Source organism: Thermochaetoides thermophila (assembly GCF_000221225.1).
Source record: "Thermochaetoides thermophila DSM 1495 unplaced genomic scaffold scf7180000011816, whole genome shotgun sequence".
In the NCBI taxonomy this organism is placed as follows: Eukaryota; Fungi; Ascomycota; class Sordariomycetes; order Sordariales; family Chaetomiaceae; genus Thermochaetoides; species Thermochaetoides thermophila.
The window spans coordinates 4,390,842-4,502,038 of record NW_006383032.1 but is presented as its reverse complement, the minus strand read 5'-3'; the positions used below and the strand labels follow the sequence as shown (position 1 = coordinate 4,502,038).

The window sequence follows — 111,197 nt, the reverse complement described above, 5'->3', positions numbered from 1 at the left end:
AAACCGTTGTCTAAGGTGTTGCCCCAGCAATCAAGCGTGGAGTGAACTGTACGTACTTTTGCTGCCAGATGCTTTGTGCCAGGCCTGGCCTTGTTTTCGAGGCCTATGAGCATGGGTCCCGATAAACTCGGCGGCCGTGCACTGGCTGGTGATCGGATGATTGCGCTGCTTAGGTCCCGGCACCAAAAAATAACCGTCGATAATCGCGGCAAAAAAAACGTCATAATTGCCAACAGATCACAGCGCAGCCAGCGCAAGAAATCCAGAGTCACAAAACAAGGATCAGATGGATTTTAGTGCGCGCAAGTTCCGAGGGTTGAAACTCTTCCGAATTTTCCAGCAAAGGAAAACAACAAGCATTGGGCAGAGCAATTGGAATTTCCAATTCAGCCCAAACTCCAAAAGCTCGGCACCTCCACCCAATGACGAGACAGTCTGGTTTTGCCCCTCCCACCAGTTTACTTTTTGACCCCTGTCTCCATCCCCGATGATTGAAGCTGTTCGTAAAATTGCTTAGATCAAAGAATCCATTAATCGAGAGACTTGCCGAAGCGAACGTCGACACTGTGGGCTTAATGCCATCACGAGATGATTTGGTGTCTCCCATTATCTCAGTCATGAAGCCAGCCCGAAAAAAAAAATCACCATCTGCAAAATGGACGGACGGCAAGCCACAGCTGATCATGAACTTTTGCACAGATTACAACACATGAATTCCGTGTAAGTAAGTAGCATCATTATTTCAGAGAGGAGATTTGCTGGGCATCGATGTGGCCTTCTTTAGACACGTGCTGGTAGGACCAAACCCAGCCCATCGGGGAGCTATCCGGAGGGGCATGATGCCCACTTGCTTAGGCGTTTGGCCATGCCCCCGGTTCCTGGTCCTCATTGTGGTGACACAAACCGGGGGCATGGAGGGATACGATTGGGAGGTCAAGAGAGGGTTCAAGCTTGTTGTGAGGAGGGGGTTGGCCCATTTGGTGTGGGTTCCTCAGATCCTGGAAGCCAACCGGAATCAGTACCAGAAGCACGGAACCAACTGGCAGGGATCGATTGACATCAGAACCAGGAACAGCGAAAGCGGGCTGCTACGGTTTCCTGCTTGGTTTATTGTGACATTACAAACAGCGGGAAGTGCGTCGGCTTCCAGCTAGAAAGGATGCAAGCTCGGGGTTTTTTCTAAAAAGAGTTGCAAACGCTCCTGAACAGCTGAGAACTCACTCTGCATAAGTAAACAGCCACTTCGTCATCGGATCTCATCTTATCGTCGACATTGCTTTAGACTTGCTAGTCGAAGCTATTGGAGATCTTCCTCATTTCGGCCCCGCGACCCTAAGTTCCAATAGGGACAAGCAAGAAAGCCGGACAACGTTAAGCAAGGATCCCCTGCGCACGTGTCAGTCAGCTCGCTTCCAGAATCCGGTGCCTGCCCCAGCTGAAAACCCAACCAGATTGCCGGGCCGATCACAAACTTATGTGCAACCTTGACTGACCGCAATCCCGCACAGCTTCGCGCAATCAGGTCATAAATTAAGTTGCGGACACCCAACTTTCAAAAAGATACACTAGCTCGATACTTGTAAAACTGGAGCTATTTCCATCCTGGAGCGGGATGAAAGAAGAAAGAGGGATGTTTCCAAATTGTTGATCTACGTAGTTGACCATTGATTCTTCCGCGCTAATCTGTACATACACGAGACGCCGTCACAAAAACAAATAATGATGACGATTGTGTCAAACAAAGGAGCGATAGTTTCTATTGTCGCTTTTCGATGTTTTGTAATGCAGGATGTCATTACTTTCAGCTATGTCCTGACCGAATGTTTCGCGAATGCAAACGGAGGAAAGCCATTGGTCGGTTGCATGGCTCGTGGGCCCCATGCAGCAGGCGCCAGTCATGTGCTTAGCCCTATGATATGGAGCTATGAGGGGCATGTTAGTGACTTATCCGTATGGTTCATGCTCGAAAACTGCTATCTGGGAGGGTGGTATGGTGTCCAGAAGCTTGGATAACTGCATAGGAGGTGCCGTCGTGGCGGCACCGACGCACTAAGGCTGCGCCTAGCGTTGGAGCGGTGCCCAAGGCCTTGGTAACTCTCTCGCGCTGCTTGCTAGCATGCAAGTCATGCAGCGAGCCCTACGAAAAATTTCAGGGGATGGAAACGGATGATTTGGGCAGGGAGCAATACCAGGATGTACGCACCAAATTAATGGACTGGACTCCATATCGATATCCATACTTCTGAGGTACAACCGACGCTGCAAAATTAAGGGTCTATCAAAAGCAACGGGGTTAGGCTCGAAACCGAGAGCGTAGTTCACCAGCCAGCCGATCCAAAAAGTTGGAAGCTCGCTTTCCCCGATGCCGCTCGCCCGTAGAGCCCAGCTGCCATATGCAGCAGTTTTTTGCCACCCCCTTGGCACGGTAGTTTGTGGTCACAAATTGACGCAACGGAATGGAGCCGAGTGGACAAGGAGCCGGACACACCGCACTTAGCTCAGCGCATGATGAAATGAATAGCAACAGGCGAAGACAACCAAAAAAAAAAAAAAACTTGAAGTTCGTCACGTCAGCCAAGGTGTAGGTATGCACAGATTTGAGCGGATCTAGCTCCGGAGTACGCCACTGACACCGCGGACGTCAGACAGCCCACAACTGGCGTTGGTGGTGTGGCTCGTGAGCTTAACACCATCTAACATGCTGGATGCTCCTGGCGCCGAAACCTGTTGAAAGCGGAGCTTACCAACCTACCGGGACGCCGGAAGACGGGAAGCCGGCTAGCGGCTCGTCTTTCGGTGGTCAACCTCACCGCCGGGTCGCCTTTGGCTGGTGATCAACGCCTCACCTGGGAACTAGCTCACTCCATACTGTGTTCCCTGAACGTCAAACTTCAGTTCGCATTACCATCCCACTCCCTCATGCTTAACACAGCACCAGAATCGTCACCATACACTCATACATGGTACTGATATGGTGCCTGCTGTGTGCAGCCTGCATGTGCATGTTGTTTGTCAACGCAAAGATCTGCTTCGCGAAGATTATGGGGACGTCGCTACTGCATCAAATTGGTCAATATCACCGTCCGCCCCAACTGTTTTGGTCATGTACATCAGATCTTCGGTGAAATCCTTCAAACTGCACCTTGGCCGATACCAAGCTTGCACAGCCTGCAAACATCCACATTCGTTTGATCTTGAATATCATGGCATCATATTCTATGCAGCTTCGCGTTGAGGCCTCGACTCGCGGACTACAGTCAAAGCTGCATGCTGGAGGGAAAGTTGACTCTGTTGATGTAGCCATCATCCGAACAGTGAACAGTCCAAACGGCGCTTAGGTATATTCTAGTCGGGCGCCCTTTTCCTGCGAGTGATCAAAGGTACCGAGAAGCGAATTCCTGACTTCTAGAGCACTGGGAATGCACAGCTCTGCTTGGCTGCCCGTCTTCCGCACTCCAATTCCCGCAGTGGCTCATTCAGCCCCAGGGGACCAGGCCACCAGGCTGCAGCAAAGACATGGGATCAAGCTATATGCATATATGCATGTATACATGCACCATCTCTAATCCTTCTGATAGTTGTGCATCGTGGCGATCGTGTGTTGGTGTCTCATGGTACGCCCTCTGAGGCTAGACCTTTGCTCAAGTACTCCATAGTGCACTAGAGAAGGGAGCGCCTGCTCTACAAAAAAGAGTGTGGGATATCAGGGCTCATCTTCAGAATGAATACCAACCTCAAATCGCACGATCAGAAACCGCCTATTATCTTGTTAGATATACTTAACCCTTTGATGTGAATACTCCGTACACAGTATGTGCCCGATGTGAGACAAGACAGCGGACTTGCCCACCCAACCACGGCCCAACCAATTTCCTTTCACATCTTGCAGACCACTGAGAACCTGATCCGACCCGACACTGTGGTTCGGATCCTTTGGCTGGCTGGCAAACGCCAAGCGGCGCCCAACAATCCTCGGATTCGGCTTGCCGATCGGGAACCTTGCTACTAATAAAGAAGGCGGGGTTACGGGCAGGCCTAGCTTGATTTCCTCTCTTCATGTATGGTTTCCTGTCTCGATACTGTCATCACACCGTCCACATTGGCAGCCACCAAACTTCACCTCTGCCGCACATTTTATTTGTCTCCAGCCTCGGGATAATTGGAGCAGCCCTCATCTCTAATAACATCAAGTTCGCCCACGACGAGGTATCTTCGAGACTTTCGATTTGCTTCTAGCCACGCATCAGGTGCCCATGTGAATGTTTCCAATTTGCTTGCTTATCCAAGAATCCGCTACTGGCGTTTATGACCCTTGCTTTGCTGCGAGTTTCAAGCTGTGTACATTGGCAGCGGCCTACTTCCCAAAGAATCAATATCTTGAAGAGGAATGATCGAAGTCATGTCATCTCCTCGAAACGGTCCCAACAAGCGAAGACCTGTTGCATGCTACCAAGTGTGTGTTTCAGGCCGAGTCGTCGATATTCCCAGGCTAATTGGAGCTTTGTATTATGAATCTTCATTGATTATCCAGGTCACACGAAGCTAGTAAGAGCCAGTCCCATCATTCAGATTTCGGAGTCGTGACACAGCAGAATTCCTCACCTTATCCCGCTTCCTAGGTGCGCCAATGGAGAATTAGAGATAGGGTGAACACCCTTTGAGGGCCAATGAGGTTGACAACATCACTCAACACTTGCCAACAATGGTAGGTCTCTAGTATGAATTGGAGCCCATGTCAACCCCCGGACAGCTTGGCCATTCAACCTGTCGTGTAACCCTTGCTAATGTATGTGATGAAGAGGCACAGAGCGGTCAGCCTTGTGAGTTATCAAGAAAGAACCGTACACCTCAAAGAAGAGAGAACGATATCTGCTACCATTTCCGACTGAGGCTTGGCCTTCTGGGAACCGACAGGCCTAGACACGGCTTTGTGTCTTGCCGGATAATCGCTGTTCCAAAACCATATCTAATGTATGCTGTCACTTCATAGCAACCATCATGCCCTGTCCGGTACATAACAGGCTCAGTGAAGGTGCGACTCCGTTTTGAGTCATAACTGTGAATGTAACAAAACCGGTGTGCATGTTGACCAAATCAGATGCTTATCGAATAGCAAGTATGCAGATGCATGATGCAGTAGGCTTCTCACACTGGCCTCTGCCTGTTGTGATGTGTATGATCTATTCTCCATGAAATTAGTGATTCATCCGACACCCCAGTCTTGCAACGGCTGGACGGTCTGAATTTACTCTTATGCTGACTTTTCTGTTATGGTGTGTGCTTTATTCTCACCAGTCCTTGACACAGCAGTTCCTACTTGGGCCTTGCATCTTACACTGTCATAACCAATCACCATGATCGACGTCTCCTTCACTTATGGGGGCTCACAGCATATACCTATTACAGCATCCAATAAAGTAACTAACTGCTCTTGCCAAGTGGACTACAGGAGAATTAAACTCTCCTATGAGCGAACAAAAAAGCCAGACAAGAGCTTATTTATTCTACTCTCAGGGTCTTTTTTTGATAGAAATGGGACTGTCATGCTCATGGGTGTGTACTAAGCAGAGAATAAAATATTAGGCGGTGATATCGGACACTCAAGCAACACTACTGGAATGCGCAATCTCTTGATACTTTCTAATTGACACGTTACGACTACAATGCAATTCGAGACACGACTGTGACTGGTCTATATTGATCAATCAGTCTTGTAACCTAAGTCTAGACCGCCAAAGTCCTCTTTTCACTATTGATGACTGCGGCTCGGTCCCAGTCTTTCCGTTGGATCAAGTTAGGGCATGAGACTTCCAAATGATCATCCCCAGGACCATTCTGATTCTTTGGGCAGCCGTATAATCCCTGACAGCCCCAACCATATGTTGTCCGTGAGATAAAAATTGGGGTGGCTGCAGCTCGGCATTATTGCTCGTTTGGGCACCGCTGTCAAGCATGCTTGCTACTTCGCGGGCAAACTGGTCCACAAAGCAGTAAGGAAAGCAGACCAAACCGGTGGTGGGGTGAACCGTGTCTAAGAGAGCAGACTTCTTACCCCTCGACCACATTCGACCTTTCGAGCTTATGGCGGGCACACTGCAGGACATTAATGGTAACAATTGCTCAGATGAGAGATGTTCTTCCGATCGGTGCCTAACATGAGATCTTTGGCAAGATCATTGGTTGATTGTGCTGGACGGTGCCATGGAGAACGCAGTTGGTGTGCGAAAGCAGCATTCCAGTGCTTGGCGTAAGTATCCTCTCCTGGGAGTACAGACAGGGTACTGCTTGGGGCTTCATGGACTTTAGTTGGGCCCTTTCCTTGTGTTCCATATGTATCTATGCTGTAAACGATGACCTTTGGCGGCAGAGAAACTCTCAAGGATCACCACTGGCCGTTATGTCTGCATTGATCGCGCCGAGCGGCCGAGTGCTGTGTCTCGCAAATTACTCCATCTTGACATGCATCCTGCTCAAATCGAGATGGCGTGGAGCGTTCCAGCTGGCATCCTGCACCTGGTCACTCGCATGCCAGCATCGACCCCCAACCTCTCATGAGGCTTGCTGAGGGAATTTGCAGCCTGCACTGTTGACAAACACATAGATACCCTTATGCTTAGCGACAGGCACTGGTTCGATGCTGACATGCCTTTAGAACGTCGATTCTAAGCAGCTAGCGATTTATAGCTCCATGCATTTGTGGCGGAACCACATGGGCGCGGCGTTGTTCCTTTTCATAGATTCACCTGGCAGCTTGTGCCAGAGAAGCAAGGGTAGGCAGGCATATTTGACTGCCTACCCATACTTCTCTGGGTTGGCATGCAGCTTTCAGCCTGCCAGAGTGCCAGCATAGCCATCCGATGGAACAGCAGGATGCTGCTTACAGATCTCCATGATGCAACTATCGTCTAAAGAACTCGGCCTTGGTCATTCGGGGCCCGAAGGACTCAAACAGCCTGCCTAGACCACAAGGGCAGCAGAGGTTAAGTTATGTGTTTACGTATTCGACTTTCGTGACGTTGTTGGGGGTGCTGTTTTTATGCCGACGACCTGGAGTTGATAAGAGCACTTTAGTTACCACAGCGATGTAGACATAGTGGTTTACTTGCTTTCATAGCACAGATGTTCCTCACATAAGTAGACATAGGTAACATGCTTGGTGACTGGGACAACGAAACCCATTCTGATATCACAGAGTACGTATGCGATGCACATTGGAAAAGAGTCGAAACACAGTTTCCCCAGAGACCTTGTCTTACACAGCCTCGGATATCGACGTTTAAGGTATGTGGTTGGTGACGGTGACGAGGGTAAGGTTCAATTAATCAATCCATCTGTTGCAGAGACCATTCGGCCTGCAAAAGGTCCACTGAGGTTGCTCTCTATCATAAGGTTTTTGGTGTCTCTGGCGCCTGATGGTACTGTGTGAGGTTCGTCGTTCCAGTTAGGAACGGCCCGTTCGAGGCAGCTGCAGCGGACCCACTAGTGGGCTGAGAGCTGCCTTAGGCAAAGTTGGCGGAGGTGACAAGGCAGCACGCCAAGCCTCTGACTTGACCCCGCTGTGGGTTAGGATCAGAGCTAGCCAGCTGTAGCTCTGCCCCACCATATCTTGTTTCCAACGAGTCCTCGGAGCTTCCAACTGCGAGCGAACGGGAAGCCCCAGATAGCCACCATTTGCATCGATCCGTTGCCCTGAAATACATGTGCTCTGCCAGAATCTGATACTGCGCGCTTTTTTTGAGGCAAGCTAGTCATCTATCCGTTCATCCCATTGAACAGCGTGGGATACACAAGTCAAAACGGCACCTCACCCTCTTCGCGCAGTGATATGCTGATCAGTCCCTGAGCACCATGGGCAAGAAAGGCGGTTGGGAAGTTAACAGCAAGAAGGCTGCCGGCCAAGCTCGCAAGGCAGAAGCCGCAGCGAGGAAAGCTGCTGAGGCCGAGGCTGCGAGAGAAGCGGCCGAGGCGGCGAAGTGGGAAGAAGGAGCCAAAAAGAATTCCAAGAAGTAAGTGTGTTCTTGTTCACGGTCTTCGTCTTCATCCCAGACCAAACATGATCCACTAGCCACTATGCTTCCATCCCTCCAAGGAAGATTGTAAGCGGGGGATTCTTGCTGCGTCATGCTCGCCTGGGGCTTTTCCCAAGGCCCTTCCAGGATGTGCTGATGGTTCGTGTCACAAGTTTCTGCATCTTGGACGCGATAGACGGCATATTCTCCTTTGTTGCATGTGCGCTATGACATGCTTTTGCTGGTTCAAGCACGTCGTTGGGCTTCCCCTCCGCGCCTCATCCCATGGAAGGGCAGGGTAGGACGGGCGAACTGCATGGACCTGCACCTGTGCCGAGCCCGTCTACGTGCCAGAACCAGGCGTGGGAAGTCATACACAACCTACCAAGTTTTGAGGTTCAGGAGATGACCGAGTGCTGACATATCTTGTCCTCGTTACTCCAACTAGGGAGCTCGAAGCCCAGAAAAAGGCCGAGCAGGCCCGCCGGAAGGCCGAAAAGGAGGCTTTGCTGGCAGCGGAAGAGGCTGCGATTGGAGGTCGTGCAACGCTTAAGAACTCCAAGCATGCCATTAAGAAGACGAGAGGGCTGGATCTCTCGCAGCTGGATGATAACCGCAGCAATAAGGTTTTGCCGGCTCTCAATGCGTCAGGCATCGACAATGCGCTGGACGCGCTGTCACTGGCAACGGATAAGGACGCTGAGAAGATCGATCGGCACCCTGAAAGGCGGTTTGCTGCAGCGTATGCGAAGTTCGAGGCCAGGCGGCTTGCCGAGATGGATGCCGACGGCTCTGGGGCTGGCCTGCGCCTGAACCAGAAGAAGGAGCGCATCAGGAAGGAGTTCGAGAAGAGCCCGGAGAACCCTTTCAACCAGCTCACTGCACGGTACAATGCTACTAAGGAGGAGCTGGCTGAGCTGCGCGAACAGGAGAAGAAGAAGATCGAAGCCCGGCTTGCGTCATGAAAATCCGGGGTGCTGCTCAAGTCCTTGGCCATCCTGCAGCTTATTGCATGGCGGAAAACAGACGGTTGCGCGGGAGAAATGTCTTGTTGCCTTCCCACGCCTACCCCATTTCTTACTCCCCCCCCTTCTCTCTTTTTAGATGGCAAAAGACGGACGCCAGTGGGTCAGTAAGCGCTCGGCCGCGGCGGGTACCCAATCGCGATGGTTGATTGCGCAAGGGCACTTGTGGTTGGGAAGGTTGGCGAGGGCCAACGGCAGATGATGAACAAGCATGGTTTCCGTTTGGATCGGCATGCATGGATAGCGTTTACTAAAGAGGAGGAGGTCATTGATCGTTGAGAGGAGTTTTTTGGTACAGTGGTACCACAGTAGCAGAGAGCCTGAGGTTGCCCGGACGAAACGCGAAAGAAAGCGAGCAGCACCCAAAAAAGGTAGAACTAATCCGTACACTAGCCGTCAACAACCGAAGCTTAATCCGTCAGATCTCCGCTTACTACACTTCCTAAGTGAGTACACGCGCTGCCCAGAATATTGCAATTGGACGAATGCCTGCACCTATGCCAAACCAGGTCCTCAGATATCGATGGGGAAAAGGCAGGTACCAGAAGATGCACGAGCAGGTGGTTTGCTCCGGTCACGTAAAACCCTAACCCTTATAACTGGCCTTCGCGGCCTGGCATCTGCCGTTTGGTCGGCTGTCATGCTGGAGCTTGCAAGCTTCCGTACACAGTAGCTCCCGTCTTGGCGATGATGCATGAACCTTGATGTCACAGCCTCTTTGGCATCGCGTATCGCGTGTCGCGATCGCCTCCCGTCTCATCTCCATCTCGCCTGTCTTATACTTTTCTTCGTTGCTGGCCGAACCTCGCACTCGTTTTATTTTCGAATCTATACAAAGCAGTGTTAGAAGAAGGATTGCGAGGGCGACCCCGATCGGCGATCATGGCTTCGCCCTCCGCCGCAAAAATGGCCGGCTTATCAGCCGTTAAACGGCATCACCTGCTCGCAGAGTTGTATGTGTTTCACCGTCATACAGAGACGAGATTTTCCGAAATTCTGCGGACTCGAGCAATGACAACGCTAACTGCATCACAATTTCTCCAGCGCCGGACTCAAACAAGCTTGTCCCCATGGCGTCTACGTTAGTCTCACGCCAGGAGACCCGAGCCTTTGGTCAGGGGTTATCTTCGTCCGCAAAGGTTGGAAGGCAGGCCTGTCACCCGCTTCACTGAATCAATCTCGGCCTCGAAACATTGAGGTATCTGCTGACATTCTATCATACAGGACCCTACGCCCCGGCCATACTCCGCTTTCACATCTCTTTCCCCGACTCCTATCCGGACCTCCCGCCACTCGTCACCTTCTCGACCGATATCTTCCATCCGCTAGTCACCCCACTTACAACCTACATGTATTCGACAGACGTTCAACACGGAGATACTTTCAGCGCCTCAGACGACGAAAGGTTACCGCCCGGTGGCTTCAGTCTACGGCATGGGTTCCCCAACTGGTTTGGTCGGCGGTCGAGGGCCAGAGCGCAAATGCAAGCCCAGGGACAGCGGGAAAGGAGCGCAAGTGAAAGCGCCAATGCAAGCAGCAATAACATTGTCGTTGGCGGCAGAAGTGCAGACGGCACGACAACACCGACCCGCCCGATAGCCACAGCAACAGGGGTGACGGGCACTCCCGGTTCAGAGGCTTCGGGTATCTCTATGGCCGCGAGCGTCGCGTCGTCGACTGTGCCAACATACATGCAGACAACACGGGCAGGTGCAGGGAGAGATGGCCGATCTGTTTCAACGTATGAAGTATTGCGATACATTCGTAGTACGTTTGATGATGAGCTCGTGCTCGACTCCGTGCCTCTTGAGGCTGCAGGAAATCCAGGCGCGTGGCATGCTTGGCGCACACACAGGCGAATGACAGCTAGGAAAATCTTTCCTCCCGCCACTGGCGGGGTTGATGGCGATGTGAGGAGTAGTGCTGGCGACCATGGTGAAGGGGACGGCGATGAGGGACAGGAAGGTAAAGCAAGATCTGGTGCGCCTGTCGCGACTACCACAATGATAAGTCCTCCTCCGACTCCTGCATCACGGCGCCCTGAAGAGTGGAATTGGGAGGGGGTCTGGGAAGAGAGGGTCAAGAGGGGGGTGGCTACCAGCTTGTCGGAAGCGGTGTTGTTTGGCGGCGCCGGAACAGCGGATGAGTTGGTGCGTCTCCTCAAGTCAAAAATTTTGTGAAGACAATGGAAGTCGCTAACCACTCCTGCAGATCAACTTTCTCAACATGGACGAGAATGAGGTCGAGGGAGTCAAGTCCAATCTGCTTCGTACACTTGGCGCAGTCGCTTAATTGTCGGGCTATCGAGTCATCATAACCCATCAGCCAGAGGCTGCTCGTGAAGTTTCAATGTCCTTGCTTCCTTTAGTTCTGCCTGTATGCCTTACTTAGCTGAACTACCTTCGGTGGAGGTTCCTGCTTTTTGAGTCGTTTACTCGACCTTCCATGGATAAGGCTTGGAAATTCGATTACCTACCTAATCATCGCTCCTTCCGTTGGATAGACTTAGAAAGGAGCAGTCAACAGAGCCAACTGGGCCTTGCCACCTCTCTCCACATCGTTCTCTTTAGAGCCTTGAGAAAAGACTTCTAATTTGGACCAGAAAAGCGCCTTGCAAGAGTTTCAATTGTTGTCGACAGCACCTTGGCCGGCATAGCTACCTAGCGGCTCTAGTTCTTTTCTTACTTCAAGATACGAATAGAGATACTAATACCTTTCCTTTCGTGTTGACAGTCCACTCTTTTGGCTATAGAGTGCTTTTATACACCGTATCTGGTTCTGGGCAGATGCATTTTTTTGACTGATCGCTCACTTCTGCAGACATGAACCAAAACCCTATTGAGGTTGGCAGTGATATGTCGAGAGAAGCAACAGACTGCAACGAGCAGGAAGCTACTGTGGACACGTACGGCAGAGATAGTAGGCTCTGCAGCGACGTACCAAGCCCACTACATATCAAGAAGCGATTCTCAGTCCAGCCGGACGATAGTGACCACGATATTTGGTCACGAAGCTCTGTCGCCAACGTGGCTTCAAACGCAGGAATAGCGAGCCCGCCGGAACAGCCTGGAGACGACAGCCCCTTGACGATTCCAAAGAGGCGAGCCGACGGAAACAGATGGGCCGCGGCCCAGGTTATCAGCCGCGGTTCTGGTTCAGCCATCGCCGTTCCTTCCAAACATGACAGACATGCTCCTAGGCCAACGCGGACACCAGAAGGTGGTTGGTAACCCCCTCCGCCGCGCATGTCAATGTTTCTCGCTGACGCTTCTGCAGTTTGCTTGCGCCAGGCCGACCGCGATGCTACCCTGTTGGCCGGCGCCTCGATGGTTGAACAGCAGCGAGCCACATCCTTAACAAACCCATGCCAGCTGAAGAACGCCGCCTGCCGTCTTCTTTCACCCCGGTCAAAACGATCCAGCCTGGTACTTCCAATACAACAGTACTCTTCGGGGGATACTGAAGGCTCTGGCAGCGACAAGGCCTGTTTCATGGTAGAGCCGGTTCTACCAGCCACACCTGATCCTCCTCGGAGACCGAAATCGGCGTTTGAGCCTATGTCGCATCCTGCTCTCTTGCCGACCTGGTACCACTCAGACGCCGACAGGCCGACGACTCAAGTCTCATGGCTTCAGACATCTCGGCCAAAGGACTGTGCTTCTTCTCCAAATCCTTCACTGCTCCAGACGCCGATTCTCGCTCCTCACATCTTCGTATACCCTGAAACACCCTCACTCGATGAGGAGACCCTCAGCTTTTGGGCGGCTGTAGTACTGTCCACCCGGATTTGCCAGGCCGGTGCTGTTGTCCAACATATTCATGACACTGGGAAAGGATCCGGTTCACCATCTGCAGGTAAAGTGATCCCAACACATACCCCCAGAGAAGAGTTGTAAGGAATCTGCTGGTAACTCATTATAGTTACACGGTATGGCTACTTGTACGACGTCTCTCTGGAGATCCTGCCAACCAGTCAGAGTGCACTCATCGAAGTTCTTGACGACCCGGAATGCATGAAGTATGTCGGACTTTTCGAACCGTTTTTTTTCCATATATGTCCTCCTGACAAGATATAATGCAGAAATAGCAGGCTTGGCCCAGGATCTCAGGTCGTTTTTGTAGTGCACGTCCGTCTTTTGCCGTTAGCTTCACGTCGACAAGGTACCAGCCCAGCACGCCAAAATCCCGACGACCTGATACAGGACCTAGAACACCATTTGGCTGGCGTCGAGACAGAGTATCTGCAAATCCGGGTGAAGTATCGACATTCTGCGTTTCCTGGAAGCACTGTACTGGCAGCAGGAATGAGTGAACCAGGAGTCAAACCTGACGTGGGTGCTGAAGGCGTTGTCAACGTAGAAACCATCCTGCAAACCATGGCGACTGCCACCATCCGACGACACACCTCGTCGTCTTTGTGGTCTTGGCGCCCAATAGGCGAGGATGACAGCAGCCCCTTTTTTGAGATGCTCGCTTCTCACTAGGGGCTAGATCGAGCATAGGATGTTATGAGACGGGTTGAATCCTCCCGATTCCCTGTGGTTCGTCAGAATATAACCACGTCCTCATCGTCATCCTCCTGTGCCAAAGCACTGCGATCTTTGGGAAGCAGGAAGCTCTTGGCTACCCATCCGGGCCAGGTTACTGATCTGGGAGCCAAGAAGATGATACAGAAGCAAGAAGAGGAGGAGTCCATACTAAGACCCGAGAGCCTTGCGACAAGAACTGGTCCTGCCATCCCAAGACGCCGCGCCAGTCTAAGACAGCTGGCCTTTCGGCCGCCGTCTGTTCTGCTATCGACTGCTCAAGCTGCCGCCGAACCGATCTTGCAGCGGCCACGATCAGTGTGCGGTTTCATACCGACTACCCGCTTTGAGCGGGGGCAAAATAACTACAGGAACAATAACCGAACGGTTCTTTCCCCCATCTGTACTCAACCGAGCCCCAGTTCTCCTTCTCCTTCCCGAATGCCGCAAAAAATAGAATCACCATCAACTCCGACTCCTTCCGGAAGAATTGCATCAGTACGAAGCAAAGTAGCGGCCATCAACAACGGTCAAGTCCGGCAAAGTCCCAGCATGCGGTCGGTAGCCAGTGTGCCGCCCTCTACTGCGCCATCAACAGCAGTAGCAATGGAAAGACTGCAACCAATTGTTAAGCCTCTCTGCAGGGATAAAACAACTGGCAGCAACATAAGAGAAAGAGGGAGGGAGACCGGGCTGATAGGGCTCACCCATACTGATGTGGGAACCGAGTGCTGGAAACCGAACACCAGGGGAAGGATGGCTGGCAAGGTGGACACCAATCAAGAGGTGACGATGGCCATTGAAGATGAAAAAACACCATCTCTGTTCGGAACACTGAAGGGGAAAGAGAATGTAAGGGGTTGGGGATGGTCAGGGTGGTGGCCGTAGGGGGTGAAACTGTGAGTGCTGTGGAAAGTAAGGGAGCCCGGATGCAGTTAGGCTGTGCAAAGAATATGTCTTAATTGAAACTGCCACATGAATTAGAGATCAAAGCCGGCTCTAGAATTGCATGATCCAATGTCTCGGATAGGGTTGGACGTGAATGCCAATAGCCTTTCCCACATACACAAATCCTCATCCATTTTCCTGTTCCTCTCTTCTGACATTTCCCTTCGATATGCCGACACAGTCATCATTAAGCCTCACCTGATCATCTTTTGTCATACTCTCGCCATCTTTGAATCCGACAGGCTGTCCATCATCATCAAACTGTGCCCAACGAAAAAAACCACAGTTCTCCTTCCCTGGCACATTCCCTGCATGACACATCCAAAAATATCTACCCCAATTCTTTCTTTTTCCTTTCGCTGTCACAACCCTCAACACAGCTGGCACCCCACAAGGGGGCGGACACCGAGGGGTGTATCGCGGATGAAAGGCCGACCGGTAGTACCGGTAGGTAATGTTAATGCGCCGGTTGCCCGCAATCGGATGCGGGTCTATGGTTTGTGCGGGGGCGATGCAGTGTTTCCAACCTTCTTGCATGTCGGCGTGCATGACTAGGAGGGAGTTGTGCGGTAGGTGGATGGAGATCTGGCCTGCCATGTCCGGGTCGAAGTCGGATGAGAGACTGGCGATGTTAGAGGAGTCGAAGTTGGGGGGCAGGATGCGGCGCACGCGGAACTCGCGGGTTACGCCTAGGGAGAGGGAGCCAATTACCGCGCGTGGGCCGAGGTAGGTTAGTTGGTCGCTGTGCTGAAAGAAGGTTAGTTAAGGGAGGCTTGAGGAGCTGGCCGGAGGGGGAGGGGTTAAGGCGAGGCCTACCCAACCTACGTTCTCTTGTGGACCATTGTAGCAATTTACAAAGGCTGCATTGGGGATCCAGGGGCCCGGGGCCTGATACTTGAGCTTTTTGCCACCGTAGTGGGTGCGGATGCGTTCTCGAATTTCGCGATTGACGGCTTCTTGGACACGGGCTCTGACCCGTTCTAGATGGGGAGTCAATGTCCTAACGTCCTATATAGCGATGCCAATCAGTAAGTGTTCGAGAAATTTTGTTTTACAAGATCAGGATCAGGGTACCGCACCGTCATCTTCTCTCCGTTGTATACATACTCATGCTTTTGCTCTTGTAGTTCCTTTTGGCTGCCTATGTAGAGGCAAGAGGTGTGCGGACTCGTAACGACATTATCAAACAACTTGAAGGTTGCTCTTTGGAAAGTCTTGGCCTCCTCAAGCAGCTCCAACAGCAGCGCATTGGCTTCTTCAGCAGGGAGGAAGTTAAGGATGACGGAACATGGAGTGTGCTCGCTGATGTCTTTGGGGTCGTATAAGTGTAATGTTTGCCCCTTTCGGGATAGTACCTTAGGCCTTTTGAAGTCTGGAGAGGCGTTATTGCTGGAAGTAACAGCGAAGGCCCGGAGGGAAGTCTGAGAAGACAGGCCGCTGCGGTTGGCCTTAGGAGTCTGCAACAGACAAGGGGCCTTCAGGGCCTGGCGAGTTGCTTCTACATCGCCGTCGTGGGCAAGGAGAACATCGAGAAGAGTCTCTTGGTCGACTTTTGGATATAGAGATGACAGGATAGCCAACTTTATTTCAGTTGACTGCTCAGAGTCATCATTCTGGCTAGCATTAGCCAGATCTGGACTGGGCTTTCGTTTCCTTGTCACGAAGGCGTCCATCGTGATTATTGGCAATCAAGCAAGACCGCGAGAGCCTGGTTGGGAACCTGGAGGATTGTCTCGCACATGGATATGGGTCTGCCGCAGATTGTCATCTCGGGGTCATGATCGTCCGAGATAACAGATTCGAGATTTATCGGGCCGAAACGGGGCATGTTAAATCGCCAGACTTGAGGCCCAAGTCAAGGTTGAGGGATGCAAGTGCCTGGCAGGTTAAGATGGTGGCGGGCTGACCAATGACGCGACGCGTTTCGGTTGGGGCGTCATGACGCAGGATAGCACAGAAGGAGGGGAGCGCAATCACGAGACTACGTGTTACTGTAACTAACCCGAATGGGGTTGAGAGGCTTGGCAGGAGCCGCGGGGCAGCGCGTTGCCGGCGTCCCTTGCACAAGCCAACGCAACAGCCGAGGCCGAGGCTCCACCACCCGCGCGCCCCTCCTTCCGGTCGCAGCAACCACAAACTAGATGCAGGGCAGGTACCAAATACTTACGTACGACCGAGACATTTCAGCTGATCAATTGGCATTTTCGCGCTTCAGTTTAACGCTTCGACCGCTTAGCTACCCATTTCGACGTTTCCAATTACTCGAAGTTCTCGGTTCGTTGCAGGTCGAGCGCGCCCCGCGCGGCATCCGGCATCTGGTATCATCCAATCCCATACCGAGGCTCCGCAGAGCAGCAACATCGCCAGCAGCCAACCAGAACGACAACGTCACCCAGTCGATAACTGGAATAATTGAAAGCAGCCATGGCGTCCGCGATGCTCGAGTTTCGTACTCCAGGCTACAACCCATATGCCGTCAAGTACTCTCCCTACTACGACTCCCGCATCGCCGTCTCCGCCGCAGCGAACTATGGTATAGTGGGCAATGGTCGGCTGTTCATTCTCGGTCTCGGTCCCGCAGGCATCCAGCTTGAGAAAGGCTATGATACCAACGATGCGCTTTACGACCTTGCCTGGTCTGAGATCAACGAGAACCAGCTGGTCGTTGCTTCTGGCGATGGCTCCGTTAAGCTGTACGATCTGGTGACCAGTGGCGATTTCCCCGTCATGAACTTTGTAGAGCACAAGCGTGAAGCATTCTCTGTGTGCTGGAATCCAGTCGTAAAAGATACTTTCATCTCAAGTTCTTGGGATGGAACAGTCAAGCTGGTCAGTCTGCATGTCAAGTTCGCATTCGTTATCGCATCCTAACCTCCAGCTCTGCAGTGGTCTCCTTCTCGCCCGACGTCAATCAAGACCTTCCCCGTCGGCACCTGCACCTACTCAGCTTGCTTCTCACCGCACAATCCTAACCTGATTTCGTGCGTCTCTTCCGACTCAAACATCCGCATCTACGACTTGCGCAGCCCCGTGTCGGCCAAGTACCATCTGACGACCGTCATTCCGGCCCACGCGCCGCCCGTGACTCCCGTCGGTGTACTCGCGGCCCTCGCTAATGGGCAGACTTACGCTGGCGCCGTGCCCAGCGAGATCCTGACCCATGATTGGAACAAGTACCGCGACACCGTGGTTGCGGCTGCCGGTGTCGATCGTCTCGTTCGAACCTTTGACATCCGCAACCCCACCGGCGGCCCGCTGTCGATCCTGATGGGCCACGAGTATGCCGTTCGCCGCCTTGCCTGGAGCCCCCACGCGAGCGACGTGTTGGCCTCGGCCAGCTACGACATGACCGTGCGCGTGTGGAGCGACGGCTCGGCCGCCATGCCACCGGCTCCCAGTCAGCCCCCGGTCATCCAGCTTGGTCAACAGCTTGGGCTGATGAATCGGCACGCTGAGTTCGTTACCGGTGTCGATTGGTGTCTATTTGGCTCTGGTGGCTGGCTCGCATCGGCCGGCTGGGACCAGCGCGTGCTGGTGTTCGATGCCCATACCTTGCTTCCTCCCGTTCTCTGAGCCGCGCTGCTTCGTGCACCACGATAGGCTCATAAGCAGCACAAGCAAGGTTGCTACATGCATTAGTTTCCTGCTTTTACTTTCATTGTTCTATACTTTTTTCACACTCAGATCTTGTTGCTTCCCTAGGAAGACTGGTTCCCGGCTATGTCAATGCCGGACTCAGAGTCTTGAGGATGCAAACCTTGTCATGTGCCATATACTGCTTCTACAATTCGTAGAAAGAGGAAGGACATCGAAATGATACCCTGTCAGGCGAGTCGGGAAGCGATGGGAAATCTGGTTTACAATTTGGGGACCGATTACAATGGAAAGCAAACAGGCATGTGGTCTGAATGGGTTCATGAGCCTTGAAGATAATACCTACTTGGTGGATGTGAAGAGAAAAAGGTATTGTTTGTATGGGATGTGGGAACAGCTTCCTCTACCCTTCATCGCTGCCTGGAAATGGAATGAAGAAGTAGGTATCGAGGTGCATGAGTGCTTTTAGCTGTAGGTTTTGGGAAGAGGGTTAGCGACCGGCGTTAGGAACAACAATGGTATATGATTCTCCTTCCTGAGCAATGGACCCATGTTAGGAAGCAATCCATGATGTGTCGATAATCACTATCTATCAAGGGCCTCAATATCTGTGAGACATAACGTGATATCTCTAACCAGCTATCTAAGGTATCACAGGCTCGTCCCATTACAGAGAATCGTACAAACTGAGACCGTATATGGAAACAACAGCCAGATAATCCCCAAAATACCGAGTCTATATGTACACGTTGCTTTTCAAAGACAACAAAAAAGACGCATGAGAAGTTAAAAGAGAGATGAGAGAGATGAGAGTTAGTTCCCGTAATGACCACCACCTTGTTTGTGTCCGTTCCATGAAGATAAAACAGCACCAGCCCCAGCCCCAGCCCCAGTCCCGAAGTCCAGTACAATGAAGTAGTACACAGCAGCCGACAACCGTCATCATCATACAGATTTGTATCTTCCCGGCTCTCTCACCGCACCTTGAACCCCAGAGAACAGCTAGAACAAAAACAAAATGAACCCGGGACACAGCTGACGAGAAGGTGTCCCAACCCTCTAAGTAGCAAAGCGTGTGAAGTAGTAGCCCCCCCAGAGAGAATCAAACCAACCTAACTCCCTACCAGCCCAGTTGCCAAAAGTTATAATACACGCGTCTTTATTCTTGTATTTCCTGGTACTTTGACTCCCTTTCTCGTCCCGGCTTTACCACTTTCCATACGCCTGCCAGCCAATGTTTGACAATTCTGACGACCATTATTTCCATTCAGAAAGTGGCACGAGCGCGCGTAGGGCGGCGTTTCTCCTGAGCGCCAGCCATCTCCATTGCCTCCCAGGCGTCTCTCGGCTTGCGGGGGGCAGCGTCACGTTCGTTACGGCCGCCAAACCGACCTCCACGGTTGCCAATGCTGTTGCGGAAGCGGCCTTCGTTGGCATCAGCCAAGCGCAGGCCTTTGATGCCACGCGGTAGGTTAGCCAAGAGGCGGGGCGAAATGGCAGGCGGCTCCTCCAGGCCGAAGGTGTGCTTAGCCATGCTGTTGATTTCGTTGACGACATCCTGGCGGTCCGTATCACCGAGGGCTCCGCCGAGGAAGGACCTGTAGGTCTCGGAAATGATCTCATACGGGAGCTTCTGCGCAGCGTTGGTGATATCGACGAACTCCTTGGGTAGCTCGCTCTCCTCCGCCTTCTTCACATCAACCACAGCGCCGGAGAGCTCGGTAAAGCGCTTGATGGGGAGACCAGGAAGCATGTCGCGAGCGGCGGGGATCTCAATGTCCGAAACAAGCAGCCAGGCTTGGCCCTCCTTACCAGCACGACCGGTACGGCCGATACGGTGGATGTACTGATCGCGGTTGCTGGGCAGGTGGACCTGGATGACGTGCGAGACGTTGGGGAAGTCCATGCCTCTGGCAGTGACATCAGACGAGAACAAGATGGCAGACTGGGCGCGCTTGAAGTTATCCGAGTTGCGGCTCCGTTCGAACTGGGATAACTTGGAGTGGATGTCATAGATGGGTGGCAGATCCTTATCCTGGTAGGCGATGCGGCGGAACATGCTGGCGTAGCAGACAACGGAGGCGGTAGTCGGCAGAAAGACGATGGTCTTCAGGGGCATCTTGGTCTTGTCCTCGTAAGAAGCTTTGAGCTCGCGGCGCACCAGCTCAAGGAGGGTCGCAGGCAAGTTCTCGAAGCCACGGCAAGGGACGATGAACTGGGGAACCCTTTCGTGTGTCGGGGTGTCATCTGGCCGCACAGTCTGGACAAATTCGAAGTTGGCAGGGTTGATATAGGTGCGGGCAATGTTGACTACATTCTTGGGCAGCGTGGCCGAGTAGAGGAGAGTCTGACGAGGGACGGTGTTGCGATCGGGGAGGAGGGAGACAATGCTCTCGAGTTCGGCCTTGAAGCCGACCTCCAACATGCGGTCAGCCTCGTCCAGGACGAGGGCAGCTAGGCGGGGAGCCGCAATCCCGCTGGTAGGATCGGACAGGAGATCGTTCAGACGGCCCGGAGTGGCAATGAGGAGATGGCAGCCTTCAGCGCGGGTCTTGCGCAGCATGGCATTCTTCTGAGTACCACCCACGGCAGTCTGGACCCTGACGCCAGTATTGCGGGCAAGCTTCCTTGCCTCCTCGCCGATCTGCTCAGCCAGCTCACGGGTGGGCGAGATAACAATGGCACGAATATCGTCGGCCGTGGCTCTTTTCCTCGAGGGCCTCTCGAGTTCCGGCTGAGCCTCAATGATCCTCTGAATAACGGGAACCAAGAAGGCCAATGTCTTGCCGGTACCAGTCTTGGCCTGAGCAACACTAACGGAGGGGGAAGACACATGGACGTCAGCACCTGAGGGTTCGGGCGTTGCAACACCACACACAGCAGCAAGGGTGCCAACCTACACGTCCTTGCCGCGAAGGGCGGGATTAATGGTCATGGACTGGACCTCCGTCATGGTCTCGTAACGCATGCCCTTAGTGATAGACTGAATGAGACGCTCATTGACGCCCAGGGTGTGGAGATCCTCGAAGCGAGTGATGAGAGTAGGCGGCTCAGGGTTGGACTCCCGAGAGGGGGCGGCTTGCTCGGTCGCGTAGAAACGGATGAGAAAGGTAGAGGGGCGATAAAACGTCGCAGAAGAGCGAGGTAAGGCCAAAGCTGCCGCCGGTGATGCCCTGAAGGTGGCACGGCCCGGAAGGGAAGTGAGGGCGGCGCGGCAAACAGCCGCTTGCCGCATGAGGCTGGTCTTCATCATGGCGACGACGACGGGAGGAACACTGCTTTGTGCTCGGATACGTCTTCACGTTTCGATTGGGGTTGTAGTGTTCCTGCCCGCTCAAACTGGCGATGTGGGAGGGAAGACTTTGGGGGAAGAGGCCGTTTAGTGGTACGACCGTAAGATGCGGGCGGGAAACAGAGAAGATGCAAAGAAAATTTCCACCAAAGAGAAGAGCATTGCTCGGCGCCGCGTTTTTTTTTTCTCTTTATCTTATCACCGCGCTGCGGGACCGCCACAACAAGTGGGGCAGACGTTGGCGCGCAGCCCCGCAGCGACGGTTTTGAGCTTCATGATTTCGTCCAAGCTTAAGTTCAGATTTTTCATCTCATTCCTCATTATTCATGGTCATGTTCCAATCCTCACTCATGAACCTCATCCTGCTTCTCAAGCCCCAGACAACTGGAAACCTCTTACGACATGTTTGACACCGAAAGACGATCAATTATTAATTAGTATGCAACCTAGGCGATATACCTGCGCTTCCCACTCAAATTTTCCAATGACGCTGCCAGCTCTAAAACACCGTCAAACTCAAACCCTATTTGACTACCAATTATCCCAAACCATAAGTCTCCGTAGAAAGGCAGCCAACAACATCCTGTAAGGCTGATTCGTCAAAAGTCCCTTCACGATTTCTTGTCTTCTGGGGACTTCTCAGATTTCCCACAAGGGCCTGTCTAGCTTACCAGCGGCCAACCTATCGGAAAACTCTCTGACTCCTCCCAGAGCGTCATCCACGATGACGCCAAAGAATGAGGTGATGGCTTTCGCACAACGAGTTTCGCGCATACTACTGAGAAGCAGGTTGAAACCGAATAAAAAGCGAGTCAAGCGAATCAGTGCTTCCTGGACATAATGGTGGTCCCTTTCCCACTCTGTGACCCATTGCAACAAGCTGGCCACCAAAGGGGCCAGCCAAAAGAAGATTCGATACGTTGCCCAGAGACAGATGTAGACTACGACGTGAATCCAACTGCGCTCCTCGTACCCGCGATCCTGAGGTTCGACGCCAACCTGTCTTGCCAACTTAGCAACAAGGGCAGATGGCATGGCGCCGCTCAGCATGGTGACCTCCTCTGCGCTGAGATTTTCGGGAAGGCCGTGAAGGATACCCTGTGTGCCTTGGATGTATTGGAAACGCTCGAAATTAGAGTCATAGCTAGACTCATGGTGTCTGAGGTACTCCTGTCCGGAAGTGACGAGGCCTTGTGCGCCTGGTGGGCGAGTCAGCTAAAGATTCGTCGTATGGTGAGGGCACCGTTGGAGCAGACGATTACATACCATTGCTTGCGTATCTCCAGTTAACCCCCGACTGGCTAGGTCTGCTCTCTCCGTTTGCCATGTTGCTGGTCAAGTCCCATATGGCTCTGGTGCCCCTTCTAGAAGCAACCGCCACTGGAGCGAGCGTCATACCGTTCTGACCGATCCCAGACTCCTCATTCATTTGGGGTTCCAGGCTATGCGGTGCCTGCAAGTGTTGTACAACTTCCTGAACTCCTCGCAATGCATTGAATCGAGGAATGCGGCTCCGAATCAGAGCCGGTACGAACGAGTTGAACAAGCTCATTGTCCAACTTTCGTTGATTGAATACTCCTCGCGGATGTAAGTACCTTCGTGTGAAGAGCGTTCTTCCCTGGACTTGACTAGTCTTCGGGAGTATCGGCTTGGGAGATCGACCTGCTCGCGGATGTATCTTTGCTGGTGCGAGGGAGAGATGTCGATTTCGCCGCGAGGGCGGATCGCCTGATTGTATATCGACAGATTCCCTTGAGCAGAGCAAGCGCGTCGAGCAGGTGAAAGTGAGAACGGCATGATGGGCTATGACCTTCTTCAGCTCAGTTGCAAAACTTGGGGACCCATATGCTCAGATGGATGTAGTTTATGATTTTAATGTATGATTTAGCCTCTGATCAAACCCTAAATGTTTTTGTGACCAAGCATGACCTTGCCAATGAGGAAGAGTCAGAGCTGAGAGGCACGACTATGGATCCATACCTAAGAAGTGAACTTGGAGAGTCAGAGCACCACTCTCTCTGGAAGTGATAAGCAAGAGGACCTCCCATGTCCGTGACCCTGGTGCTTGCCATTGGGAAGGAACTATCGAGATGAATTAAGATTCAAGACAGAGGAACTCTACGTTCTTTTGTCGGTTAGATAACTCTCCCAACGGCAAGTTGAAACGCGTAGGCGGCTCTGCTTCAAGTGCCATCTTCGGCACACTCTACATCATGCCTGCTACAGCCTTGCGATCCCCCGTTTCCTCTTGGTTTCGCCTATTGACATGCAAAAGTCGGCGTTGCTGCATGTGACCGTGGAGCTTGCCACGATGACAGCCCTCGTTCGCCCAAGCGCTGGGCTGGCCCGCTACGGGTGGGGCTTATGATGCTAGTACTCAGCCCGTTCATGGTGGGTAAGCGCTCACGTTGAAGCCAGGTCGAGAGCAAAGCAGGATCAGTTTGGGCCATGACAGGAATTAAACGACACCAGGAGTAGGTGGGTGGGAATCACAAACCTTGAGATGTAAACAAGATAGAGATTAGTACATACAGACACAATTAAGGCCTTGACCAACATCCCAGAGGGATCATCATGAGAATGCAATCCCGTCATGTCAATCCGTTACAAAGAAACCAAAAAAACCTTCTATGCACCGGCTCTCGCCCCGCGTAAATGTCCTCCAGCTCTTTAACGTTAGGAGTAGGCTTTAAGTGCTGATTAAGCAGACGCCACATTAGGAGAGCATCCTGAAGGCTCGCCGTCTCATGTTCTTGAGCTTCATCAGATGCAGCCCATACTTTCGCTTGGTACAGTCAACAGAGGTTGCCTGTCTCATGCATCAGAAACCACCTAACTGATGACCATTCCAACCTCAGCTGCTGCCTCCAGTTGCAGCTGCAGCCGCCCTCTCGGCGGCGAGCTTCGCCTCCATCTTCCGTCTGGCCTCAAGGATCATCTGATCGCGCCGGCGCTGCAGAATTGACTGACGCTCTTCGCGGCTCGAGCTCCACGCTTTCTTGCCTGCAGAGGCGGGGTCGTCCGCGGGGAGCGGCTGGTTGAGCTTGTCGTGCAGGTTGTAGCGCGTGATTAGGTCAGGCTGTGACTGCAGCGGAGTCGAAGAAGGCGTCGCGCTGGAGGAGTTGTTTGTCGCTCCGGCGTTGTTATTATTATCTGTGCTGCTGCTACTGGTGGCAGTGCCAGGGGGAGGGGGCGGCGGCTGGAATGTGGGCGGCGGCTGGGAAGAAGACAAAGTGTTAGCCATGATGTCGCTGTCATAACTATCAACGAGCTGGAAGTAAGACCAAACATACTGTCTCCAACCGTCCAGCGAGAATCCTCTCCGTAGTTAGCTGGATGTTGCCGCCTGTTCTTTGGAGGTCCCACAGCACCGTGCGTCGGTCAAGTTGAGGGAACATTTGTTGTATCCTCTCGACAGCTGCTTCACGCGCTCGCGCTGCCGCCAGCGGATCTCTTGCGGCGGCTGCTCTCGACCCAGAGGCACCATTGCCGTTCCCTCCAGAGAAGAAAAGGTACCGTATTAGGAGGCCAGAGATGACGATAATCACTACCAACGAGGACAGGCTAATTTGCGCTGAATCGTCGTAATCCATTGTAACTCAGGTTCCAGGCTGGTACAAAGCAGGAATTGGCAAGAGCGAAGGAATAGGTAGCCTTTTCAGGGATTCTCGATGGCTGCTTTGGTGGCGGGGCTGTCGGGGTTGACAAAGAGGGAGAGGCTCGGGGGGAGTTGATGGGATTCAGAACGTGGTCTAATGACCGCAGTTCGATGTGATATCACGAGGAGTCACAAGACGAACAATCGCGCAAACCGTAGGGCGACTGAGCGTTGGTGCTGCCTTCAGGTTGGTAAGGAAGGATGGGCCGACAGCCGGATGGCAATTCGAGCGCGGCGTCTCCCAACGGCTTACAGAGTATCGGGATGCTGATACGCAAGTCGGGTAAGGCTTCTACTGACGAGTCAGGCTTTCTTGATCAACAGTCAGTGACCCGTGTTGCAGCGAAACGACTACCAGCGACCTTCGGTTTGGGAGACCGGGTTTAAAGCCAAGAGGTGCATCGAGTGTGATGCGATTCCAAGAGTTACGTTGGTTGTCGGCCGCGCAGGCAAACGATGCCAAGACATGTGGGTCCACTTTCTCGTTTCATGAGCATGCAGACAAGGGCGTGGCTGGTCTGTCAGCCACCGTTGGGGCGCGCCACACAGAACGGTAAGAATCAGCAATATCACAAGACGGCAGTGTTGAACACAGTAATCACAATCTGCTTTAGAAGATGAACGGTCTCTGCATTCTGCGCCAGAACACGCAATTATTGTCATTTACGCCAGTTCCTCCCTCGTGAGTTCCTCCTGGTATGAGAAGGAAGGAGTCGTAGCCTATTCGCATACACGCACCAAACAAGCATGTTTTCCCTTCTGCCCATTAACTAGATCACTCACCCCATTGACCCTCCTAACGCCACGCCAAAGTAGCCGTACTAGGCAGACTAGGCCGCTATGCTCTGCAGCGGGGTACCGGGGTTGGTGTCTAGATCCGCGTAATGTAGAGTCAACTCGCGCTGAGCAGTTTGTTAGTGGGGAGATGTCCAGGATATTCCACACAAAGGAAAGTATCTCCTGACTTACCCGTTCCTTGCGCCAGTTGACAGTGTCCCAGACAACATAGTAGCCACGCTCATGGTTGGGGCCAAGAACCTGAGGAGCCATCAAGTCATCCTTCGTAAGCCACAGCTGCAACTTCTTATGCCACCTCCAGTTGCGGTTGTTCCTAGGAGTATAACGGGTCAGAAGAGGGTCTGATGAGGGGGCTAAGAGAAGGTCTTACAGCTCAATAGCTGCCATTTGCTGCTTGATGTCTCTTGGACAGCTGTAGAAAATCCACATAAGAGTCTCCTCATTGAAGCTGGAGATCTTGGCCTCGATTGGCTGCACATTTTTGACCTGGTAGCACTCCGGTAGTTCGAACTTGGGAACGGGCGCCCTCGGAGGCACATCGTCGAAGAGAGAGTAGACCTTTGTTGACAGTGGCCTGAAGCTAGGTATTAGCACCTTTCAAGTTAGAAGCATGGAGGCCCAGAGTGTCATGAGACTTACTCGCTGGAACGGAGGTCCATGTTCAGGGTGGTAGGGTCAATTCCACATGCGAGCGCATTGTAGTCGGGAAAGTTGTTCATCAGCAGTCGCAGGCCCTTGATGCCCCATTTATCCGCAGGCGCCATGCCCTCTAACGGATCCTGAGCAGGCGGGCGTGTAGGCTTTTCATCCTCTTTTCCTTTCCCTGATGGAGCGTCATTACCGATCGCACCATGGGGATTCTTGCCACTGATCGCATCCATGCCGTCTTTTTGAGGAGCTTCGTCATTGCCTGTTGGACTTCGAGCATCTTGAGGTCGCGCTATCGCTGCCTGTGGCCGAGTGTCGCCGGCGCGTGATGTAGCTGAGAGTGCATTAAGCAGGCCATTGTTTGCTCTGTTTTGTACCCCAGACCCTGGTGCAACATTCTGCGCACCAAAGGCAATGTTGGACATCACCCCTCGCTCTTGCCCACCAACGTCGCCGTTTGTTGCCCGATTCAGAGGAGGGAAGTCGTCCGGAACGGGCACTTGCCCGTGTGCCTGCGCAACGCTTCCTTGGTTCCCAAACCTCATGCCAGCTTGGGCACCTGTTAGCCGCGAAGAAAAGAGATCATCTTGCTGGGCTTGCTGGGCAGAGACCGGTGTTGGAGCTCCCCGGTGTACAGCAGCAGCACCGAGACTCCGTGGTCCTTGAGCCCCCCACATGGATGATTGGCTTGCCGTGTTAAGTTGTGAGGCATTTCCCAATGAGGGGAATTCCCTGTTGTCAACAACAGATCAGTACAAAGTCGAGCCAACGATTGGAAGATAAGCGAGTAGACGAAATCGGTGTCACGCTCGCATGCACTCAATACCCCTTCAGAATTGAGGCATACGGCAGCCCTTCTGGGCGCTTCTGTGCCTCTTGTTTAACTTTGTCCTTCAACTTTAAGGACAACCTGGGCCTGTGACCTCGGGCCATTTCCCAGTCGGTATTATTGCATCAAATATTGCGACCAGTGGGGGAGAAAAACCACAACTGCCTTTGTGCCGAACAGGTTCTGAGTATCATTAAAAGCAAAAGTACACGAGTGAGAAAAGAGGAAAAGACGATGAAAGCTGTTATTATAATAGCACGGATGCAGACGAAAGCAGTCTGTGTGAATGGATCACTTGATCACTTTTCCTAAGTTTGAGGGTGAGGGTGCAGTTGTGGTATGTCTGGGGGCAGTACTAAGACGAAAAAGGTTCGAAGAACTTACGAAAGGTCTAAAGGAGTTGCTGGTTGGGACCCAGCCAGGCTTTGTGCAAAGCTCATATTCCCTCCCAGCTGCCTGGCTGCACCCGGAGGTACACTTGCGCTCCCTCCCATGGGCATGCCAGCACCATAGCCCCAACCAGTGCCGTTGCCCACTGGCCCTAACGGTAGTCCTTAGTCAGCGTGGCCGCCTAAAGCATCGTGAATCCCCCAAATTGCAACGAGGCAAATATCCTCCTTACCCATCTTCCCGTTTGGCAATCTATTGGCAACGCCGCGCGCAGTTTGTTGCTGTTGTTGTTGACCTGCATACGCGGGCATACCGCGCAACCCCTGTGGGACAGCCCCTGGCACCCCAAGGGACTCGTCAGCACATCACATCTATGCCATCAAGGATGGTTTGTATCGTAACACCGTGCAGCAACAAAACTTAAAGACTGCGGCGAAATATAGTCCCTCTCGTGCCGATACTCTGGTCAATGCCCGTCAACCCAATCGTTTCGGCGCTGACCCATTGGCGGCGAAGTGCTCTAGATGGAGAGGACGGACATTGACTTGGGGAAGGCCAGAAAGAGCGCGCAAGCAAAGGTTCCTCCAGCCATCACATACTGTCAAGAGTCAGGGAATGACAGCCCCGATGCATGCCATGACAGCTCAGGGGAGGAACCGAGCAAGCTCCTTTGACTCCCAGTCCACCTTGCCGGCTTTTCAAGAGTTCAGATCGCATCCAGATCGCGACCAGTTCCAACAGCGCGGCAGAACCCGTATTTAATTACGAAGTAAAGCGAGGAGATTGGGATGAGTGGTAGAAAACATCGGCGTCGAGAGCTCTCAAGACGGAGGGGGGGAAGGTAGCGGGGCAAACGAGGGCTCGAGAATCGACCAAATCAGGGCGAGGCGCCTTTCATACCTGGCCGGTTCATCATAGGGACAAGTAGTTGGGACTAGCCGGTGCTAGGGATGTCGGGAAAACCGTGGGATGTACGGAATCGGATGGGTATCTTGTTCGCTCGCTTGTCAACAATAACACTGTTGAAGATGTCTGTCGTCTGCTCGAGGCTGGCGGGCTAGTTCCAGATGGAGTCAAATCGTGGATGTGGTTGCGGCTTCGAGCGCTTTCCCGCAAGGCGGCATGTCCTGTGGATACACATCGTGCGCTAAGCCCAAGCGAGAATGGCGGGGTACCTGACCACTGGCCCGTGCTCGGGGAAAAATCGATGTAATGAAAGACTGTAAATTACATAATTACATGCTTGTGACACGCATGGTTGCATCTTTCTCATCTTGGAAGTGTTGCAAACTTCCATCAGTCTCCTGTTTTCAGCCTTGCACAACCGGGATTTGAACCATATGCTGATTTTAAAATGGAGTTCTAGTTTCCAGTAGCTCATCCAAGGCCCTCAGTTCGGCCCAACATTTTCAATCGCTTCCAGTAAGCTCTTCTGGAAGTCATATTTGTCTAAGTGACGACCAATCAGCACAAGCTTGCCAGTTCTGGGAAGGGACGGGTCCGGTTTTTGAGACGGGCTGTCAAAAATGTCGAAAATTTCTCGAACACCCTGGACGATCTTCTCGCTGCCGTATTTGACGAAGAAACGTCCCTTCAGCCGGTGAATGTCGTATGCAGGACCTTTGTGTGGCTTATGGCCTGGAAGGACATTGTCCCACAGAACAGAGCGCAACCAGGCATCCATCGCTGATTCTTGTGACTCTGTGAGTTCTGGGAGCGGAATCGAAATTGTTGATATTGTCTGCAAAAGTTAGCTATGTGATTCTTACTTGTACGAAAGATCGCAAAGGATATACCTTGTCAAGATGAGCGTGGCCAGTGGCTGCGTGATCTAGGCCTTCTGCCCGATCATAAGCATGAATATCCAACAAGAAGCCCTCGAGTTGAGGGACAACACTCTGAGTAGTCACAAAGACCTTTGCCAGCCCATTGATGGACTCGATCCTGTCCCGTACAGCCTGCAGTTCTCCTTCGCTGACCAAGTCGGCTTTGTTGATCACAATAACATCGGCATGGGAGATTTGCACATGGGCGGTGGTCATGACAGGACCATTATCATCCTCGGCTTCTTCGTGTCCCTGAACCTTGCCCGCTGGATCATCCAGGCTGCGTAAGATGTTTTTGGCATCGACAAGAGTGATGATTCCATCTAGATAGATGGTGCTACCAAGCCCATCATCCATCCAGAAAAGTGGCGCAAGGTTCCCAGGATCAGCCAACCCTGTGGTTTCGAGAAGAATGTAGTCGAACTTTCCCTTCTTCTCCATCAAAGACTCGATAGCTGCAACACCATTGTCCCTGACAGGAATTGTTAGCATTGGACTAGTGAAAGTGGAGAGTCACCTCACTTGACAGAGCAACATATGCATCCATTCCCGACTTCCAACCACTCCTCAATGGATTCTCCATCCTTATTAATGGTTAAAGATTTCTCGATATCAAGAGCTGAGGTCCGTTAGTGAGTCGTCAAAGACAAAGACCCAGGTTCAAACTCTTACAGTCCCCGAACTCTAATCAGAAGAGTACGTTAGTCCACGCTTCAAGGCAGCTGTGTTCGATGGCCAGCTGGAATTCTCTTTTCTCTTACCGTTCATGATAACAGCAATCTTTTTGCCATGTTCCGCAGTGAGAATGTAATTCAACAGGGTCGTCTTTCCAGCACCAAGATACCCTGATTGAACCAAGTTAGACTTAACCAGAGGGGCTCAACACTGATGAGTTTAAGAGGGGTTTAACCTGTTACTATTGTCAAGGGAACTTTGACAGGCCTCTCTTCAGGCTCTTCCCCGAGGCCAGTACCGACGAGCTCTGGAGGTCCGTCATCATCATCCCACTCCATTTCTATGTTGTCGTGCTAATCTAAAATAAAAAGATTCAAAGGCACAATCTGGTTTTCCCTCAGGTCAATGTTTTAACAAGTCTTACCGTTCCTTTTCCTGGTTAATGCCTTGTGAGAACGGGCTAGGAAGCTGTTCTAACATGCAATTATGGAGGGGTTCCCAAAGGAGGGGCTATTTCGCGGGCCAGATGCCAAGACTGCCCAGTTTGTCGCTGATGTGATTATGTAACCAAGGCTCCTTCCATCAGTCGAGCAGGGGTTCGAGGCCACCGGCAGCGGCGGCGACCAGCTCCAAGCGCGAGCTCGCGGCGCGCGGCCAATCCGGAAATCTTGGGCCAACTGCAAGTCGTCACTCGTCAACCTCGACCTCCAGCTTTACCAGGCTCTGGGCGCACCCATTTTTCTTGATTTAACCTGCGAAACCGCCCGCGGAGGCCGGATCCAAAACACTCACATTAGCAGAGTCAACAAGATCCTTGCGAACAACGCAAAACACAACCATTCTCGAAGATCGACAGTCGGATGACCCCCTCCGCTGCTGTCTTGACAACTTCATAAATTCCTATATACTAGCTTGGACTGAGATAGCCCCCAAACAAGAGCCACAAAAGCAAGATAGTTCTCCTTCAGACACCTTGACGCTCGCTCAAAGTTACTTCTATCGAGCGCTCTGCCCAAGTTCCGCATCTCTCGCGATCTCCTCGAAAGCCGAGCGCCATGTCTATGCCGCCGAGTTCCCCGCGGCTTCCCAGCCCCCCTCCTCCGGCCGAGATCCAGATCAGCCCCAAGTCACCGCTAATGGGCCCCAACGCTACCCGCCAGGCGTCACAAATCGAGCAGACCACTCTCGACACCAATTCTAAGCGGCGCATTCACAAGGGCACTAAGGCTGCTGATATGGCCGCAGGCCCCCCTCTTGTGCCCCTTCATGAGGTTAGCATTGTCTCTCCCCCGCCTCGTATGGTTCCTTCAGAAAACTGACCTTGTGCTCTTGTAGCTTGACTCGGCATTCCAGCTTCAGGAACATCTTTCTGCGTTACACTACCACCATACTGCAAGCCACACGAAGTCCATTACCCGGGAGACCGCCAAGCTACTGGCCACCCCTCCTACTGGTGTGGACAAAACCTTGTGGCTGTATGAGTTGTGCCGGTTCCTGATTGCTCAGTGCAACAGCTTGATCGTCGGCTTCCTGTTCGATACCCCTCCGTGCAGCGCAGCCACGTGCCCCGAAATGCGTGCGAGCGAGTGGCAGTTCCTGTGTGCCGTGCACGAGTCGCCCAAGAATTGCTGTGCCATCGACTACTGCTGTCACACTCTCGATTGGGCTGCCAACGTTGTGACCAACCCTAAGATCTTCCCTAGCCGGTTTGTCGTCGATCACCACGAGAAGAGCACCGCTGTTAAGAACCTCGTCAACGTCTTCCGCCGTCTGCATCGTATTTTCGCCCATGCCTGGTTCCAGCATCGCGGTGTCTTCTGGGCTGTCGAGGGCCAGACAGGCTTGTATGTCTTTTTCAAGACCGTGTGCGACACCTATGACTTGCTGCCAGCAGAGAACTACAAGCTTCCTCCCGAGGCCGAAGGGCTTGACGGCACTGCCCTCCACGGCGATGGCTTCCCAGACAAGAGACAGCACATGCCTGCGGCCTCAATCGCCATTGCCAAGCCGCCCCGTGACGTCGATTACACCCCCGAGAGCAGAACAAACACGAGAAGGCACATTAAGAGTAGCCCTTCGACTGGTAGCGCTGTCACCACGGTACCTGAGGCAGAGGAGGACGAGGACCCGTCACATCTGTCCAATAAGCTTGGCCAGCTGCACATCTCTCATCCCCCTCCTCCACTGCCGCCCCAAGCGCCGGCAGCAGCGAATGAGGAAGCTCACGAGACGACAAGCACCATCCCCGTTATGGTGGAGCACCGCACCCCAGTCGCCGAGCTTCCCGTCCGGCCAGCCAGCGTGGTTCCTCCGGTTGGTAAGATCGCGATCCAGCGCAGAGCTGAGCCAACGTTGGAGTCGGCGGGCCCTGCCACAGCAGCAGCAACAGCACCGACACGGGCAGCAGTACCAAAGCAAGCAGCAGGCACCCCCCTCCCATTGCTACCACTAGTGGATGATTCATTCATTCCTAACCAGCACGCGGCCGCTGACGCTGGTGCTCCTGCTGCTGATGCGCAGAGTGCACAGGAGGAGCAGACAACTGCTGTACCTGACGAGCCGACGCTTCCTCCAGAGAAACCGGTTCCTGAGAAGGAGCAGCAAGAGAGTGTTGTTTTTGTTGAGAAACTGCCGCCGCCACCGCCACAGCAACAAGAGCAACAGGAGGAAGTGGCTTTGCCTCAAGGAGAAGCAAAAGCGGAGGGCGTTTCTGGTGCACCACCGGCACCGCCTCCTGCTGTTACTGTGACAGGAGAAGGCGAAAGTCTTTTGGCTGGGGCCCCTGCGCCGGTCCAAACTGATGGTGATGATGACGATGATGATGAGGAGGAAGAGGAGGAGGAGGAGGAGAGTGCTGAGCTTGTGGCAGAGGCGGCGCCAAATGCTGTTTCAGTCGACAAGAGAGAAGAGAAGAGTGGCGAGGGTGGCGAGAAAGAAGCAGAGGACATGAGAGATACTGTTGAAAATGAAAAGAAGAAAGCTGAGGTTAATGCTGAGTCCGAGAAGGAGAAGGAACAGAAAAACGCTGATGGGGATGAGGGGCCCAAGCCAGTATCTCAGCCCCAGCCCCAGCCTGAGACAGGAGAGGGGGAGAAGGCCGCATGAGATGTAACGGTAGAGGCTATTTCGTGTTCTCTTCTTCCTTTATTCTCATTCACATATGTTACTCTATGTGCTATATAGACTGGAGATGGATATTGCTTCTTCATGGGAAAGTAATATGACTATTTTTCTGTTGGCCATGCTACCTCTCCTTCCTTGCCCTGCCCATGAGCGGCAGGGCCGCATCGTTTCATTTTTTTTCGTGACATCTACTGTCTCCTAGCCGATAAAGGTTCTGCTCGGCGGCTTGTACTCACTAAGGTCCTGACCTAGCGCTTCCAACCCAAGAATGGCTCTTAAACAGTCAGGTTTCCAACATCCAAAACTCCTATGCATTTGCATATACCTAGATGTAACTTCCTGTATGCTTCTGTATGTACACCCGCCAGATAAATTTTTTTGGTTTCCTCCTCCAACCTTTTTCCCTTCCTCTATAGATTAAGGTCAAGTTGATACAGCAGTTGAAAACCAGTCTATATAAAAAAACTCCACAAAACCGTCATGAGTAAGATGCACTGCTAAGCAACAAGATTGAAGGCAAAAATAATCAGGAGAAACGAAACATTATGTATGTACGGTGAAGCAACAAACAGAAAGGCAGAGAACAAGGAAATAAATACAAGAAAAGGAACTGAAAGATGAAAGTCAACCAGATCTTGAACGACAACCTTTTACCTTGATGCTATGCAAGGAATTGGAGATATGAATTAGATTAGCTAGTCACGTAATTATAGATCCTCGCGCAAATGCAAACACCTTGCAGTGAGTACTCAGAATGACACATCACATTCACCCTGAAGTACGTAAGTACCTCTGCAGGCAAACGGCCATGGCCGTCGATGGGTTTGTTGTTGTCCGTCGCAACCAGAGTTGCTGCGCGAGAGAGACAAGGGGGACCGATGGTCGACTCTTGGCTCCGACGGCTGCCCGTCCCGAATTCCCCGGCCGTTGTGGGGCCACACGGCCCAGGCTGGAAGTGCCGGGGAGCCGCGAGCGGTATTTTTCGACGCCGGCCCGGCCGACACACACTTGTCTTCCGGGCTTCTTCGCCTAATTGAGACTGATGGGATGCGGATGCTGTTTGATCAACATGGGAGGGGATGGAAGGATTGTGTTTGTCGGTGCCCATCTCGCGGAACTTTCCCTTTGCAGCGAAAATCATGGGAGTCTCGACTGGCGGGTCGACCGTTGTATCACGCGCTAAAATGGCGAAGCAACAAGTAAAAGATCCCAGTGCCTTGGTACACCCGTGGGGTTTCTCAGGTGGGCAAGGCTGACAAAAGCGAAAAGCAAAGAAAAAAAAAGCAAAGAAAAAAAAAGCAAAGAAAAAAAAGACGATTGTGGGTTCTAGGTGGATGCCAGTGCCGGGTGGGTGGGTTTGCTGCATTTCAGATGGACGAACAAGCCCCTCCACCACCCTTGCTTGCCTGCATTAGAATCGAGATCAGGTGTCGCATACCGCCGCGCTTTTGGGTCCGAGAAATTGTTCAGGAGCCAGCACACTTGGAGCACAACGGTAAAGACCGCATCCCGGAGCCGCCGAACGCCAGGACACGAACTTTTCTCCATTCCCATAGCTTGTTCTATGGTTCTAGAGGATCCAGATTTGACCAGGAGCATCCGGTTCTTCCCTGGTCGTGCCAGCCCTGGCCGCATGGTGACGACTTTGCCAAACGGTATCGAGGAAACAGCGGCTCACAAGCGCCGGCAGTGTTGGGGCGTTTGAAGGGAGGAAAAAAAAACGTCGAAGCGCGCGCTATGACCGACGTCATTCTTGCCAGGTTTTTGGCTAATTCTGTGACCACGTAGGGTGAACTCGGGGACTGGCCATCACGAACGCTCTGCTTGCAGAGTGACCGGCTGCGTGGTGATCAAGCAGTCGCGTCTTTCATATCGGTGTCGCCATCATCGGGCCCGATTTGCATCCGGGAAAAGACATGGCGAATTTGCTGCAGGGTCTCGCTTTGGGCTGAAGCTGCCATCAAGTTGCGCTCGTCTGCCAGGGCTCGAATGCTTTGGAGGAGAGGAGTGAAGCCTTCGTCGTTGGGGAGCCACCACCGGACACAACTCTGGTCGTTGAAGAGTTCTGCCATGCGAGTGCGCAGCGTCATCGGTGAAATGTACCTGGAAGTATTTCAGTTAGTTTGAGAAGTCTGTAATGTCTAAATACAAGGTAACCATAGCGGCAAAAGAACTGGGTCTATCGTCACCTCAGCCCGTTCTCCAAGGAAAGCAAACATACCCCATAGACTCGAGCGAAGCATACCTCCTCCTCAGCCACATGTGGTGTCTAGCGTCTCGCCGCACGTAGAAAGATGCCATCACCATGCAGGCTTGAAGCAGGATCAAGCTACCCAAAGGGCTCCCCTGCCAGACCTCCACGGCTTCCACGATCCGGCAGATCGCGTTTGCACGTTCCCTCAGGCCCGCTTTCGCCTCATCCGTGAGCTTGATCGAACTCTGACTCGCGTGCATGAGAGCAAGCGAGTGATACTCGCACACCAGGGCGGTCGCCACAAACAACGGAGGCTGGAAAAGGGGCTCTGGCGTAAAAGGGTTGATGTCCGAGTTGTTCGTCGGAAGATCGGTCAGGAGGAACGACGGATCGGTCATGGCCGGGTCCCAACTGTTTTTCCACTCCTCCAAGACAACTGCCAGCCGCTGATGCTCTGCAGCATACTCGTCTTCGGAGATGTCACGCTTTGCCCTCTTGGCGTAAAGCAGGCCCATTTCCATCATGATGAGTCTCAGCCGAGCAGACCATAACTCGAACTTGCAACCCACATTTTGAGGTTCTGCTGTTGCTCGATCTTGATAGTGTTCTACCTGTGCTGTAAACCATTCCCGGGACATCGACGGCGCAAGGCACCCCATAACACTGGTGATCACGTCGAATCGTGCGTACCACGTGACGGCCATGCGTCCGACAGGCGATTGCATTGCAGAGTGTGGATCGTAAAGCTGTGTCAGGACCTCGAACGCTGCCTTTTTGTGTCCCATGAGGTTGATCCAGTCGCCCAAGTACTCCTTGTTACTGTCGTTAGCACGTAATGAGCTTAGTGAACTTTTTTGGTTCACTCGTACCTCTATCGTAGCAAGCTGCAAAATCGTAAGGAGGGTGCCGATGTTGTAGTTCTCTTTTTTCTTCAAGCATTCCAGAAGAAGTCTGACACTACGACTGTAAAACTGAAGAAACTCATTGATCCTCCCGTTCGGATCTTTCATGGCATGATGGTATGCAGAGAAGGCCACAACCGCATAGAGCAGCGCTTCGTTTCGAGTTGCCTCTGTCGTAAGAATGGTACGGAAGAAATCATCCAGATCGCTCGTTGCACAGTAGTGATAGTGAGTGACATTATCGTAGAAGTAGTTCAGATAGAACTGCATTTCGTGTGTGAGAAAGGTCCAGTCGGGTCGTGCAGAGGATGAAGATGGGAAATTGAGTCCTATTGGTGTCTGGGGATTTGCTGTCCCCATCGTTAGTGCTGGAGATGAGCGATTCAACCCTTCGAAGGAAGGGGTCTCCGACCCGTGTCGGTTGTCTCCGCCGGCACGTTGAGGGCCAAGTGATGATGTTGTGCTCGACCTTCGTGTCGGTAAACCTGGTGTTGGCGTCTGTGAAGTCGCACTCTCCGGTTCCTCTTCGTCCTCATCCATTATCGTTTCGAGCTTAGTGTCCAGCTCAGCTTCCTCCTCATCCTCGCCTTTGGAGGATTCTGGACTCGGCTGCTGACTGGGCCCTGCGGACGATTCCTTGGAGTTGTTGTTACCCGACGACCCCTTTGGTTGTGAGGGATCTGGATAAACACACTCTCGTTTGCCTTTCCTACACCCTACTCTCGGTCAGCATGTGAAACGGTTTTGTTACACAACTAGGTCATCAATCCTTTACGCACTTTCGCAGATTGGATGGGTTTCATCGCACTGTCAACAAAGTCAGAATAACAGCATCCAGGGGACATGAAGGGCTGTACACAATACCTTAACTCGACGACTACGGCAAGTATAGCACCCGGATCTGGTCCGGCGATGCTTGATATGTTCAAGTCCTGGGGCAGATTTCCTCCTGCTCCTCTGTGTCTTTGCAGCATTGAACATTATCGGCTCCGGAAAACCAGTAAAGTATCCCAGACTCTGATAAACGCTGGGGACCGGAGGGGCTCCCATCGGTATGATGGGAGGTTGGGGTACCTGTCCGGTGACATCCGGATGATTATGGGCCAGTTGTCCCCCAACTCCAACCATGGACATGGAAGAGAGGTACTGATAGTATTCGCTCATGGTGAAGGTTCGAAACTCGCTATCGCTTCTCGCCGACGATCAGGTGGTGTCAACTGCCCCAGGCATATGGCGCTGAAGTTGTGTGAGGAGTCGTCGACGTATCACAGCGCTCGAATCAATCTCGATAACGAGTCGAAATTAGAAGCAGTGTCGGACGAAGAGGAAAGGGACTTTTCAAGGTGTCTTCCACGGCCGGAGAATTTTTGGGTCTGCACACAACTCTCGATTCGAAATCGCCGGGGTCGATACCTCACAGCTCCGCCGGAGAATGGCCCCGGCGAAGAGTATTTTTGAAGGAGAAGGCAGGTTTGTAGAGGAGAGCTTGAGGTGGAAGGGGCAGGTAGATCTGGGTACTGAAGTTATTTTCTTGACTGTACCCAGTCCTGGTGCCCAGGATCTGTTTTAATGATCCCCTGGTCAATAGTAGCGATGACCCGATCTCTAGGAAATGCTGTGGGGCGTGAAGGGCAGAAACTCGACCCCCCCGATGTGGTAGGTGGAATGACAGAATGGCTGAGAATATTCAGGGGTGTCAAGGGGGTACGGGGAATGGATGCCCTTCCGGAAACACACTCGATCGGGGTTGACCTCCGAAAAGCTTCTGAGAAAGAGAGCAAATAGACACGCCACAGGCGGAAATAAACTTGTGAGTTGAGAGGTTGTGAGGAGGGGTAGTGCAAAAATGTAGGAGTGAGTGGGCGACTCAGCGATGAGACTACTGTCCCACCTCTGACAAGCTTTTCACTGTGCCAGAAAGAGAAATCCGGCGCTTCTGGGTTTTCTTCAAGCAGTATGGCCAGGGTATGAGCTGCTGCTCTAGTACTGCCGATTCTAGGGAGCAGCGTGGGTATGCAGGCGGGATACAACGGTGACGGAGCAATCGTTGGCCATCCAGATACAGCCAAGATACCTGGACGCTTTTCTGCGGAGCTCCACCTCTCTTGCGAGAAGATTGGCGTCAACTCCAGAGCGGAGAGAGCCGGGCCAGTTTAGTGGTTTTGGTACTTGTGTATGAATGAGTTTTGCAAGTTAAATGTAACTTCAGAGGAGTGTTTCCGTCCAGTAAAGAGACAGAGTGGCGAAAGGCGGTGGGTGACTTCGTCAGGGCGCCAAGAGCGGTCGACAACCGGGACGAGGATGTCGCGGGTTTCGTAGCAGGACAAAAAAGAGATCAGGCGTGCTGATTCTTTCGATACACCAGAAGCTTCCGAGGAAGACAAAATGATCGGGTTGGTATTATCGGGGAGGTATGGTGATCAGGACCGAATATCTGGCGAACTAGGGTACTGTTGTCCGCCAGAATCCAGGTGAGGAAGGTCCTCGTTCGGGTATTCCGTGGCCTGGAGAAGAAGCAGAGGTTGAAAAAAGGTCACCCAAGGCCAAAAATCCCTTAAACAGAGGGGAGAGGGGAGAGAGACCAAAAAAACGTCAAGAGTGAGTTGGTAAATAGAATGTTTGGATCTCTTGTAAGACACGGATGGGCATACAACTTGGCCGGGCTCAATCTTATTAGTCGACCAGGATGAGCAGGAGCCCACATGCTTTGAAGCCAAATAGCTAAGGCAAAGTATCCGGGATCTGGTTGATCCTGGATCGGCCCAAGCCCAGAGGTGTATGTGTGTGTGTGTGAGGTGGGGGGTGGCAGTTGACGATGACCCCGGTACACCCATAAACCATGGGCGTCGAGCTGTCACAAGTGAAAATGAGCCTTTCTCCCGGGTTTTCTTGCCAACCTCTCGGGTCCAGCAAAAAGCCTACCTACTGTAGCATCTTGGATCCAAGGTAGAGCTGGACGCTCCGTCTACGGTCACAGCCGCGGCATGATATGACATGCAGAGCCACCCAATTTATTTTTTGATTTTATTTTTTGCAACGTGTGTCTTTAGCAAGCTTCCCTCTCCCTCCTGCAAATTACTTATAGGCTATTTTCTTGTCTGTGCCTGAGATGGCTCCTTGCAATCTGAGCAGCACACAGGCCATGGTAACGGGCAAGGTTTCCGCTGAGGCTCTTGTGGCCTGGCCTTTTGCTCTGAGCTGATCAAGGGTAAACGACGGGCCAGATCTGTGTTAGTCGGCCTCCACTGTTGCATGGGGCCAGGAGCTTGTTCGTCGCTTGTTCTCCTGTTCTTGGATGGGACCTCCGGTAGAAGGCGGCAGAACTCCCATGAGTGGCGGGCTGGCCTGCTAGCGTCATTTTTCTGTCCAGGGGGGTTTTATGGATACCTATGTGAAAGACGGCGTCCCAGAAGACTGGTCCATGCGCATATTGCTGGATAGTGAACGAGATATGTACAACATAAAGGCATCTAGGTTGCTGCAGCTCCTCACGGCCCAACAAGCAGGCCAGCTTGGCCAGGAAGCTTCCGTGAAGGGACAGTGGAGATAAGATCATTGCAATGGGTCCTAGTGGTTTGATCTCCGGTTCCTGGGGGAGCTGCAGATTCCCGCTTGCGTGCGGCAAACGGTTCATCCGATGTGTCCTCCTAATCTCTCCGGTATCCATAGAACGGGGAGTTCTGGTGATGCTGGCTTGGCTGGTGATGTGCGGGTTGCACACCACTTTGACCTGGACCGCTCACAACGTCCCGCTCCACTACGGGTGCCATTGTGGCGGGCCCCTCCCCCTGGGCCAGGCCCCCTGACCATAGGGTGGGACATGAACCCGCGATCGCGCCAAAAGCCACATGCGCAGCAAAAATGAGCATGGCTTGACAACTTGAACGCGCCATCTTTATGCTGAAGATGGTGAATGAACGCGCACGGGCGTGGAGTTGGCGAAGAGCTAGCAGGCTTTCCAGTGCTCGCAGCATGACTTTTGAGACGAGCAGGTGAGCCTGTCTGCAGCGCAGCAAGCCCGTGCGCGAGCCCGGTCAAGCTAACCTCGTGGGCCCTTTGTCGCCAGTTTACCCCCATGCCACGCGCGCGAACATCGGGCCTGCATCCCAAGGCTGGCCGGGGTTCTTTTGGCTAGAACGTGAAGCTGCTCCGCGGCAGCAGTGGAGACAATCGGATCCAGGCCTATGTAAAAGTTCTGGGATGCAGCACTGCAAGGACGTGGCCGTTGCAACTGCCCCGTCGATCCGGGACTGGCCAACTTATGGGCGGGGGATGTAGATAAGGTATTGGTACTCTTACATGTCTCTCAGAGCAATCTTAGCGTTCAGAGAAGTTGACGGCCCCAAAGAGATGCGTTCAGAGAAGCTTTCCAACGGACTTACGGCTAGAAAAAAAAAAAAACCAAGGGCCTCTGAAGGATGGGTTCGGCGTGCGACGTTAGGTGGCATTCTAGCATCGAGAAGTTGAGATCTAACCTGGGGTTTACGGTGTTGCTATGGTAGGGGTGGTTGGATGACGAGCGGTGATAACAGCACACCTCGGGCCTGTTACGTTGGACAGATCGGTTGCACAAGGGCCGTGTTGCAACTGTCCAGCTAACGGATTGTGGTAGGTACTTTGTAGGCGTCATCGTTGAATGCCTCGCGCAACCCAGAACGCTGATGAGAGGTGTGCGGCGTGCTAAGGTTTGATGTGCTAGGCTGTATACGGGTACGGATAGCTCCGTCCACAACCTTGACCTTGATGCCATTGTGGGTTGATCTGACCCTGGATTTTGTGTGCGGCTGTTTTAGGGCGGATTACGTATTGCAATTTGGGGCAAAAGTCCGCAGCTTTCTCAAGATGGTGATCTTGGCCCGTCATGTTAAAAATCATCATGCGGCTGTGGAGTTGGCATTATTGCTTGCTGCATGGCAGCCATGAGAACCGGAAGGCTGCGGAGCACACCCGACCTACACTAACAGCCAGGTAATTGTGAGTTAAGAAAGGGGGACCTGAGGGGAAAAGAGGCAAGGGGAACATCAAAATTGTGAAATCTGGTGATGAGCAGTCGATCTCCGTATGTCCGTCCGTTCAACCAGCAAACGACGTGGCAGCTCCCGCAAGGCTGACTTAGATAAAACTTAGGTGGACAAGGAAGAGATCCAACCGCCAATGAAAGGGAAGCCGGTTGTATGATAAGATCTGGGGATTGCCCTGAAACTGGCAACCTGGGACACACCTGCCCTCCATACCGACACTTCCAAGGAAGGAGGTGAAAATCTGGCAGGCCATAGAAGGTAGGTGTGCTTTCTATGCACCTTCGCAGCCAAGTATGTAGATAGGTGTAACTAACCGGTAAGGTGTAGAAGGTAAGCGTACGTTACGTAAGGTAGGTAAGGTACTCATAAGGTAGGTCCAGATAGGGAAAGAGCGCCCTGTCTATAATTGACGGAATTAAGGCCATTTTCTGCGCAGAGATCGGATAAATCTCACGTGGAAAACGACTTTCAGCCTCTCTCGAAACCGCGCAATAGCGGTTACGTACACCCACTCCAAATTGACCCCAGCAGGGTAATGGGCTCAATATTGCCCTACTCTTCTTTTTGTGTTTTGCAAGGTTCCTAGTCGAGTTTGTTTTCATGTGAAAGCTTCATTTCGGATGCCGGCAAACGTTGAGATGGATTCAATGGCCCCAGAACAAAGTCTTTGCTTTTCGACCCACTTCGGCTGTCCTGTGACAGTGTGTCAATTGGAGCTCCTGTCAGACCCAGTTTGGTGGATATTCTAGAAGAGTAGTAACCAAGAATCGATAGATCTGAGGATGGATTCAACCCAGGGAAAACCCGCTTCCAGCCGGACTTTGGATGGAGAGCTCGGCCTAGCCTCTTCTGGCAGGTCTTTGGAACATAAAAACATTGCGGATTGAATGAGATTTTCTTGTTATTGCATAGGAGGTTAAAGTTGAGGCGTCCGCGGCAACCGAGAAGTGAACTCTCTGTTACTCAGTATGAACTCCGTATCTTAGTGCATTCAAACTCCGCCCAGGTCCCGGATTCTCTGGGCCCTGACCTTGCGCGTCCAGCTTCGGAGGTTACTCCGGGTCTTCCAATGAGACGATGTTTGGACACGTTGATGGGGCTCTTCTATAGGTCCCTGATTTGCCGTGGTCATCCCGCAGAGGCCGTTCAAACGGGCGAAGCTCAAAGCGGCATTCCACCAACGGCGTGGGCCAGAGCGGGGCGTCTGCCCCGTGCTACGCAACGGCATGGCGTACCTGGTGGTCGGCCCGGCCGCAGGGGGTATCAAGTTAGCTGCACCGATGGACCTAGGCGCATGAACAAGGATCCACTCCACAACCTTTTCGATCGACCTCTCAACGTCCACCGTCCCAATTTTGATCTCTCTTTTCGCACCACCATCCCAAGATCTGGTGGCAGAGCTCTCGGGAGTTATTGAGGATGATGGCTTGAAGTTGTTCTTACTGAATGTTGACATGTTGTTTTTTTTTGAGTCCCTATGTTTTTAAGGTACTTGTGTGTTACAAAGACTGGTCACAGCGCGTGCTAAGGATTGCATGAACAAGTCATTTCCTCCTATCAATAGTCGCCTGCAATACGATGCTTGAATTCACTCCCAAGACTTGAGCCGCATTGGAATGCGATGGCTGCTGTACCCGTGTGTCTGCGGGTCTGAGGCTGAGCTCTGTTCCCCGAGTCTCTTTTTTTGTCACGTCCTCACCATGATCAGTCTGCTGACAAAAGTGTAGACTCCCAACTCGCATTACGGACAGGCATTGGAGTGACCGTCGGTCTTGTCCGCGTCCAAAACTTAAATGCTCAAAATCCTCGCAACTTCACTGCTGCTTCAATGTCATTTCAGTTGCATTGATGTGAGCGTCTACACCGTACGTGAGTAACCGGTTTTTTCATGCCAGAACAGTGAGCTGTCGGCCGTCCTCCGAACGCACGGCTCGGCAATGCCGACATCCACGCGAAGAAATCTGCTTGCCATGGAATATATCCAGACGCTGAAACGTTTACTCCCTGTGAGAAGCTATTTTTGTTTGGAATCAACAGAAGGGCCCTCCAGGCAACACCAGTGCTATGTTCACCGTTCACGGAGGTCCTCGTTAGCTTGCGCTTTCGCCCCCACCTCCACGGCACTTCCCATTCTCATCGAACCTTTCCAATCCTATGACGTGCTGCAGGTAATGTTATAGTGAGATATTTTTGTTAAACCCTCATTTCGCATCCAGAATATGTTGATGGCTGGAGCCGAGTAGCATTCCTGTGAACGGCAAGCTTATGGAAGGCTGCGTAAGCAGGCGAAGCAGATGCTCAAAAGAATATTTTCCGATCACGTCTATATTGTTGTTTCCTGGTCTCCCAAAGGTTTGTGGAAGTCCCTTCGGACGTAGACATCCTCGGACGCTCGACCACTGTGAGGGCAACACCTCCAGCAGCCCAGGGCAAAATTGTCCCGCAACCTGCAGAAGAACACCGTGTCTCTTGTCACCCAGGATAACTTGCGGCACCATCGAAGGTCAAACCAGCAACGGCTACGGGTTGCTACGCTGGAGGTCCTTCCCCGGAGTGTCGCTGCAGCACGAGCTGCCCAAGCAGGTAGGTCGAGATGGATCATCAGATCCGACAACCGACACCTGCCCCTGAGCAGGGTCGTGGATGAGATGACCCGGACAGGATGATACACGGGATGTCACACTCACCCCAGGGTAATGGCACACTGATGAGCAATCACTACCGTAGAAATTGTCCTCCTCCCAGGATTTTGACCCAGTCTTGTCCTACTTCCGCACCAGATGATTGTCGGCGCCGCCAAGTTGGCACCGTCTATCACCATCACGACCCTATCTTCGGGTTTCCGTCCGGAAGATTGACATGGTAGCGAGTGCCCTTTGACAACTGCTATTTCCCTTTCTTGTCTGATTTTCTTTTTCTTCTCTGCCATTCTCGCTTCGAGGGTACTTGTTCGGTAAGAGCGAAGGCATGCCATCTACCAAGAGGTTTCATTGGAGAATGCAACATAATTAACCATTTACCAGGAAGCACGTTCCTCCTGTCCCAGCCTCCGGTGGTGAGAACTGTCAAACAAAAACTGAGACTGTCAAAGACAGATGTCTCTTCGTCTCACAGAAAAGCAGGGTGACTCTCGGCCTGACCCCATAGCGTAGACGCAACTCTCTCACCCCAGTGTGGGCCCATACGCCTGCAACACAAGTGCTGGTGACATCGACAAATAGACAGCAAACCGTCAGCAGAATTAATTAACTCGTCGACGCCAATGACCGTGCACTAGCATCTCGATCCATGGAATACTCCCGATCTTCCACAGCAACCAGCGGTTACCGGCCCGGTTCTGCACGGTGGCGCTGGACGCGGCCTGAGGGAGCGGGCAGAGCGACCCGGTTGACACTCCACAACTCTCCAATCAAGTACCACCTTTACGGCCAATCAATGACGGCAGCGAATCGGGTCTGGATGGTTAAAGGCAGTTGATGGCAGCCCTACGTCAAAGTGCCGGGACAATGGGCCTTGTCGGCTGGGGAATCACAAGCAGATGGCCAGCTTGACGGAGCAGACTGCCAGAGTTGTGCAGGTCAGCTTCCTACATAGAATCTAGTCCATCTCCCGGCGAAGTGTTTATTAATTTTTACCTTTGTGCCTGCTCTCACTGGCGAGGAAACATTCCCGCTCGATCTGACGCGGGCCAATATCTTGAGCAGGTGGTGTGATCCTGCATTTGCCGGCTCAACATTCTCCCTTTACAGGTGTGTGGTGTGCGGCAGTATTGCATACTATCACGTCGTTGTTTGCCGTTGTAGCTACCTATGTAGTCGGATGGTGCTCACCTATTATGACGTTCGATAGCCTGTGTGACAGACCCAGCCTGTTTCATCCACCTCGCTGGGTCGTCACAGATCTCGACTGTTTCCCCAGCGATTGGTAACATGCAGGTATCAACTTATACGGTTCATACCGGATCTTACATAAGTTACCCCGATTCAATTCGGACACGTTATGTAACTTACAAAAGATCTGTATCAAGATGTAAAAGTACTCCACAAAGCTCCATGAGAAGCTGAGACACGTCGCGTCCTCGTTTTGGATGGTTTCCCTGCAGGTGCAATTGCAACAGTGAAGCTACGACACGACTGTAGCTTTCGAGGTCACGTATCCCTGTCTGCTTCACCGACGTGCTCGGGCATCTTCTCGGTGACGGAATTGCGCTTTCATCGATGATTATACTTTCCGTATTACCTAACGTAGCTTCCGGTTCATTCACACTTTTTTCCTCGGTAATCCGTAAACCTTGGAGCCAAACAAAAGCCATTGACACAGCAGCACCCAGCCGACCTGCCGACGCACAAACAAACGGAACAACAGACGGACAATATCGACTAATGGACAGCAGCGAGTCGCCGTTGCGGACCGGCCCGGCCATTGATGCTACCGGCATATTCTTGCTCTCCGTCACTATTCTAGTCTTTCTTGTGCCACTCTGCATCTACTTCCCCCCCATCCCTCCCTCACATCGAGATGCGCTCCTGGAAACACACACGCCCATCGGTGTCAAGGCGGAGGCCGAGCGCCGGCGCCGGCGCCGGAGCAAGGGCAAGAAAGATGACGTCGCTGCCGGCAGCACTAATGCCAACGGCATGGCCCTGAACGGCCAGGCAAAACCGGCCGCTGCAGCCACAGTGCGCAGCCTCTGGATCTACCCGATCAAGTCATGCAAGGGCATCGAGATCAGCCAGAGCAGGGTGTTGCCGACCGGACTGGAGCATGACCGTATCTACGCATTCGCGCAGCTGCGCAGCCCGTTCCCCGTGGGCGTCGACACCCCCGAGAAGGAGAAGAGTGCCCACCGCTGGGAGTTCATCACGCAGCGCCAGTTTCCCATGCTCGCTACCGTGCAGGTCGAGCTGTTCATCCCCGACGCCGTCAAGGCCCGTGGCCGTCTCGGCGAGGTCGCCTCCGAGCCTTTCCTTCTCGTGCGCTTCCCATGGCAGGAGCCCGGCTTCCGTGGTGCCATGAGCTGGGTCGCGGCAAAGCTCAGGGGTGGTCTGAGTGCGGTCCCCGAGAAGCAGTTTGTGCTGCCCGTGGCGTTTCCCTCGCGCTCTGAGATCGAGAAGCGCGGCTATGAGTTCGAGGAGGTTACAGTCTGGCGCGACACCGTCATGGCGCTTAATATGGAGAAGGAGCTGCCTTGGGAGCTGAAGCAGTACTTGGGCGTGAGCAACCGGCTCGGCATTTTTCATATCGACCCGGCCCGATTACGGAACGTCTACCGGTGTGCGCCCACCAAGCAGGAGGCCGGCTACCAGCCCATCACGGGCTTTCAGGACACTGTAAGCATCACCGTTACAACCCTTTTGGTCATCTCTCCGATCCCCCTTCCCCGCAGTCCCCCCAGTTCCCGCGCCTGCAGATTCCATCCTCGGGATGGTCTGTGTGCGACTCTGATGATGATCCCCTTCGCTCTTGGAGGAGGGTTGACCGTTTCCCCGGCTGTTTTTTTTCTTTTTTTGCGCTGACACTGCCGACCACAACAGTATCCTCTGCATCTGCTCAATTTGTCCAGTGTCCGCGATTTTGACGCCAAGATCCCCAAGGACGAAAATTTTCAAGTCTTGGATTTCAGACGGTTCCGTGCCAACATCGTCGGTAAGTTCAGACACTATCATAGTTTTGTCAGTCTGCCGTTTCGGGTTCGGACCTTCCAACTCGAACGCCGACCCGAAACACCAAGCTTTCCCCCTCACCCTTAGCTTGAACACCCATATCAGACAGCTCCACACTCTCTGACACCTAACCCCCCCCTCACAGTGGAAGGAGACACGCCCTACGACGAGGAATCTTGGAAGAAGATTCGGATTTCTCCGAAACCTGGCAGCACCAAGAGGCACGAGCCGGCCACTTTTCACGTGTCTTGCCGCACCGTTCGGTACGCACTTGCCCGGATACCACCCTGCGAAAGACTTGCTTTGTTTAATGTTAGCTTCGTTTCATATATATGAAGACTCTGTAACTGACCTTGATCTACGCGTACTCTAGCTGTAAGATGCCTAATGTCGACCAAGATACTGGCTTCAGGCACGCTGTAGAGCCTGACCGGTCTCTGAGGAGGCTCAGGGAGGTCGACGAGGGCGCCAAGTTGAAGGGCTGCCTCGGTATGCAGATGACTCCTTTGTTCGACAAGACTGACAGGCCGCATGACCTTGAGAGTTGGGTCGAGGTCGGCGGCGAAATTGAGGTGCTGGAGACGGGTTCCCATTTCTACATTACACAGTAATGACTATGCTGGGTAAAAGGGCTTCTGAGTAGTGACAATGTATCGTAATGTATAAAAGGATAAACGACACAGGTAACCGAACCGGGGATAAGGAACAGGATATACAGAAAGCCACATAGACATGGGAGTAGTTTTTGCTCCATCGTACCCAAACGCTCTTTGTGTGTACATTGCCACCCGAATTGTCATCATTAAGCCAGTTCATGCCGTCCGTCACGGCCAAAGGAACCTAACGAGGTTATTAAGTATGCCCACAAGTTCCAGCACTGGCAGCAGCAACCAAACCCAATCTGTCCACCCGACCAACCCAAACACCAGCTCTCCATATTGCCCTAGCCATCCAGACTCCCAAGTGTCCAACACCGTAAAACCAGAAGAGAGACAGGAGAAGTGACGAAAAGAAAGCAGAGAGCAAGAAGATTACTTCAGATCAGCCGGCGTCAGTGCCTGCACCACGGAAGTACCCTCGCTAAAGCGGACGCGGAAGATACGGTTGGCGTTCTGGAACATGCCGTCCTTGAGCGAGACGACGATGAACTGCGAACCCTTGAAGCGCGTCTTGATAAGGCGACCGATGTTCTGCGTGTGCGACAAATCCAAAGCGGCGTCGACCTCGTCCAGGATGTACATGGGCGCCGGCTTGAACTGAAGAAGGGCCATGATCAGCGAGAGGGCGATCAGTGAGCTGTGAGGGGGGGAAGAGTTAGCATCTTGTATTGTGTTATCAGGCAGGAAAAAAAAGGGGAAGGGAGAGAACATACCGTTGACCACCGCTCAACTCAGTCAAACTCTGCTTCCACACTTTACCCAGCCGGACCTTGACTTCCAGACCATCGGTCAGGTCCTTGCCCTCAGGAGGTTCCAGCTTAGCAAAGCTGCCTGGTAGCAGCTCATTAAAGATTTGGCCGAAGTCGCCATTGACCTTCTCCCACGTCTCCTGAAGCGCCTTGCGCTTGTACTCGTCGAGCGTGGCAATCGTCTCCTCGATTTTGTGTTTATCCTTCAACACGGTCTTCATCATGTGTTTGAGTGACATCTCCTTCTTCTCGACGCTGTCAATCATGTTCATGACCTTGGGATTGATCTTCTTGCGCAGGCCTTGGCTACGGTCCAACAGATTACGGTGCATGGCCTTGCACTCGGCAATGTTCTGCCCGTGAAAGTCGTATGGAGTGCCGGGACGGCCGAACTGGTCGCGTGCCTCGGCAATCCACTCGTACTCTTTCTCCATGGCGGCCACACGCTGGGCGGCAGCTTGTTGCTCTTTGTGGAACTTTTCAACCTGATGGCCCAACTTCTGCTTCTCGAGACCCTCTTCGGTGAGACGGGCGTTCTTGGACCGGATAGCCTCCTCGAGAGCCTGGAGCTCGTCGTCGAAGACGTGGAGCTTGGCACGCTCCTCGTCGAGTTGGGCCTGGGCGACATCATGGGCCTCCTTTACTTTCCTCTGCTGACGAGCTAGGTCCTCAAGTTCTTCCTGGTGGGCCTTGATGGCCTGGTCGATCTCCTGGAGCTGCTCCCGAGCAGCAGTGAGATCTCCTGAGACTTGCTCCAAGTCGAGTTGGGCTTCTTGTAGCTCCTTCTGGAGCGTCTTGTTGGCAGCGTTCATCTTCTCGAGGGATGCGCGCAGCTTGTCCAGCGAAGTTTGCAGCTCAACCAGCTTGGCATCCTTGTTGTTAGCAAAGTCTTTCATGTCCTTCTCGATCCTCTTGATATCGGCAGTGGCCTCAGCCTGACGCTGCTTGGCCTCCACGACAGCTTGCTTGAGCTGCGCGATCTGCTCCTTCATGTTCTCCACCTCATGAATGATGGAGGAAGAAGAGTTGCCGCTGATCTGCTCCTCAGCAAGTTTGATCTCGTGCGTTTTGAGATCAAGTTCCTGCTTTAGGCGCTTAGCTTGATCGAGCTTGCTCTTCTCCCTGACAATAGTCGCCTGGAGCTTCTCAAGCGACGCCTCGGCCTCACGCAACTGTCGGGTGACATCGTTGAGCTTCTGGAGGGTGATGAGAACGCCGCTGGAATTCGGGGCACTGCCACCAGAGAGAGTACCGGAAGGATCATAGGCATCGCCTTCGAGAGTGATACTGCGCATCCGGACATTGGGGTCGAAAGTCACCCGCTTGGCCGTCTCAGCGTCGGCGCAGATGAGCGTGTTACCGAAGACGTATTCCATGGCAGCCGAGACCTCCTCGTCATAGCCGACAAGAGATAGGGCCAGGTCAACCTTGCCAGGGCAGATGCGTTGAGCAGTAGCAACTGTTTGTGCTGAGGCCCGGAAGGCTGCGATCTTGTTCAGGGGGATGATCGTGACGCGCTTGCGTAGCCTACCCCCCTGAAGCAGCTGTGTACCTGTGACTTCGGTATCCACGACCACGTTGTAGAGACGGCCACCAGCGCAGATCTCAAGTGCCGTAGCCGCCTGGAGAAACCTCTTGTCAACTGTGAACAGCTGCGCAACCAGACCCTTGACCTTAGACCTGTCAAAGTTGGGGACGGGGTCGTGGTAGTGGAAGTCGATGTTGGCAACCTTCCGCTTGAGAGCATCAGCCTCTTGCCGGAGGTCCCGGATCGTTTGCTGGAGGGCAGCCTCCTGCTTGTACAACTCTTGCTCAGCGCCTGGTTGGAAGCCGAGCTTAGCCATCTCCCTCTCCAACCTTTGGGCCTGTTGCCTGAGCCCCTCCAAGTCCTTGAGAAGAGCGGCATTCTGCTCTTTCGCTTTCATAGCACGTGGTTCTTCCTCCTTTATCCTCTTCTCCAGGTGGGCAATCTTGAGCTTTGCCTGCTCCTGCTCCGTGACGGCTGCTGTTGCTCTGTTCTTGGCGTCCTGCAGCTGGCCTTGGTAACCATTTTCTTGACCATCCTTGGACGCGACACCAGTCTGCAGAGTCTGAAGCAATTCTTCCTTTGCCTCTGCCTCCTGCCTTTGCTTCTCGGCGGCCTCCTTGGCAGCGTCATATTTGGCCTTGATCTTCTCATATGCCTTGGTCTTCTCCTTGAGTGTTGTTTCCAACTCAGCAACAGTCTTCTCACAGCCGGCTCGCCTCTCCTTCTCCTCCGTGATACTGCCTTTCTTGAGGTCAACCACGGTAGCAAGTCGGACGAGCTCGTTCGAGTGCTTCTTGACCGCCTCTTCGAGCGCCTGCGCCTTGCCGCCCTTGCGCAGCTCCTTATCACGCTGCGACTTTACCCTCTCAAGATCCTCTTCCAGGTTGGATATCTCACTCTTTAACCGATGCGCAGACTCCTCCAATTCTTTGGCGCGCTGCTTCTTGGCCTCCAGTTCGGATGCTGACTGCTTCAACTGTTCCTGACACCTCACGTAATCATGGGCGACGACTATCCTGGTCAAGCGCTCGAGGTCGTTTTGTGTTTGTTGGAAGTCGAGGAACGCGCGCTTCTCCTGGCGCAGTTTCTCAAGCTTAGGCTCAATCTCGTCTCGTAATAGTTCAGTGATCTCCTGGAGCTTGAGGTCCTTCTTGGCCATCGTCTTGAGCGCCTTCTCTTTCCTGTCCTCGAACATCCGTGTGCCGGCTGCTTCCTCGATCATGGCCAAAATTTCAGCGGGCTTCATGTTGAGCACCTTGGTAATGCGACCCTGCATAATCAGGAAGTTCGGGTTGTTGATGTTGAGCTGGACAGACTGGAAGAGGTTCTGAACTGTCTGCTGTTGTGCGCGGTGACCATTGATAAGGTACTTTGTCGTGCCGCCTAGAACGATCTGGCGGGTAACGCTGATGGTCGCATACTCCTCGAAGCCGATGGGGGACCGCTTCTTGTCGCGGTTGTCGAAGACGATCGTTACGCTAGCCTTCGTCACACCAGCCTGGCCGCGCTTATAGATAAGGTCCTAAATTGGTCGAGTCGGGTCAGCAGGCGGTCCTGGGCAATGCTGCATGTTCGCTCAGCATGAGGATCGCGTCGCTCACCTGCAGGTTCTGCGCGCGAACCGTGGACATGTTGGTGATGCCCAACACGAAGCAGATGGCGTCCAGGATGTTGGACTTGCCACTGCCGTTGAGGCCAGTGACGGCGTTGAAGCTTTCGTCCCATCCCGTGATCACGGTGCGCACCGCGTACGACTTGAAGCCCTGTTGTTGTGGTCGGTCAGCGCTCAGCGGCCAGAGGCGGAAAGCAAACAGCAAACCGGCGTCGCCGAGGGGGTCATACGTCGATGATGAGTTCCGTCACCCTCATGGCGGCGGTTTTTGAAAGGGATCCCCGGATACAATATCGTTGGCCGTCAGTCGGGTCGGGGAAGGCGCGCGCGTCGCAGAACCACAGCAATCTCAACACGCCAGGCCCCTCTTGGTGAATTGTATTTGTTTACTTCGATTTTGGTTGCCGCCCCGCGGCACATTGGCACGTGCAGATGTCTGCCCCGGCTCCACTGGCCAAACACAGGCTTCGTAAATACGGGGTTCGTAACGGTATCCTTGATACTTGCATCTTGCATCCCGCCTCCCCGCTTGAACGGTCGAGAACAAGATCCCCCTGATAACGTAGAATATCTCAGTATACACTTATTTCTAAACTCTCTCGAGAGCACACCTGTTAAATTAATCTTGGGCAAGCCAAGATATCGTAGCTCTGGGCCTCTGACAAAGCAGTTTTTTCCCGTGTCGAAGCCCCCGTTGAATGCATATGGACCCATCAAGATGGGTCTGACAAAGTGCGACTCCTCGTCAGTGATTGGCCAGAAATTCCAAAACGGCTGGGGGTTTTTTAGGCCCCAGTAAGCTTCCAGGGGGGCACCCGCCGTCGCCGCCCAAGCCGGAGCGCTGGGGTTGCGTCCTCCAGGAGCGTTACCACAGAAGCCACAATAGCACGGAGCTGATACCGTTTTGTATGTACGTGTCATCCATAACCCTCGAAGTCGTCCGCCCAGAAAGCCAAGTTGCAACCAGCTCGCTGTTAACGGATAGAATATTGGGAGCGTGAATTGAGGCCAGATCGACGACCGGCATTTGGCTTCTGAACGTGCCTGCACCGAGCCCAAGTCATTTAATCGACCGTATTCTCCGGTTGCTGCCCAGTAGCGGTCCACGCTTGATCATTGGCCGCTGGACTTGCGACTGCGGCGGGTCTTGGACTCGTCGCCACGACACGGGACACCCTCGACACCTTACCAAGTAACCCGAGACCACTTTGGTGAAGTCCTGGCGAGTGCAAGAGGTTCCCCTGCACCTGGAATGCGACGCGTCCTTGCCATCCTGCTCGACCAAAGCGCAACGCTGCCGCTTTTAGAACCACCGGCGATCTGATGCCCATCTCTTATCGCAGCTTGTGCCGCACGCCGAGGCGACCGACCTGGTCGGGAGGATGTCGGAGGAAATGAACCCCTCCTCGTCGCCCGCCTCTCGTGCATTCCTCTCAGTCGCACAGGATTCAGATGCAACTACAGTTCGTCCTCGAAACCGTCGAGTTCGCAGCTCGCAGTACCTATCAGAAGCTTCATCCACGTATTCCGATTTGGGCGCCACCAAGTCCCCTGATATCCCTGCCGCACGTATCGGCTCGGTCACGGGAAGGAATGATTCGGGTAAGGCAGTTGTTCGGCCACCTACGCGATCCAGAAGTTCAGGCCCTGGCGGCGGGTTGCTAGGCAACTCTTGGGTTCCGAGCTGGTCATCGGTCCAAGAGCTGGCAGCATCGGTTTTGGGAGGGGGTACGTTGGGCTTGCGTGACGACTCACATCGGCCGCACAGTAGGGATGGGAGCCGGACACGGAAATCAGCCAACAATGGTAACAGCACCTGGGGCCCGGTCCCTCCCACTGAGAGACGGCCGCGAGCAGATGATATTGGGGCAGGACTGGCCGCGAGAAGGGCAGACACGCTGAAGACCCTGCGAACGGCGAGTATCCTTGAGAGTCATGAGGGGGTAAACGGGGTTTGGACGTTATGGGCAAGTTCAAAAGACGAAGTTCGGACGCAGACCTCAATTGCCCTACTCAGAGCCAGGAACCCACGGAATATCTGGCATACATCCATCATGTCCAGAGCACAGACACATACGCAGGCATCGTGCTCAAGTACCGATGTCGGGAAGATGCCTTCCGGAAGGCAAATGGACTATGGTCGCGAGACAACATTCAGGTACGGAAATGGCTGGCCATACCGGTAGACGCATGCGAAGTTAAGGGCCGTCCCTGCGATCCTCCAGCAAGTTCATCAAAGCCTAAAGCATCCGAGCCGGTAGATCCGTTTGGTTGGGACATAAAGCAGGACGACCCTTTCGCACCGATTACAAACGGGAAGACCACCGATCACACAAGGGACGACGATGATGACGACAAACCTTGGAAACATGTCAGATGGGTGTACATAGAGTCATTCCCTGAGCCTGTCGAGGTGGCTCGGGTACCCCGGAAAGTGCTTGGGTACTTCCCTCCGCGCAGGAAGAAAAGCATGCAGACCTCATCGGCTGTTTCTACCCCCCGGGCATCTACCGACCAGCCCAGTGCTCCCCTCCCCGACTCGGTCTTCGGCAGCCCACGCAGCAGCACCTCCTACCGACTTCCCATCCGCACGTCTTCCAGCTCCTCTCGATCCCGCCTCAACAGCACTAGCAGCAGCGGCAATCCCGCATCCGCTGGACTGGACGACCCCCGTCCAGTCTGGATGCGCCGGCCTGGCGGCGTTGGCTCCCTCGGCCGGAACGTGCGCGCCCCCGGTCCTGAGAACGACCCGCTCAACACCTGGACCAACAAGCACCTACCCGGACTCAACATCGACTCGCTGCCCTCTATGTCTGTCATGGGCGCCGTCAGTGCCCACTTCGGCTTCAGCAAGACCGATGAGTTATTGGATCCTGATGGGTTGCCTGCCGCCGCGGCGCTCATTGTTGAGAGCCCGTTCGAGGATGGCCGTGACGCTACCTCTGCGGCTACTGGTGGTGGGCAGGGGTCACTTGGGCTGGAGAAGGCTGCTGCGGCTGTTGAGACGTGGCTGCGTGGTGCTATTGAACGCGCAAAGCATGTGCAAGTGCCGCTGACCCCGGTGTTGGGACCGCGTGGTGGGAAAGGTGGTGGTGGCGTGTTAGGGCTGGGAGGGGGTCACTCTGGGGCAGAATTTGGGACTGCGCCTGGAGAAGGGGATTTAATTGAGTTAACTGATACATTAAGTGATGATGACAGACACCAGACGACAAGATCATCATCGTCGGTATGGGATGCAGGGGGATTGCTCTCGCCTGTTCTTGGGGCAAGTTCAAGTAGGATTTCTCCGGGGGCAAGGGGACGATCAGGATTTGGGGGAGACAAGAAGGCGGATTGACCTTTCCGGGGGGATATTTTCGTTCCTTGGTATTTTTTTTCTTTTTTTTTCATTGTTCAGAAGTTCGATGTACAGCGATCGATGGGACGGTATTCTCCTGGATATCTTAGCATTGCGCAAACGGGCGTTGTTCTGTGATTTTGGTGGTGGCTGAGGTCGACTTACTTGCGCTCCTTGGGTCCATCGGATGCTCGTACAAGGTACGGCTGCAGTTGGGTGGAGAGTTGCATTATTCCCTAGTTTTTAAGAAGCACAAGAATCTTTAACATAGGATCCGAATAGAATTACACCTGATATCCCTGATATTTTGAATTTTGCTTTTACAGCCCTGATTGGAGTTGGGCGGTTGCATGATGATTGGCCCAGGTTTGTACCGGGTACTTGAAGGGTACTTGAACCATCAGGGGCTCACCCAGCGAAGAAGGGGGGTTCTAGAACCGAGCGGCTACGATAAGGCGCCTTATCGCCCACCAGCTCAACGACTTCTCAACCACCATCCAGCTTGCAAAGTCACAGTCATCAGTTAGTCGGCCCAACATTAGACGCGCATCTTACCAGACCGTTTCCGTCGCCTTTCTTGGCCACCGAATACTATTTCCCCACCCGCTGCCGGTTTTTTCAATACCAGATCCCTCAGAATTCGGAGTCCAATGCCGCGCCAAGAAGCAGAATGCCCATCTGCATAGAGTGTCGACACCCTGTCAAGACGCTCTGGCGCGAGGGCGGCGGCGGCAAGTCGCGGGGAGGCCACAATATTCGCCTGACCGTTTGCAAGAATTGTGGTCGCTTCTGCGACAAGTATGTTGAGCATGACTTTGTGGTGCTGTTCATCGACCTGGTTTTGATCAAACCACAGGTATGTATTGGCCCATGGACTTGTTTGGTGGGGGGTTTTGCTCGGCGTTCGAGGATGATCCGGGATATGGAGCTAAGACTTGTGATGTTGGTTAGGTCTACCGACACCTGCTGCATAACACATTAATGAATGATGAGGACGAGTTTCCGGTATGGCTTGCTTTCCCGTTGTCTAAGTCAACTCTGAGCCGGCGCCTCTGACTTCGTCATCCACACAGCCCTCGATTATTCGCCTCGGCATCCTCCTCCTGCTCTTCGATGTTTACCTTACTTGGGCGCGCATCGAGCGCCAATCCGTCCCAGACCCGGACTCTGCAGGAGGAAGCAATTTTGGCCGACTGGCGCAACAACCAATTGTCTACCAGTACATGTTCTTCTGTATGTTGCCGTTCTTTAGCCCCCTCCAAACGCACGTGCTCACATGCTAACCCTGACGTCCCAGTGATCCTCTGCACCCTCTCAACGATCGCCTTCCATGGCTCCATCCGCTTCCTAACCTCCTCGCGCTACTCTCCCCTCATATGGCTCAACATCCTCCCCCGCTATCCCCGCCCCAATTCTGTCTCAACTGCCCTTCTCGTATCGTCCTCCACGAAGCTGTTCCCCATCTTGATGGTCATCTGGGAATACGACGTACCTGCGGCCGCACGCTCGCTCGGGTGGGCCGTCGTAGCGAACAATGTAGAAGCGCTCAAGATATTGCTTGACTGCAGCTACGGTGTTGCCGCGTTGCTGGCCACTGCCGGCGCGGTTAGTCGCTGGGTCATGGGTAGGGCAGTGCTGTGGGCGGCAGGACTACATGGGGTGGATTCTGTGGGAGAGACCGGCGTGGCGAGTGATGGGAGGGCACTGTGGGCGATGTTGAAGTACTTGAAGGATTGGGGAGGGAGGTTAGCAGTTGGGTGAGGGATGTGCGCTGGCAGAGATGGCTATGCTTGGTTTCGTTTGAGTTTGTGGTTTAGTGCTGTGCGGCATATTTTTGGTATTGATAGTGATATTGGCATTATATTCCCGTTCGAGTCCTTTATGGGTGCACGTATCATATGACTTCATGACCGTCAAAGTCAAAACGCCTTTCCGACTCTGCGAGAAGCCGTTCGTGTACAGGCCAAATTCGCCCAATTCAAGATTCAAAACCAGAAGTAGGAAACCCTGTCCACCCCAAACGCCGTCCGAGTTGTGTATATAGGAAAGATGATGATGCAGCGGGTATTCGTACAATAATAGTCGTCCTTTCCCCAGTAGTATAATGGGGCATTCCTGTGCCCCGGTGTTCGCTCCCGTCGCCGAGATCCAGCTCAGTGGTGGATGTACTCCTTACGTAGATCCGACCGCCTTGGCTCGATGAGAGGGTGCAATTGCGCTAGGAAAGTGATGGCCCACATAAGGTAGCAGCTGACGATGGAAAGTATGAGAGAGGAGCGCCAGAGCCTGGAACAGAACAACCGCTTTAGCACCAGAACAGGGCGCCGTTGGGAGGGAGTGAAAAACGGAGACATACACTTGGTTCTCGCCCTTTGGTGAGAATACCCAGGCCGCCACGCACATGCCGCTGACGATCACCAGGCCGATGAAGACGCTCCAACTGACGAGCAATATTAGCCAGTGACCTGTCCAAATGGCGGTATTGGAATGTCAAGGACGTACCCGGTAGCCATTATGAAGAGATTAGCTCGCGTGCCGTATGCGTACTACTCAGGGTGAAACCAATAGACAGTATTGGGAGGTGATGTAAGACCTCGCTACCTACGGTTGTTGGCGACAGGCGTCGTGATGGTGGGCTGCGCGGTGTTGGTTGGCTTGCAGCTCCAGGAGCGGCATGCCGATGGGCGCCAAGCAGGGGCTGCTTGCGTTAGTCATCATAAGGCGCTTTCGTTATCGATAAGATAGCAATGATTATGCAACTAACCACTTATAACGATAATGGAATCACTAACCTCATCACGCAAAGCTCCTGAAACCTCTTGAGCATGCAACTCTCTTGCTGGCGAAAATTTGATGTCCTGCTAGACAACATGACTTTTGGAATGTATCATATGTATCGAAATTGAAATAACAATAACAATAAAACTACGTGGAAATTACTCGTTTTCGTACTTCAATCCCGCTTCCTTCCTGAGAATACCATAGACAGCCACATAGTCTCCGAGTTCGCCGGCATGCTCCTTCACCCGGACCAAGTTCTCATCCATAGTTTCCACGTTCTTCATCCTTGTCCCAGAAGCAGCAGCTAAGCTCATGATATGCGCAGCATCTTTCCTGGCTAGATCAACCGCAAAAAGCGGGGATTTCCTCTTGTAGTAATCTCCTGACAACATGCGTTGGGAGTACGCGACATACGGTCCAGGGAACAGCTGCTCGACAAACTTCTGCACGTACTGGGGTCCCAGGCCACACTTCTCGGCCAAAACATGAGCCTCAGCCAGCTGCTCGACCATGTTGAGGATAAATGAGTTGCCGACCAGTTTCATCTGCAGCGCTTTGGCGTGCGGCTCGTCACTCATGACAATCTCTTCGCGGGCCATAACGCCCTTGAAGTAGGGACGTGCTCTCTCCACTGCAGCGCTTGGTCCAGCAAGCACGCCGATCAGCATTCCCGCGTCGGCCATAGCCGGAGCTCCGAAGACAGGCGCCGCGACGAACTGGGCGCCGTGGTCAGCGAAGCGCTTCGCCAGGCGGGTCGTTGTGTCCGGATGCAGGGTGGAGCACTCGATGATCAGCTTGCCCGTAACATCGCCTGCTTTGAGGATTTCATCGGCCGCAGCCTCGACGACATCGTCTTTGGAGAGAATAATGAAGATGATGTCGGCCTTGGGAACACCCTTGGCGATAGTGTCCACAACCTGCGTTTTGCCGGAAGGAAGTTTCTCGCTCAGCTCGATGGACCGCTGCTTTGTGCGGTTCCAGAGTAGGAGTGGATTTTCGAGGTTGCCCTTCTCAACAAGGTTTTTAACCATCCCCTGTATATGCCTGTTAGTGGTTCGGGTACCTATCTTCCATTGGAGGCGTTTTCGCAACACACCCGGCCCATATTTCCCAGACCGATCCAGAACAGCGTAGGCGCCATTGTTTTTCTTGCTTTTGAACTGAGCTCAACTTCAATAACTGTTTGAATTGATATTCGGCCTCAATTAGGTTGAGCTATGCCAACTCATAAACCTTGCAGCAAAGAGGGGGCTTTTATACTGTTGCCCTACCCCTGGTCAAGACCCCACTTTTCCTCCAATTTCCCCCACAGGTCTTGTGTACGACTGAAGATAACTTCCTGTTGACACCCAAAGTCATGTTTACCTTTGGCTGCGTTGATTCTAAAGTGCGATATGAAATTAGTAATATGAGGAACAGGAACAATGTTGGCGACAGTGGACGCAGCTCTTGGGGTGTTGAGCGGAAGAACTCTATTCCGTTTTCAAAGCGGCGTTGGACGCTCGAGGTAAAAGAGACAGGGGGTTGCATAGGCAACAGTTCACAGCTTACAAATGACGGGCCAGCCACAACCCAAACTGCAAACTTGATGCAACGTAAATTCAAGAATAAAGTCAGCCACATACTAACCGACTTCAGAATTCACTTTACTTGCAAATATCGGAGTGATTTATTGACAAAAAGTGTGCAGGTCACGGTGTACAGTGTGGAAAAGCATGGAGGTGGGGCAGGACCCTGGGCTTGACCTCGGTCAAGGCTGAAACCTTGCCGAGATCTTATCTGATGATCTGATAATTTTGCTTGGTGGTGCAACTGTGCAAGGTGGACAAGGTGTGATGTGGGGAATGGAGATACGGAAGTTTGACCTCGCACTTGACTCACAACACCGCTTTTATTCCCATCATCACAGCCAAAATAGAAGACGACAGTGCCGGTTACAATGAACAGATCGCTCATTTGAATTTCTGTTCGCGACCGGGTCACCTCGTCAAGGGACCCCGGGATCTTTTAAGAGTCTGCCATCATTAAGCCTCTCTACTGCATCATTGACGTGAACGATGTTTGCCAACCGGACTCACCAGAGTGGCGTCGGCGCCTTGAAGAGAGCTACCTCGGCAGCTCAGGTGAGACATACACACACCATTCCCACAAACTCTGCCAGCCACAGACTCGATACTGGATATTCGACAAATGGCCTAACACGTCATTCAGGCTTCTCTTCGTACACGAACACTGAATTCCACCACAGAACCCTTAGCGTCATGTGCTCGCCACTTCTCAATAGCTGAAAACGCAGGCCGAAATGGCAGAATCAACGGCGGTGTCACTGAGAACCGTCATCCTTCATCAGCTGAGGCAAAGCAGAAGAGGGAATCAGATAGGGTGAGAGTTCTTTTTCCCTCCATGTTGTCTGAACTGCACTGATTCTCAATAGCAATTTCTGATTTCAGTCCTTGAATCATCAGCTACGAAAAGAGATGCCAGGGCTTACCTTCAAACGTTTGGCTCTTCGCGAGCTGGCTCGGGGCCAAAGAAACCATCTGCACTTAATGCTGTATTGAATGACAGCACCCTGAGCGGAGACGCTGCTTTTTCTCAGGGGCAGGCTCAGGTTCCCGTGGCTGACCTTACAGAGGTGCCTCATGTTGCCGTTGTGAAGCTCAGAGAGACTCAGACTTGGGATGATGCTTTGTTGGACGGCGTGGCTAAAACGCTGACGCAATTGCGCTCTTTGGGCCTACCAAGTGTTATTGTCCTCGGCTGCGAACAAGACCAAATCTCAGGGTCGGAATGGCAAGAGCTCATTTTCCAACAAGCAAACCGCGTTATCACAGCTATTGGTCGGCATGACTCCCCAGGTGCCAAGCTGGTTACCTCCGGCATTTGGAAAGCAAAGGAGCCAGTTCAGAGGCTATCTTCAATCGATTCAACAGATGTGTTCGTGGGATTTGGGGAAGCCTTGTTGGCACCGCTGAGACAAGGACATATGCCCGTGGTCCCCCCTCGTGCCTGTACCGAAGACACTTTGCAATACACTCCAGCAAGTGCCAACGATATCGTTTTCGCTTTGACCAGCTATTTTTCAGGGCTACAGCTCGATAAGAAAGACCTGGGGGGTGAGCAGAACAACACTACAACCAGCCCTCTTTCGCGGAAGGCGGTAGTAGACCGAATTATTGTTATCGATCCACACGGCGGTATCCCTGCAAGCAAGGAGGGTGATGGGGCTCGAGTCTTTGTGAACCTGGAAGAAGAATTCGAGAAACTTCGGAAAGCCCTTACGGAGCAGGAGAAGCCTGCTCAACCAGGACGCGCTAGGACACGGCATACCGAGAACCTGAAGCTCGTTAAGAACGCACTGTCAATTTTGCCAGCAACAGCTTCAGCAGTTATCACGACGCCTGCTGAAGCGGCTAACCGTCGGACTCCTAGCAATCAGGGGCTAGCAAACGTTGAGAAGATTGCAGGCGAAGTGAAAACCAGGAGATGGCAGAACCCCCTTATTCATAACCTTCTTACAGACAGACCCATGTACTCAGCTTCGCTGCCCCTGAGCAGGATAAAATCGCCTAATCAACGAAGCGAGAACACTGCGGTCAACATGCCGACAACAACACTTTTGAAGAAAGGCATGCCTGTCACTATCTTTCCCGATACTCGCTCGGGCCCTTGGACGCCTCCCAAACCAGGAGAACCGCGACTCAGGTTAACGGACACATGTATCGACCTACCGCGTCTCGTCCATCTGATCAACGATTCTTTCAAGCGGAAGCTTGATGTTGAAGATTACCTGAAGCGCCTTGAGAATTCCTTAGCAGGAGTCATCATCGCAGGTGAATATGAGGGCGGGGCGATACTGACTTGGGAGCGGCCATTTGGCATGGATGAGGAAACAGCCTACCGTGAGGGCCGATTGGTGCCTTACCTCGACAAATTCGCTGTGCTCACGAAGAGTCAGGGCGCCGGCGGTGTGGCAGATATCGTCTTCAATGCCATGGTGCGCGACTGTTTCCCCTCAGGGGTGTGCTGGCGGAGCAGAAAGGACAATCCCGTCAACAAGTGGTACTTTGAGCGGTCGTGTGGCGTGAAGAAGCTTCCTGGTTGCAACTGGGCCATGTTTTGGACAACTCCCGAGGCGGCTACCAGTGATCAGTTGCTGAGGGACTATGAGGATGTCTGCAGGAGCATTATGCCGTCTTGGGAGGATATGAAGAAACCTGCGGATTAAATAATTGGAGAAGCATCGGCGTACTGGTTGTTTGGGGTAGCGAAATGATCTCAAAAGGAACATTGTACTTCGTATATAGGAATTGAAAACTCCACTGAAGCCTAAAACCACAATGTTGACTCGCGCATAGATTGGGGTTAAAGTTTGATCCCCTGAAGGAGAACAGGTTGTGCTGAATGCCCAGAACAGTTCCCTAGCGTAGAATACCGTAACGCCATTACATGTAATACGCGGACCCATGCATGACTCTGACAGGGTCCATACCTCGCGGGGTGACGAATGTGGGGCTTGTAGTGTGGCCTTTGGGCGCCCCTAAACCGTTGCTGCCGCATCCAGCAATCGATCATCGCAACCCCCTCTATCAGCAACGCGGCATCATCGGCGTCGCAGTCTCCTTGCGATCCTCCTTATAGTTCCAGTTCCTAAATCGACATTCATCGTTGTTACCACAGAAACCATGGAGGCATTCAAGGGTCTTCAGAAGAGTCTCACGTATGAGCCAGGCACCGCCTAATCTCCGTAGCGATGATTGGGAAAGTAAGCAGTTGCGGAGATGACTGACATCGACGAAACGCAGCAACCTGGGTGGCCAGATCACCCCGTTCGCCTCGCGGACAATTCAATACACCAAGGAGCAGCTGGGTCAAGCTGAGGACAAGGTTCGCGAACCGCTATCCTTCATGTATTGTCCCGCCATGGTGGTCACGATAGCTAATGTACCCCTGATTACAGACCCAAATGCCCCCTGATTACATTGATCTGGAGAAACGCGTCGATGCGCTCAAGGCTGTTCACCAGAAAATGCTGGCAGTGACGTGAGTCGGCAGGATTCCAAGCCCCCATATACTTACGCTGACCCCTTTGTTCGCGGCCCAACAGCTCTCAGTACGCCAGCGAGTCCTACGACTACCCGGCCAACCTGAAGGAGACCTTCCAGGACCTCGGCCGCACCGTCCAGGAGAAGGTGTCGCTCTTGTCCAGCGCTACCTCGCCCGCTGAGGCTCAGGCTGCCTTGACGGCCCCGCCTAGCCACAAGCCGCAGCCCAAGACTTTCCCGCATGCTATCGCGCGCGCCAGCCTGGCTAGCAGCCAGGTCCTACACCAGACGCACACTGGCGCAGGTGAAGACCCTCTCGCGACCGCGCTTGAGAAGTATGCCTTGGCCATGGAGCGTATTGGCGAGGCGCGCCTGGCTCAGGACGCCCAGATCCAGAGCCGGTTCCTGGCCGGCTGGAATACCACGCTCAACACCAACATTATGTTCGCCACGCGCGCCCGCAAGGCCGTCGAGAAGGCCCGTCTGACTCTCGATGCCGTCAAGGCCCGCGTCAAGGGCACCACCTGGCGGCTACCCGGCACTGGCCCCCGTGACCACCATGACGACCATCATGAGCTGAGCCCTGAGGCACAGGAAGAAATTGAGAAGGCCGAGGATGAGTTCGTCACGCAGACCGAAGAGGCTGCTGGCGTTATGAGAAATGTGAGTTTGACCTAATGATGCTCTATTCCTCTCATTCATCTCACTTTCACTTTTTATTTGGCTCAACTAACACACAACAGGTTCTCGAGTCTCCCGAGCCGCTGCGCAATCTGGCTGAGCTGGTTGCCGCGCAGATGGAGTTCCATAAGAAGGCCCATGAGATTCTGAGCGAGCTTGCGCCCATCATTGACGGGCTGCAGGTCGAACAGGAGGCAAGTCGTGCTTCGGCTTTCTCTCTCCACTGAGCATTGTTTCTTTTGTTCCATTAGCTCTGCTTTTGCTGTTCACTCTCACACATATACAACAAGGCCATGATGTGCTGACACGTTCCGACTACGGCTTCGCGACTCAATAGGCCATCTATCGCAAGAGCCGGGAGAGCGCGTCCTAAGTGGGTGCGGATGGGCTGTCGGTATCAGGGAGGATGAGTTTGGCTAGAACTAGTTGGGTGTGCTATCTTTAGGACGGATGCCACTTTTTTGTTGTAGGTATCGTGTGGTACTAGTCCCGCCTATTATTTCTGCTATTCTGGAGAGCATACGGTTTTGGCCCCTGGGACTCCATACTCGTCGGTATGTATATGGGCCAGGTTACTTCTTGGGATGACCTATCTAAACTTCACTGCGCTCTATGCTTTCATTTTCTCTGCTTGGATTGTCGTATTTGTGTCCTCCTGCATCTATCTATTGTCTCTGGTACCGGCCGATAAATTATTAAGCCAAATCCTCTGCCTTTTGATCATCTCATCAATTTAGGTTATCTTAAAAGGACAACCTCGTCGAGTCATGCTTTAGCCAGACAACAGAAAATGTCACATGCTTTTAGGTCACAGGCTTAGCAAGAAGCACGTATCTCTGATACTAGGACACCCAAGGAGGGCCAAATGTTCACCCGACAACATCTGGAGCTGTGTTACCTTAGCCCTCGCTCGCTTTGAATTTTGCGGGTACGCATTAGATCGTCGAGCTTATTCAGTAATTGCATATAGGATCATAGCCCCACTCCCGCTTCGTCTTTGGTCTGGACCTTGTCAACGGAACCCAGCCGCGTTTCTAGGTGTCCAAGATCCATTGCCAAGTCCAACGCCAAACACTTGCGGCCTTGCATCCGCACTTGTCTGGCTTCTAGACGATCTTCAACAAGCGAACGGCACACAACCAGTTGACAGTTGCCGGGTCGCTTTGCATTGATTTCAAGATGGTGAGCCTTTTGCGATCCAAAAAAACAGACCCAATTTCTTCCTACAAGCCTTAGCATCAACCAAGCTAACTGTTTACTTTCTCTCTAGTTGCCCCTCGGCCTTCTGACCGCGGCGCAAGGCCACCCTATGCTGGTTGAGCTCAAGAATGGCGAGACACTCAACGGCCACTTGGTTCAGTGCGATACTTGGATGAATTTGACCTTGCGCGAAGTCGTGCAAACCAGCCCTGTACGTCACTTCTGCGTGCACTCACCCTATTGAGCCATTCGAGGCCTGCGCTGCAAGCGTTGGCATGTCGACTAACATTGCTACTGACGGTACTATGTGCGCTGTAGGAAGGCGATAAGTTCATGCGGTTGCCGGAGGTTTATGTGAAGGGGAATAATGTAGGTTCATCGTTCAGCCGTATTTGCAGAATGGGGAATGTCTGGCTGACTCAGGCGTTGCAACAGATCAAGTACCTGCGCGTCCCTGACGAGATTATTGATATTGTGAAGGAGCAGCAACAACAACAGCATCGCGGTAGGCAAGGCGGCAGCACCCAGAGACAGGATCACCCTGCGCGTGGTGGTCACGGTGGCGACAGGGGCCGTGGTGGGAGAGGAAGAGGTGGCGCTACGAGAGGTGGACGGGGTGGCGCGAGGGGTTCATGAATGTGACTCCTGTTGGGACAGTCTGAACGGGACGCTGGCGACGGGGATGGGCGTCGTGCAGAGACACAGGCACTTGCAACGACAACAACAACAACTACTGCTGCTACGAGACTACGAGACTACGACATGGAGGAACTCGTTCTGGGGCACATCTCTTGGCAGTCGCTTTGGTGAAAAAGCCAGGCAGGAGGATGTGGGTGCTCAACAGTTCGAGCACGCTGTTGGCGATCGTTGCATGACCCGTCGAAAGCATGATTGGGAAGTGTGGGGTGAAGGAAGCCGTGGTGAGATGAATTAAAACTGCGGCTGTATGAGTAATCACATACATGACGTTTCTCCTGCGTCAAGGGATGACACGAATGAAACATGAACCATCATCTCTGGAATCAGGCATGTCACGTGATTGAAGGTACGAACCGCCAGGTTCAGCCTGGTCTTGGCGTGCAGCAGGATCCTTGGTCAATCTGGTCACCGCCTTTGGTTTTTCCTGCGGCAGAATTGAGTCTTCACGGCTTGTTGATTTGGGAACCTTCATTATTCTATTGGTGAGGCTTGCTGAAAACATCTCACCATACCTCTTCACTACTAATCGTCTTCAGGTTACACTATAATTTACAGCATCTACACATTCGATCGACGTGCCAGTGTGACTATTCACTTCGTTCAGGCCTGTCATGTCGGCAAATCGTGTTGTTGGCGATGCCTTATGGAGGGCACTTTGTCCTTCAGTTGATACCAACTTTCTTCGAAAAGCAATAGAGTCTCCATTTCCTCTGCTTGCTACAAGCCTCTCCAGCCCTAGACAAGCAACACGGGTCAAACACCAAAGATGTGCTAGAGACCAATCTCGCTGTCTCTCCACAGGCAACGCCTTTTCTCCTCAACCATTACCACAACAGGCCTCCGTGTCGAGCTCTCAGGGACCGGCGAGGTACGAAAAGACTTCGACTGCGTATCCCTTACATAATAGATCATGGGCGAATTCCGGTTCTAGGGTACAGATGCAACATGAAAACGCCCCTGTAACAGCCGACGATCTCATCAAGTCAGAGGCTAGTTTCCCGCAAAGAACTTTCCAAGCCAGTACAGAGGTCATCTACGAAGCATTGAGAGGCTTGCGAGAACGCCGAGATGGGGCAATCAAAATTAGGCGCTTTGTTGAGCATCTGGTTAAGGAGCGTGGAGAGCAGCCCAACGAAGCTCTCTACGAGGCATTAGTTGTCGCCAACTGGCATACGACGACAGGATCAGCTGGCGAGCTGAGGGCTATTATGAAGGAGATGAAGAAGCTTGGAATAAAGTTTTCTGAAAGCTTTTATCATAGCGCTTTACGGGTATGCTTAGAAGCTTGTGGGCTGTAAGTCGTGCAAGAGGTTTGCTGATCTTGATAACAGTTGCTTGCTATACATCCCGACTACATTACCAGAACAATCATACTGGACAAGATGAACGAAGAGGGCATTCTGCTGAACGATGACGGCAAGTGCAGCGTTGCGTTAGGATACTTACGCGACGGTCAGTATGAAATGGCCCTGGATTATCTGGATCAGATCTGTCATGAAGGAGTGGATGTGCCTGGTTGGATGTTTGATATCTTTTTCTTCGTCTTGACCAGGCACGGATTTCTGGATGAAGCGTTGCACTTGCTGCAATACCTAGTCGACAGAGCAGAAGGGTTTCTTAATGCGGTCCCCCTAAATTCCTGGTACTACTTCCTTGATGAGTGCAGCAAAGCATTCTACTATGAGGGGACCAAGTTTGTCTGGGAGAATCTCGTTCGGCCCGGCATACTACACCCGTCTGACGGCGTTATGATTAATGTGCTCAATACCGCCTCGCGCTACAATGACGCGGAGTTGGCTACTAAGGTCATCGAACAACTTTCGGCAAGGAAGATAAAGTTGACTGCCAACCACTACGAGGCACTCCTCGACTGCTATGCCAACATTGGCGACCTTCAGAATGCGTTCCAAGTACTGTCCATTATGGCAGATGCCGGCATCATGCCGGATCAGTCTAGCACCCGGTCGCTCTATTTGTTCCTGAAAAGCCACCCCGAGCGAGCCGATGAGGTTGTTAAAATCCTCAATGAGCTCAGCAAAGACCATCGCATCCCAGTCGCGGCGATGAATGTTGTCCTGGAAGCCCTCCTGAAGGCAGGGGACATGGTTAAAGCCATGCACGTGTATCGGGATTTGCGGTACTTGTGCAAGGGAGGGCCTAACCAGCAGACATTCCAGATGCTCCTGGAGCAGTGCAAGAGCTCGGAGGTGGCGGGCTTCCTGACGTCAGAGATGCACCAGTTCTCGGTGCGCTCATCGCCTGAGATCCTGGACCATGTGATCCGGTGCTTTGCATTCGACGGCCTGCTTGATGCCGTGCTTAGCTACTTGTCAGAATGGAACCGTTCGCCCATGCGTCGTGGATGGATTAGCACCCCAACCCTGACGGCGGTGTTGGAGCGGTGCTACAGGGCAAGGGACGTGCGTGTCTGGAGGGTTGTCGATGAGGCACAGAGGAGGAATGTCAGAATCGACCCTCAGATCATGGAAGTGCTAGAGGCCGAGATCCCAAGGGCGGATGCTTACAGAGAACTGCCAGCTCACGGCTGGGCCACGAGTGATGAGGCCTATCAGAGCAAGGAAGTCAGTAGTGATAGCAAAGATTATGCGAGCCGTTAGGCTGACAAGGGAACATAGCCAGTCTTGCCTTTGATTTGTATATGTATACAACATCCCCATTCTGCTGCTGCTTCACCATTTGTGTGTGCTCATGATCTTTGTGTAACATTCGGGACTTGTATGTACATAACGAGGCGGTTCCCCGCACCCCCCACGAATCCAATCTATATCTTTAATCTTGGCAGTCATCAAATCCAGGCCCCGAGATTTGCGCTTTCCTTCGAGGATCAGACCAAAATCTAGAAGCCCTAGAAAGGAAAGATTTGTGAGGAGGGGCAAGGAAATTTAACAGGGCCTCTCTTGTCATTTTGCAAGCGAAGCTTTAGTTTCAATTCATCTCCTGATCGCACTTTTTGCGATCCCTTCACCTTCCCCAGTTGATCCGTACGTGCCCCTGGTTATCTCCACCAACAACGACGATCACCAAGACTCCAACTTTCTTGGGATCCCCACTGTGGCAGCTTATCCCGTGCTTCAAGACCGCTCGCTGGCATTGGTATCCCGCAGCCCTCCGAGGTACGTAGGTGGTCCCGAATTTGCCTCGATTCCCATAGGTTAGCACTCACAGCGCAACACGGTTTAGCAAAAGAACTCTGTCCTGCAGTCTGCAGTCTGCAGTCAACCAGCGGAGTCCAGATCGAAGCTTGCCACCCACGCACTGCTCCTCGTTTCATGCTCACTCATCCATTCATCATCCATCCGTCCATCAGGAAATTTTTGGGCTGCCGCTTACCCCAGCGCCCCAAGCCCCGCCTTTCATCTCGACTCATCCAGGCTGCCGGTGCCTTATCGAATTGTCCACGCCCACTCTTGTCTCAGTAATTGTGGACGGATCTGGGGTCCGGTCGCTTGCAGGTCCCATCTGGTGTCAAAGGCTAGCAAGCCTTTGCCGATTGATATCCACCATTCACGCCGTTGCCGCTGGCGGAGGATAGGGCTGCCCCATAAGGCTGGCTCCCTCATCCGTTGTCGTTGTGAACTGCCTAGTTCTGCCTTTCACTCTGTCTTAGTTTTCATTTCTCTGTATAAACGCAGACCCCACAATCCGGCGCAGTACAGCCCACATCACTCAGTTGGTCTCAGTGTGCTCTTTTAGGGTATTCCGTGTCATCCTTTGGACGGACACTTGACGTCGCTGCGCCTTGTCCCCTCCCCTCGACCAGGTGGGCCGTTGCTCAACGGCCTGCCCCCATTCGCCGGCCCCGCTTCTCCAACTTCACTTGCGACCTCTTTCGTCTTGATCCCAGAGAGCGACAACTACTTAGCTCCTGCTTTCAAGCAACTTCCTTAGGCAAGAGGGATAGATAACACTTCAGCGAGACTCTCCCCCACAACCCTAGAAACGAGAATCCTACAGACGCGCAAATATCTCTTAAACCTCTCCTTTCTACTTGACTGCGGCTCCGCCTTCGCGTCCCCCAGTTTTTACAGATGGAAAGCCGCGATGCGCCCTCGGTGTCGCTGGCGCCGAGCTCTCCTGACGGCTACAGAGGGGCCCCGGATCATTCTCAGTATCCATTGAAGAAGAAGGCCCGGCGCAGCACCGATTCTGGGGCCCCGAAGCGCCGGTGTGTAAGCACAGCATGCATCGCCTGCAGGAAACGAAAGTCCAAGTGTGATGGCGCCGTCCCGAGTTGCGCGGCTTGTGCCAGCGTATACGGCACGGAGTGCGTCTATGACCCGAACTCGGACCACCGCCGGAAAGGTGTCTATCGCGAGAAGACGGACAGCATGAAGGCCCGCACCCAGACGCTACAGATCCTGATTGAGGCTATTCTCAATGCTGCCGAAGACGACGTCCTGGATATTGTGAAGAAGATTCGTGCGTGTGACAGTCTCGACGACGTTGCCGAATCTATTATGAGGAAGGAAGGAAATGGAGATGATAGTTGCGGCTCCGAACCCTTGGAGGAGGACCTGACTAATACCCAGCCTGTCGAGGGTGAGCGGGAACTTGCCCGCAAAATGGGCGAACTGCGGCTGGAAAACGGTTCAGTTCGTTTTATCGGCGGTACTTCGCACCTGATATACCAGGGAGACCCGACAAATACTTCCGACGAGCCAGAATCCGTTGCCGACTTTCCGAATGAAGACCCTATCATCAGCTGGACCGAGGCTACGAAAAACCGCGAGCTAATCGAACACCTCATCACCATGTATTTCACATGGCACTACCCTTATTTTACGACGCTTTCCAAGAGTTTATTCTTCAGAGATTTCAGACTGGGAAAACCAAAAGGAGGACAACAACAAAGACCATATTGCTCGTCCCTACTTGTCAATGCCATGCTGGCCCTTGGCTGTCACTTTACTAGCGTTCCTGGTGCCTTCGCAACCCCAGGAGACAGCAGGACAAAAGGTGACCACTTCTTTGCTGAAGCGAAGAGGCTAATTGTCGAAAACGACGAGTATGAGAAACCTAGGCTCACCACGGTACAAGCTTTGGCACTCATGTCAGTGCGTGAAGCTGGCTGCGGACGGGAGGCTAAGGGATGGGTGTACAGTGGCATGAGCTTCCGCATGGCCCAGGATATTGGGCTCAACCTCGACATTGCAGGCATCCCGAAGGACAAGGACTCTCTGGACGAGAAAGATATTGATGCCAGGCGCATCACCTTCTGGGGCTGCTTCTTATTCGACAAGTGCTGGTCCAACTACCTCGGTCGTCTGCCTCAGCTCCCTAAAAACACTTACAATGTTCCCAAGTACGACGTCTTCCCCGACGAGGATGCCGAGCTCTGGTCTCCGTACACCGATGGCGGATTTGACTTGACCATGAAGCAGCCGTCTCGGACACGGGCGATTGGGCTGCAGCTGTCCAAGCTGTGCGAGATCAGCAGCGACCTGCTTCTGTTCTTTTACCATCCAAATCATATCGGGCGATCCACTGGCAAGTCGGCCGAACTTAAGAAGCTCAGCGAGCTCCATCGGCGGCTGGAAGATTGGAAGAAGGAACTTCCTCCTGAGCTTCAGCCGAAGGACGGGCAACTGCCAAACGTGATTTTGATGCAGTAGGTGTTGGCGGACCTATCAAAAGCCGGGGTCATTGGCTAACTTGGCACGAATAGCATGTTCTTCCACTTGCAGTATATTCATCTGTTCAGACCATTCCTCAAATATACTCCCCAAACGTCTCCCCTGCCGGCCCATGTCTCACCACGGAGGATATGCACGGCGAACGCTGGGGCTATTTCGAAGCTTATGCGACTGTACAAGAAGCTGTACAACCTCAGACAGATCTGCAACATCGCCGTCTACATGGTTCATTCGGCATGCACCATCCACATGCTCAACCTGCCGGAGAAGACGGCTAAGCGGGACATTACACATGGTGTTAAGCATCTGGAAGAAATCGCCGAGGACTGGCTGTGCGCTCGAAGGTCGCTCAGTATCTTGAGTGTATTGGCTCGGAAATGGAACATTGAACTGCCAGAAGAAGCCGCAGTTGTGCTCCAGCGGACAGACGAGAAATATGGGACTGTCAGCACATCTGACGTCCCCTCACCTCCCAACAAGCCGCCGATTTCTAACACACAATCACCACAATCTCTCGCCCACACTCCTCCTGGGAACCCGCAGGACGCCTATACCCCGGGGAGTACATTCAGTGCGCCGACACCACAGCAGGCTATGTCCCTCGATATTCCCCCGTCAAGTATTTCATCGTCCATGCTCGACAGCAACTTGGCCGTGTCAGGGTTGACTTCCCATTTCCAACAGCCGCAACAGCAACAATTGCCGCAATCTATTGCCCCATCAACCATGTCCATGACTGACAGCCTTGCCTCGCTGACAACATGGACAATATCACCTCTCCCACAACCGATTCCCAGCTACAGTCCCCAGCCCTTTGGCAGCATCCCCAACACGCTAGCACCCCCCACCACAACCACAGCAACTACTGCCCAACCTTCCCGTACGACAACAACCCGGGTGAACAGCGGTTCCGTATATGCCATCGACGGCCAAGACTGGTACCTGAAGGATGGCGTGAGCTGGCAGCAAAACTTTTCTTCGTGGGGACTTAGCCCTGCCACAGCGCCTGGCCCTAGTACGGGTCTTGGTGCAGGCTCTCATCATCAGCAACGGCCTTCGAATACCGGGTTGGCGGCGGCTGGTAGTGGGGGAAGCAGTAGTGCCACGACACCTGGACCTGGAATGGGGAGCGGGGATTCGTCGTCCTCGATTTTCATGTTTAGGGGACTGGATCCGATGGGGTTTGATTCGTTGGGGGCGATGGGAAGTTTGGACAGCTTACCAGGTTTAGACTAGATTATATTTCGTGTGGGTTTCTTGCAGGGTAAATTTTGTGTAGGTGCATTTTTTGTGGGATCATTGTGATGAAGATGGGGATAAACACTCCTATGTGACTCCAGATATGGCGTTTGGTAGGATTATACCAAGGGGTAAATATATATATATATATATATATATGGGAAATATATATATATATATAGAAGGAGGATTCTTGGTAGATGATGTCTAGATGGAGTGGGATGTTGTCTCACATCCTACACTTAATGTCTCTATGACTCTATCAGTATTCCCATCTATGCAATTGTTTCTTCCCATCAGTTCCTCATTTTGCTTTACCATTCGAAACCTACCTACCCTTGTCTCGCAGCCGCCTGTGCTTCCTCCTCCTGTTCCATGGCCTTTAACGCCTGCCTATACAACGCCGCCTCCTCCTCCATCTCAGCCATACTTCTCGCCTGTCTAGCCGCATCCTCAATCGAGGGAAACCCCCCCCAGGCACAGGCCTCTCCTTCATTATCTGCATGGGCACAGTTCCCCCATTTCCCTCCTCTGATGAGGCTTGATGCACGCGATCCCACAATGCCCCGCCCACATTCCCTTCCTCGTCCGCCATCTGCTCATAGATGCGGTCCGACGGTGTCTCAGTCGGCTTGGCCGTCGACCCCCTAATCCTCGGAATCACGTGCACGTGCACGTGCGGCACCGTCTGCCCCGCTTCGGCGCCGTCTTGCAGAGCGATGTTGAAAGAGCCTTGCGTGGGGAGCGCGGTGCCGGTTGGGCCGGGGACAGAGAAGGGCGATTGGGTTGGGGATGGCGAGGGGGAGGAAGGTTGGAAGTAGTAGCGGGCGAGCATACGCTGCACGCGTTGGACAGCCAGGAAGAGGTCTGTTACTTCGTCGGGCGTAAGGTCGGTCAGCCGGCGATGGGGCCGGAAGGGGCAGACCAGGACGTGGCCTGGGAGGAGGGGCTTGAGGTTAACTAGGGCAAAGGAGTGGCGGGTTGTGAGGAAGACCTGGGGTGAGGGAGTTAGTTGAGGGTTTGGGGTTGGTCATGCCACTGATGTCCGGGAGAGGGACTTTGGTGAGAGAGCTCAAAGCCTCTGGAGAGGGATTGGAAGTGAGGGAAAACGTACTTGGTTGGTCACCTCAAAGGGACCAAAATAGATAGGCTTCTTATTTTCTTGTGTTGTCGCCGGGTTATGGCTGCGAGCACTGGCGCCGGCGCCGGATGGGGCACTGGTGGTCATTGTGGCAATTGACAGTGGACGATTGTGTGTGAGTCTCCTTGTAGCCGGTGGTGATTTGTGGAGTGTAATGGTTCTTAATGTTGGTCTTGACACGCTTCGACGGAATGTGGTCGATAGTAACCTCCCCCAGTTTGAATTTTTGGTTGAGGGCATGCTCAGAAAGAAGGAAGCTGTTGACGGATTGGGGGATGCGGTGATTTATAAGTTTTTAGTTGGTCTTTCTCTGAGCGTTGGTTGGGGGAAACTCAGGTGAGGCAAGGCGCCGCAACGATGATGTGGGTGGGTCACATAAACCGTCCTCAGTCTTAACACCTTAATGGCCAGGTAGACTTTAGCTTCACCTCATTCTCCATCACATCGACGAAAAGAAAAGATTATAACGCACAGATGAAAGGTATGACAGTGAACTATGAAATTCTACTACCGATAATTGCTACCCATGCTGATAATTTGTAAAGGTCAAAAAGCCTTGCCAGCCGATCCCTTACTTTGACCCTATCCCTCCTAAAGGTGAGATGAACAGGAAACCACTGCCACATTAAAGCCGCCCTCTACCATCATGATCCTAAATCTACCTAGGTACTCTTCAGTCACATAAATCTATTCGTTCTAAACTTTCATCTCGTCTCTGGGAAAAGCTCCTCATCCTCCAACAAATCCTGTCGCACACGGTTTGACCCCCTGGTCGACGGGCGGCTGTCACTGAGCTCATCATCACTCTTCAGATACACTGCATACCCGCACATTAGCGTGAGCAACTTTATCATGACTCAAAGCAAATGACATAATGAAATAGACACAAGTCAAACATACCATGTGGCGTCACCAAAAACGACGCGCCCAGCGCGCCAGCAAACACAGACCACAGCAGTATAAAAAACGCCCTCGGCGCCGTCTCCACCGTCGCTGCGTACAGCTGGTTGAACACCATCGGCCCAAACACCCTCGCCAGTGAGTGCAGCAGCCCGATGGCTCCCAGAAGCTGGCCGACCCGCTCAGGCGGTACATGCTTGCTCAGCGCAGCCTGTATGGTTGCTGAGCCAAGTCCACCAAGGGATGCAACGACGGCAGACGCGACAAACACCGGTGCAGAACGGGCAAAGATGTAGCCCGCTACGCCAATGACTTCGGACAGCAGGGCGCAGCGCAAAATCCACAGATCGAGCGTGTCAGCGCCGGCGTTACGCTCTTTGGGTTCTTCCTCCCCTCCTTCAGCAGCAGCCCGTGCCAGTTCCTCCTTCCTCTTCCTCAACGGTCTCGTCCTAAAAACCCAGTTCACCGCTGGCAGCACTCCCATCAGCGCCGTGACTCGCACCAGCGACGTCATGCTCATGAACCGCGAGCTCTCCAGGTTGTCCCAGCCGAAGGTTGCTTCCACGTAGAGGACCATTATCCCGCCAGCGCTCATGGCCGAGCCGAGTATCACCATGTCGGTAAGCGCTAGAGTTAATAGGTTACGACGGAGCATGCGGGCTCGGCGGGTATCCGCTTGCGGGGTCCCTTTGGCGTCCGTGGGGTCGAAGAGGATGCGTAGCGGGCGGAAGGGGTTCGAGGCTTTGATGGCGAGAATGGTTATACCGCTGATTAGGAAGGATAACGGGTCGCCGCGGGAATTGAGGGGGGAAGAGGTCGATTCGAGGACGTAGGCTTCGGCAGCAATTGCAGCATCCTGCAGCTCCTGGGCATACTTTACCCTCGCAAGTCTCCGCTGCTTTTTGGACAGCGACTCCGGCGTGACAAAGCCGATGAAGAGCATGAAGAAGAGGTGACAACCCAGCACGACGTAGAAGATGGACACCAACGACCCCGTCCATTCGACGAAGTACCCTGCTAATAGGGGGCCGAAGGCCATTCCAGCAAAGAGACAGGAGTGCAGGTACCCGATGGCGACGCCGCGCTGGGAGGGGGGCGTGCAGTCGCTGGCGTAGGCATGGCTTAGCACGCTGCCGGCTGTGAATGATCCAGTCAGGCCGTCGAAGACGGAGCCGAGGATCATCCAACGGTAATCGATGGTTTGGGGGTGCCTGGCAGCGAGGATGGTGACCGTCTCGGAGGCGATGCCGCCCAGGGAACAGATGATCAAGAGGCGCTTGCGGCCATAGCGGTCGGAGAGGGCGCCAAGCTTGGGTGCAGTGAGTGAGCTCAGGATGCCAGAGGTGACGGAGAGGACGAGCGAGAACTTCGCAACCAGCTTTTGCACGTCGGGGGCGAAACACTGCCGGTTGTTGCCGCCCGGCACAACGGGAGTGAAGGTGAAGTTGGGGTCTGTAGCGGCCCGGTCGCGCAGGTATTTTTGGCAGATGAGGTCGACGATGCTAGATAAGGGATCAGCCAGATGTTGACAGGTACGTCAGGGGTAATGTAGGTTCGTCGTACAGGTTAAGCTTGGGCACGACGGAGCCGCCAAAGGCCAACGTAAAGAGTGCGTATGGTACGACGAGGAACCAAACCTTGTCACCATCAGCCACGCATCTCAGCTTTTTCCCATTATCCCAACCTACCGAAGGCCTCTTCCACCAAGGCAACCCCTCAAACTCCCCATGCCCCGTCCAATTACCCCCCGGCCCATCATCACCATCCCCACCGCCCTCCCCTCTTCGATCACCACGACCAGCCGAACCACTCAGCGTCAACAGCCCCGTAAACTCCGTCGCCTCCTCCCTAACATTCGGCTCGGCGGCCGGGGACACAGTACTGCCAGTATGGTATCCGCTTCCTGCGCGCTCCGAGACCGATCGCGTCGTCGGCGTTGACTCGACCCCGGGGCTTCCCCACTCGTCCTCCGTCGCCGCCGGCGTTGGAGTCGTAGGCTTCAGCGTCGGCGACGGTGCCATCACTATGCAATGGAAGCAGGAAGACGGGCCCGCAGGTTTCCAATTGGGGTTACCAATTCGTGATTGGGGTATACGAGAGAGTGTAGTTTAGACGGAAAAAAATGAGAAGGCTAAGAGTAGCGCGACGCCGTCATCCAGGAAGCTGATTGCGAGCTAGAACTTCGGTATGGGGCCGCTGTGTTGTGCTAAACCCCAGCAGTGTAAAAGCACATGTATTCTCTAGCAGATAGCGGGAGCGCCAGCTCAACAGCCCAAGCTTGATAGCGATGCTCCCTAACTAACGCAGTGCAGTTGACTGCTTTCTCCGACAGATGTAGCCCAGATCAAGCTAGGAAGAGGGCCTCAACGGTACCTAATGGCTAAAAGATAAAAACATCAACTGAGCACGAAGAAAGGTGCAAAAACTCCGACAGATCTAAGTAATTGATTAGCGCCTTACCGAGCACGTCAGCGGCGCTAAAGCAACTGCCCCCGCTCCGCTGGCAGCTCTTTGACAACTGGCACAGTTGCTGAGATACGTCCAAGTAATAACTCATTACCACTGCGAGCAACACTCTTTTTATCACCCACCATATCTCACAGCATTCTGCTCATTAACGAACCTCGCTGGGCGGCAGCTGGGCCTCGGTGTGGGAGACTATATTATAACCAGTCAAACACCTGCCTGTTTGGAAAGACGAGATCTGCGGGGACCAACAGTTGCAGTGTCTGCCCGCAACAAAAGGACACAGGACCCCGACTCTTAAGGTAAGGTGACATCGGTTGTCTTCCGGTGTGGTGACGGAAGGTTGATCGAAGAGGGAGGTCAGAACGTCAATGCTGATTCGGACCTTTTAGAAAAGGGCCAATGTGTTTGAGCATTGGGCAAGGCTGATAGGGTTCTTCTATCTTCTGGTTATTACGCAGTCCTCGGTGATATCGGCGATTGCCCTGGACCCAAGTCAATTTGCTTGTTTACTTCGCTCTTCATTGGCTAGAGCACTTTTAAATGGTGGTACAAGCTTGTGAACTACTTTGACACCGGTCATGTTTCTTTGTTATCTAGTACTCTGCTCCTAAGCCTGTTCCACAACACCCCAATAGCCGTCAACACCTTCAAAACACCAAGCCAGGTAGGAATTCAAGACATTGTCATATTTCACAGCAGTTCCAGAATCAAGGAAACCTAGAGCCGTTAGTGCAGTAATGAACGCCTTCGTTAGCATTCTTATTGACCCATTCCTTGTTTCATGCCCTGTAAAACGGTCACCAGCCCTAGTCTAAGCACATAACGTAGTCATAATATACACCACCAGCATTATAAAAGCGACTGCTCTTTATACCTGCTGTCTAGCAAAAAACTTCTTCGACTCGGCACACCGCTCACTCTTGCAGCCAGGACACCTCAGCCCCATCTGCGTCGAGCAGGGCATCCGGCTCTGGAGGTGCTGCTTTGCCAGGTCGGCCAGCGCCTGGATAAAGACAGGGTTGCCATTGAGGCTCTCCACACGCTTGACCGTGTCCGCATGGCCCGACTTGCCGATGATCTCCTCGTCCAGCTCGTACAGCGTCTCGATGTGGTCCGATGTGAACGCAATCGGGATCAACAACAGGTCTGTCTGCCCCTTGGCGATGTAATCCTCCACCGTCGTCGATGTCTGCGGCCCGAGCCACGGCTGGGGGCCTACCTGGGACTGCCAGCACAGTCGATACGGGTTGACGTGGTTCAGGCGGTTCATCACCGCGTGCACTGTTGCTGCTACCTCGGCGGGGTAGGGGTCACCTGGGAGATAGGGGTTAACAGGACGATGCGCAGAGCTAGGGAGCGAAGAACCTTACCCCTATTTACCACCGACATGGGCAAGCTGTGTGCTGAGAACAGCAACACAACCTTGTTTCTCCTCTCCTCCGGATACTCCGCCAGCTTCGCCTCAATGTTCTGGGCAAACGCCTCGATCAAGCCAGGATGGACTGGCCAGCGGTCAATGACGCTCCACTGAATGGTGCCGTCATGTCCGTCCTCCGTCAACTTGCCGGACTTGCCCTCCAGCCGCTGGCGCCACTTCCACAACTCGTTCAGGCTGCTGCCAGTCGTCGAGCAGGAGTACTGAGGGTACTGGGTGAAGGCGACAGCGCGCCCACCGCGCCCGTTGCCGAACCCGTCGGCCAGCAGCTGCCGGTACGTGTGCTCCGTCAACGGGTTTGCGTACCGGAACGCCACGTACGGTTTGTGCGGCGCCGTCTCGGGCGAGATGCGGTCCAGGATCTTGCACATCTCAGCGCATTGGTATTCTGACCATTTACGGATTGGTGAGCCACCACCTATCGCGGCGTATTGTTGTTGGATCTTGGGCGTCCGGCGCTTCGAGATGAGGGGGCCGAGGTAGCTTTGCAAGCGCCCGAGAGGGATCAGGTCACCGTCTGCCTATCGTTTAAGGGGTGGTTAACGAGGGACACAGATATTCAGAGAGGGAGACGGATCGCGGTGACTCACAAATAGCCTGCTGAGAAAATCTTCCACTTCATCGAGTGTCGACGGACCGCCCATGTTGAGGAAGACCATTGCCGTTGGTCCCCGAGAAACCTGGCTAGTGACGGGATATACTGGCGTTGCAAGCCATCGCGTTTGTTGCTGCGACGGCTTCGCAATGGTGAGCGGCCGCAATGGCCGAGCAACCGCAGCTGGAAGACGAAGGGCCATTGGAGCAGCACACTAGGGTGGCTCGGGCAGGTAAGTCAACAGAAGAGCTGAACTATTGGCATATGTGAATGTCACAGCAGCCGGCACTTGAACCGTGAGGACAGAGTACCCGTCGGTAATGGCTGTAATAAGGTTGCAAGTATTGGTGGCGACCCTGAGTCTGCCAAGTCTTGCCCCACTGAGATTCAAACCCGGCCGCAGAAATGCCATCTCGAAGTTCACAGCCGAACTTGTTGCTTGGCGCATCAAGATTCTGCCCCACAACCCTCGGAGAATTTCAGCCAATGATAGAGACTTGCCGATGAAGTGATTTGTCACATGCGTTTGGGACTCTCCCACTACCTCCTTTCAACATTGTCCCCTTTGAGCAAGAGATAGCAACGCTCAACAATGGTCAAACCCGCTAAGAACAAACCCTTCTGCTAATCATTCTAATGACATCAACAAGATTAAGATTGGATACTGTACTTTTTTTTCCTCTTCTACAAAGCCCCAGCTGCACTTGGATTCTCGAAGTCGTATCCTCTCTCCCATTCTAAGTCGGATGCTTCGCAGTGAAATCCCCTCCCACCCGCACAAGCATGATTGCCGCCTAGGTACTTTTTCACTCTCGTGCCTGGGCTAAATCTGCAGTCTCGGTCATCTTGATTTAAAAAGACTTGTACATACAAGTTCAGACTCAGGAATGGGTCGTGGTTCCAGAGCATGTGCGTACACCAGCTGCAGGCATAGGTGAGCAGACAAAAGGTGTAGAGTTAATACATTTGGGGCTGAGCTGGGTTGAAGAGTGTGTGGTAACCAACCATACATGTGTGATATTGTTTGGGTAGTGTCCAAGTTCCTACAGTCTGTGGCCTCAACTCAAGTTCCCCTCCAGCATATCTCCCTTGAAAGACGTAACTGTGCATGCGTAGAATGACCATGGCCTACTCCTCTCCGCGCTTTCTTTCCCATTCCTTCAAACATGCGTCATGCTTCACATAACGGCCACTATCAAATGGTTGAGGGGGCCAGCCACCCGGAGTGTCCATCACCTTTTGTGCCTCTTCAAGATTTTCACTCTAGATTCTTTTCTACACATCCTCTGCTGTCTCAACCATGGTGTATTTTTGCATCCTCAGCAATCTGATCAAGAACTGGAACAAGCTGAGGGATGTTTATAACTTAAGGATAATCAGAACTGGGACCATGGGGAAACGGTGAAGATCTGTATCGTGGGGAGTATGTCCGACACTTGACTGTCTGTGGGGATGTAGATAACCTCTTATAAATGGTTATTAAGATCCTTGACGTAGTAGATTTATAATATGCTGGCTTGCTTCTCAATGGCCTTAGAAGCCTTTCCCGAAGATCTTGTGCAGGCTTTGCGGCTTTAGTAAAGCGAGCAAGAGCAAAATCTGAAGGTAAAGACTGAGAAAGTGTGTCGAATTCGCCTCAATAGCAATGACGATATGGTTGTGGGGAGAATATTGTATGCCAAACTCATGAGGATCCCGAGTGATTGCGTCACCCATTGCCATGACGTGATTGACGCCTTTCGATAGGGTAAAAAGCCGCATATCTTTTAGGCGCCGTCCAGAACCAAGATATAGTAGTCTTATAGTCATTTACCATACTTAAGGTTGAGATCCTCTTCTTGGCAGTTGATCCCAAACGAGACAAGTGCCACTAAAGGTGAGCATGTTCTTGCTTTTACGTCGAAGGCATCGGCAGAAACTATCATCACGTTTTCGTGACCAACGGCTGCCCATCTGTTGATTAATGACTCAATCACTGGCAGCCTTGTATGGACTTCTTGTTCGAGAATGACATAGGAAGTTCAGACACCAGAAAACATAAAGCTGCATACCGTGATGATCAGGTAACTTTTGTATGCTACAGACAGCGGCTCACAAAATGAAATGACAGGCTCAGTTTCCAGTCGATCAAGGATATATGTAGCGAGTTCCATACTACCCAGAAGTACAGCAATTCCCAGTGTATCCATGTGGGGACTGGAATACTCTTCAATAGGAAAAGTATTGTGTGGATAGCGTCCTAGCCAACAATGCCCATTGAGCTCAAATGCGAGTTGAAGTAGCTTTTCCTTCTGGAGTTTAAACTCGGAAGAAATATCTGGAAGTATATGGCCCCCAGAAGATAATACAACCTATTGTAGTTGAGGCGCCTGTGATCCAGCAGATGTCCGAGACTATCCCTTTCAGGGGTGGATAATAGCGATCCACCCATAATGCCAAGCGATATAGAGCAGTTCCCGAGAGAGATTACTCACGAAGTTGGTCCTGGAGGGTGGTAGGGTTTGAAATAAGGCTTCGTTGATCTTTTTTTGCGTTCTCGAGAAACTCCTTTACAGATCAGTGAATAAATCTAATCCTCCTCACGGACCAGACCTCAAGTAAGCCTGCACATTGGGTCGTCACAAGGGAGATAATTGAATCTTAATGAGCTTCCCAGTCTTCCTTGACAACATCAAAATTCACGTCCTGACAGATTCGTTACCGGTAATCCAAGTCTGACGAGAGCATGATAAATGGCAGAGTAAGGTGGAACACGATGAACAGAGACTGCAGACGGTCGCAAACGAAGACATTATTGAAGATCCTTGCTACACATTCATGATGAATGGTTTCATCGTCATTGAGATGATTTCGCATGCTGTTATATAGCCCGTATATATCCCGTGGAGTTGGTCTTTACCGCTCATGAATCACCTCGAGAGAGCTCAAAGGGCTCATTCCCCTTTGCAAGCTTTTGATTACAAGCACAGTCCAAAGATGCGCAATGACTCATCAAACTGATTCTATCAGCCAAACATAGCATCTCCGTTTTTTGATAACAACCTCAAAAGTATCTTTGGAGGCTAGAGTGTGCGAATTTCTTCACATCCTCCCTTATCAAGTCCTGGAGCCATATAGAAGGACAGGGGTTGAGGTGGAGTTGGAAGGTAGGTTCAGAATGGCTGGAGAGACAGAGTTTGAGTGCTGCGATACCATTGCATAATTTGTTAACAAAGTTTAAGACTCCTATTGATCCTGGAATCTCTCACTAACACTGGTAAATGCTTTGTCTTGTGTGAGCAAGTTAGCATCATCATGGTTCTTTATCTGCTATCAGCATGAGACTTCACCAGATGGTGGACAGATGAACCCAGCTAGAGTCAATTCATCAAATACAATGCAATAATGTGTTTCGAGAGCTTCTGTTGTGTAGCTAAAAATTTCTCCAGTTCCTCAACTCCTTGCTTGTTTCCCGCAATCCACTTCAAGGTGCGAATCAACGTAACCGGACGAGATGTTTTAAGATTGCCCGGGCCGCTAACGTGGCTTGCTTTTCAGCTGCTCCGCAGTCTGAATACACCCCTCAGCAACAGAAACAATGCCATTGTCCAGTTGTGTCGTTCCTCTGTCGTCCAACAATTTCTGGAGAGCATCCACTGTGCTGAGCAATTCAGTTACTTCGACGTTCAAGCTCGGATTAGGATACTTGTTTTCATAGAGATCTTTAAAAATATGAATGAACTCTCTTGAGAAACCAATGATCTGGAAGATATTGCAGGCCTCTCCAAGGCCTCCGAGAGTCTCTGCCATAGACATGGTGGTTGTTCCTTTGAGAGAGATCTTTTGGATGCGTGCCGGGAATCTTGCGCCACAGCTCAAGGGAGGCAGTTGGATGGTCCAAAGGAGGTGCTGCCACACTATCGAGCTGCGATGGCGCCAAAGAGTTAGGGATCAATCGGTCAAGGCAGGGTTCGACTCGGCAGGTACCGTAGTCTAAACAATTAAAGCAAGGTTTAACCTCAATTCACGTTCAGGTAAATTCCCTCCAAAAATAAGTTGGAAATTATCTAGGTAGCATTCTCCCTTAAAGACCATTGTCTTCACCAAGAGAATCGTCTCGATATAGTGCAAGCTTGGTCCAAGAACCGTTGCTGAATGCATATCTATAAAAACTCCGCTTGACCACTAACACAAAGTAGGTTTCATCACAGCACATGGTCAGGGGATTATATGGGCGTCCAGCACTTGTACCGATTACTTCAGGCCCATCCTTGTTGAGTGAAAGAGAGGATCCATGATAGCCATCCTCCAAGATCTGGCGACATCAACCTAAGGCAACGGGAAGAGAAAGGTCCATGCTGATGACCACTGTGCCCTAAGTTACATACCACAAGCTGCTCATTCATATAATCCCAGGTTTTACGTGTGTTCGTAAGCAGAACCCTTTCTTCTTCAAATCCAGGAGGAAGTCGTCCATCGAGCAAAGTTTGCCTGTCCAGCCCGACTCCTCAACCACCGATGGCAGACTTGGAATGTGTAAATTCAATTGATTTTTTTGATACCTGAAAATCGGATAACGTTGCTAGAAGGCAAGAACTCTGATCCTCCGTTGACACTACGATATTTTCGACATTAATTAGCTCCTTGGATGGTTGCCGCTCCCGAAGCCATATACCACGCGTCCATACACAACAGACTCTTGCTGTTTTATTCACAGGATAATGGTGTAGCCGAAGAGAGAGTTGAGATGCCCTTTTACTGTCTGATCCCTCAATCCGTAGGCAAAACTATTGCCAGAAACAAAGTATGTAACCTGCATTTGCTTCGATGATCAGAAACCGATGGTTGTCTTCGATGATGTAGGAGCAAAGGGGAGCGAATGGATAGATATCAATTTTGAATAGATCATGTGGGAACATGACATTATCAAAAAGACAGAGGTAGAGCTTTGTCGTCAAGACTCCCTCCAACATTATACTGGAGCATCCAAACCAGCAACTGGCATATGTCATCGAGTAATTCAAGAGCACTTTCAACATCAGCATTTACGTCAAGAAAGACTGGAGCTGCTAATAATAGGGATCGGCAGAGTTCACTCAGTGGTGTGCAGGCCACTAAGTGATACCTCAGGTCAAGCGGGGACCAGGTAATAAGAGGCTGGTCTTGTGCACATGACGAACTTGCAACTAAAGACCGTATAACGAAAAGCCGTTCTCTCGTATGATCTTTGTCGTTCCAATAACGCCAAGAAGCTAATGAAGCAATCAGGTAGTACTTAGATTCAGTTGAGATGGGCTCATGGATGGAACGAGCTAGTTCTGACTCGAACCTACGAAGACAGGAAGCAATGAAATCGAAGAAGCCGTTTGTAGAGGCTGCCCCTAACATGCCTAAGGCTGATGCTGGACTTACTCGTCGCTTATCCCTGGGACAAGGATGCATGCCCATCAGCCAAAAGTAGTCATTCACTTGATGCGCAAGCTCTACCGCGCTGATATCAAGAAGCGGTTTGGGTAAAGAAAAAAATCATCTGATTGAAGAGCTCGCCCATGGGACGACCGAAGGAAGTTGCAAGCATCTGAAGGGCGCCAGCGAGACACAAAAGCGTAGTAGCGAGTACCTTTATTACCCACATATGTTGTCATGCCCGGTAATATCTAAATATCTTGGCTAGTTTTACTGCAAAGCCAATCTAAGCGATGTAAAGCGATGAAGGCCAGGCTAATACTCTACACACGTGCTTGGTAGGTTGATTGATCATATCTCATGATTCTACTACCGCAATCATCGTTTTGGAGAAACGCTTTGGCGGAACGATGGATCATGTCAACGGACTCTACTTCTTGAAGCCCACAACGTATTTTTGTGACGTCGAACAAGCCAGCACATCGTGTCATGATAGGGGTCCTCATTAAGTGATAGTGAGAAACCCAGGCATTAGGAGAAAACTCATAGTTAGGATCTTGCAAGATCTTGGACCGAAGTTGTTCATCCGAAGCCAGCCCAAGAAGCGCTACAGTGAGTCCATCTAAGGGATGCCCTAGTGCGGTCATATCCTTGTAGGTGAGAACCAGGTTAAGGAACCTGGCACCATCCTCACAGTAGATAGGCTCATTGTCATTGAGACGCCGCCACATCTCAATGTATAGTGCATGTATATCCCGTGGTAGCGTCTGCAACCGCTTTCTGAGTTCTGAAGGGGTATCTCCGATTTTATGCCATCAACCAGACTCCTGACGACAAGGGCGACCCAGAGATATACGCCGTCATTATTTTGACATACCTCCGTGACTATATCGTATAGACTTACATCATTCTTAATTTCACTGAAGTATTTCCGCAGAGTGTCAGAAGCATACGTGTAGATATCTCGGTACGTCAAGTCTTGAAGTTGTAATGATAGTACTCCCTTGAAGTGCTGCTGAAAAGAGTGCTCGGGCGGCTCGGGATGCATAGTTTGAGATTGTCTATGCCGGAGAGTTCGTCGACAAAGTCTAGAACCGTTTCTGGGCCCTATGCAAAACCCAACTTGACGAGTCCATCAATAAATATGCATACGGGTCGGTTGGCTGCTTCGAGAGCGGATTTAATTGTAGTACGCAGCACTCTGAGAGACCAATCTCCATTGCATCTCTCGATCTGTATGGTTGGAATGTTTTTGAGCACGGTATCTGCAATGGTCGGATCTCGGGTGACGAGTTGATGAAGCAATGAGAGGACAATACCCTGTAAGCTTCGTTGAACTGGCTGGCCGGCACTCCATATAAAGCAAGAGAGTACCAAAGCGGATGCGCCAAGCCTCTGCCGAGTTATGGGATTTTCAAGTAAGAACTTCATCAGAGTACTCTTCCCCGATCCCGCCTTTCCAGATATCCAACACACCTTTCGGCCATCGGAGTCGAAGGGTAAGTTGAGCCATTCGGAGAATGACTGATGGTCTTTCTCGCTCAGACGATCCCATCTCCTTGTGATGTCATCCTCATCATCTTCGTCTGAGAGCTGGTCTTGGCCAAATATCCACTGAAATGTGTTACTATGTGAATAGACAATCTGGTTATACGCTCATCCATCGCTGGATACCAGAGGCTCTCGAGTAGCTGCTTATATGCAGAAGTCTCATCGATTCTTTGGCGTGTGACTTGAGCCTCTGTGGTGACATGGTAGGCCAATTCATGAAAGACTTCATTTGCTTGCTGTGTGAAGTGCTCCTTGAATAGATCAGGTTGTTCTCGGATAAGCTCAGCCAGTGCTCTGGTGTCAGTTGCTAGCTTTGAGATCTTGTCATGGGTCTCCTTAGTCCTGGACACGAGTTCCTCTCGATGCCTTTGGCTTTCACACAAGATCTCATCGCGCGTCTTTTTCGCCTCTATCGTGATGTGAGAAGCCAACTTCTCGACTGCTTCGGCAGTCTGCTCCGACTGTTTGCGGAAGATCTCGGTCAAGCGCGTGCCACCAAATGCCAGAGCCCTGATACATTGCTGGAGGGTGTTGTCGAGATTGGCAAAGGCTTTGTCCTGGTAAGTTGCAGTGCGTCGTTTTGAGTGCTATACCACAAGGTTAGCAGGAATGGTTGTAAGTAAATGCCTTGCACGGTCAGATGTTCTCACCAGATGCGTTGAAGCAAGCGAGTTTCTAGGACCTTTTGATATGCTTGAAAGAGCCGTGTCAATTCTTTGACTTCGCGTTTCTTCAAAACCGCCCACCTCACCGCACGAGCGAAGGCAAAGACACGGGCTTCCTTTTCTTCCGCATGACGCCTCCAAAATCCTTGTCGGGCTTATCCCTGAGCTATTGAGCAAAGGAGATGCAATCCTTTCCGATCAAAACGATTTCGTTGTCATTTCCGGCGTTCGAGGTTTGCTTTTGGTTCAGAGAGTTACACAGATCATCGATTGCCTTGGTCAAATCGGATGTGGTCACAGTTATGCTGGGGTCAGGGTTGCGATTCTCATAGAAGGCATGGAAGAGCTCGATGACTTCCTTCGAAAAGCTGATGACTTGGAAGATATTGCAGGCCACCCTCAGGCCGGCCAGAGCTTCGGCCTCGGACATGGCGAAGAATAAACTTGCTGGGCTTCAAGGTCTCGAATAAACACGTTATTTTTTTTTCAGAGACGCGAACTGAGGAGAAACACGGCAGAGAAACCATTGTTACAGAACGAAAAGGACGATAGGATGTGATGTATGATGTGTCCAACGAGCAGAAAGAGGCAGGAGGCCCAAGGAGGAAAAGCCCAATGGCTCGCCATATGTAGGGTTGTTGTGGCCACTCAGTGAGAGTGGGTGGACGAGTAGGACACCAGTTTCGATTCTCCTGGATATGCAGACTGTTGGCACAGCAGCTTTCCGCGCTGAATGTGCTTTTGTGTGATATGGACCAAGAAAAAAAACTGCAGCAGGTTAACTTCTTTACGCTATGCTCATGATATAGTTCAACGTTCTAACTTTCCACAGTAATTCTAAGAAACAGCAAGTTGGCTATTAGCTAAGAATTGGTTCAGGTTCCAAAGTTCAAGAACTGAGTGATGATGATGGGATGTTTGGGACCATTATCAACAGCTGATAATGAAATCTCGATGTCCCTAGTTGACGTTATATGTGCCCAAATAATTTTTAATAGGTGGAACTAACGAAGTAAACCGAAGATGTGTGTAGATATGACCCCGAAGTTTTAAGGCGAAGTGTATGCAACGGATTGCAGAAGCTTGATGTAGCCAAGATTCTCTGACATAGTTGGAGAGATCGAAAAATGACAATCATGTTCTGAGAATAAAAGGCTAAACAGAAACCATAGCTTAAGCAAATAACTTTGGATCTACACTCGGGTACTTTGAAGAGGATCTCAAGTCCAGGGAAGCAGACAGCATATTCTGAAAGTTCAGAACAGGAAATACGTCCCATCATAAGCCCAACGTACAAAACTGAGCTGGTCAGGAGGTGCGGAAATATGATTGCAATGGGTGATATACTTACATAGGTTCATATGGACGATAAGTAATAAGCAAGCTAAGCACGAGGAGTTGAAAGTTCGCGCTGAGAAAACCCATATTCTGTTTCCCAATCTGTGAGACTTGGGCAAATGCTACATAGAGGACCAAGTCTTATGATGCTTCTGCCATAATATTGCCACCTTTGGGAACTTGACCTGCTAGTCGCGGACCAAGGTACCTCGTAGATCGGCGTTCGTTACCGACAAGGCAGCTAGCTATACTGTTGACTAATGAGAAGACATTGATATGCCACAGTCGTCTCTTCTTTGTGTGAAGCTCCAACTTCTGCTTTTTTTTCCATTTCAATATGCTTCGGGCTCACCTATCTGTTTAGGCCTCCAAACCGTTATGACCATCTCAAAGGTTCTAGATAAACCGCACCGTTTCCCCAAACTTTCGGCCCCTGTCCACTGAATAATGGACTGGAAAGAGAATAGTGCTCGAATATGAGCTACTCGTTTGCTAATAGGCATATGTGCTTCTCCAAACTAAGGAATAAGAGCTTAAGCCAGCGTTTTGATACCCTGGGGCTTGTAAGAGTTTGATTGGAAGACCCGGGAATAGGTAGGATGATGACATGGGGAACGAATTAGTCATTACAACCATGGAGGTGATGGTGATCTCTCTCAAAGGCAACAGGGGCACGCCTGGCTCTATTGGCGGATTCCAATACTGAGATGAGCATTTTACTCTTTAACCTGTTGACTCTCCCTTGAGGTCCTCAATGACAAACGAGCACTATAAAGAGTATATCATAGTTTCATATTGAGATGAACACTTGATAGAGTACTGATCTATCCCTCAAGGTTCTCAACTATCCAAAAAAAGACAAACACACTCTCTCTTAGACACCCCATACTTCCGTTCATTTCACCGAGCAACTACCAATGTTTCAAAGGCACGCTCCACAGTCACCGTTCATCATCATCATCATCATTATCCTCAAGTCAGGAAATCTGGGGACTGTACCCGCATCATCGGATCATGAGGCTCCTTGCTGCAAGCAAGAACGGCAGTTACCGTAGTCGATGTGTTCGCGACAAACGGTTCGGCGGTTTTGATGGTGATCGTCACGCCGATCAGCGTTTGCGTCGGCAGCAAGGAACCCGGGGCGAAGGGAGTGGCGCCGTGGCGGCAAGCAGTTCGTCAAGCACGTGGCATGGCTGTCTGTTTCTTACACCTGCAGATTTCAAATTTTGTTTTTTTTTTCTCCCTTTCCTCTTTAAAATACGCAGAAACTATTATATTATATGCAGAATGTGAGTTGTGGACATGAGCTGGCTGCGTGTGAGCAGACAAGAGAGTGTGATACTGAACCAGACACCCGTACAACGTTTCTTACATAAGCTGTCTTGATCAAAAAAACAATCACCTCTCCAAACGGCTCACCGGACTCAAGAGCCAGATCCACTGATCCACCAAAAGCAGGCTAAGATCTCGGCAAGTGACAACGCCCAACCCTGATGGGGAAATGAGGGCACCAAGGGGAGCAGGGATAAGGGTATCAGGACAAGGCCCCAACTCCATCGCCAATATCCCAAAAGATAGCGCACCCGTACCTTCCCGTTGTAAGAAAAGTGGTTCTCACGCATCGACGAGTGCCACAAGTTTGCTGGGCCCGGGCCATAGGCAGCAGTGGAGGCAGCAGGCCGATGATCGGCTGGGCAATCGCATTTCTGGCATCTTCTTGCCCATGGATTTTTTGGTGGAAAAGAACAAGGTCTGCAGGTGAGGGGCTGGGACCTGCAGACTGCAGATGGAGCTGATCCTTCTCTCTGACCCTTCTCACCGCCAGGCAGAGAGAGAGGTTGGAGAATTTTTTCCGAGCCCGCGTTCTTCAACAGAAAAAAAGTGATGGAAGTAATTCGTATTGCTATGAAGCTGAATCGGAATCGCTTGCAGAAATGCCGTCAAATGCATGACATTCACTTCAGCAGTGGTCAATAATATGCGTAAAAAGCTGTCCAGCCGCATTCTAGAGGACACACTGGACGTCAGCTCCCCGCTTCATCAACGAGCTGGAATGCTAGACAAGGTCCCTCGTCAAAAGACTCGCCGAGACGCCTTGCGCCGAGACGACTTGCTAGGACTTTTCCGTCTGCCCTTACCCAGCGCTGTCTGCTCCACCGAATATAGATTACGTACACACATCGGGATCCAGTTCACAGAATGCTTTTTCGCACACTGCTGCTGTACCCATGCTGTGCTCAGGAGATACAGCAAGCCACGAAGTACAGCATATGTCTCGGCCCAGTATTGTAGTGGATCAATTGCACGCCAGTTGCTCAATAAGTTTGATACTATCGCTATATCGTTGGTATCTCATTTCGTCCGCTTGACAAGGAAGATCCAGAGATCTTTAGAAGCACAATCGAAGCTGAGCATACTGGTCAGTACCCCGCTGATCGACCCGGGGGGGGTCACAAGGTAGCGACAAGGGCTTGGGTGCGGTTTAGCAGCGGGGCAGAACAACGCTAACGCTCGCCATGGATGCCAAGACACGCGGCGTGAGGCCTTGCATCGACGATGGATTTGAGATCATCGACCAGGGCCTCCAGTGACCAGCAAGCCCTCTTCAATGTCCTCTATCTTGTTGTTTGCCACACTACCCGTTTTTGCCTCTAGTTCTCCCTTCTGCAACCCCTTCCCCTGCGGATGCCATATGGTCCATATGGTTGATATGAAAAGATGAGATGATCACAGCCAAAAGAGCCCACCGGCAGCAGCAATAAGTGTGGGGAGGATGAAGTGCCTACATACACTAACTGCAGGAATGCAAGGCATAATGTAAACAAAGCTGATCCCGTCTGCCCGAGAGAGCGCGTTATTTTTACTTAGATATTTTAGACTCATAGGAGAGTGAATGTGATTGTCGTTGCGTGCAGCAGCTGCAGCAGGGGGAATTGAAGCAGGAATAAGCAGGAACAGGAGGGAAGAGGCTGAGAGGGCGTCGGTCTCACTCAGCTGTGTTGCGGGTTTCAGACAGAGAGAAGCCCGTGTCTTGGTGCCTGGGGTTTGGGGAGAGCGAAGCACAGTTTGGGTACGCTACTGTACTTCACATACTCCAGATCACTATTGCTTTGGTGTGTTCACTTTCACTACCGTGCAGCGTGCTTCGTCCCTTTCCCCGTATGGCACAGTCATAATTTGAAGACAATGCCCGATCTGGGACACGGGAGATGGCCAATGACAAGCATCAATGAAGCATGAGTGGATGATGCGGTTCACACCGAAAGACGATCAGACCTCTGACCCAGCATTTGCAATGCTGCAGGCCCCGCCTTCTAGAGTAACAGCTTTGTTTGGCATCCTGGACATCCTGTTTGGGTTGGGTTAAGGAGAGGGGGGGGGGGACGGGGCCGCACAGAAAAGCTTCGTGCTGGCCACTCACAGTAGAGGACAAGACTGACAAGCATGTGCTTCGCCAGCTGTGGCTTCGGACTTTGCTACATGAGTTACTAAATGCACCAAGAAAAGTGGAAATTGAAAGCCGAGATTCTCTTGTCAGTAGAACACCAACGGCCACAACACACTGCAGGTGCCCGGACTGTATTACCCAGGCACGTTCTGTGATTGTTCGACGCACCCATCTGCCTGGCCAAACCGGCAGAGCAGTGAGTTAACATAAAACAACGGAGTCCGGAGGGAGGTTGCGTTATCCTTCATCTAACGCTCAGATGTGTGCTCCCATCTCAGACTTAAAAGAGGGAGATACGAACAGGTACTGTTGTGTAGAGAACCCCTGGCGCTGTGGTTGTTGTGTGAAGTTGACCGGCAGCGAAGGATCCCGAAGCATTGGGTCCACGATTGCAAGCAGACGAGGCGACATGCTGGCATCAATAAATCGATCGCTATATACCGCGTTCTATATGGACAATCCATCCTTGTATGCATGTACACTGGCCGATTACAGGGGAGTATGTAATACCTGCAGGTTCATTAATGGGCATGAGCCAGGGAGGGGAAGCGCCAGAGAGGAACCTTGTCGTCCCGGGTTGCATGGAAATCGAAATCTGCGGTATCCCAGTCCGCCTCAACTGTGATGTCGTGATGGCGCCGATGGGGACATGGGAGCTGGACTCCGGCATCCATATTGGCCACACCCCCTCTCACCCCTCCGCCACCCCATCCTTGTCTGATAGGGCTTTGGCACCGACCATATCAAGAGCTGACTCCCCGCCGGGGTGTCTGAGCTCTGCGATCGACCAGACTTTCACTTTTCATACCTCTGCGGTGCCGATATATCTCTGTCTTGGCTTGTGTGCAGTACTTAGTTGTTCCTGTCTGAAACCAGTCTCGCTTCGCCTCTTTTGCATGTATGATATTGCGCAAACACAGAAAAGGAAAGTGAAGTGAGGCCCGCGGTCTGCTGCCCAGGATGGGCATCCTCAGCTTCCTCAAAAAGTCAGCTCGCAAGACCTCGCCTGGTTGTGGTAAGTCTAACTTGCATTTTTCTGCTTCAAGCTCAATTGCTTATATACCTCAGATGCCCCTGTCCTCCCTACCTACATCGCCGACGACGAGATCCTCTCTCGCCGCCGCTCTCCAGAGGACATTGTCTACGGTGATGGAGACGACAACGATGAGGAACCTGCCCCAGCCCCTGGCGTCCCGCGGTACAAAAATGACATCACTTCTGCCACTACCAGCAGGCCGTCCACGGCTCTGGGCACCAACCGATCCCCCTCTCGTCTAACCGGCCAAGTACCGCCGGCAGCAACCAACGAATGCAAAAAGAAACCACCCCTATCCCTAGGCATCGTTCGTCTCAGCCGCACAACTTCCCATCGTTCTCGTCCTGGCTCAAGCCGTTCCCAGCAGGAGGGGACCACCACACCCACGCTCTTCAGCTCAGCTCCCGCGAGCGCCACTAATACTAGCTTTGTCACGACCACCAGCAACAGCTACAGGCCCTTCTATGAAGCTCCTGCAGCCGCCCCGCCAAGGAATGCCCTTGCCGGTCGATACAAAGATATCCTCGATGCGCAGGGCGAAATCCGGCCTTTGGATTTCAAGGAAAGGTTACGTGCGTCGGGGGCACGGGATTACGGTGAGGATGTGGCGGATCGGAATTTGGCATTGGCGCAGAGCGGGTTTGGCGTTTCCGGAATGGGGACGGTACAGCAACAGCAGCAGCAGCAGCACCAACAAAATGTTGGGTGGAGGAAGAGCTCCATGATTGGCATGCCTCCCACAATGTCGACGGCAACTGGGGTCAGGACGCTGCGCTCGCAGTCTGTGAGTAGCGCCAGTGTGGGTGGTAGGCCGTCGACGGCAACGGCTGTGTCGATGCCCCCTTCAGCGAGTAGGACGTCGGCGTTGTTTGAGAGGAGGAGGTCGGCTATCACGTTGATGAATAACGCGCCGTCGGGTCTTGGAAATGGGAACCGAAAGCCCTGGCATAAGCGGAGTGCATCGTCGCTCGCCGGCGGTAATGGCGTCTCTTCGACACGGGCAACGCACAGGTCGAGTTCCTCCATGGCTGGGGGACGTACTACAGGCCTGTCGGCGCCGACTGTGAGGAGGAATACCCTTCAGCATCAGCCCTACTGGGCTCAGCCTGGTTATGGTGAGGGTGATCCTCATCTGCGGCCAGCAACCTCCCATGCAGCAGGCCACACCCGTATCTGGGACCGTGACGCCTTCCAACCTCGCAGGAAGAGCGCAGATAACGCTGTCGAGGACGATGATGCCAATCTGCCCTCCCCTATCCGGAGCCGCTTGCCCAGAATGAGAGGCTGGTCGACCTCCTCTGCGGCATTGACTACTTCTTCGGACGCAGCCACAACTGTCACCTCCTCTGCTGAATCAACCAACTCTAGCCTTTCCATCCACCACAACGGCCCATACCCGTCCTCTCTGCGCCCCGGCTCCCGCCAAACAACCTCCACAGCCGCCACCTCCGCTGTCGACTTAACCGCAAGCGCGGTAAGCCTTCTTCTCAAGCCTCTCGACGCCTGCACTCCCCGTAAACCCTCCCCCAAGCTTCCCCAGAACAAGGACGACGATTTCAACATCGATGAAGCCGTTTCGTCAGACGCAGAATCTTTCACCACCGTTTCTTCGTCTTCCGACGGAGGCTCAGATCACAGCAGTGTCTTGTCGCTAGAATACACACTGACTGCTGCGACGGGCACCACACAACGCTGCAGCAGCACAGATAGTAGACCCCGTGAGCGGCAGAAACGTTGGCGCCGTCGCGAGTCCCGGCGTCGGCCTACTGCTGAAGGCGAGGAAGATCTACTCTTTAAAGAGGGCTACGGACCCGGGGGAATGCAGCTCCCTGGCCTGGAGGATTTGGTTCGGAAGAGCCCCGCTCCAAATGGTTTAGGACCGGTATTAATGCAGAATGGTGGCGCAAGGGGGTCCTTGTGTTTACCGGGACGGGAGGAATTTGGGTTTCCTGAAGTTCGTGAGGTTGAGGTTTCCGAAGAGAACGGTATGCAGGATGGTATTGAGAGTGACAGTGACGATCAGGAGGATATCATGGCGAACGATGAACTGCTTGGCAGGTACTTCCGGCAGGCGGCGATGGTGTTGAAGGCGAAGAAGGGGAGGTATGTGCTGGATACGGCTGCTGATTCGGAGGTTGAAGAGGAAAATCAAGTGCGGGATGGGGATGATGGGTATGCCGAGGAAGAAGAGGAGGAAGATGCTCGGCTGGCGAGACTACGGCAGCGGGCCTTGGAGAGAGTGAGCCGGTTGGCTGTGGAGAGGAGGTTGAGTGCCATTTGTGTACCGGATGAGGTTGATGGTGTGGATGTCAAGGGCAAGGGCAAGGGCAAGGAGCTGCCGCTGCGTGAGGATCGGGCTGAGGCCCAACCTAAGATTGAGGTTGATTCGAAGGAACAGGCCATCGACAGAAAGCCTGTTGCTAAGGCTGAGTCGGATGTCCTTACGCTTGTTCGGATGAGGAAGGATGCAAAGCGTGCCCGCCGTATGGCTGGGGAGACGTCTGTCCCTGCGGCGAGACTTCAACGGTTGCGTGGGCAGGCTGTTGTTGGTGTTTCGTGCTGAGATCCTTCAGAGATCTTGAGCGATGGGGTTGTTAATGCGTGTTAATGTCTTTGACAGTACGACGGTTTGCTTTTTTTTCGTGGCGTTCATTCATGTCTGGGTCGGGAAGGGAAAGCATAGCATGGGATGACATGGTTAAGGTAATTGGATTAAGAGAGACGAGATTGACACGGATGGACAGGTTACAGGCTTAATGATACCCTAATGGCTCAACAACAGCCGTGTAGTGTAGCTAGCGTGTGTAATTGATCAAAATCATGATTTTGTTGCTATTGTAACTGTCTTCTATCCCGAATTTTGCAACATGAGGCACATGTAACTTTCCTAGTCGTGACGATGCTTCTTGCCCCCCCTCTCTCTCTTCTCATCTACTCAAAGCTCCCCGCCAACGCAACACAACTAAACCTGAGGTCCTCTCCCTCCCTCTCAAGAAACTTTCTCGGCCCCAACTCCAAAGCCCTCTCACTTAGTACATCCTCCCCCTCCTCCAAATCCCCCCTCCTTATCGGGCCCTTCCTGCGCCCATCCATCTCCCACAACCCGCCATCCTTCCCCTTCACAAAACACACAAAATGCAAATCCACATCTTCTTCTGCCCTCGGCGCCGCCGTATCCCCCTGCACAGCAACATCCCGATGCGCCTTCGCAAGCGTCTCGTCCGTTTCCAGAAGCTTTGCCCTCTCCCTCGGCCCAAGCGGCTCAGCGCTCTTGATGATTCTCTCCAAGTCACTTCCCGGCACGACGAAATCGCGCACCGCCCCATTCGAAGCAGCATGCAACAGCCCAATTAAGCCACACGCATTCCTTATCGTCTGGGGGAACCAAACAACAGGCTCCCCCTCGCCCTTCCCCTCATAATCAGGCCGCTCGGCATCCTCCTTGACGCGATGTTCCTCGTAGGCTTTTGTCAGAGGAAAAACCAGGAGGAGGGCGTACGCGGGGCGGGGGATGAACGCCAGGAGGGAAGGGTCGGTTAGGGAGTAGACGTCGTGGATGGCCAGGGCGGAGGAGAGACCTAGGTTATGGAGGAGGGAGGTCAGGAGGTCGGGGTTGGCTTCGAGGGGGATGAAGGAGGGGACGGAGGGGTTTGTGGGGGAGGGAGGGGCTTCGGCTGTCGACATGTTGCTGGTTGTTGAGGATGAAAAGGGTTGTTCGTGGTTACTAGAGAGCTGATAGAAGAGAGCTGCTGGGCCGAGCTGAGGTAATCGTCGAGAGGATTGATGTGATGCTCTGGTGCGATTGTTGCCTTTTTTGAAGTTATTGGAATTGTTTTGTCTCAGGAATTGGGCAAAGAAGCTAGGAAAAATGGCCCCTTGAGTCAAGGCGGGCTTGCAAAAGGGAAGAAGTTAAAGTTGCATGCTGCCGCTAAACGCGTTTGACGCGGGGCAGTTTCAGGGCTGGCGTTGGCTCTTCGGAGAGAGTCTTGGCTGATGACATCAGCCGAGGTCTGCGCATCATGTTACGTAAGTTGTCAGGTAATATTACATTGGTTACAGCCCCTATTGTATCTCTGACTCCAAGTCAAAACCTTCATCCTGGAATAGGCTTGGGGTGAGCAATTGTCAACAAAGAGATTAGCAGGATATCTCAGTCCAGCAACGACCAAGGCAGGATTTTGATTGATTGTGTATTTGTTTCAACAGCTTCAGCAGTAGTGGCAATCTGGAGGGGCTGAAGCCATCCTCATCATCTTTGACATGCCTTGTCTCCTGTTTTCGTTGTCTTCATGAAGTGTTCTATTGACTATCAAACAGACTCATACCCAAACCCCTCTAGATAGTAGTGTCAGTATCTATTCTACAATACATGAATACAATCCATCCCAAACACCGGCTGTGCAATCCCGTCGCTCCTCCGACCTAAGTATACATTAGTCATACACTCCTCATCCTCACCAGCAACCCCCTCACGCCGGCTTAGCCTGCGCCTGACCAGTCTCCTTCTCTCCGCCGTTCCCCCTATTCGGAGAAACCTCGCCATCGGGCGTCTCAAACAAGCTCTCCTCATGCCCCTCCTCATTCCAATGCCCGACTCCCTCATCATGTACCCCTTCCTCCTCCAGCACCGCCTCCACCTCATCCCCCAGCACCTCTCTCTCCTTCTCCTCCGCCTGCGCGGCCTTCTCACGAAGGAACTTCCTCCTAGCGCGATGCTTCTCCGGCACGAAATTCAGCTGCTCCAAATGGTCTGCAATCTTGTCCTCCACCATCTGCTTCACCTTAAAGGCCAGGTTCTGAGATTGGAAGACGCCCTGGTACCGGTAGCTCAGCCACAAATACATAGTAATCGCCTGATGCAGGGACTCTAATCTCCGCAAATAATCCTGAGCCTGCTGGCCTGCCTTAGGGCGGGGTGCTTCCAGCGCCTCGAGGTCTAGCTCGGGGAAGTCGAGAAGATGGCCGGAGCCCATTTCTGCGACGCACTTGGCAAAGGCTTTGAGCACGTCGACTTGTTTCGAGTCGCGCAGGTTGATGGGCACGTGCAGGAAGACGCAGCGGTCGGGGATGGAAAGGTCGTAGGGCTTAATGAGCTCGGCGATTTGGAGGGCGTCGGAGATGTCGCACATGTGGAAGAGACCTGACAGACGGCCCATTTCGCGCAGACGGGCGAGTACGAAAGTAGTGGGAGTCTTTGGAGGGAAGTAGGCGTGGAAACGTTCCAGGACGGCGGGGGGTGGGCGCAGACCGGCTGTCTTGATGGGGGACACATCGGTGTTGAAGGCTTTGCGAATGACACGCAGGTCTTCGTCGTCAAGAGCTGTTACTAAACCCGGCGGCGGAGGTTGGTTTGCTTCCTCGTCGGATACGTTGGCCTTGGCCGCGGTGCGGTAGCGGCCTGCGCGCCCACCGATCTGCTTGATCTCGGGCACGCTAAGCTGGCGGAGATTGGTGCCGTCGAACTTATGGACCGTCTCGAAGACCACGCGGCGGACCTCGAGGTTGAGACCCATGCCGATGGCGTCGCTAGCCACGAGGAAGTCGTATTCGTTGTCGGGGTCATTAAACAGCGCAGCCTGGCTGGCGCGCGTTTCGGGGGGAAGACTACCGTAGACAATGGCGCAGCGACGGCCCGTGTCGTGCTCGATACCAGCCTTCAGCTGGTGCAGCGTGAGACGCGAGAAGGAAACCACAGCGTCGCCCTTGCGCAGGTTGCGAAAGCTGCCCTTGAGGCTGTTCTTCTCAACCTCGAGCCCATTGAGACGGTTGTAGCGGTGCACAATGCACTTCTCGCCTAGGCGAGCGCAAATGTTTTGGATCAGATCAACCACACGCTCCTCGCCACACAGGTGTACCTCCTTGGCCTGGACACCCAGCACGGCCTGGGTCCAGGCCCAGCCGCGCTCATCATTGGCGATCATCTGGATCTCGTCGATGACGGCCACATCGACACGCGTGTTGAGCGGCGTCATCTCTACCGTACAGCTGTGAAACCACGTATCCGTATTTTCCGGGATGCGCAACTCCTCGCCCGTGATGAGAGCACACGGCTTATTCTTCGCCTTGAAGCGCGTCCACGTCTCGTGGGCCAGCAGGCGCAGCGGGCCGGCGTAGATGCCCGTCCGGGCGTTCTCTAAAGCCTTTAGCGCGTTGTACGTCTTGCCCGAGTTTGTAGGGCCGACGTGCAGATGAAAAGTCCGCTGCATCATGCGCGTAGCCGGATACCACTCGTACGGAAAACGCAGGTCGGCCAGGGCCATGTGCAGCTCGTTGATGGCCTTGGGGAAGCGCGAGCGCATCAGGAAGGTCTGGAAGGCGTACTTGAGCTCACGGCGCAGCCCCGTGGCATCCTGCTTGATGAAGGCGTTGCGCAGGCCCCAGAACAAAGGGTTGTCCTGGCGGCTCAGCTTGCCATCTTCCACTGCCAATTTGAAGGCCTTGTCCAGCACCATGCGGAACAGCTTGACCTCCTTATCCAGTTGCTGCTGGCTGGTCAGGCCGAAAGGACGGTATTCATCTTGGTTCTGTGCCCATGGCCCCATCTCGGCGAACACCTTGGTCAGGTGGCTCTCGACGAGGGCCTGGAAGACCTGGTAGTTCCGCTTCGTCGCATGGCTGGGTCGCACCTGTTTGGACTCCTTGCGTTCGAAATGTTCGGTGGTGTGGAAAAGCAGCCGCGGGGAGGTCGTGTAGCGGCGGGGAGAGGAAGGAGACGAGGCTGAGAGAGCGGGATGGCACTGGGTCGAGGAGAGGGAGGGGAGACGGCATGCCGGAAGGACAGCGGTCGGGGCGGCAAGGACGGCGCTCCTCGCGGGCTTCGGGCGATTCCCGTGCCTCCAGGCGGTCCTGAGCATTGAGTTCATGACCGCGTCGGGACAATGGCTGCAACCATGCTGGGGTGGGAGTAAGATACCGCGAGGCGCGTCGATGAGGTCCTCGATGCCGATAAGTGAAGAGGGCCCATTCTTTTTTTTCTGATGTTTCCGCTTATCGATAAGAGAGATAAATGTGCCACCCCAAGTCGCCCGAGTGGTGGGTCCACAGCAAGGTCAGCGGCCCCCGTTCGCAGTGGGGTGGTCACGAGACAAGGGTGGGCATGCCAAGCGCCAAGCCATGCCAAGGCGGTGGAGTTGGGTATCGTCATGCTGCAGGCGGGCGGGCTGCTCTTTTCAATTCCCATCAATCCAACAGTCTTGCTCTCATCATCACCGCTTGGATCAGCTCGCCGGGTGCGGCTAAGCTTCAAGTATCCAGCGCTTCCACATAGGAAAAGATTAAAGCCCCATAAATCAAGTAAAGCCCGACTTATTAAAGCACCCTCAAACCAAACAATCAAAATGGCGTCATCCTCAACGTCAACACCTCTCCTCTAGTATGCCTTCTCCCCCATCCACTCTCCCTCATATCATGAATTCTAACTCCTCGCAGCGCTTGCATAGCCTACGAAACAACTATTCTTACCGAGACGACCCTCTCACCCTCCTCGCACGCCTCCTCCCTCTCCTCCCTCGCCCTCCCCAAAATCGACCACTCCAAGCCCCAGAAAGCCACCTACGCCCGCGAGCCATACCACATCCACTACCTGGCCTCGTCTGCCTCCGAATACCCCGATGATGAAGCCTCTGCTGGCCGGCTGACCTATCTCGTCATCTCCCCCGACAAGACTTTATACCGAGTAACATGCTTCGAGTTCCTTACTACGCTGCGCACTCGGTTTTTGGCGCGTTTCCCTCCCGAGAAGCACGATTTCTCTAATTTCTTGCCCTACGGCTGCGCAGAGTTTGAGGGTGAACTGCGCAAGCTGATGGCGGAGTACAGCCAGCGCGCTTTGGACGTCGAAAACAATGGCGGTGACTCGATTAACAGCGTGCAAAGGGAGATTGAGGATGTAAGAGGGATCATGTCGAGAAATATTGAGGGATTGCTAGAGCGTGGGGAGAGGATTGATTTGCTGGTGGATAAGACGGATCGGTTGGGGGGAAGTGCACGGGAGTTTAGACTCAGGAGTAGGGGGCTGAAGAGGAAGATGTGGTGGAAGAATGTCAAGTTGATGGGCCTGCTGGGATTTGTGGTGGTGTTGATTTTGCTGACGATTGTTACGTCGGTGAAGGGCGGCGTTTAGGGGCCGTCGGGACCGATGATAGGAGGAGTTGTATCGATCAGAGAGATTCTAAGATGGTTTGTGATTCCTTTGGGTTTGCATGGGTTGGCGGCGTTAGGATTGTGGTGGGAGATGGATTGCTGGGAAGACTTTTTGTATGGGTCATGGGCGTAGCGTAATGTTCTATTTACTTCGTCTATCGAGCGAGATTATCATGAGCGGGTGAGCTTTAAGCCTTCTAGGATCATAACTCTCGATGCCGTAGTTGGGGGAAGCCGTAGGAATATACAAACACCTGCTTCAACATTGCCCAACTCTATGCAATAACCTCATCAAACCCCTTCCTATGAACCTCCACAACCATCCACAACGTCAACCGCTCTTAAACTAAGTTATAACCTCGAGCCATCTCCAGTCCTCACACCATCCTGATAAACATATCCATGCGCCACAGGGCTGGGCTGTGCCAATCTCACTCCCACAGGCGGTCGTCGTAGCCTGTTTGTAAAAAAACAGGATGTAGTTGTGATGGGTCATGAACAATTGGAACTATTTGTGGATGTAACTGTGGATGTGGAGGTCTGTGTGGCTGGTGTTGGTATGGTTGTGGTTGCTGCAGTTGGGGATGTAATTGTGGCTGGGACAGTTGGCGCATCTGTGTGTCTTGCTGCAGCGGCTTCTGTGCCCGATGTTGATTAGGAAGATGTCCCCAAAGTATCTGGCAGGGCACAATGAGTTCGTCGGGTGGGAGTGAAGCTGGAGGTTGGGGATGAGGATGGGAAGATGTCATCTCCCGGTCCCGGCTTTGCTTGGACAGGGTGAGCCGAGGTTGATAGAGAGGACTGCACAATGGAGGTAGCCCGCTGCCGATAGATGAAGGAACTAAGAGATGATAGTAATCCCTCAAACAACGCAAGGCTTTTCGGTCTCTCACACTCAAACTGCTTCCTTAGTCTCTTTGTAAGCAGCTGGCAAGGTACGTGCGATGACGTCTCCTTCACATGCGGCGGGCCCGCCCGGGTCCAACAACCGAAGTTGAGTGACAGCGAGGTGGGACCAGCTCGGCTGGAAGTCCCGGACCCCCGGCGCTCACCGAGCTCACCTGAGCACACCGAGACATACCTAGACATTACAACTTCATTTTAGCCATACAAAAACCAATACCAAACACCATGTCTACTTCGTCGTTCCCTTGTTATCCTTCTTCCCATCCTTCTTCTCCCTTTCCTTTTCTTTCTTCTCCTTTTCCTTCTTTTTCTGTGCCTCCTTTCCTTTCTTAATCGCTTCGACCAGAGCCTCCACTTCCTTGATTTTCTCCTGCTCCTCTCTCTCTTCCCTCTCCCTCGCCCGCTTGTATGCCCCCTTCCATTCATACTTCTCAATCATCTTGTCGCTCGTCTCCCAAAGCTTCTTCGCGACCGCCTCGTCATCCACATCTGCCCTCGCACAATCTACCTCCATGCACTCCTTTATCAGCCGGCCACCAGGACGCCGCATGATTTCCCCATCAAAAGCGGCGAAGAGAATGGATTGCGCCGCCATGCCCGGCGCTTTCAGAAGCAGCCATACAAACCAATACAGCAGTAGATAACCCAGCAACCCCCACAGCGATCCCCTTGTCAACCAACGCCTTGTCCCCGGCGTCCTGGCCAGCCCAGGGTCAACCAAAATAACCCTTGCATTCAGCGGCAGCTGCTCCTCACTCTTTTTCCTGTTCGACTCTAGGTGTTTCTGATACGATCTTGCAAACGTCATCAGTGCCAGCTTCGACCTTGCATACGCCCTCTGCGGCGTCCACGTCGGCTTGTCCTTATCTCGGTCTTGGATCTTGGGCATCTCGTCATCCAGCTTTGGTGACGAAATGTAGCTCTTGCAGGTTGGTATGACGATGCGCACGTCGCGGTCGAAGGGTTGGGCGCGGATCGCTGGGCTGAGGAGGGCTAGCAAGTGGAAGTTGGCGAGGAAATTGATCTGCCAGATTGTTTCGATGCCCTCCTCGGTTTCCGTCCTTTGCGTGCCAGGAGGAGCAAGCGTCCCTGCGCAGAGGACAATCATGTCCAACCTCCTCGGCGGCGCATTATCCAGCCATTTTGTCGCAAACTTTCGTATGCTGTGAAGACTCGCCAGATCAACCTGCTCGGCATAGATAAGCTGGTTCTTGGTCCTAGCCCGTAGATCATCGATGTAGTCCACCAGAAACGGATCTCCGGGTTCGTGACGAGTGAGCAACACCAGCTGGGCGCCGCGGCGGGCGAGCTCGTAGGCGACTTCAGCGCCGATGCCAGAGGTGCCGCCGGTCATGATGACGACGCGGCCGTGCATGTTGCGGTCGGAGGGACAGGTGCGGCCGGAGGCGTACCATTTCGTGAGGGAGACGGCTCCGAGCGCCGTCGTCCATTTCACGAGCGTCCATGGTTCGGGGAACCAGGACGGCGGACCGTCGAAGTAGAGGCTGGTGAGGAAGGGTATGGGCATTTTAGCGGGTCATTTAATTTGGATCAGAGAGGAGGATTTTGTTGTGGTGATTGAGAGGAAAGAATGTGAGGAAAAAGTCTTAGAACAAAAAGTCGAAATTCAGAAGCTCTGGGCCTCCAATTGACAGCTGCTCGGGCGTGACGTAGCCCCTGACGCACAGTGGGCCAGGCTGCCGCAGCGGGTCCGGCAGGACTAGGTTTGAGTCTTGGCGTCCGTCAAGGTTCACAACGCCAAGCTCCATTTTTCTGGCCTCATTCCTTAATCACTATCATCCTTAACGCACCACCCAGCACCATCCATTGCTCTGGGGATCGTCGCCCCCTTAAAAACAAAAGAAAGAAAATTCAAGAAAAAAAAAAATACACGAAATGCCTCTTCAACATCGAAAGTATGAAGATGAGGAAGACGACCTAGACTATGATACCACAACACCTCTCCAGCGCATCCGTCCCCCAGGAAGCGGTCTCTACAAACAGCCACCCATCGCATTTGTGCGTGCCTCATCAGATGCACCATCTATCCAGCCTACCAAGCCTAAGCCCGATCCAGCTGCCGTGGCAGATTTGTATTTGAGTTTGGTTCTACCTAAGGAAGGGCAAAAGCCGAAGGAGGAGGAGTCAAAAGCGAAAGAGAGAGCTCTCTCTGCGCCGCCAACTTCTCAACCCAAAGCTCCTCAGTCACCTACTCCGGGCACATCACGAACCGACTCCCCAGTTCTTGATTGTCAATCCCCTGAACCTCAAACGAAATCCACTTCAGACGAAAAAGAAGAACAAGAACTCTGCCCAACTTGCCGCCTACCCCTCTCCACAAACAGCACAACCCCCCACCACCTTACCCTAGCCCACCAACTCTCTCTCCCTCACTCTCACCCCCCCTCCCACCTAGACCGCACCCGCATGGGTCTCAACTACCTAGCCTCCTATGGCTGGGACCCTGACTCACGCAAGGGTCTCGGTGTTGAGGGGCAGGGTATTGTGGCACCTATCAAAGTAAAAGAACGAGGGAGAGAGGGGCTGGGGATGGAGGTGTCTAAACATAAGGATGGAACAGTAAAAAGAGAAAAGCCTAAGTTGTTGGATGCGAAGAAGGTCAGGAGGATGTATCGGGAGGAGAGGGAGAAGGGGAAGAAGATCAGGAGGGAGTTGTTTGGGGATGGGAAGATAGAAAAATATTTGGGGAAGGGGGGCTCTATAAGGAGTGGTTGTTGTGAGACGGCAGATGCTTTAGAGAGTGTAGAAGGAGGTTGATAAAATGCTGTGTGGTACGGCGATGGAAAGCAGTACCTCTGGTGGACCAAACAGATACACGCCAACTACACGCCAACTCTCCAGCCCCAATTAGCTAAAGGGAAACCTGCCGCTATCATACATCAACCGTCCTCGGTTTCTATCCAAAGGAAGAAGTAGTCGCTTTTTGCTCCAGCTCTTGAGTGGAGTCCTTCAGGAAACGGTCAGCCAACGAGTCGTCGGTAAAGTCGCCGTACCAGCGACGTTCGAATTCTGTGGCATCTGCAAGCGCTAGGGCAACTGCAATCTGGAGGACCTCGAAGAAAAGGCGGTTCTTGGTTATGAATGCCTGATCGAGGCTCAATATCCTGCAGCTGCGATGCCCGAATTGCCTCCTAATACGTCGGTGGTGGTTCCCGGGGATACTCTCTCTCGTCTTCCAGCCTTATGCTATCCGAAAGGTCGAGGTGAATATCCCGGTTGAGCGGTGAAAGACCAACCCGCTGGTCGACGAGGGATTTGTCCATATCGTCCGTCAGTTCCTGGTTGTCTGTGGATTGATGAAGACCCCTAGGTGGTGGGAAGTCGACTTCCGCTATATTACATAAGTATCGACGCTCCAACTCAACCATGTATTCATAAGCCATTTCTGGACTCTCGATAAGCATATTGAGATATTCTTTCATCATAACATGTTGTCTGGAAGGTTGGTGAGCGCCTTGGCTGGATCCGGCGCAGCTAGCAGTACTTAGCATACCACATGGGTTAGAGCCTTTCAGCTGAGACCTTTCTTGTCACCTTGTCCTTCCAGAAAAGGATTGGATCCCGAATTTAGATGAATAGTTGCCTAGGCATTCTTGTGGAATGGAGATTGGTGATTACTGGTTAGGCGGGCATTTTGACAACCAGCTGTATACACGATGGCGGAGGAGGACAATTTCCCGAATTCTTGTCTGAAGGACAGCTCTCGTTCAAACTTATGAGTCTCAAGCTCCGCTGGATACTTGCTTTTGACAGGAAGTGACATCTTCTGGTGTCATGCTGACATGACCTACACTCGCTACACTCCTTTGTCTCTTGTCTCCGATGACTTGTTTGGCCGATTTGCAAGATGACATCAAATCACACGAGCCTTTCCGGGCGACCGAGCTTGCATGCGCCTGATCAACACCCCCTTTTCAGAACCCATTGTGGAACGTTGTGTGCTTGAGCCATATTGAAGAGCTCTCCATGTACTGGGAGAACTTAAGGCGATGAATACACGATCTGGTCAGGATAACCCGGTCCTATCAGATGCTATCTGGCTTCTTCAGATAAACCTGGAGGTACTCGAAGTGAGATGTGACATGCTTTTGAAGTAAGTATGGGACGCACCTTTCCAACTCTATGGTAGAAGATGGTAAGATGCATTCAAAGCAGGGTTTAAATGGTATTTATGATACTGACGCTGCTGTTGAAGATCAATCCAAGCTAACAGAGGCCGGATATCTGGTAAACTCGTTGATCAGTGGTTTGAAAAGGATGAGCGGAACATCTCCTTGCTACAAGCCGCATGGAAAGTGAATTATGCAGGATATCCTCAGCTGCTTATATAAACGTACAGAGAATACTGAAGACTTGGTGGCTATGTCCCAGCGAATATCTCTCGACAGACTAATTAGTGTTTACCCAATTCAAATACCGAAAATATCCTCCTGACCATCGACGCTGACTTTGGCTCTTTGTCCTTCGATTTGTTTACAGATGGCCACTCAGTAAAATCACAGGGAAAAAGGCCCCAATCCCCTCTGGAATTCTGCCCATACCAGCAGCAGTTCGTTTCTTTGTCGACCAGACATGTCACATTCGTTAATTGAACTCTCCTTTAAGACAACACAGTTCCGCTTGAGAGCTAAAGGCGTAAAAAAAAAAAAAAAAAAAAAAAAAAAAAAACTTAACATTGAATGCCAGTGCTGCCATCCCCCTTTCGGAAGTTCAGCCAGACGTGTTTCCCATCTTCATGTTTTGGCTTGAAGCTCATGCTTGTGTCGATGCCAATCCAACTTTGCGATTGCGGATTGCGTTTCGTTTGCATTCTTAGCTGTGACATTCCAGGGCTTTGGAGAGAACTTCAAGCCAGTGCCCAGGAGGGGGTAGTAATCGGATATGGTTCAACAATAACAGCCCCTCAGAATGATCTACCAATCCAGATACAAATAGTCCTTCAGAAAATGGTGGGAATAAGATGCCGAAGATCTTTGAGTAACAGCCAACTCAACAACGGGGAGATTTGGAAGTAAATCTGGCTTCTCAGTCCAGACTTCATGAGTTGTTGTCTGCCAAGTGTCACAAGTTTGGATGGCGACTCCACAGAAATGAGTGTCCAGGTCGAGATATTTCCCATCTAGGAATCGAAGGGCAGGCAAAACCCTAGAAATGGGGATAGGGAGATCTAGCTCGTTGATGCCCATCTAGTCCTCGACGTCTTTTGGGGAGATGCATACAAAGAATGTTCCCGAAATATGTATTACAGGGTGCGAAACGGGGCGACGAGGGATGTGCTCCACGAAATCTATTTCGCCAAACCACACCGTTCTATCGTTTGGATGAATTGTGTAGCCTGCTTGAACGCGACATCGATGGCCATAGGCACTCTTTCCAGCTATGCTGCGACATGTAACTTGATCAAAAAGGATGCTTGATTCAGGACGTTCTCGGAGGTAGCTGTTTCTTTGCTATGAAGACTATGAGCGTTAGGGAACAGGTTTACTTATCCTAGATGGTCGATCGAAGACAATTCGACGTTTCCATTTGCTAGTACTGACCTTTGTTACCCTCTCGCGTATCCGATTCATGGAGTTTGATGGAAAACAAACAAAAGCTGCAGTTATAAGCCTTCAGGTCTTTTCGGGCTTCTAACAAGGAACAAGCTGTGGAAGACAGGATCACAATGATGGAATTGCAGAAGTTGTTGAATTAATTGTAGCATATGTTCTTTGGTCTGCTTAGAACTGCAGCAGCCGCTTAGCGGGGTTTAAAGCCGGGATATCACCCTCCGATTGTCAGGGCTTAACGATAGATCCTGTTTGGTAACGGCGCTCGGCCACTTTAATTGCAGTTCCTCCGGCCCGAAATTACTTACTCACGGCGAGGAGACGACCAGCTGCATTATGGGAGGGATTTCTTTTTCAGGAGCAGGAGAACGAAGTTATCCCTTCCTAGGTAGGTCCTAAGCTCGGCGTCGATCTCTTTCTCCTCGCGGTTCTCTCGCATAATGGTTTTGACTCTTAGACCAGTCACATTTGAAGGGAAAAGGGAGATCATCTCAGGGGCTTCATGTTTGAAGAGGTGGTTGAAGAGGCCGTGATGGTAGAGAAGAACAGCTGCATCATTAAGGTGGGTGGTGCGGCCGGCATGGATAGACAAGACTGGAGGCATGGTGGGGGGGGGGGAGGGTAGTCGCAGTCAGGGTGGCAGGAGGGGAGATAGAATTTGATGAGGAAGCTGGAGAGGATGGTTGGAATGGCGTGCTTATCCTTCATGAATGTCAGTCAGTCATCCGCGTCCCTTTCGGAGGTGATTTGTTTGAGCATCTTACATACCGTTTTGAACCGCCCCATAAGAGAAGCCTTCTCGGCCCCCTTGCAGAACTCTCCATACGAGGCAAAAAGAACTGTCTCCGTCAATCGTGGGCTCCATCTGGTGTGACTGTGTGTCAACGCCATCATAAGATTGATGGGGGATCATCCTCATCATCCATGGCAGGGTTCGGAACTGCCTGTGACCATTGTTGCTCAATCTCCTCGTAGGGAGGCGACAAACCATCATCGGCCCCACTTGGCCAACTGGTTCCAACTGATGAATGACGTTCATGTTGTTGCCCCTATAGTGCAATGCCTAGGCATTGGAAAGAAAGTGAAGAGATTTGAAGGTGTTTTGAGGAAAATGGGATCTTTCAAATTTAGCCGATCACAAGCCACAGTACCTGGCGAATGTTACTCGCCAACCAGGGCAGCTGAATGGCTCAAAATGCACTAGACAGTCGTCTTGTGCAGTGAATGAACGTTGGAGGAGGGAGAAGGAGATTTCCGTCACGGGCGCGGTCGGTGGCTGGCATCATCCTCCTTTATTTTATGTATTTCAGTTGAAGATAAATCTAGATGTAAAAATAAGGAAAGACCAGATAGCCTTCCCGGACGACTTTCCATCTGGCTATGGTTTCTACTATTGTCGTTGTCAATTGTCAATTCCATCTTCTTTCCTCCGAGGAAACTCAACGTTATAATTCCTTCTAATCTATCCAATCAAGTCATGACGATAGGTCTTTAACTTTACGAGACTCAAGCGATCTATTTCTTCGCCCTGGTGTGGTTCGCAAACTACCAAGTGTTAGCGCCCAAAACCTCTCGCCGAAATAATCGACAGAACTAGGACTTACCTCAGCAATCATGGCCCTCCCAACCTGGATAGTCTCATCCGGGTTCCTCTGGCGCAGCCAGAACCTGTTGAAGTCAGCATCCATTATCCTCTCCTTTGAACATGGGAGGGAAGGGGGGGAAAAAAAAGGAGGAAAAAGAAAAAGAAAAAAAAAGGAAGAGAAAAAACTCACATCTTCTCCGGCATCCCCTCAACCTCAGCCAACCGTCTCGCATCGTCCTCCAAACTCTCCCTCGTAATCTTCTCACCCCCGACCTGTTCACTAGCCTTCCCTCCCTCAACCCCTCCAACGCCCCCTGTCCTCTCAAACATCTTCCTCAACGCGAACCTCTCCGCGCGTTCCTTCTCCAGCCCCGGCGTCTCCACGACTTTCCTCAACACCCCCCTCACAACAATCTGCACACCCAAATACACATGCTCCGCAAACATAATCGTCAGCAGCAAAGCCCAAAAGGGGATATCCCAGGGGGAATAATCGTCGATGTGGGCGCCGCCGTGGTGGTGATGGAAGAGGAAGACGAGCGCGGAACTGGTGATGCTGCCCAGCCAAGAGAGGAAGCCGAGGGAGCGGAGCCAGGGGCCGATGGTGTCGGAACGCCAGGGGATAGGGCGCTGGCAGTGGGTGATGATTTTGACGGCGTCGGAGCGGGCCTCGATCCAGTTGTTAATGATGAAGGAGATGGCGGTGAGGGGCCAGACAACGGAGAAGAGGGAAAGGTAGCCTGGAGAGTCAGCATTGGATAACTGTGGCAAGGAAGAGGAGAGGGGAGAGGAAGGGGGGAGAAAGGGACATACCGAATTGGATGACCATTTCCCGATAGTCAATAGTGACATCGTATTCTTCCAGCTCAGCCTCATCGCGAATGCGCTCAAGGAACTCGGCCTCTTGGGGATCATCCTTGAACTGGGTCTCAATCGGCTTCTCGTTGTTGCGCTCGGCCTGGACCTTCTCAACAGTCTTGAACGCCTTACGTTTAGCCCACGGCATGATGACTTCCATGGCCAAGTTGACAATCTGCGCAGTGACGGTAAAGTAGATAACCTGTTTCGTCAACCTGTCTGGATTAATCTCCCAGCTCTTGGTGGGCAGGGCGACACCTTCAGGGGTGAATTTCTGCACAGTGAACTGGAAGATATCGAGGTAAGGGACCAGGACCTTGGCGAATGGGACATAAACGAAGGCGGTCAGGAAGATTCCGAGGTAGGAGGTTATGAAGTTGATGACGAAGATCTTTTGCACGAAGGAGGCCATATGGGCGTCCTGCGTCTCGTAGTTTTCCAGCTCGGTGAGGCGCTCGGCCAATATGGTAAGGAGGGCGGTGAAGGTCGGGTTGAAAATGGTGAGGATGATGGTTGGGAGGAAGGTCTGAAGGTCAGCCAGAGAAGGCCAGGGACAAGCTCAAGGAGGGGGGGAAGGGGAGGGGAAGGGGGTAAGTGTGTATCATCACTTACCAAATACTGCTTGAACGGCCCATTGTACACCTCGGTAATGAAGATCTCGATGGCAAAGCAGCTGACAATGACCCCTCCCAACGCAACCACGCAGGCTGCGGCAAAGGGAATCTGCAGCAACTGCCTCAAGAACCTCTTCACAGGCGAATAAACCTTAACCACTTGCCCGGTAACTGGATCAATCCCTTCCCTCTCCCACTTGAACTGCGGCCTGGGATGCTGAATCCTGCCCACGCCCCTAACCCCCCAGCTCACAGCCAAATCTTCCTCCCTCACCTTCCAATACTCAAAAAAAACGACCCCCCACAAGGCATTCACCACAGCATAAACCCACGAATACGGCCCCAACAACAACCACGCCGCGAAGCCAAACGCAGCCGGGAACAGCAAGAACCTTGAATACTCCCTCAAAAACGCAAAGTATAGCGCCACCTTCTCCCCAAATTGATCCCGAATCTCCGACAGGTCGTTATCATCCGGCTGGTACTTGGAAGTCCATTTTGCCAACCAAGTCCGGTTAAACGCCTTGTCGTGCGGCGCAAAGATGCTCTTCACAAACCGGTTATACGCCGGTGACACACCTGGACTGCTGGAAGCTACATTGGCGGGGCTGACACCTGCCCCGCCCTCATCTTTAGGTCGGGTGATCAACAAATACGCGACTCTGAGTCTCTCGGCCGGCGTGATGGGCTCTGATTCTTCGCTCTCCCCCTCGGCAGTGATCTTGGCCGGGGCATCAGGCCTCACGCCATATAGCCAGTCCTGGACACGGGCGCGGTAGACTTGATTGCGCAGCAGGTTGGGGGAAGCCAGTTTGGTAAAGATGAGGAGGGAGGAAGGCTTGCGGCCGCGACGGACTTCGGTGGTGAAGCCAGTCGAGGAGAGGGCTGTGATGAGCTGAATGAAGGCGGCTTCGGCTTCGGCGGTGGCTAGAGAGGAGGGGTTAGTCTTTGTTTATGTCTTGGGGGATGGGGAGGTCTGAAGGGTTAGGTTGGGTAGGGTTGGGCTGCTGCTGGGTGTGAAGGAGAAGAAGACATACCTGTTGGGGGGATCTCGTAATGGATGACATAGTCTACGCTGGAAGGGGGAAGTTAGTAGCTGGGCTTTTTTCTCCCTTTCTTTTTTCCTTCCTTCTTTTTGTGAGTTTTAGGCATGCTGAACGTTGGATCTTACTCGAAGTTAGACTTGGACAGGTCCTGGTCGGACCGTTCGGAGGGTGCCATCCTTATCGGGGGCCCAACGGAGAACTGGCAAA

General features: G+C 52.6%; 30 protein-coding genes across 30 annotated transcripts; 13 read left to right on the top strand and 17 right to left on the bottom strand.

Annotated features, from left to right (window-relative positions):
• Nucleotides 1-7,848: 7,848 nt before the first annotated feature.
• CTHT_0033130 (uncharacterized protein) lies at nt 7,849-8,974 on the top strand (the record flags this gene model as incomplete). Its single annotated transcript, XM_006693688.1, has 2 exons — nt 7,849-8,006; nt 8,458-8,974. The coding sequence occupies 2 exons, from the start codon at nt 7,849-7,851 to the stop codon at nt 8,972-8,974; spliced, it is 675 nt and encodes a 224-aa protein (XP_006693751.1).
• A 966-nt stretch (nt 8,975-9,940) lies between these two features.
• Nucleotides 9,941-11,326, top strand: CTHT_0033120 (small conjugating protein ligase-like protein; the record flags this gene model as incomplete). Its single annotated transcript, XM_006693687.1, has 4 exons — nt 9,941-9,987; nt 10,079-10,173; nt 10,259-11,184; nt 11,246-11,326. 4 exons carry the CDS (start codon nt 9,941-9,943, stop codon nt 11,324-11,326), a joined length of 1,149 nt encoding a protein of 382 aa, XP_006693750.1.
• Nucleotides 11,327-11,856: 530 nt separating this feature from the next.
• On the top strand, nt 11,857-13,518 carry CTHT_0033110 (uncharacterized protein; the record flags this gene model as incomplete). The annotated part of the gene is made up of 4 exons (XM_006693686.1): nt 11,857-12,256; nt 12,311-12,889; nt 12,956-13,052; nt 13,203-13,518. 4 exons carry the CDS (start codon nt 11,857-11,859, stop codon nt 13,516-13,518), a joined length of 1,392 nt encoding a protein of 463 aa, XP_006693749.1.
• Nucleotides 13,519-14,695: 1,177 nt separating this feature from the next.
• Nucleotides 14,696-16,181, bottom strand: CTHT_0033100 (uncharacterized protein; the record flags this gene model as incomplete). The annotated part of the gene is made up of 4 exons (XM_006693685.1): nt 14,696-14,706; nt 15,036-15,255; nt 15,334-15,516; nt 15,588-16,181. The coding sequence occupies 4 exons, from the start codon at nt 16,179-16,181 to the stop codon at nt 14,696-14,698; spliced, it is 1,008 nt and encodes a 335-aa protein (XP_006693748.1).
• A 751-nt stretch (nt 16,182-16,932) lies between these two features.
• On the top strand, nt 16,933-18,081 carry CTHT_0033090 (uncharacterized protein; the record flags this gene model as incomplete). Its single annotated transcript, XM_006693684.1, has 2 exons — nt 16,933-17,271; nt 17,395-18,081. The coding sequence occupies 2 exons, from the start codon at nt 16,933-16,935 to the stop codon at nt 18,079-18,081; spliced, it is 1,026 nt and encodes a 341-aa protein (XP_006693747.1).
• A 1,288-nt stretch (nt 18,082-19,369) lies between these two features.
• On the bottom strand, nt 19,370-21,355 carry CTHT_0033080 (ATP-dependent RNA helicase, mitochondrial-like protein; the record flags this gene model as incomplete). The annotated part of the gene is made up of 2 exons (XM_006693683.1): nt 19,370-20,915; nt 21,003-21,355. The coding sequence occupies 2 exons, from the start codon at nt 21,353-21,355 to the stop codon at nt 19,370-19,372; spliced, it is 1,899 nt and encodes a 632-aa protein (XP_006693746.1).
• A 678-nt stretch (nt 21,356-22,033) lies between these two features.
• On the bottom strand, nt 22,034-23,192 carry CTHT_0033070 (uncharacterized protein; the record flags this gene model as incomplete). Its single annotated transcript, XM_006693682.1, has 2 exons — nt 22,034-22,593; nt 22,661-23,192. 2 exons carry the CDS (start codon nt 23,190-23,192, stop codon nt 22,034-22,036), a joined length of 1,092 nt encoding a protein of 363 aa, XP_006693745.1.
• A 1,057-nt stretch (nt 23,193-24,249) lies between these two features.
• Nucleotides 24,250-24,988, bottom strand: CTHT_0033060 (uncharacterized protein; the record flags this gene model as incomplete). The annotated part of the gene is made up of 2 exons (XM_006693681.1): nt 24,250-24,612; nt 24,689-24,988. The coding sequence occupies 2 exons, from the start codon at nt 24,986-24,988 to the stop codon at nt 24,250-24,252; spliced, it is 663 nt and encodes a 220-aa protein (XP_006693744.1).
• Nucleotides 24,989-25,883: 895 nt separating this feature from the next.
• On the bottom strand, nt 25,884-27,176 carry CTHT_0033050 (uncharacterized protein; the record flags this gene model as incomplete). The annotated part of the gene is made up of 4 exons (XM_006693680.1): nt 25,884-25,955; nt 26,023-26,164; nt 26,222-26,425; nt 26,491-27,176. 4 exons carry the CDS (start codon nt 27,174-27,176, stop codon nt 25,884-25,886), a joined length of 1,104 nt encoding a protein of 367 aa, XP_006693743.1.
• A 1,476-nt stretch (nt 27,177-28,652) lies between these two features.
• Nucleotides 28,653-30,557, bottom strand: CTHT_0033040 (uncharacterized protein; the record flags this gene model as incomplete). Its single annotated transcript, XM_006693679.1, has 7 exons — nt 28,653-28,775; nt 29,265-29,459; nt 29,515-30,016; nt 30,067-30,163; nt 30,217-30,228; nt 30,306-30,389; nt 30,455-30,557. The coding sequence occupies 7 exons, from the start codon at nt 30,555-30,557 to the stop codon at nt 28,653-28,655; spliced, it is 1,116 nt and encodes a 371-aa protein (XP_006693742.1).
• Nucleotides 30,558-31,274: 717 nt separating this feature from the next.
• Nucleotides 31,275-33,324, top strand: CTHT_0033030 (uncharacterized protein; the record flags this gene model as incomplete). Its single annotated transcript, XM_006693678.1, has 2 exons — nt 31,275-31,490; nt 31,555-33,324. The coding sequence occupies 2 exons, from the start codon at nt 31,275-31,277 to the stop codon at nt 33,322-33,324; spliced, it is 1,986 nt and encodes a 661-aa protein (XP_006693741.1).
• Nucleotides 33,325-35,192: 1,868 nt separating this feature from the next.
• On the bottom strand, nt 35,193-37,602 carry CTHT_0033020 (uncharacterized protein; the record flags this gene model as incomplete). The annotated part of the gene is made up of 5 exons (XM_006693677.1): nt 35,193-35,445; nt 35,564-36,348; nt 36,406-37,118; nt 37,218-37,245; nt 37,513-37,602. The coding sequence occupies 5 exons, from the start codon at nt 37,600-37,602 to the stop codon at nt 35,193-35,195; spliced, it is 1,869 nt and encodes a 622-aa protein (XP_006693740.1).
• Nucleotides 37,603-45,841: 8,239 nt separating this feature from the next.
• On the top strand, nt 45,842-47,733 carry CTHT_0033010 (putative molybdenum ion binding protein; the record flags this gene model as incomplete). Its single annotated transcript, XM_006693676.1, has 4 exons — nt 45,842-46,789; nt 46,994-47,105; nt 47,268-47,385; nt 47,496-47,733. The coding sequence occupies 4 exons, from the start codon at nt 45,842-45,844 to the stop codon at nt 47,731-47,733; spliced, it is 1,416 nt and encodes a 471-aa protein (XP_006693739.1).
• Nucleotides 47,734-48,153: 420 nt separating this feature from the next.
• CTHT_0033000 (uncharacterized protein) lies at nt 48,154-51,927 on the bottom strand (the record flags this gene model as incomplete). Its single annotated transcript, XM_006693675.1, has 4 exons — nt 48,154-48,418; nt 48,495-51,580; nt 51,660-51,821; nt 51,901-51,927. The coding sequence occupies 4 exons, from the start codon at nt 51,925-51,927 to the stop codon at nt 48,154-48,156; spliced, it is 3,540 nt and encodes a 1,179-aa protein (XP_006693738.1).
• Nucleotides 51,928-53,064: 1,137 nt separating this feature from the next.
• Nucleotides 53,065-57,008, top strand: CTHT_0032990 (uncharacterized protein; the record flags this gene model as incomplete). The annotated part of the gene is made up of 7 exons (XM_006693674.1): nt 53,065-53,613; nt 53,688-54,759; nt 55,550-55,863; nt 55,959-56,012; nt 56,081-56,240; nt 56,305-56,752; nt 56,927-57,008. The coding sequence occupies 7 exons, from the start codon at nt 53,065-53,067 to the stop codon at nt 57,006-57,008; spliced, it is 2,679 nt and encodes an 892-aa protein (XP_006693737.1).
• A 152-nt stretch (nt 57,009-57,160) lies between these two features.
• On the bottom strand, nt 57,161-58,929 carry CTHT_0032980 (uncharacterized protein; the record flags this gene model as incomplete). Its single annotated transcript, XM_006693673.1, has 6 exons — nt 57,161-57,293; nt 57,364-57,447; nt 57,613-57,705; nt 57,800-57,868; nt 57,960-58,822; nt 58,885-58,929. 6 exons carry the CDS (start codon nt 58,927-58,929, stop codon nt 57,161-57,163), a joined length of 1,287 nt encoding a protein of 428 aa, XP_006693736.1.
• Nucleotides 58,930-59,845: 916 nt separating this feature from the next.
• Nucleotides 59,846-62,016, top strand: CTHT_0032970 (acetylglutamate synthase-like protein; the record flags this gene model as incomplete). The annotated part of the gene is made up of 3 exons (XM_006693672.1): nt 59,846-59,911; nt 60,000-60,170; nt 60,388-62,016. 3 exons carry the CDS (start codon nt 59,846-59,848, stop codon nt 62,014-62,016), a joined length of 1,866 nt encoding a protein of 621 aa, XP_006693735.1.
• Nucleotides 62,017-62,473: 457 nt separating this feature from the next.
• Nucleotides 62,474-63,741, top strand: CTHT_0032960 (putative golgi vesicle protein; the record flags this gene model as incomplete). The annotated part of the gene is made up of 5 exons (XM_006693671.1): nt 62,474-62,508; nt 62,594-62,675; nt 62,749-62,831; nt 62,896-63,496; nt 63,577-63,741. 5 exons carry the CDS (start codon nt 62,474-62,476, stop codon nt 63,739-63,741), a joined length of 966 nt encoding a protein of 321 aa, XP_006693734.1.
• Nucleotides 63,742-64,693: 952 nt separating this feature from the next.
• On the top strand, nt 64,694-68,031 carry CTHT_0032950 (uncharacterized protein; the record flags this gene model as incomplete). The annotated part of the gene is made up of 8 exons (XM_006693670.1): nt 64,694-64,696; nt 64,785-64,925; nt 65,033-65,083; nt 65,150-65,219; nt 65,284-65,634; nt 66,215-66,281; nt 66,345-66,684; nt 66,745-68,031. The coding sequence occupies 8 exons, from the start codon at nt 64,694-64,696 to the stop codon at nt 68,029-68,031; spliced, it is 2,310 nt and encodes a 769-aa protein (XP_006693733.1).
• Nucleotides 68,032-69,462: 1,431 nt separating this feature from the next.
• Nucleotides 69,463-72,303, top strand: CTHT_0032940 (uncharacterized protein; the record flags this gene model as incomplete). The annotated part of the gene is made up of 2 exons (XM_006693669.1): nt 69,463-71,042; nt 71,100-72,303. The coding sequence occupies 2 exons, from the start codon at nt 69,463-69,465 to the stop codon at nt 72,301-72,303; spliced, it is 2,784 nt and encodes a 927-aa protein (XP_006693732.1).
• Nucleotides 72,304-72,638: 335 nt separating this feature from the next.
• Nucleotides 72,639-73,534, bottom strand: CTHT_0032930 (bis(5'-adenosyl)-triphosphatase-like protein; the record flags this gene model as incomplete). Its single annotated transcript, XM_006693668.1, has 3 exons — nt 72,639-72,747; nt 72,867-73,300; nt 73,421-73,534. The coding sequence occupies 3 exons, from the start codon at nt 73,532-73,534 to the stop codon at nt 72,639-72,641; spliced, it is 657 nt and encodes a 218-aa protein (XP_006693731.1).
• A 617-nt stretch (nt 73,535-74,151) lies between these two features.
• Nucleotides 74,152-76,368, bottom strand: CTHT_0032920 (uncharacterized protein; the record flags this gene model as incomplete). The annotated part of the gene is made up of 3 exons (XM_006693667.1): nt 74,152-74,264; nt 74,348-75,849; nt 75,911-76,368. The coding sequence occupies 3 exons, from the start codon at nt 76,366-76,368 to the stop codon at nt 74,152-74,154; spliced, it is 2,073 nt and encodes a 690-aa protein (XP_006693730.1).
• Nucleotides 76,369-77,684: 1,316 nt separating this feature from the next.
• CTHT_0032910 (uncharacterized protein) lies at nt 77,685-78,910 on the bottom strand (the record flags this gene model as incomplete). Its single annotated transcript, XM_006693666.1, has 3 exons — nt 77,685-78,130; nt 78,187-78,772; nt 78,842-78,910. The coding sequence occupies 3 exons, from the start codon at nt 78,908-78,910 to the stop codon at nt 77,685-77,687; spliced, it is 1,101 nt and encodes a 366-aa protein (XP_006693729.1).
• Nucleotides 78,911-85,772: 6,862 nt separating this feature from the next.
• Nucleotides 85,773-86,877, bottom strand: CTHT_0032900 (uncharacterized protein; the record flags this gene model as incomplete). The annotated part of the gene is made up of 3 exons (XM_006693665.1): nt 85,773-86,369; nt 86,433-86,464; nt 86,706-86,877. The coding sequence occupies 3 exons, from the start codon at nt 86,875-86,877 to the stop codon at nt 85,773-85,775; spliced, it is 801 nt and encodes a 266-aa protein (XP_006693728.1).
• A 5,316-nt stretch (nt 86,878-92,193) lies between these two features.
• Nucleotides 92,194-94,832, top strand: CTHT_0032890 (uncharacterized protein; the record flags this gene model as incomplete). Its single annotated transcript, XM_006693664.1, has 2 exons — nt 92,194-92,248; nt 92,302-94,832. 2 exons carry the CDS (start codon nt 92,194-92,196, stop codon nt 94,830-94,832), a joined length of 2,586 nt encoding a protein of 861 aa, XP_006693727.1.
• A 368-nt stretch (nt 94,833-95,200) lies between these two features.
• Nucleotides 95,201-95,953, bottom strand: CTHT_0032880 (ubiquitin carboxyl-terminal hydrolase-like protein; the record flags this gene model as incomplete). The annotated part of the gene is made up of 1 exon (XM_006693663.1): nt 95,201-95,953. One exon carries the CDS (start codon nt 95,951-95,953, stop codon nt 95,201-95,203), a length of 753 nt encoding a protein of 250 aa, XP_006693726.1.
• Nucleotides 95,954-96,738: 785 nt separating this feature from the next.
• On the bottom strand, nt 96,739-99,132 carry CTHT_0032870 (uncharacterized protein; the record flags this gene model as incomplete). The annotated part of the gene is made up of 1 exon (XM_006693662.1): nt 96,739-99,132. One exon carries the CDS (start codon nt 99,130-99,132, stop codon nt 96,739-96,741), a length of 2,394 nt encoding a protein of 797 aa, XP_006693725.1.
• A 474-nt stretch (nt 99,133-99,606) lies between these two features.
• Nucleotides 99,607-100,391, top strand: CTHT_0032860 (uncharacterized protein; the record flags this gene model as incomplete). The annotated part of the gene is made up of 2 exons (XM_006693661.1): nt 99,607-99,641; nt 99,698-100,391. The coding sequence occupies 2 exons, from the start codon at nt 99,607-99,609 to the stop codon at nt 100,389-100,391; spliced, it is 729 nt and encodes a 242-aa protein (XP_006693724.1).
• Nucleotides 100,392-101,546: 1,155 nt separating this feature from the next.
• On the bottom strand, nt 101,547-102,845 carry CTHT_0032850 (uncharacterized protein; the record flags this gene model as incomplete). Its single annotated transcript, XM_006693660.1, has 1 exon — nt 101,547-102,845. The coding sequence occupies one exon, from the start codon at nt 102,843-102,845 to the stop codon at nt 101,547-101,549; it is 1,299 nt and encodes a 432-aa protein (XP_006693723.1).
• Nucleotides 102,846-108,402: 5,557 nt separating this feature from the next.
• CTHT_0032840 (uncharacterized protein) lies at nt 108,403-111,165 on the bottom strand (the record flags this gene model as incomplete). The annotated part of the gene is made up of 7 exons (XM_006693659.1): nt 108,403-108,432; nt 108,492-108,555; nt 108,663-109,212; nt 109,286-109,856; nt 109,943-110,871; nt 110,982-111,019; nt 111,116-111,165. The coding sequence occupies 7 exons, from the start codon at nt 111,163-111,165 to the stop codon at nt 108,403-108,405; spliced, it is 2,232 nt and encodes a 743-aa protein (XP_006693722.1).
• Nucleotides 111,166-111,197: the final 32 nt, after the last annotated feature.